At 47.1% G+C, this 121,896-nt stretch overlaps 5 protein-coding genes across 9 annotated transcripts; 4 read left to right on the plus strand and 1 right to left on the minus strand.

Moving 5' to 3' along the window:
* Positions 1-26,098: 26,098 nt before the first annotated feature.
* On the plus strand, positions 26,099-55,736 carry LOC131819519 (ectonucleotide pyrophosphatase/phosphodiesterase family member 7-like). The gene is made up of 6 exons (XM_059154692.1): positions 26,099-26,378; positions 41,075-41,220; positions 48,782-49,408; positions 51,493-51,730; positions 53,312-53,435; positions 55,281-55,736. The coding sequence occupies exons 1-6, from the start codon at positions 26,099-26,101 to the stop codon at positions 55,333-55,335; spliced, it is 1,470 nt and encodes a 489-aa protein (XP_059010675.1). The 3' UTR covers positions 55,336-55,736.
* A 1,662-nt stretch (positions 55,737-57,398) lies between these two features.
* On the plus strand, positions 57,399-71,899 carry EEF2KMT (eukaryotic elongation factor 2 lysine methyltransferase). 4 transcript variants are annotated; one of them, XM_059154603.1, is made up of 8 exons: positions 57,399-57,529; positions 60,055-60,117; positions 62,191-62,271; positions 63,625-63,726; positions 67,584-67,717; positions 67,799-68,094; positions 69,475-69,624; positions 71,633-71,899. In XM_059154603.1, exons 1-8 carry the CDS (start codon positions 57,434-57,436, stop codon positions 71,731-71,733), a joined length of 1,023 nt encoding a protein of 340 aa, XP_059010586.1. In that variant the 5' UTR covers positions 57,399-57,433; the 3' UTR covers positions 71,734-71,899. The 4 variants fall into 4 exon arrangements, with proteins under 4 accessions (XP_059010586.1, XP_059010588.1, XP_059010587.1 ...); XM_059154605.1 differs by lacking the exon at positions 63,625-63,726; XM_059154604.1 differs by lacking the exon at positions 60,055-60,117.
* A 295-nt stretch (positions 71,900-72,194) lies between these two features.
* Positions 72,195-84,659, minus strand: ALG1 (ALG1 chitobiosyldiphosphodolichol beta-mannosyltransferase). The gene is made up of 13 exons (XM_059154602.1): positions 84,414-84,659; positions 83,451-83,528; positions 83,232-83,335; positions 80,427-80,575; positions 78,563-78,652; positions 78,121-78,231; positions 77,547-77,668; positions 77,340-77,378; positions 76,953-77,012; positions 76,051-76,161; positions 74,709-74,823; positions 73,722-73,797; positions 72,195-72,604 (listed from the first exon to the last, which is right to left on the minus strand). Exons 1-13 carry the CDS (start codon positions 84,619-84,621, stop codon positions 72,473-72,475), a joined length of 1,395 nt encoding a protein of 464 aa, XP_059010585.1. The 5' UTR covers positions 84,622-84,659; the 3' UTR covers positions 72,195-72,472.
* Positions 84,660-88,432: 3,773 nt separating this feature from the next.
* C17H16orf89 (chromosome 17 C16orf89 homolog) lies at positions 88,433-103,843 on the plus strand. The gene is made up of 9 exons (XM_059155519.1): positions 88,433-88,447; positions 90,338-90,650; positions 94,619-94,768; positions 96,132-96,282; positions 97,283-97,400; positions 99,111-99,246; positions 99,850-99,954; positions 101,046-101,132; positions 103,473-103,843. The coding sequence occupies exons 1-9, from the start codon at positions 88,433-88,435 to the stop codon at positions 103,634-103,636; spliced, it is 1,239 nt and encodes a 412-aa protein (XP_059011502.1). The 3' UTR covers positions 103,637-103,843.
* Positions 103,844-110,878: 7,035 nt separating this feature from the next.
* NAGPA (N-acetylglucosamine-1-phosphodiester alpha-N-acetylglucosaminidase) lies at positions 110,879-120,233 on the plus strand. Of its 2 annotated transcripts, none has more exons than XM_059154894.1 (11): positions 110,879-111,001; positions 111,092-111,547; positions 112,908-113,047; positions 113,930-114,038; positions 115,125-115,253; positions 115,753-115,958; positions 116,063-116,110; positions 117,296-117,424; positions 117,611-117,742; positions 117,828-117,891; positions 119,384-120,233. In XM_059154894.1, exons 1-11 carry the CDS (start codon positions 110,916-110,918, stop codon positions 119,592-119,594), a joined length of 1,710 nt encoding a protein of 569 aa, XP_059010877.1. In that variant the 5' UTR covers positions 110,879-110,915; the 3' UTR covers positions 119,595-120,233. The 2 variants fall into 2 exon arrangements, with proteins under 2 accessions (XP_059010877.1, XP_059010878.1); XM_059154895.1 differs by lacking the exon at positions 119,384-120,233 and adding an exon at positions 119,161-119,377.
* The last annotated feature ends 1,663 nt before the right edge of the window (positions 120,234-121,896 follow it).

Genomic DNA, 121,896 nt, shown 5'->3' on the forward strand with positions numbered 1-121,896 from the left:
TCTACTTTCTATCTCTATGGATTTGCCTATTCTGGACATATCATATGAATAAAATCATACAACATGTGGCCTTTTGTTTCTGGCTTTTTCCACTTAACATCACTTTTTGTTGTTGTTGTTGTTTTGTTTGTTTGTTTTTTTAAGATTTTATTTATTTATTTGACACTCAGATCACAAGTAGGTAGAGAGGCAGGCAGAGAGAGAGGAGGAAGCAGGCTCCCTGCTGAGCAGAGAGCACAATGCCGGGCTTGATCCCAGGACACTGGGATCATGACCTGAGCCGAAGGCAGAGGCTTTAACCCACTGAGCCACTCAGGTGATCCAACATCACGTTTTTGAGATTCATGCATATTATAGCATATGTCCTTTTTCTTTTTCCCCAGTCACCCCAGCATGTGTCTTTTTTACAGCAGAATAATATTCCACTGTATGAATGGATCACATTTTATTTATCTGATCATCAGTTGATGGACATTTTGGGGTGTTTCTGCTTTCTGGCTATTATGAACATTTGTGTATAAGTTTTTGTGTCGACAATTCTCTTAGGCATAAAACTAGAAATGGAATTGCTAGGTCATATAGTAACTCTATGTAAACATTTTGAGAACCTGCCAGACTGTTTTCCATAGCAGCTGCACTGTTTTACTTTCCCACCAACAATGCATGAGTGTTCCAATTTCTCCACATCCTCGCCAACACCTGGTATTATATGTCTTTTTTATGATAGCCATCCTCATGGGTGTAAAGTAGCATTCCATTGAAATATAATTCACATATCATGAATTCGCCCTTTTAAAGTGTACAATTCAGAATTTTGGAGAATATTTACAAAGTTGTGCAATTATCACTACAATAGTTCTGGAATTCCAGAACATTTGCTTCGCCCCCAAAAGAAACCCCATAGAAGTCACTCTCCATTTCCCTCTCCTGAAACTACTAGTCTACCTTTGAAGGGATAAATCTCTTAACCTCACCATCCATACGGGAAGACAGATAATACCACATGCTTTTTGGACAGTAGTAAGGATAAGATGAGGTCATGTGTATGTGTAGAAATCTATAGTACAGAGACTGACATGTGTATGCTTTCAGATCTAATCTAGATACTGGGCTGATAGACTTCCCTCGTCTCTACTCGCCATTCTTAGGGCTGTGTCAAGAGAGATTCCAGCTCCAAAAAGACAAAACTCAGCAATGCAGGATATTGGTCGGCACTTTTGAATGAATGATCCTCACAATGAATGATCCTCCTGAGAAAAATTTTGTGGAGGTATATAAACCCTGCTTGATGAGTTCTAGACCACACACCCAGCAAAGCCCTGGGATATGATAATTTCAAACTGGCCTGATCACAGTATTCCCTTTCTTAAGAACTTTCACAGTTTCCCCATTGGCCAAAGTTGAAAACGCATGAGTGACTCTCCATAATCTGGCCTCAAACTATCTCCTACAATGAATGCTAATTATTGAAGAGATTCCAGTTACTCTGGAGAAGTTCCTTTGAACTCAGGCATATCCTGTTCCTCCTCTTGCTGGCTTCAACCTTGAAAAATGACTACCTCTCTGAGCCGAAAGATCCTCATCTTTAAAGTAGGGGCAATAATGGCTCTCTTGCAAAGTCACTGTAATTACGGAACAGAAATATAACTAAAGAGCACTTAGGACCAACTTCTGGCATACACTAGATCAGGGATCCCCTACTTTTTTTAAAGGGCCAAATAGTAAATACTTTAGGTTTGGGGGGCCATATGGCCTCTGTCATGATTACTCAAGGCTGCTGTCATAATGCCAAAGCAATCATACATCATATGTTAAAGAATGGGATTACACTATTGGTGGGAATGCAAGCTGCTGCAGCCAATTTGGAAAACAGAGTGGAGATTCCTCAAAAAATGAAAAACACAGCTACCCTATGACTCTGCAATTGCACTACTGGGTGTTTACCCCAAAGATACAGATGCAGTGAAAAAAAGAGCCATATGTACGCCAATGTTCATAGCAGCCATGTCCACAATAGCCAAACTGTGGAAAGAGCAGAGAGAGCCTTCAACAGATGAATGGATAAAAAAGATGTGGTCCATATATACAATAGAATATTACTCAGCCATAAGAAAGGATGATTACCCAACTTTTGTATCAACATGCACAGGACTGGAGATTATGCTGAGTGAACTAAGTCAAGCAGAGAAAGTTAATTATATGGTTTCACTTACTTGTGGAACATAAGGAATAACATGGAGGACATTAGGAGAAGGAAAGGAATAGTGAATTGGATCCGAGGGGGAGATGAACCATCTGAGGGGGAGATGAACCAGAGAGACTTGGACTCTGAGAAATAAACTGAGGGTTTTAGAGGGGAGAGGAGTGGGGGGATAGGTGAGCCTCACAGTGGGTATTCAGGAGGGCACGGGTTGCATGGAGCACTGGGTGTCATACATAAACAGTGAATTTTGGAACACTGAAAAAATAAAATAATAAATAAATAAATAGAATGGGAGTGGCTGTGTTCCATAAAACTTTATATACAAAAGCAGGTGGTGGGCAAGTTTTGGCCCAAGGGCTATAGTTTACCAATCCTTATACTAGTCAATAAAGAGCTCTCACTTGCCTGTGATGTCTTATTTCTGAGCCACACCCGACTCTTCACAGATCCCTGCACAAATCCCTGCACCCCCTCCATGCCTCCACTCAAACGAGGCTACCACCCCAAAATGTGCAGTATGAACTTTACCACTTTTGTAAAAACTGTCCTGGATTCCTGTGCTCTGCTCTGCAGGCTCCCAGAGTCCAAACCCTTATCAACACATGTCCACATCATCTCATGGTGTGTAATTTACAATTCTTTCTTCCAAACTGGACAGAGAACCCCTGTAGCCCTCATAGCCTCAGGACCTACCACAACACATCACAGGCGATGAGTAAACATTTATGGGAAAAAAAAAATCAGCAGTAATCATCACACACAACACAATGAAGAAATCTCACAGATATGATGCTGAGTGAGAGATGCCGGACACAGAAGAGCTCCTACTGCACAATTTCAGTGACACGAAGTTCAAGAATAGGCAAAACACACCAATGCTGATAGAAATCAGAGCAGATGGTTAGCTCAGGTGGAGAAAGAGGTTATAATCTGGGAAGGGGCCCAAGGGAAACTTCTGGGTGCTCAATAGGTTCTGTCTCCACATCTCAGTGGTGATCACATGGGTATATTCGTTTGCTACGCTTCCATAACAAAGGACCAGGAAGTGGGGGGGCCTGATGTAATAGAAATTTGTTGTTTCACAGTTCTGGAGGCCAGAAGTCTGAGATATGGATGTGTCAGCATGGCCATGCTCTCTGATGGCTCTAGGAGAGAAATCCTTCCCGGCATCTCCAGCTTCTGGTGGCTGGCAGCAATCCTTGCCTTCCTCAGTCCGTAGAGGCATCATTTCAATCTGTGCCTTCACCTTCACATGGCCTTCTCACTGTGTATGTGTCTGTGTCCAAAGTTCCCTCTTCTTATAAAGACACCTGTGAGGAGCACCAGGCTGGCTCAATTCGTTAAGTGTCTGCCTTCAGCTCAGGTTCTGATCCCAGGGTTCTGGGATTGAGCCCCACATCGGACTCCCTGCTTGGTGGGGAGTCTGTTTCTCTCTCTACCCCTGCTAATGTGCATGCCTCTCAAATAGATTTTTAAAAATTTTTAATTAAAAAAAAGACACCTGTCATATTGGACTAAGAGCCCACCCCAATCCAGCATGATCTCATTCTAACTAATTACATCGGCAACAACCCTGTTTCCAAATCAAGTCACATTCTGAGGTCCTGGGGATTAAGACCTTCCACATATCTTTTGTGAGGACACAACTGAACCATAACAAAGGGTGTATAGGTGTAGTAAAAAATCATCAACTTGCAAATTTAAGATGAGTACACTTTTATGTATAAATATTGTGTCTCAGTAAAACAAAATGGAAGGAAAACAACAAATAAGCAATAACCAACAAACCCCACCTCTCTGTCAGCATCTGAAATATAAAGCTGGTAATGATACCCCCACTTCTGGAGAAGATGTTTTACTTTTTCCTCTCACTTGTGGCATTAGATATGCTCTCTCCCCATCAAATCTGCTCAGGCCCCTGGGATCTGCCTCTTCCAGAGGTCAGAGAGAGACTGATGGTGAAGCAGCCATCATTTTCACTGTAAATCCTCCTCAAAATTAGCAGGACCAGCCAGCTGCTCACTTTCCACCCTCACGTGCCGCCCTTGGCAGACAAGAAGGAATTTTTAAAGACTGATTACACATTCTTTTTTATTGGTGCCATGTTTGTAGTATTTGCTGTCCCCAGCTGGTGCCACAGTAGGTGATATAAAAAGATGTATGAATAATGTATACAACAGCTCCAGAGTCATCAGAGAACCTCACTGCCAAAACAGGCAAGGGACATCGGGTCAAGAAAATGAATTTGAAGGGGAAGAAAAAGAAATGCATATTCCTATTCAGTTGTCCCTGAAAACTGTGGGCTATGATCGGCTTGAAGAAAAGCAAACAAGATCCACATCCAGGCCTGAAGAAAGCTTCCAACAGGATCATACAGGGTATTTGAACACAGCAACCTCACATCCCAAAATACAATCATGGATGCACAAATATTTACGAACAAGCATGTTTGTTTCAGCATTGTCCTATGTGTGAGGAAAATAACTAAAGCTACTGATCTGAGAGGGTTCTCTGTCCATCGGTAGAGATCCCTCCACAGTTCTTCTTTCTCTCTTGCCTCTGTCTATGGAGGTCAAACAAGAGATGCTTGCTTTCCCACCCTCCCTTGCGGCTAGGGTGGCCATGTGACCCAGTCTTGACCAAGGAGATGTAAAAGGAAGGTCTCCTAGGAAAGACATCTCCTCCTTCGTAAGAACACTGTCTCTCTGTCCCCCATCACACGCACACACGCACACACACGCACACACACACACATAATCCTGGCCATCCCCATCACTCCCTCCCTCACATATATTTCACACCTTCGGATGGAGCTATGTAAAGATTTCCTGCTTGGTTCACAGAAGCCATCTTGTAACCAAGAGAGAAAACCCAAGAGAATTGCAGAAAACCAGCCCAGAGCCCTGATATCATGAAGCTGCTGAACCATGCCCAGAAAGACCAACCTCCGGGCTCCTTGTGGACCTTTGCATTCACCTGCTGAGACTTGCTTGCTGGTGAATACCTCCCTAACTGCTCCATACCTCGCCTCTGAGGGCCTGGCCTCGGAAGTAACACCCATTTAGCCTCAGAAAAGCCCCAGCCTTTTGCCTAAGGCAACTGCAAGTATACCCTGTAGTGAGTTAAATACTATCCCTCTCTCCACCCCCAAATCGTGTCTATGCCAAGCCTTAGAATATGACCATATTTGGAAATAGGGTCTTTGCAAATATAATTAAGGTAAGACAAGGTCATTAGGGCAGGTCCTAATCTGACGAGAGTGTCCCTATAAGAGACAGAAAAAGACACACAGATATTCAGGAGAGAAGGCCATGGGAAGACAGAGGCAGAGACTGGGGGGAATGCAGCCACAAACCAAAGAACACCAGGAGCCACAAGAAGCTGGAAAAGGCAAGGAAGGATCCTCCCCTTGAGCCTTAGCAGGAAGTGTGACACTGCCAGCACCTTGATATCAGACTTCTGGCTGCCAGAACTGTGAAAGAAGTTTCTGTTGTTCTAAGCCACCAAGGTTGAGGAGATTTGTTGTGGAAGCCTTAGGAAACTACAGTATTTGGTAGAGACTGTTCTGTGTTCTCCTGAGACCCACTGGTGAAACCACTGTGTCTCTCTGACCGGATGGCCTGACTCTGACTCACACTCCTTGTGGGGTCTCTCAGGCTATGAGGATGACCACCCCATCCCCACCCCATGGCCAGCAAACTAAACTCCTTACTGCCTGGCTCAGAGATCCCTTCCTACCTCCCCATTAGGTATGGAAGTAGCAGGAGGCAGCCATGAAGCGTACTTTTGTTTTACTCAAGTGTAGGGGGAGGGAAGAAGTTTCATTTAATGCCACAGTTACAACTAGAAAATCTGTCTTTACGTAGATTAAACATAGCTGAAATGCCCATCAATAGAAGACAGGATAAATACACTATGGAACATTTAGCAGTGGAATATTATACAGTAGTTAAAAAAATTGTAGTCTACTGAGAAATAGTGATATAATGTTTGGGATTTTCTTCAAAATAATGTGGGAAGGGGTGGAATTGGATGGGGTCAATCAGATGAAATATGTTTGGCTAGAAGTTGATCATTGTTAAGGCTGGGTGAAGGGGATTCATTTTATTATTCTCACAACTTTTGTGTATCAATCAACTTTTAAATGAGTCAGTCTTCCACAATTTTTTTTTTTTAAGATTCTATTTATTTGTCAGAGAGAGAGAGGGAGTGAGAGCGAGCACAGGCAGACAGAATGGCAGGCAGAGACAGAGGGAGAAGCAGGCAAGGAACCCAATGTGGGACTCGATCCCAGGACGCTGGGATCATGACATGAGCCGAAGGCAGCTGTTTAACCAACTGAGCCACCAAGGTGTCCCAGTCTTCAACAATTTTAATCTCACATTCTGTGTCAGTTATACTTTGATAAGAAATTTTTTAAAAAGAAGCAGCCCTTATGTATACTCTTGGAAAGGGGTCCATGATATATTCTAAAGTAAAAAAACAACTAGTTGGTGAATAATCCCACTTATCATATGAAGTAAATATGGAGAATAATCTAAATTTTTACTATAAATAATAATTATAAGATCTATAATATTTTAATTATAATATCTACAAAGTCTATAATAATCAATACAACAAACCCAATAACGGTTTTAAAATTTGGCCCGCTGTTATTTTCTCTCATATCACTATTTCTTTTCCACAGTATGCTTCCTCGTGTTTGTCATTACACGTTCACAGGCCTCCATGCATTAAGCACTCCATGGATATTTGTTGAGTGAGTGTTTGACTTCACTTCCTAACACCTGTGGAGCCTGAGAATTCAATGAATTCACCAAAAGAACAAGTAAGAGACTGGACCTAAGGAGGCTCTGGAAGTTATTACTATTCCAGAGCAGCTTATTATTTATTCTTTTAAAAATAGAAATTCTACTCTTGTCAGAATAGCCTGTAGGCTTCAAGTGCAAAATTATAACATGAAGGCAGACCTTGGGAACAACCCGGGCAGCTGCAAACAAGATCATAGGCTTGAAATTGATCAACACAAAAACCCTGGAAGGGTTTCCCACCAGGAAAAGTCTGTTTTGAAAGAAGCATTTCATCAGGACCCAGGGGTCAGCTCATGGGGGGAGGTGGGGGGTGCTCTACTTAGGCCAGGGGCAGTGAGGATTGGGGAGCGCTCCACAAGAAAGGATCTGTCTTGGCTAAAGTTCACTCTACCAAGTTCAGTTCAAGTCCCTATCAAAAGGCTAGTACACAAGTTAGCCAGGCGTGAGGTGGGCACACTGGCTCAACAAGGAGTACAGCAGCACACCTGAGGTCAGGTTCTCACCTTCTCAACCCACACTGTAAATTTAAAGAGAAGTACCATGATCCCCCTCTCAGCTAGGAGTGGGAAGCATGGCAAGAACAGATCGGAAGCCCAATCCAACACGTGCCACACGCTACCACCAGTTACCCACAAGCTCCACAGTACAAAGTGCAGACTCAGAACTGAACACTGGTGCCAGCAGACCTGGGCTCCAGTCCTGGCTCAACTCCTAAGCTTGGCCAAGTGGCTTCCATTCTCCAAGCCTCATTTTCTTCACCTGTAAAATGTGGTTGATCATGGTTCCTACCAGGAAAGGGTAGGGCAAAGATTAAATGAGATAATATGCTTAAGGCAGTCTAAGCACATGATGTCCCAGAAGCAGACCCCTTGAGATAAGGGTCTGGTTACAAATAATTGATTTGGGAGGGGATCCTCAAAGAAGCCCTGATAGGGGAGTGGGGACATAAGATGCTGACAGGAAGAAGCCAATACTAGAAGAGTGATAAGCAGGCCCTGCTGTGGGCAAGTGGGGCTCAGTTGCACTGGGCAATTCAGGGAAGCTATATACGGCATGTCTCTGAACCCTGTCTCCTGAAGGGGAAGGAGGCTGGAAAGCTGACAATGAACCCCTGCCGGTGGCTGGCTGAGAACTGCTCCTGGCACGGTAACTTCCAGGTAATCTGCTCTACCCCATGCACTGGCTGAGCAAGCAGGACATGGGGTGCAGAAAGAACCTCTGCATACAAAGGAATGTGAGTGCTGAACGAGTAGGCAGGGCCCCCAGCAGTGTCTGTTACACATGCCACAGTGAATAAGACCGCAGACTTTGAAGGCAGGCTGCCTGGGCTTGGATCCCGACTCCACTACCTAGCAGCTGTAGGACGTGGGGAGAGTAGAGGAGGCAAGAGTCCCCAGAGGATAACCAGGGCTGTTGACAGAACATGAAGCAATGAAATGAACATGAAGCAAATGTCACAACACTGGGCTACAGTGATCATTTAAAAACTCAGACCAAGGGTGCCTGGGTGGCTCAGTGGGTTAAACCGCTGCCTTCGGCTCAGGTCATGATCTCAGGGTCCTGGGATCGAGTCCCGTATCAGGCTCTCTGCTCGGCAGGGAGCCTGCTTCCCTCTCTCTCTCTGCCTGCCTCTCTGCCTACTTGTGATCTCTCTCTGTCAAACAAATAAATAAAATCTTAAAAAAAAAAAAAGACAAACAAACAAAAAAACCTCAGACCAATAATCCCTGAGAAACACAAATACTTTGTAATATAAAATATATCACAAAGCAAGACAACAACCCAAAGATAAGTGGAAAGACCCAGCTGACACGCAGAAAGAACTTTCTAAGTCTTATCTTTGGCAGCGATTCTCCATATTCTTGTGCATCAAGGTCACTGGGGTAGGTTGATAAAAAGGTAGATTCCTGGGCTCCAGTGCCAGGGAGTCTAATACAGTGAGCTCTTCAGGTGATTTGACAAAGACGAGCAAAGGACCACATTTTGAGAAACATGGTGCTCACAGAACCCAGGGCACTGGTTTTTCAGATCTCCTGGCAATACCAGGTGGGTAAGAGACACCTCCAGGAAGAAGTCACTATTCAGCATTTCAAATGGGTTAGCCCACTGATGGGTATTGCAATGAACACTGAGTGTTAATATGCAAACAGTGAATCATGGAACACTACATCAAAACCAATGAAGTACTGTGTGGTGACTAACATAATATAAAAAAATAAACCAACAAATAAACAACTTTTTAAATGAGTGCAGGCACATCAACACTCACACAATACACATGTATGCATACATCAACAATATGAACAAATAGGGCTTGGAATGCCAACTATATTTACTCAACAAAATAAAGGACTCTGCTCCCCCAACATATTTCAGGAATTATCAACGAATAATTCATAAGCTCTGTGACCATCACCACCTCCACCCCCCACCCCCAAAGCCTCTTGAGAACTAGCCAAGGTTAATGAGGCTGGTGGTTATCTGCTGAGTAAGTGCTGGCCATGCAAGTTAAACTGCCTGAAGGTGGATTCAATCTATGGGTCCAATTCTTCCAAGAGTACAAAGAAAAATGTTTGCATGGGAAGAGAGGCCAGATGCTCCAGCCTGGGTGAGACAGAGACAACAGGGTTCCAACAGGCCAAACTTGGAATTTGGTCCAGGGAAGGCAGCTGACTCTCCAAATTCCTTTGCTTCCTCACTTTCAGACTTGCTCTTTTACCACTCCATCCACTGAGCCAAAGGCAGCACGAGGAACCTCCCCAAAACCTTGCTTTCTGGAGCCTCAAGCAATGTTCCCTACTCCCTGCTTCCAAAAGGTGAAGGTACCCGTGATTCCCACCTCTCCCACTTAGGTCCCCATCCCTCCCCAGATAGTGGGAAGATAGGCTAGGGGCAGTGAGGGTCACAGCTGGGGAACTACTCTTCTGATGTGCACAGTGGCAGCATAGGTCCTTGAAAACGTCATTGCTCCAAGTGAGGTTCTCAAACCAACATTGACGTTCTCCAAGTGAGGTTCTCAAACAGGCATTGAGGTTCTCAAATGTCAGCATTGACATTGGCACCAACTCAGTAGCTCGTCAGAAATGCCCAGCCTCAGCCCCCCGCCCCAGATCTGCTGAATCAGAACCAGCATTTTATTAAGATCCCTAGGGGCACCTAGATGGCTTGGTTGGTTAGGCGTCCGACTCTTGGTTTTGACTCAGGTCAGGATCTCACAGGTTGTGGGATTGACCCCTGTGTCAGGATCCATGCTCAGTGCGGAGTCTGCTTAAAGATTCTCTCTCTGCCCCTCCCCCCTCAAATAAATAAATAAATCTTTAAAAAGAAAAAAGATCCCTATGTGACTTGTATGTCCACATTAAAGTCTGAAGTCCCCAGTGTCTTCTGAATAGGGCCTCAAGTCCTCTCTATGTGCAGGGACATGGACCTTAGAAAGTTTGGGAGAAGGACAATTACAAACCTCAGCTGTCTCTGAGACGTTCATTCTAGGTCTCCTTAGACAACACTCAGAGTCTTTCTTCGGTGTATTTTTTTCAATATTAATGGGAAATTGGTCATTTTTATACTGTCCTTAAAAAAAATAATTGTGTGTGACTATGTAGATGATTTCTCATATTTTAAACTTCTCCCCTGAGGCCTCAGACAGAACACTGTCCAAATCAGGGCTGCAGACCTGTTTGGGTTTGTCTGCATGGCATTTTTAAATTTTTATTGATTAGTTGTCAATATTCAAAAGTGAGGACTTTCTGCATTTTTTTTTTAAATCTCCTTTCTAGGGGCACCTGAGTTGTATAGTTGGTTAAGTATCCACTTTTGAGTTCTGCTCAGGTAGTGATCTCAGTGTTATGAGATTAAGCCCCACATCAGGCTCTGTACTCAGAACAGGGTCTACTTGAGATTCTCTCCTTCTTTCTCTGAGCAGGGAGCCTGCTTCATCCTCTCCCTCTACCTGCCACTCCCCCTGCTTGTGCTCTCTCTCTCTGTGTCAAATAAATAATTTCTTAAAAAAAAAAAAAGGCAATGGCATATGGGGCAGAGTGGACTTTCCAAGGGTAGGGCATAGGAAGTTGGAATGGGGAGGGATTAGAAGGGGAGCTAGAAGTGAGTGGAGTTAACCGTGTGGTTTCCCCTTAAAAAGATACGCCCCAGCTCCACCCCCCACTCCCCCATCCTATCCCCCCCACCCTCAGCTGTGAATGTGACCTTATTTGGAAATGGGATCTTCGCAGATGCCATTAGGTTAAGATTAGGTCATACTGGATTGGGTGAGGGGAGAGCTAATCCAATGACTTGTGTCTTCACAAGAAAAAGAGGAGGAAGATTCAGACACAGAGACATGAAGGAGGCATGAGAGAAGACCATGTGTGATGGAGGCAGCTGGAGGGGTGCAGCTATAAGCTGAGGGGGACACCAGAAGCTGGGAGAGAGGCAGAAGGGAGGCTTCTCTAGTGCCTTCCAAAGGAGCAGTGCCCTGACGAAACCTTCATTTTGGACTTCTGTCTCCAGAACTGTTGAGAGAATAAATTTCTGTGGTCTTAAGCCACCTGGTTTGTGGTACTTTGTTACAGCAGCCATGGGGAAAAGCAAACAGAGAAAGGTAGAAAATGTGGGAGGAGCATACCTGCTCCTTCAATATCCACCCCCACCCAGGAGGAAAGCTACATAAAAACTAGAATTACCGTGACAACTGGGTTGTTGAATCAGTTGCCTAAGGGACCTGATGGGGACAAGGGCAAACTGAGTCCCCATGTAGAAAACAGTCAGCCCTCATCTTTGGCTGACTGTCCCACATATTCTGAGCTTTCAGTAGAAGTTAGAAATCAGAATTTTTTTTAAAGATTTTACTTATTTATTTGAGAGAGAGTGAGAGAGAGAGCATGAGAGAGTGAGGAGAGGTCAGAGGGAGAAGCAGACTCCCCGTGGAGCTGGTAGCCTCATGTGGGACTCAATCGCAGGACTCCAGGATCATGATCTGAGCTGAAGACAGTCACCCAACCAACTGAGCCACCCAGGCACCCAAAAATCAGAATTTTTTTAAGATTTATTTATTTATTTTAAAGAGAGACAGAGAAGGAGGGGAAGGGCCGAGGGACAGGGAGAGAGAGATATCCCATCCCTGAAATCATGACCAGAGCCAAAATGAGCTTAACCAACTAAGCCACCCAGCCACTGCCCCCCTTGAAACTGCCTTTTAAAGCATCCCTCTTACCACTGTAGGTAATCTCCAAGGGAAACAACTCTTGTCTATTTCCCCACCTTTGTAACTCTAGTACCTAGTGCTATGTGAATATGTGGTAGGGACTCAAATACTTGTTGAATGAATGAATGAGCAACAATGAATGAAATAGAAAGAGTAGAGAAGAAGGGAAGGAGACAACAGCATATATCACACCCCAACCCCAGATTTACAAGGATGTATGCTGTGGCAAGAGATACTTTAAAAAAAAAAAAATGCAGCCATTGCCTGAGATTGTCAAGAACCACTCGGCGCATTTTATTTCCTCTCTTAATCAATACTGCCCAATCTCAGTGCTTGCTCCTGTCTCATTAACATTTATCAACAACGCTCAATGATATGTGGTCTTTTGCAATTGTTTTTCAACTCTGAATTTTAGTTCATCTTACAGGCAGCCCATTTAGCATCAGGCGAGGACAAAGGCTTCTTCTAATCTGTATCCCACTGAGCACCACCAGCTTTATCAATGTCGTTCCAAACCCAGGCTGGCTGAGGCTCCCCCTCCCCCTTTGGAATTATATCAATTCTAAGAATCCTTCATAATCCAAACTGACACTCCATCTTACTCTATCATGCCACCTTTTTTGTTGACAGAGGAGGGTCCTTCTCCATCTTGCTTGGCAGTGATGTACAAGCAAGCAATTTCCATCCATTTTGTAGGGCAGATGTTGACAAGTCCTAAGAGCAGTTTCAAAGTGCAGACAGAGCTGGATTTGCAGAGGGAGTGAAGGGGCTCTCAGGCCAGCTCAACACCTCCCTGGGTATTCATTTACTCCCCTGCAGTCCCATTAGGGAAACTGTGGGCATCTGTCACAGGCCCTCTGAAAGAGGTCTCAGAATGACCCTTTCAGCTCGCTCCCAGGGAGTGATCCTGCCATGCTCAAGGCTTTGCCAGGGAACTTAAAGACCTCAGGGTTAGTGGCTTTTTGTTTCTAGCTGACCTTGACTTGTATTTTGCTTGTTATCAAGTGTGCCCCATGGCCTCATGAGCAAAAAGAGACTATTTTCCTGCACAGGTGGCTGGCAGTTTGGTTCTCGGCACATCACATCAGCTCCTGCAGGCCTCCTTCTGCAGAACTGAGACAGCATTTGTTTTATTTCAAAGAGCCTCTGACATCTGGCAGATTTTGAAAAAACATCACCACTTAAAATTCGTTTTCTCCCTGAGGTTGTTTTTTTTTTCCCCCACTTGAGGTTTGTTTTCCTTTGCCTTCAGTCTGCAAAGCCACTGGGAAGACGTCCTGTGGGAATTTCTCTGCTCTGACTCCACCTATTGCTCACCTACATCTCTGATCATGGCACCTGGTGAATCTACCTCATAGCTGAAGGGTCTCAGGTTGGGAGCAAGAGATCTGGGAGAACCGACTGTGCGTGGGGAGGAAGGAAGAAGAATCTCAACAACCAGGTCTTAACCTTGGTCTTGGCTTAGGAAGGCACAGCCTCAACAGAAGCAAAAATGGACAAAGTTTTACATACTTCCTCTTGGCCTCCTCCATCTGAACCCAACATCAGGCTTTCTAGACCTCTGGATGTGCTCATCTGTGATAATTCCCCCTCCAACACCTATTGTTCATAGAGGAAGGTACGTGTGGTAGGCAAAACTCTAATATGGTCCCAAGATCCCCATTCTCTGGTGTCCATGTGCTCTATAACCCCCCATCCTTGAGTGTGAACAGTGTTTGAGTTACATGGGATTACATGTAACATAAGTTACATGAATGTGATTGAGTTACACGGGAAAGGCAAAAAAGGCAAAGAGATTCTCAAATGTGATTAAGGTCCTTAATCAGTTGACCTGGAGTTAATCAAAAGGGAGATCATTCTGGGTAGGCATAACCTAATCATGTGAGCCCTTTAAAGAAGGTGAAGTTTCAGTGAGATTCATTCATTCAAGAAGAAGCAGACAACCATGCTATGAGTTGTCTATGGAGAGGGACAACACCTAGGAGCTGAGGTCCTCAGCCCAACACCCACAAGAAACTGAATTCAGCCAACAAACTGGATAAGCTTAGATGAAGACCCCAAGCCTCTGATGAGACTCCAACCCCATTTGACACCTTGGCTGCAGTCTTGTGAGACCCTGACCAGACTCATGACCCATGGAAAACATGGAATAATAAACTGGTGGTGTTTTAAGCCAGTAATAAATTGTTATAAAGCAATAGAAAATTAATATAGAAGTAAGCCACCACTTTTGATCACTGAGGGAAGTTTCCATTCTCTCTTACATAATAATCTTTATCACAGACTGAAAATTTGATGCTATTAATTCCATTTGCTACAGATGAGGTTGAGGCCCACAGAAACAATAGAATTTAGCAAAGTCAGTGAACAGAAATGATAAAACTTAGCAAAGGTGCACAAGCTAGAACTCAGCCCCAGATGCATACAACTGAAGTCCACAATCTAAAACATCCATTAAATTTTGCCCCCTCCTCCAGCCTTGCTCTTCAGAAATAACTTCCTTCAATGATGGATCTCAACCAAATATTCAAAGTTATTGAACTCCTGGTTTTGAGAAAATTTAGTAGCTACCTACCAAAATTAATAATAATAAATACTATTTTTGAACCCATATGTTTGAAATACTGAGCTATCCCTATAGGATAGATTATACAGATATTTGTAATAAAAATATATAATAATAACTTCATAATTATTTTAATTATTTCCTCCATTTTATTCATGAGGAAGCAGGAGCATGAAAAAGTAAAAAAAAGTTGCCAGGGATCACACAGCCAAGAAGCAGTAGAAACAGCACCTGATAAATAAGTAAAACCTTTTTAAAAAGAGAGAGAGAGAAGAGAAGAAAAGAAAAGAAAAGAAATGGCACCTGACCATATGCAAACTAGCATCAGAGGCCTGCATTTAACCATCACATCATACGGTCCTCTAACAAAAGTCTTAAGTCTGACATTCTGAAACCAAACAGTACCGAATAATAGCTTGGAAATGCACATATCTTCTGAAGGCTAATGGATTTCAATTTCAGGAGAATCACAAATAAGTACACTTAAATGAGGTCTTCTGTGTAACTGATGGGAGTAGTCAACAAGGCTGTTCACAATTCTTTGGTTCATGTTTCAGGCACACGGAAGTTCGGCATGACCATGTGATCTATTTTGTCCAGTGAAACATGAGAAAAAGTAACTTGTCTCACCACCAGGTGGAAGAATTAAGAGACTCTGATTCAAACATTCCCTTCCCCCTACAATGGATGTCAAGCAGACATATACAGATGGAGCTTTCCTCAGCCTAGATCCCTAAGCAACTAGAACAGAGAGACCACCCCACAGTGCCCAGACACACATTGGACATGTACGTGACCAAGAATAAACCTTGTTGCCCTGCACAGCTAAGATTTAGGGATTGTTGTTACAACAGCATAACCCAAACCATCCTGACTAATACACTTCCCTAACTAGGGCTTTTTACTGAAAGCAAAAGCATTTTTTAAGTTAATGACATTATAAATAAAAGAGAAAATACCAACATAATCTGCACTTTGTCAGGCAAACAGAACCAAAAAAGCCAACAGCCATAAGTTAAAAGAAACAAATCATTAGGTTGAAAACAGAACTGTCAAAAGAAGCATAACTGACTAATTTAGTGATTGGTGATGAACATCAGGCAAGACACAGATGTTGTCCCATCATCATTTATTGTATGCCTAATTGCACACAAAATGTCTGACTAAGAAAAGCACAAAATGTTCAAGCTTATTGTGTTAGTTCAAAGAAGTAACTTTCTGTTTACTTAACTTTTCAAAATGGATTTATTTATTGAGCAGCCCTCATGTGTTGGGCACCGTGTTGGGTGCTGGCATCCAATGGTGAAGAAGTTAGGCATGGCCCTGCCCTTGAGGAACCCATGGGCTAGTGAGGAGACATAATAATAATAATAAATATGTAAAATGAAAAAATATGAAAATCCATAAAGGGAGAAGCAAGAGGCTGAGGTGGGAGAGTAACAGGAAGTCCACTTCGTAAAGGGGGTCAGAAAAGACCCCTCTGTGGAGACAACATTTAAGCTAAGACATAAAGGACAAGAGGTTAGTTTGGGGAGAAGCTGAGGGAAATCAGTCCCAGAGAAGAACAGGTCCTAAGATGAGAAGGGGCTTGCTGTGTTCAAAGACTGAAAGGAGGCTAGGGTGATGGGAGAAGAGGAAGCAAAGGGGAGGAAGGCAGGAAGGAGGTACAGAAGTGGGCAGGAGCCCACTGACTGACTCAATTGACTCGAGGACTCAATTTTATTCTCCACCCAATGAGAAGCCAATGCAGGAGTCCTAAGATCACTTTAGCTCCTACCAGGTGGGAAATGGATTGCTGAAGGCTGTGGCAAGAGCAGGAAGACCAGTTAGGAGCTGCCATAACCCAGCTGAGATATGGTGCTGTCCTGAGCTAAGATAGGAACCGTAAAGATGGAGAGAACAGACAACCTGAGATAAAGTTTAGAGTCACAGGACTTAATGATGGGGGTAAAGGGCAAAAGAGGACAATGCCTAGCTTACTGCTTTGAACAGCTGCATAGGGGTACCTGGGTGGCTCAGTGGGTTGGGCCTCTGTCTTCAGCTCAGGTCATGATCTCGGGGTCCTGGGATGGAGCCCTGCATCAGGCTCTCTGCTCAGCAGGGAGCCTGGTCCCCCCCAGGCTCTGGTCCTCCCCAAACTAACCTCTTGTCCTTTATGTCTTAGCTTAAATGTTGTCTCCACAGAGGGGTCTTTTCTGACCCCCTTTACGAAGTGGACTTCCTGTTACTCTCCCACCTCAGCCTCTTGCTTCTCCCTTTATGGATTTTCATATTTTTTCATTTTACATATTTATTATTATTATTATGTCTCCTCACTAGCCCATGGGTTCCTCAAGGGCAGGGCCATGCCTAACTTCTTCACCATTGGATGCCAGCACCCAACACGGTGCCCAACACATGAGGGCTGCTCAATAAATAAATATTTTTTAAAAAATAATTTTTTAAGATTTTATTTATTTGACAGAGAGAGATCACAAGTAGGCAGAGAGGCAGGCAGAGAGAGAGGAAGAGAGGCAGGTCCCCTGCTGAGCAGAGAGCCCGATGTGGGACTCGATCCCAGGACCCTGAGACCACGACCTGAGCCGAAGGCAGCGGCTTAACCCACTGAGCCACCCAGCTGCCCTAAAAAATCTTTAAAAAAAAATAATAATAAACAGCTGGGTAGATGGTGGTGCCACTTAAAGAATGGGAGAGGCTTGGGTTGGGGATAAGAAGGGAAGAGGATGAAAAGCAAGAGTTTGGCTTTGGTGGCTTTGAATGTGTTAAATGTGACATGTCAATTTTGTTGACAAGTGTAAAAAACAAGAAAAAGTACTGGATGTGTTCAAAAGAGAAGTCTGAGCCTGAGATAGACATTCGGGAGTCATCAGCCCAGAAATGTCAGCTAAAGCTATGGGGATAGATGGGCTCACCTAGCGAGCAAGTCTGGAGAGAGCAGAGATGTGTGTCAGGACTAGGTTATGAGAACAGCCAACATTTAAAAGGTGATATTGCTGGACAAGTGAAGACCTGACTGAATGACATCCCCTCCTTCCCAATCCTTCCGTTATGCTAAAAGGGGATGTGTGAATCAGAGTCTGTGTACCTCCAAGGAACACCTATGTGTCTCTCTTTCTTCTGAGACCTTTTCCAAAGTCCTCCTTCCATATTTAGTGAAAGAGGGTACTCAACATACTTGCTTCTTCTTCTACCATCCAGCCTAAGCAAAAACTTTTGACTATAAAAGGAATAAAGAAGCCTTTAGTATCTGTTCTGCACTGCTAATTCCATCAAAGATTTCTCATTATTCATGCCTGGCAGTCTAATTTTCTTCTTTCACTTCTCCCAACACGGTCATAGCCTTAATTATTGACCTTTTCACTCTCCTAACACCACCTCTTCTCCTCCTCTCAGTACTCAGGGAGTTCTGCTCACAAGATTATCTTCTGGATCCTCATCTGGGCATAGAAGGTATTTTATGTGGACAGTTCTTCCCCCTTTAAATCTCTATCAGAAAAGTCAGAGATCTCTGTGCATCAAATGTTAAATTCAAGCTGGACAGATCATGCTTCCAGTTTCTCTCCTTCCACCTTATGGATTAACAATTTTACAACCTTCAATGAGAAGGTCACCATATGTTCACGAAGTTGGAGTTCCCAAGTTCTCTTTGTCCTGCTCAGAATGAGGCATGAGAGAGTATTACATTATAGCATTTGCAGAATGCTGCATCTTGTTCTAGGGGCCATATTTTAAGAGACATGGGCAAACTAACAGGCATTCAGGAAACAGTTACTACAATAGGGAAGAAAATCAAAACCACACCAAGTAAGCAATGGTGAAAAGATTTAGAGATGTTCAGGTTAAAGAGAATGGAGCAAGGGTCCGGGAACTATGGCTTGCGGGCAAAATCCAACTTGATGTGTCTTTTTATATATAAAGTTTTGTTGGAACGCAGCCACATCCATTTATTTATGTACTCTGTGGCAGTTTTTCATGTTTTTTATGCTAGTGGCAGAGTTAAGTAGTTGTGACAGAGATTATAAGTCCTGCAAGGTCTAAAATACTTATTCTCTGGCTCATTACAGAAAAAGTATGCCAACCCAGGTCTGGAAAATGAAGGGAGTGATAGAGGGAGGGAGAAAGGGAGAAAAGAGAGTAAGTGGAAACATGGCCACATTCAAACACCTGCTTCAAGAAATAGGAATTCAATTCACTCAGTGTGGCCCACGGTGTCAAACAAGGGGCAGGAGATTGAAAGTACAGAATAAGAGATTGACTGAGTATAAGAACAAATTCTCCAACAGGCATAGAATTCACACCAGAATACCTGCCTGGAGTAGTGAAGATGATGTTGGTAGATGCCCATATGTGGTAAGAGGACAGTGCCCCCCAGGGGTAGGCAGGTTTAGATGGAGATTTTGTTAAAGGAAGCATGCAAGCTGAAGGTGTTTTGAAAGGCGGAATGAGGTTGGAGAAAGGGCTGTGGCTAGAGACAGTGGAGAGGAGAAATTGTGGGGAGGAAGGAGAAAGTGATGTGACCATATAGCAAGGAGCTTCACAAAAGTTCGGTTCTTCAGTACAATCTTCAATTGAAGTAGTATTTCATCAATGCTTCTGGGATTGTGTTTGTGGAGATTTATAGGAGATTTATGGAGATTCATATGATTTACAGGAGGTGGCATTGTCTTAAAGATATAGTACATAAGCCCCCAGAGACGAGGGTCCACTCTAGTTGAACCAATCCTTCCAGGTATGTCACAGATGCTAGGAGGCCATTCTGAAACCTGCTAATCCTGAGACCATGTGAGTCTTCAAGAACATGATCTAGAATAACACTAGCACTTATTTCAACACCTGATGTGAATCTTGCTGAAGTGAAGCCACAAGAATATGCTTGTAAATTTTTTCTTTTATGTCAGAGCTTTCTTAGTAATTCATAAGTCTCAACCACATAGCAAGGGGTAAAATAATTTCTGAGCTTTGAGATTTCCCTGAGATGGTCCAAATCTGTGAAAATTTAATGGAAGTTGTCTAAACCCAGAATGTACAACACCAAGAGTGACCTATAATATAAACTATGAACTTTGGGTGACTATGATGTGTTCATCAGTTGTAACAAATATCCCACTCTGGTAGGGGATGTTGATGGGGGAGAGGCTGTGTATGTGTAGGGGCAGGGAATGTATGGGAGATCTCTATACCTTCCTCTCAATTTTGCTGTGAATCTGAAACTGCTCTAAAAATTTAAGTCTCTAAAAGTTTTTCATAGAAGTTTCAAACAAGAGGACATTAAGGAATAAGTCAGCTCTGGACTGAATTCTGTGAACTTAAGGATCTTCAGCAGATGGGAAATGCAGACCCCACATGCTCACACCCCCATGGGCTAGTCCTACTGCACCCAAAACTAAGTAGCTTTAAACCACATCAATTTATTATTTCTCATGAATCTATGAGTTGGCTGGTCATTTCCTCTGCTGGTTTTACCTGGGCTCACTGTTATTGCTGCCTGCAGCTGGAGGCCCAGCTGCACTAGAAGGTTGACAATGGCCTCACACACATGCCTGGCAGATGATGCTGGCTATTGTTTAGGGAACTTAGTTTTCCTCTACATGGCCTCTTATCCTCCAGAGGCCCTCTCCACACAGCCTCTTGAGCAGAAGAGCCAGGGCTTCCAAGAGAGCAAAAATAAGGGAAGCTACAGGGATTTTCAAGGTCTAGAACCAAAAGTCAGAGACGATCCCCTCAGCCACATTCTACTGGTCAAAACAAGTCACAGGCCAGCCCAGGTTCAAGAGGAAGGAAATGACTCCTCTTCTTAATGGAATGGTTCCAAATCACACTGCAAAAGAGCATTTGTAGGATGTTGCATTCATCTTTGGAAACCACCTACCACACACACACATACACACACCCCTTTTTATGCAACCCTCCTTTGAGGTGCATAACTGCCAGCCAGACCTAAGCAATGGAAGAAAGAAATTAGAATTCCTACATGCCAATTCTCTTCTTACTTAACTTCAGCCCATCATAAGCAGTCCCTACTAGAGTTTACATCACTTGAGAATTCATTGGTCTTTGGATCCATCAATAAGGAATTGAATCCATAGCAACAACCTGTGCACAGGAAGTGTTCAGTTCATATATGTTTTTCCTTTCTGCTGAATCAACCTGAAAGAACTAAAAGGAAACTTTATATTTAAAAAGTTTCTTTAAGTCCCAGTAATTACTAGGCTTAACAGGATGCATTCTAGATCCTTACATCACAGACGTCTGTTGTTTTCTCAACCTACCACCCCTCCCTTCTATGACTCTCGTATATCTTCCTACTCCAGCCACGTGGCTCTAGTGAAGACCTCCATGACTTCTATGACCCTGTCCTCTGATCACAGTTGATTGGTCCAGAGACCTAAATAGGCCAATCAGAGTTCTTTCCCTGGATTAATTTTCCTAACTGGAACCGGAAAATATAGTCATTCTTTGTGATGACAGGAACTCTGAAATGAGGAAAAACAGGAGCTTTTGTGGTCATGTTCCTCACCTTATGGAGAAAACCAGTCCTGAGTGAAAGAAAATTAAGGTGACATGCAAACAAAGGCAGACAAAGAAATAGAGAGATCTGGTGGTATGTGAGTCCGTGCTTGTGGAACCCAGCTGCATCCCTGCCTTTCTGCAGAATGATTTCAGTGACATGGGAAATCATGCCCTAAAAAACCTGTAGCAGATGCCATGCCCACAGCCCATAGTAGTCATCATTCTAGCACTCCATACACTCAAGACTGAAACATCTGTGTTGGCCTCCCTTCCCTTCCTTGAATCACTTCCCCACCCCCCTATGGGTGCTCCCTGGGATCACCTTCCAACAAGCTACCTGACCCCCATCCTTGGTTCAGGGTCTGCTTCAGGGCAAAACCAGTCTAAAACATGGTCCCTCTTCTTACCCAGACTAATAAGAAATGGGTTTTTTGTCACTAGCAACCAAGAGTTCTACCTATTACCTCATTCTGGGATGATTCGCAAAATCTATTTGGAATTCTTCATCTCCACTCCAGTGACTATGTCTTAAATATACAGATTTCTCTAAAAAGTTTAATGGTACTCTTTCCTTTTTTTTTTTTTTAAGAGAGGGAGGAGGAAGGGACAGAGGAAGAGGAAGAGAATCTTAAGCAAGCTCCACACCCAGCAGGGAGCTCAACATAGAGCTCCATCTCACAACTGTGAGACCATGACCTTAGCCAAAATCAAGAGTCAGATGATTAACCAATGGAGCCACCCAGGCACCCCAAAAAGTTTAATGGCATTCTTGAAAATTAACAAAGTTTAATGGTATCTTTAAGTTTGACACAACACACTGCAATTCTGTAACAGTTCCCATGACTAATATATGAACCACACAAAAGAAGGTAAGAACCAGAGATGGGTGGGGGCACCTGGGTGGCTCAGTTGGTTCAACGACTGCCTTCAGCTCAAGTCACGATCCTGGAGTCTCAGGATTGAGTCCCATATCAGGCTCCCTGCTCATCGGGGAGCCTGCTTCTCCCTCTGACCTTTACCCTCTCATGCTCTCTCTCTCACTCTCTCTTTCTCTCTCAAATAAATAAATAAAATCTTTAAGAACCAGAGATGGCTGCACTTGCAAGAAAAAATGACAGTCAGGATGGTATAGCTGGAAAATGCTTGTGGAACTGCGACACTCAAGCCTCATGTCCCACAGCTGAGTACTAGACAGCTTGAAAACATAGTGGCCGAAAGAGATTTACTCTCTCCTCCATATTTCATCTTCCACTCCATCCAAAGTGCTCAATAAATATTTGATAAACAAATGATGGATTTAAGCTTTCCAAACTAAAACTTACCAAAAAGAACCCAGGCACACTACAATGCTGGGACCATAAGCATCACAGTGACCATAATGAGAATTTTCTGCAGCCAACCACCTCCACCAAATTCTGCTGATTACACCAAATATGGCACTTCAGAAATGTTTCAGTGGATGTGGCAGAATGTTTGTTGCATGACTGCTAACTAATTTTTTCTGTGTTTCCAAAATATAGAGATATGTATAGATTGTCCCCAAAAGGGCCTACCTGATTACAATTACACAATTGTATATAATTCCCAAAGGGCCAAATCACTTAGTACAAGCATTCCAGTCACCTTGGAGAATCTACACACCAGGGACTCAAGATTCTCTCCTTGGAAAGTCCCAGTTCTGGGATCAACAGCAACTCTGCTCCAGGTCTGGCCTTCTCAAGGGTAGTATACATTGTTCATAGCCACCAAGGGTATGCAAGGACACAAAATACAGATAACAATGCTTTATTGCCCCTCAATTATCCATCCCTCCCACATGGTGGAATGCCAAGGAATACCAAGTCAAATTTGTCCAAGCACAAAATAGTATCATTGGCATCATCAGATCAAATAACAAAACTTTCAGGGGCAATTTATCACACACTACAAGCAACCAACAACTGTTAAGCACTTATACTGCTAGGGACCAACGTAAATGCTTTACCTGCTGCTTTAGCCAGGATAGACTGGGTTATCCCACAGTAACAAATGAACCCCAAAATCCAAATGGCTCCACAACAAAGGTTGATTTCCAACACTCCATTCTACCATGGATTGGCTAGAGACTATGCTCCTTGTGGTCACTCAGAGACCCAGAATGATGGAAAGCCTATCATCTTAACACAGGATTTCCAGTTAATGGGGTGGCAGGGGATGACAGAGTGAAATGGTTAAGTACCATCCCTAGACAGATGTAGACTGGAAATGATGCATGTGGCTTCCACTCACAGCACATAGGCTGTAATTACAAAGGGGCTGGGAAATTAGGGGGAGAACATGGATATCCCATTAGCAGTTAACATTCCTACCAATCAATGTACAATATCTCATCAAAGTTTTACAACCTTCGGAAATATATCATTATTCCTTTTTACAGCAGAGAAAACAGAGACATAGAGGTTAAGGGACTTACGCCAAGGTGTCATAGATAGTAAGTGGCAGAATCAAGATGTGAACCCAAGCTTCAAAACATGCTCAACCTGGAAAGCTTCAAAACACACTCAACCACAATGATGCATACTCATCACAAAATTCTATGCAAATCACTCAAGTAGCAAAACATATGCTAATTAATAGGAAAAGCCAAGGTATACAGATAAAAAATAAAGCTCCCCTGACATACCACTTCTTCACCCCAAAGATTCAACCTCAGCAAAAACCTGGAACAGAACTCCAGGCAATTTCAGCAAGGGGGAAATAGGTTATCCACTTGGGTTTGATATCCAGCCTTCAGTACATCTACGTCAAGACAAAAATATTCCCAAAACTTCCTGTGAATACCTAAGCAGACCTTCAACTCCTGTCCATTGATGACATCTTTATACAAGGCACAGATCTTTCTAAAAGTGCAAAGGTAAATGTCATCCATGTATCTGCAGGAAGAGGCCAGAGGCAGATGTTGTCATGTCCAGATCAGTGGCTGAGTGACAGTGCTTCCGAAAGGTTAATTCCTCCCAGCCTACAACACTCAAGTCTAGCACCACCTCCTCCAAAAAACCCTCCCCTACCCAGCTTCTCCAGGTTGGGACCCTCTACCTCTGCTCCCACATCACTTCTCACGCACATCTTTAGCAGGGCCCTTCTATTGCATGTAACACTTTACTTGTCTGCCTGTCCCCTGGACTCTGAGCCACCCAAAGGTAACCTCTTCATTTATATTTCTGTATCTCTTACACCTAGGACTCAAAAAATCTGGAGTGAATGGGCAGATGCTTAAGAGTATTCAAAGCAATTTGTGTCCTTGGGAAATTTAACACACCCCTCCCACACCTGGAAACCATGCGGCCAAGTGTAAAAACTACAGTTCCAGGGGTGCCTGGGTGGCTCAGTGGGTTAAGCCTCTGCCTTCGGCTCAGGTCATGATCCCAGGGTCCTGGGATTGAGCCCCACATTGGGCTCTCTGCTCAGCAGGGAGCCTGCTTCCCGCTCTCTCTCTGCCTGCTGCTCTGCCTACTTGTGATCTCTGTCTGTCAAATACATAAATAAAATATTTTTTAAATAATAATAATAAATAGGGGGCACCTGGGTGGCTCAGTGGGTTAAGCCTCTGCCTTCAGCTCAGGTCATGATCTCAGGGTCCTGGGATCAAGCACCTCCATCGGGCTCTCTGCTCAGCAGGGAGTCTGCTTCCCCCTCTCTCTCTGCCTGCCTCTCTGCCTACTTATGATCTCTGTCAAATAAATAAATAAAATCTTTAAAAATAATAATAATAATAAATTAATTAATTAATAACTACAATTCCAGCCTCACATCTGCTCTGTGAACTTGAAGTGGTTCCATAGCCTCTCTGAGCTGTTTACTTAGCTACTAAGTAAACACCACCTCATAGATACGTTGCAAAGACTAAGTGGAAAGCAGAGGGTATTCAAACAAATATTCATAGCAGCACTATTCACAACAGGCAAAAGATGGGAAAAAAATATATTGATCAGCTGGTGAATGGATATATGAAATGTGGCATATCCACACAGTAGAGTACTAACAAGCCATGAAAAGGATGAAACGTTGATTCATACCACAACACGGATAAACCTTGAAAACATTATGCTCGGTGAAAGAGGCCAAACACAAAAGACTACATACTTTATGATTCCATGTATATGATGGGATGAAAAAGTTCTGGAACTAGAGAGAGGTAATAATTGCACAACATTGTAATGCACTAAATGTCACTGAATTTGTACACATCTGAAAGGTTAAAACGGTAATCTTATCTTATGTGCATCTAATCACAGTAACTATTTAAAATTCTTATGGAAAATTTCCAACCAATAACCTACCTTAGTTTTTTTTTTTTAATTAAATGGAATAGATAATGTGTATATAGTTCCTGGCTCTCTTAGGTCCTCAATCCCTGGTGGCTGCTTTCAGAGTCAAAATGAAAACAATAATTTGTTCTCCCCATAAAAACAGAATATACTGAGCAAAGGACAACACCAGTCTTTTTCCCCAAATCTTCACAATAGTGGAATTGACATCAAAGTCCAAAGTATTTCACATGGTTTGATTTCTATTACCATGGTGAAATATGCACAACATAAAATTTACCATTTTTACCATTTTACAGTGTACAGTTCAGGGGCATTAAATGCATTCACAATGTTGTGCAGCCGTCACCACCATCCATTTCCAGAACTTTTCATCACGTAAAATATGACATCTTGTTACACTCCAGGTGTTTTAATCCACAACAGAGCTCAGGCACAATTATCAATTTGGACTTTGTTCAACCACAGATAAAAAAGGGAGAAAATGGGAGCATGCTCATGAACTCTGTGATGTGTGGTGCTTGCGGCATGACAGGGCTTGGGGTCCTCACACTGCTGCTGTCTGTCCTGCTGGTCTGGGCCAGCTGCCACCCTGTCCCCGGGAGGAAGAACTTCAACAAGCTGCTGCTGATCTCCTTCGATGGCTTCCGCTGGAACTATGACCAGGATGTGGACACCCCCAATATGGACCGTCTGGCCCGGGAGGGCGTGAAGGCCAAGTACCTCACGCCACCCTTTGTGACCATGACCTCCCCATCCCATTTCACCACCATCTCTGGTAAGTTTCAATCCGTAGCCAGTCCACCAATGCTGGTGGAAGCCCCCGTATCTGTCATTCCCTGAAACAGAGCCCAATTTCAGTCAGCCCTTGGGAGAGTGAGGCAATTCATGCAACTGGAAGAAGCACTAGCTTAGAATATTATGGTTTCTAAAACCCTGCTGGCTACAGGGCACCAGCCTGCAGAGAGAATCAAGACCATAGCTGCAGCCTCTCCAGCCCCCATTCCCTGCTCCCCAGGCCCACCCACCCTCCATCCACGTTGACTAATGTTCTTTCCCAAAACTAAATCATTAAAAGAACTTTATAAAAATAATAAAAAATTAAACTTTAGAGAACTAGATGAGATTAGATGGCTCCCTGGCTTATTATTGAAGAGGTGGAGCAATACTATGGGCCTTTTCTCGGGATTTTTTTGTTTGGTTGGTTTTGGGTTTTTTTTTTTTTTAAGATTTATTTATTTATTTATTTGACAGACAGAGATCACAAGTCGGCAGAGAGGCAGGCAGAGACAGAGAGACGGGGAAGCAGTCTCCCCGCTGAGCAGAGAGCCTGTCGTAGGGCTCCATCCCAGGACCCTGGGATCATGACCTGAGCTGAAGGCAGAGGCTTCAACCCACTGAGCCACCCAGGCATCCCTTTGTTTTTGTTTTTAAAGATTGTATTTCTTTATTTGAGAGAGAGAGGGAAAGCATGCGTCGGGTGGAGGGGCAGAGAGAAAGGGAGAAACAGACTCCCCACTCAGCAGGGAGCCTGACATGGGACTTGATCTTAGGACCCCAGGATCATGACCTGAGCTAAAGGTAGACACAGCCAACTGAGCCACCCATGTGCCCCATCAATATTATCTTTGAAGAGAATTCAAAATTATCTTCTGTGGCCCAGAAAGTCCCATGACCTGGCCCCTGACCCACTCTCCTTTGGCCGCTCTCATCTCTCTTCCCTTCACTCGGTTCTCTCCAGATCACAAAGATAATTTGCTTATGTCTCCACCCAGCCCCCAACTGCCTCAGGGCCTCTGCCCTCACCAGTCTCCACAGATCACCCGGAGCATGTAGTCCAAATGGGGGAGATAGACATTAGACAAGAAGATACACTAACAGATCTCACTGCAACTAGGAGAGGCATTGAGAAGGAAGAGGAGAGTTTCTTCAGAAGACAGCAAGGGAACCTGACTTGAAATTGGAGGTAGGAAAAGGCTGAGGAGGAACAGTTGAACTGAGAACTGAAAGAGACCTCAGGAGGGGTGCCTGGGTGGCTCAGTGGGTTAAGCCGCTGCCTTCGGCTCAGGTCATGATCCCAGCGTCCTGGGATCGAGTCCCACATCTGGCTCTCTGCTCAGCGGGGAGCCTGCTTCCTCCTCTCTCTCTGCCTGTCTCTCCGTCTACTTGTGATTTCTGTTTGTCAAATAAATAAATAAAATCTTAAAAAAAAAAAATAAGAAAGAAAGAGACCTCAGGAGACAAAGAGAAAGGAAAAGTATTCCAGGCAGAGGGAAGGGTATGTTCAAGGTCTCTGTGAGAGGAAGGATTGTGGTCATTCCAGAATCCCAGTTGCCAAAATGCAATGGATTTCACTGAAGAATAAGAATTGTTTCTGTTCCTCCAACATGGGCCTGAAGATGGGCATGTGCTAGGTGCTTTGGCTTCTACATCTCCAGTACAAAAGTACTGCAAAGCAAGTGTTGTCCCCATTCCACAGATGAGAAAACTAAAGCTCAGGCTGAAAAACTCATCAGTCACTTGGCCAAGAAGTGGGCAAGAGGGAAGCCAGGTCTGGAACAAGTGTGTCCCTAGCCACCCAGAACTAAGTTCTGCCCAGCTATGAGCCTGGGATCCACATGGATACTACCTCTCATGAGGTAAAGAATGGTGCCTGGCAGGGTGAGCCTCATCCCTACCCAGAGAACCACTCCCTTGGGGTCCATGGCATCTCCAGGAGCCTCTGAAATGAGACAAAACTGCTGGTATGTTTTTCAGAAGAGGGTTTTATCACTTCCATCAGACTCTCACAGGGGCCCTTGAATCAGAAACTTAAAAAATAAAGCTGAACAACCACTCGGAGGGATATTTGCTGAGAGAGATTTTCCTATATGTAAACTCTTTGAGAGGCAAGTCATTTGGGAACTATTAGTGCCAGGAAACAGGAACTAAATAGCCCTTTTCTGGAGAAAGTGAGTGCTACTTCCCAGTGGCATTAACTTTATAATACTTAAAAGATCTCCCATGGGCAGATTCTGGGTCCCTGAACACTGAGAATATGATGGGCACAAAATATTATAAGGCATGCCCACCTTTTATTTATTCCCAGAAGGTTTTCAATAAGACGATATAAACAGTAGGAGCAAATTTTAAAAATTATAAAATCACTCTAACTCCTCTCCTACACTCATTGCCAGTGGGGAATAGAAATGGGTACAGTTGCAATGCAGCGTAATTTGGCAACAACCAATACAATCAGGAACATACAAATTTTCTTATTTGGCAATTTCACTTGTAGGACTTTATCCTACAGATATATATATCTGCTGGGTAGAAAACGATGTACAGTGTACATACGAAGTTATTCATTGCATTGGCATTCGTAACCACAGCAAAAATAGAAAACAAGCTAACTAGCCACCCATAAGCGAATGGCTAAATAAAATACCAGACATCCATGGAATGGCAAAATCTGTTACCTTTAAAAGGGAAAATGAGGTAGTTCTTTATGCCCTGATAGGAAGCTATCTCCAAAATGGATTAAGTGACAAAAGCAGGAGGCAAAGAATGTGTGTGTTTATATGTGTTCATATAATATAAATGTATACATATGTGCATACAATTACTTATAGATGTATAGGACCTCTGGATAAATAAACAAGAAACTGGATATACTGGTTCCTCCAGGAAGGGCAGGGGGTGGGAGACTTTGAACTGTAACCCCTGTGTACTTTTTAGATCTTGGACCATGTGAAATGTATTACCTATAAATAACAAAATGCTATACACCAAACCACCTTTTTAATTTGCCCACTGTGGAAAGAACATGCTCTTTTGAACCCTCTATTTATAAGTAGACTTGCCATTTATTGAGCAGGTGAACATTCACTATGCTTCAACTTTAGAAAAGGTTTTCCAACCGCAGCACTATTGACATTTGGGACCAAATTTTTCTCTTGTGGGGTAGGGGGAGTATCATGTGCACTGTGGAATAGCAAGCTCATCCCTGGCCTGTAAACCCACTAGATAGATGCCAGGAGCACCCCCTCTTCCCAATGTGACAACCAAAAATGTCTCCAGACATCGCCCAATGTCTGCTCAGGGAGCAAACTGGCCTCCAGCTGGAAACCCCTGCCTTGAATGGTAGAACCTAATACCTGGCTTATGAAAATGCTAAGCAGGTACCATCATCATCAAATCCTTCAATTCCTATAATTGTGATTTGAAGTCAGGACAGTTACACTCTTTACAGGTGAGATATCTGGATTCAAAGACATACAAATCTTTTCTGGGACAGAGGTAAGATTCTTACCAACCTCTGGATGGTTACAGACACTGATTTCTCAATCCCTGCCCTCCAGCATGACTATGACCCACCAGTGTCTTTGATTCTAATTATGTAATCATTCCAAACCCCTCTGAATATTGCCCATCCTCATAGCTTCCAGGAAAACAAGTATATATCTTGAGTATGTTGTTAATGAAACAAGAGGCCACCCCGGGCCCAGTAAAATTCTCAGCATTTGTCTTCATAAGCTGGGCTCAAGCAGACCTTTGTATGACTCCAGTATGGGAAAGAATCATCCATAATAGAAAAAATAATGGATAAAATTCATGCTTGCAGCACCCAAAGACCTCATCAGATTCCGTGGTATAGGCCTGACACAAAATACGATAAAGGGGACTCTCTTAGCTCAACAACTAATTAATTGGTATTCTTTCGAACACCTCCAGGCAGTTTAACAGGAAAGAGAGGTGATGAGGAGGAACCTGTCACACTGCTTCACTTCTCAGCTTCAATATTACACACAGCTCCAACACAGACTCAGGTCCGAGAAGCCATGTGGCCACTCCTCTAAGCTTCCTAGACAGAGATCAAGGGGCAAGGGCCAGGTGGTCTCAGGCAAGGATCAAGGCCAGGAAAAGCCACGTCCCAGGCACAAGGACCCATGAGCAAGCCTCCCTAAGACAACTGACTTAGCTGCCCAGCATCAGAACTCTGGGCCTCCTACAGCGTCTGCTGCCTTCATCTGGCAGCCGGACCTCCTCATGGCTGGGTGCTGTCAGGTATATGGATATCTCAGCCCCCACCCCACAGCCAAGGTCACATGGCCCTCATCAGTTTTCCCTGATACTGGTAAAGAAAGTCTTCCTGGAGAGTTTTTTTTAAAAGGGTTTCCAACATATTCATTCCTTCATTCAACAATTATTGTTTGAGCATCCCCTTTAAGACTGTAAGCTGGTACAGTGGCCAACTACACTTAAGTGTTTCCAAGGTCTTGCCACTTAACAGGGCTTGGCCCACGACACAGGCTCATGTCCCCTATGTTCCCAGATCCAACAGATCCCACGGATCTTTTGCGGGGGGCAGGGGTGGTGTTTCCTTTTCTCTGTGGCTCTGCCAGGGAGAAAGATGAAGAGCCATTTCTTGTGGATCCTTCTGCCTTTTTGTTTCCTTTCTCTGACAGTTCAGGGAATCTGACAGGCAAATGTGTTCTCACTCAGCTGTGTCCCCCCAAAAACTTTTTCTGCACCCCAGCTCCTCTATGGGACAGAGCTTAGGAGAAATACCCACCGTCCATGCTTCTTCCATGGCATCCTCTCCTTTAAGCAGAGAGGACAAAGTCCTCAGCAAAAAACTGAGGGAGGGAGGATTTCTGAAATGTCCTACCTTATCAGCTCTCCATGTGGGACAATCTACATCCTTACAAAGAATGTGCATTTTTCCTCCAACTATCAGCCCTTGCAGCACCACCTGCAAGAGGTGGAAGTGGGGCACCTATCTAAAATCAAAGCTCCCAAGAGCAAAGCAAGCCCTGGCTCTGGGGGAAACATTTTCCCTCCGGTTCCCCAACACTGGGCACTGGGCAGACCTGCATGTTAATCAACTTCGCTCCCTCCCCCACGAAATGAGTCATTATAAGATAAGATAAGATGTTTTCTTCTTCCCACCTTTCCCACCTGGCTTCATCACCCCCACCCCCAACACACACACACACACACACACACACACAGGCTTGGCCACAGCTCCTGGAAGTTTCTTGAAATAGAATGACGTATTAGTTTTCTATGGTTGCAGAACCAGTTACCACAAACGTAACGGCTTAGAACAACACCCATGTATTATCCCTCAGTTTCCTCAGCCTGATGGGGCTTTTGATGAGGGTGTGCAGTCTAGCAGTCCAGTACTCAGTCCCAACAAATCACACCTTCACCTGTGGGGTGGCTCATAGGGCATGGGCTCCCTGTGGATTCAGTAACCACACGTGCAACAGCCACCTCCCAGCACGTCCCCCCCTACTCTCTCCGAACTGTCCCAATTCCCTTCAGATCTCACCAAAATGAAAAGCCATTCTCTGAGGGTTAGCGGCTCATTCTGCTAGTTTAAATCACCAGATTCCTTCTCCCTCTCCAGAAGCCTGTACTTACTGCTCCATCACTGGTAATGACAGTGAACATTTCTGCAATCTCAGTTTTTATTGCAAAGTGATTGAGGACCAGGGAGAATAACTTATGCTGCTGAAACTAAGGAAATCCCGCCAAGCAAGTGGTGGGTGGATAGGAAGTCTTATGGCAGCAGCATATATTTTTCTCCCCCAAGGAACCTACTGACAGTAAGAAGCTATCACCACCATGATTCAGACAAAGGCTATGGAAAATGTAAGCTGTGATATTATAATTTGACAATCTTAAATCTAGTCAAATAGATATAGATCAGAGGTGAAAAGGGGACTCTGGTAATTGGAGGGTGGTTGAGAATAATAAAAGTGAGGTCTTCTCTGCTCAACATTTTCTCCTTCCTTGAAAGGGTACTCGTTGATAGGATCATTTTCCCTACCAGGCAGAAATTAAGTCTCTCCTAATTCCAGAACCCCACCAGGGCAACCCCAAAACTAGAGCCATCATTTTGTAACTCTATAGACTGTGTACGGCACCATTCTAGGGAAGTTATTTTCATGAATGCTATGTGGGTAGTATCCCCTGGAGGTGCACAAGGCACAATTTACACAAATGATAAGTTGCTTACATTCTATCCCAAAACCAATTTGTAAGAGGTAAAAATTCCTCACAGATGTTAAAACCCATCATGAATCCATGACTCTCCTTCCACCTGAAACAGGAGCAAAGGAAGCACGGCCAAATATACTTAGATGATCTTTAAGACTAGGGTCAGGTTCTCAATGTCTCACCACTGACATTTTGGGCCAAATCATTCTTTGTCTTATGGGGGCTGTCCTATGCTTTATAGCGTGTTTAGCAGCATTCTTGGCCTCTGTTCACTAGATGCCAGCAGCATCCCTTCCGTGGTTGTGACAACCAAGTGTCTCCAGACATAGCCACATGTTCCTTGGGGGGCAAAATCACCCCCTAGTTGAGAAACCTTGGACTAGATGTATAATATACAAATCACATAATCAGAGAGCCAAAGGTCACCCATGTGACTCTAACCAGTAAAAAACACAGAGTTTGAAAGAGGTAAAAGAGATAGGTAAAGGAAATTAAATTTCTGCCGCTGGTAACAATACAAGCCCAGTAGATGTTGTTGGAAACCTAGTTAGAAGGTGCTATAGACCTTCATCAGCTCCCATCCTGCTTCCCCAGAAATAACTCTCCATTGAAAAATTCCTCTAAGTCCCAAAACAGTTCCCCCCAAAACACAGATGAACAAAGCAAAGAAACTCACAGATGGAGACAGAAAAGATGTGCTTCCAACATCAGTCATTTCCACAAGAAGGGAAAAATGGAAGTCATGAAAATAATTGAAAAAAAAGGAAGGCTGGAAAACTAGGATTATTTCCTAACTTGTCATGATGCTAATTTCCAACATGTAGAATGTAGATGTAGATGTCTCAGGACTATGGATTACAAAGGAGAAAGTGTCAGCCCAAACACCACAGCAACTGAGACAAAAATCGTGACTGCTCCAAATCCCAAGGCCTTGAGTAAGAGAAGTTGGAAACACTTGAAACTGACAGCATGGGTGTATTAGTTTCCTGTTGCTGCTGTAACAAAGTACAATAATCTGGGTGGCTTAAAACAACAGAAAGTCTAGAGGCTAGAAGGCCAAAATCAAGGTATCAGTGGGCCATGCTTCCTCCACAAGTTCTAGGGGAGAATCTTTCCTTGCCTCTCCGGGCTCTGGTAGCTGTCAGCATTCCCTGATTTGTGGCCGCACCGTTCCAGTATCTGCCTCCATGGTCACACTGCTTCCTCCTTTTCTCTCTGTGTCCTCTCCTCTTCTGCGTCTTATAAAGGGTTTTAGAGCCAACATGGATAATCTCTTCATGTTATGATTTTCAGGATGATCTCTTCATGTCAAGATCCTTAACTACATCCATAAAGACCTAGTTTCCAAATAAAGCAACATTCTGGGAATAAGAATATGGACCTATAATTTGGGGGGGTATCAATTCAACTCACTATAGTGGTCAGAGGAGAAAATGAAGTGAGGAAAAAAATGCAGAGGACAGATTCCATTTCCATGACAGTGGTTAGTAAGGCAGGACAAGGTTAGAACTATGTGTTGAAAGAGTTCCCAGGTGGAATTTAAGCACTGCCCACTGATTCCAGCTACTCAAAGAGATAAAATTTCTGTTTTTGACAGCAGATTAAAGGAAGAGGTGGAGAGTATGAAAGCCCACTCTCTGTTGGCCTAGTTCCTACAGAATCATGCCTCTGCCTTAGGGCCATTCTCAAGCCTTATTCAAGGATAAAATGATTTATGGAGAGCCATAATTAAAAAGCAATGTCAAAAAGAAGCAACAACAGCATTTTTTATTTGCACTTACACATGAGCAAGAGCCTTTTCGTAAAATGGGCATGCTAGGGTTTAATATTTTCTGTCCAAAAAAGGGCTGCCATCATAAGTGCTAGTGTTGGAGACAAGCCAATTCTATAGCAGGAATTGATAAGGTTTTAAATTTTGATTGGCTTACCTGTCCTCATTTCAAGTACTTTTTTTAATGGGTCCAGTGGATTATCAATGGGTGGCACTCTGGGTGTGTAAACTTGAGTAAGTGTGGTTTTGAGCATCAGTGGGGGCTGTTTCCCATTCGTGTCTTGGCTGTGGTTCTCAATGGGCTTGTCAGCTCAAGAATGAAACATTGGGTTGATTTAAGGTGGTTGGTTGACTTGATTTGGCAACTGTTCTTCCTCACTGATTTCATACTAGCTGGTTAACAAGCTGTTTTCTTCTTTGGTTTTGGGAATGTGAAATTAATGAATCACAAATTAGAAGGAAAATGAAGATATGCTTATAGTTTATACAGTAGATTAATTTAAAGGAATTAGTGAATAACACATAGCAATTCCTCAAATTATTGTTAAATAAATAGATGCATTAAAGTATATCTACACCCAAGTGGACAACCTATAAATATACACTGTTACATCTGAAAATTAGGAACAGAGCAAATGTTTGGAAGAGAGGGGGAGGAACGCCCTTATTAAGTTATTAAGTTATGGCATGGTTTCTTTTAATCCCACTAAAATATCTTTTCTCCCAAAAATGACTTCAGACTAAATCAGGTTCTATCTCCTACTTGCTCAGATCATACCTGAACTGGGGCAGAGGTAAGAGGAAGTTTGATCAGTTAAATTCAACAAATATTTGTTGAATGTCTAATAAGGGTAAATCCCTATGCTTTGTGCCACGGAGACTCCAGAATAAATGAGCCATAACCTTACTCTTAGGAAGCTTGTAAACTAATAGAAAAAACATATTTGTAGGCAATCATCTGAAATTCAAGAGGAAATGAGATGGATGCTAAATGGAAAGTATAAGCAGGATGGAATGGCATGAGTGCCATGTGTGCCCAATTCCAATGACACTCCATGACAGCCCACATCAGTTGCACAGGCACCCATTTCTCATATGATCTGAATGACCATGAAGGTTTGCATCTAGACAGGTCTAATTTAGGTCTACAGTCTAAGTCAGGTCAGTCTGACCTTAGGATAAGGGAATAAAAGGAGTGGTTTTCATCTATCACAATCCAAGGAATAGCCCAGAACAGTGGCAAAAACCAAAAACTTTGCAAGTTCTAGAGCAGGGCTTCTGGGCCAAGAATCCAGGACTGAGATGATAAGAAAAAGCAAGTCATGCACCATCTCAGCCATTTTTTTTTCATCATCATAATCAAAAAAGGAAAGAACTTCAGCAGTCTTACTGGGTAGATGCCAAACCCTATTTTTAGTTCAAACTTTGGAACTCTCTCTCAAGCCATCTAACAATGGCCAAACTGGTCATTTGTCCACAACAACATAACTGGACAATATTGTTCACTTATTTCCAAGTGCTTATCACGAGAGAAGTTTAGGTCATTAACAAAAAAGCACTAAGCAATCTCAGGCTACATAATCCTTTCAGCGGCATAACTGACAATGGATACAACTGGGGCAGGTAATTATAAAACAACCTCTATCTACTTCTACCCAAGCAGGGAACTGCTTAGTATTTTGTTTTTTGTTTGTTTGTTTGTTTGTTTTTGCTTAGTTTTAATAGTTAAAAATCATGGCAGATACAAGTGACATTTGAACAATATGGGGGTTAGTGGTGGTAACACAGTCGAATCCATGTATAACTTTTGACTCCCCAAAATTTAACTACTGATAGCCTACCATTGACCAGAAGCCTTACCGATAACATGGACAATTAATACATATTTTATATATTATATTCTATATTCTTACAATAAAGTAAGCTAGATGAAATAAAATGTTATTAAGAAAATCATAAGTAAGAGAAAATACACTAACAGTACTGTAGTGTATTTATCAAAAACAATCTGTTGTATAAGTGCACCCACACAATTCAAGCCCATGTTGTTCAAGGTTGGACTACATTTGCACTTGCCTTCTATGAGGCTCCAATGTCACCTCCTCTGTGAAGCCTTCCCTGATCCCCTCTTTTCTGTGTTCTCACCGCACTTTATTCAGCATTGGAGCACTCCTCACCAGCTATGTCAGGGAATAACAGCCATAAAACATAGAAATCCTTTCACATTAGCTCAAGGGAAAGGACTGCCCTGTAAGGCTCTACCAGACAAAGTCAAGCAAGGGAACCAAACGAGAGACGATGGCAAATGGAGTTAGAGTTATGGAGTTAGAGAAACCAGACCTTATGTTTCTGGCTCTCATTAGTCCAGTGTCCTTCCAGTCAGCCCCAGGAACTCTCCTTTCTCTGTTTCACTTGCTCACCACCAGCTTTCTCTTTCTGCTCATGGCCCATCATGGTAGGCTTCTCAGAGCCCACCACCAGATGACTAGTCATTTCATCTCTTGGTTTAAGTCTTGAGAGAGAGAACTGGGTTTCTTACCAACCAACTGAATGTGGGGAGGAGATGCCACATGGTACAAATACGGTGCCTAGACCTGCCTCTCAGCAAGGCCTACAAGAAGGGGAATCCTACAAGAAGGTGCCTGCTAGCATTGCAGGTACTCCAGAACATGCTCTCTCTTTTTTTAACTCTCTCTCCCCTCTCCCCTAGGCTGTAAATGCCCTGGGACATCAAGGATAATACCTGGCTCAAACGTTTGAGAAAGAGGATTTGGATCCAACACTAGACTTGATGGTTTCCTAAATTCACCCTGCAAGTATTTGGGAAATAAATAAATGTCAGTCTCTGAGAATCAAGAAAAGGGAGTCAAATCTAGCTGGGTTGGTTCCCACACCTGAGAGGCTCAGTTGGGTGAATTTACCCACACTTCGCCATAAATGGCATGGTGTGGGAGTAGGTATTGTACCCTGATTAAAGCATAATTAGCAAGCAGCAGGAATCACGTTCTCTAGGAGAGCTTATCCTACTTCCTTTTTAACTTCCACATCACAGACATTGAAATGACATGGATGACAGACTCTCAGAATGGATAAAGCTGGCCTTGGAAATCATTAACTCTCTCATTTTACAGGGAGAAAACTAAGTCCCAGGGAGAAAGCAAGTGCTTGCAAGAGCCAAAACCAAACCCAGATGTCCCGTCTCTGAGAGCAGTGCCCCTTCTGTAGCACTGTACTGTAGTAAGGGCTATGTCATCTGACCCAAGTGAAACCAGTTCCTTTGCAGCTACTGGAACCCCAGGCATGGTCAACAGTGTTGCCTTCACACAGCTTTCCAGCCTGGTAATTGATTGTCTTCAGAGTTGAAAATGCAGTTATAGTAAAACTGATTGCCACTCCCTGCAGCTGTTCATTTCTTAGCTTTTCCCCTCTTCTGTCTTATTCTACCCACATTCTAGAAGTGGTCCTTAACCAGGATAAACAGTCTAGAGCAACAGGAAGATGGAACCAAAGGGGCAGTGGAAATTTCTGCTGGGTCATTAGTGGTCCCAGCTGCTGGCTGGATGTAGAACATGCCTTTAAGTGTCAGGGTGAAAATAAACCAAACACTATGGAGACAGTTTCCTTTGTGCAATTACTGGGACTAACCATGCCACAGAATAGAAGAGTCATGCTCCCTGAACTCATTTTAGGTTAGGTATTTGAAACCTGGGTAACATCTCTTTGAGTGGAAAATGGTTCTGTGATTGGTTCCCAAGCTAGTCTACTTGACTGATATTATAACTGACATCTGGATCCCAGAACCTGGAAGCCAGAATCATTAAGGTCCAGGAGGGGGGAGTTTCTGTGTCCATGGCATCCTCTGCTTCCTCCAATCCTTCCTCCAAATCCTCCCAGTGGCTTTGCTTCCCCAAGATACTGGAGTACTCCAGGCTTTGACAGCTGCCTCTCCCCACTTTGGTCCCTCAGGTGAACTACTGTCAACCCAAATTTTGGAGTAATGGGCAGTCTGCTAGAACTAACCCACATGTATGTGTGAATGACTAACAGTTCCTAAAACAATGGTTCTGACATGTCAGTGGGGTATGTCAGGGGGCACTAGAACCACCTGGAGAGCTTATGAAATGTAGGCTCCCAGACCTCAGTCAAGAAGTGTGAATTCAGCAAGGGCTAGAGTGGAGACCAGGGAATTTGTGAGGGTTTGTTTGGTTGCTTTTTGTTTTGTTTTGTTTTTGAGAGAGAGAGGGAGAGGGAGAGCGAGCGCAGGCATGAACAGAGGGGAAGGGCAGAGGGAGAAGCAGACTCCCTGCTGAGCAAGGAGTCCCACTCGACTTAGGGCTCAATCTTAGGACTCTGAGATCATGACCTGAGCCGAAGGCAGATACCTAACCAACTGAGCCACTCAGGCTCCCCAGGAATTTGTGTTTTTTAACAAGCAGTTCAGTTGATTCTAATGTTGGTGATATAAAATACCATGGATAAATACTAGAATAGGTGAAGTGACAGATGTTTGTAAATTCCAGTGATTTGTTCTTTACTAGCCAGGAAGAGTCACAAAGAACAGAATCCAGGATTTGCAGGCAAAAAAAAAAAAAAAAAAAAAAAAACCAAGGCAAAAGCAAGCTACCCCTGGGTGAACTGTCTCTGCGCTTCCATTTCACCTACTATGATATGGCATGGATCAGCCATGAGAAAGCTCCCACACTATAACAAGGAAATATGCTACAACATGGATGAACCTGGAAAACATAAAGCTAAGTAAAAGAAACCAGACACAAAAGGTCACATATTGTGAGATCTCATTTCTATGAGATGTCCAGAACAGGTAAAACTATAGAGACAGAAAGAAGATTAGAGGCTAGTAGGAGATGGGGGAGTGACTGCTTGAGTACAGTCTCCTTTTGGGGTGATAAACATGCCCTGGAACTAGAAAGAGGTGATTATTGCACAACATTGTGACTATACTAAATGCTACTGAATTGTATACTTTAAAATGTTAATGGAGGGGTGTCTGGGTGGCTCAGTGGGTTAAAGCCTCTGCCTTCGGCTCAGGTCATGATCCCTGGGACTTGGGATCGAGCCCTGCATCAGGCTCTCTGCTCTGCAGGGAGCCTTCTTCCTCCTCTCTCTCTCTGCCTACTTATGATCTCTGTCTGTCAAATAAATAAATCAAATCTTTAAATAAATAAATAAAATAAAATGTTAATGGAGAATTTTATGCTATATGAATTTCACCTATTTAAAAAAAAAAAAAAAAGCATGGGCTATAACCAAGCCTCCTGGGTTCAAAGGCCAGTTCTGCTACATGATCTTGAGCAAACTCTGTGCCTATTTCCTTAAAGGAGGAAATCTCTAAAAGAGGGGCTATAATAGTAGCCACCTCACAGAGTTGTTGGGAGCATGAGATGAGTTAATCCCCCTATAAATTTAGGAAATGTGTTGGTTTTTATGACATGACAGTAAATATGTACCATACTTTCATCACACAAACACTACCTGCTATTATTCAGGCAACCAAGGCCAGGCAGGTTAGGGGCTTATTTAAGTTCACACTTATGTTCAAAAGCCAAGCTGCGGTTGGCACCCAGCTCTCTTGGGCTCTAAGTCCATGGTCTTCCCCTGCTGACCATCCAGTTTGATCCCTGACCAGGAATCTTGACCCCAAAGCCCTAATCCCTGACAGCAGCACAACTTATTTTCAGTGCCCCTAAGCATGATCTACCTATAAGACAGAAACACTAAAGCAACAACTGTTTTTGCTTCTTCCCACCTGAAAGCCTTGGCCATCCTAGGGGGATTTTACCCACCATCAGCCTGGCAATGAGTCTGAGCTAGTGGAGAGCTTTCCCTTCTTGGTTCCCGTGACCATCAAGTTCTGGTCACAGTATGTCCTGCATTGATTTAACTTGGAAATAGGAGAAATCGTCACTATCTTATTATAATCAGCAGGGTCACCCAGAGGATTCTGTCCCAGCAGGTAAGGAAGTGTACTCAGCTGTCCCCTTGGATCTTTTGGTTCACTCTTTAGAGTGTCCCCCAAAACACACTCCTCTTTTCCCTGGTACAATTTAAGACCACAGGTTTTTTCCTATATTGGTTCAATTCTTATGCTTTCAAGAATATGCTAGCTTAATCACATTCTCCAGCATCTGCTTTCCCTAAGTAGAGAGAAGTAAGTCTATAGCCATTTATGTCTAGAAATCCTTCCTGATTCCGTTGTTTTCCTCAAACAGTATGGGAGTCCTAGGGTAAACCCTGGGATGTTTGCCAAGAATTAGGTCCACTGGATATTCAATATTGAATCAGATCATCACAAGCAGAAGATAAGGAAAATCATCCCACAGGAAATATCCAAATTCTAGGCTCTTACCTTCTAGACACAGAACAACCCAAGTAATCTGGCCTCCCCTTGCCCTGCCTTCCCTCCCATATCAGGTTCCACAGCCAATCCCAGCTTCCTCCAGGACTCTGAGGTCTGTTCCAGGAACAGATCCAGTCTGGCAGTTGTGAGATACAATTAGCCCTTCCTTTATGCCTACCAACATTTGCACCTCCAGAAAACCAAGTCAGAAGCCCCAGGGTAGCCACCCCGAGCAAAAATCCCCCAGAAGAAGTAGGCCGACCAGAAGGGTATTGAGAGAGGTCTTAAGATCACTTTGATAGCCCTAGCAGCATCCATTCACAGAACTTATCAGTACCTTCCCTCTTTCATTCCCAAGGTCGCTGGATTGAAGATCACGGAGTCATTCACAACATGATGTTTAATACAGAGACACAATGGAAGTACTCCTTCAAAACTACACAGAACAAGACTGAGTGGTGGGACAATGGGGTTCTCCCCCTCTGGATCACAGCCCAGAGACAGGTACTATCAGAAACCCTAGGTTGGTTTCCAGGGATATTGCCTCTCATTCCTAAGCATGTGGGATGAGGGTTGGAAGCTGTGACCTTGAGAAAGTGACTTAACTTCTCTAAACATGTTTCCCTAAATGCGTAATGGGAATAATGATGATGTGCTTATTTAATAGATTTTATGTAAGCATTAAATGAAATATGCATTTAACCATTATCAATTGATGAGTCTCTATGAGGGCAGAGTCTGGCTGAATCATGATTGTACCTCCAAGGCTCACCATAGGATCTGAACTCAGCAGCCTTTTCATAAATATCTGTTTATACTCTTGCCTCAGACTTAAGCATAAAAGCCCTTAAGAATGAAGCTGACCATTTAATGAATCTTTAGACCATGAAAAGCTCTGAGAACATTCACTTGAAAAAATTCCAGTGGCCATTTACTATTGCTTCAAAAAGGCAGAAATCAGAGCTACATGTTTATAAAAGTCCCCGCCCCAAAACTGCTGTCAGCTTTGTATTTTCTTTTTTTTTTAATATTTTATTTGTTTGATAGTGAGAAAGAGAGAGAGAGAGCACACACACAAGTAGGGGGAGCAGCAGGCAGAAGGAGAAGCAGGCCTTCTGCCAAGCAGGGAGCCTGATGCGGGGCTCCATCCCAGGATCCTGGAATCATGACCTGAGCCGAAGGCAGACACTTAATGACTGAGCCACCCAGGCGCCCCCAGCTTTGTATTTTCTTAAACAGCTTCCACAGTCATCGCTTCAGAGTAGAATCTCTCTCCCCAAGACACCACTTTGCTCCAAAGATCCCCTTGCACTGGAGCTCCATCTCTGTGCTCCAGCATACAGAGTGTGTCCTGCTGCAAGGTGGTACTGTTGCCTCTCAGAAGGCAGGCTGTGGACTTGGACTCCTGGAGAAGGATCTGGCCAGCTCCACCTTTCTCCAGCTGCCTGTCCTTGGGCAAAACCCTCCTCCCTGTGCTTGATTTGCCCCACCCATAAAATGAAGATTGTCAGAGTCCCTGCTTCTTAAGCCCATTACGAAGGTTAACTGAGATAATGCATGTAACATGCTGAAAACTAAATGTTCAAAAACTATTAGTCATTAAAGGAGGCTGAATCATTTTAGCACTTCAGCTGGTCACTACAGCTTTAAGCCAGAACTATCCAATGGAACTTTCTTTGATGATAGACATGTTCAACTGTGCATGGTCGAACATGGAAGCCACTAGCCACACGTGGTTATTGAGCTCTTGAAATGTGACTAGTCAGACTGAGGAACCAAATTTTTAATTGCATTTAAATTTTATTAATTTCAATTTAAATCTAAATACCACATGTGGTTAAGGACTACCGTACTGGACAGCATAGCTCTAAATGAATCAGAGGAGGTTGTCAGTGACTCTATCTCAGCTTTATTTTCCCCTTAACTGTTATGCTCTAGATTCCTTCCTCTTCTGTCACATTTTTTCACTTTAAGGCAGAAACCATGCAAATAAATTCTGCCCCCTCAAGAAAATAACACTAATAACACCTTCTATGTGCCTAGTACTGATTTAAGTGCTTTACATTTATTAATTTATAACAGTTTTTTTAAGACTTTATTTATTTATTTGACAGAGAGAGAACACAAGTAGGCAGAGAGGCAGGCAGAGAGAGAGAGAGGAGGAAGCAGGCCCCCTGCTGAGCAGAGAGCCCAATGCGGGACTTGATCCCAGGACCCTGAGATCATGACCTGAGCCTAAGGCAGCGGCTTAACCCACTGAGCCACCCAGGCACCCAATTTATAACAGTTCTTAAGTAGGTATTAGGATTATGCCCACTTAACAGGTGAGCAAACTTTTTTGTAACTTCTAAAGTTACAAAGCTAGCAAGAGGCAAATCTAAGATTTTAACTCACTCAGAGTTCAGCAACTCTTAACTCTTAACTATAACATAGTATTACTTCCTTGGCTGAAACATTCAGCCATGGGTTTTATAGTGAATCACCTATTTGTCTTGCTCCTAGGGAGGTCTGGGCGGTCTTCATTAATTTAGTGTTCAAAACCCAGGGCCTTTCTAGTCTCTTGCTACACTATTTGTTCATTGGCACAAGGTTTCTGGTAGCATTCTTTCCTGTAGTTTTTCTTATTCATGGTTCTTGTCTCATTGCCATTTATTTTCAGGACGTGTTTCCTTCTGCTCAATTCATAATCAGAGTGTTCTTCCTCTTTGCTGAATGCATAAGTGGTTGTGCAAAAACAGGATCTGGTGCAGGGCCAGACGATTGACAACACGCCATGGGTTTGGCAAGTGAAAATCAAGCTGGTATATCTCATTCTACCACTGCAATGGGACAGGGCCACTGGCCAGCTCCCCGAGGAGTTGGCAGGAAAGCTGCTGCAATCAGAGCAAACCTGTGGCCCTAGGTCAGCCCCATAGTAACAGCATACCAAATGGCCCTAAATGTCATTCAGGGGTCCATCTATATTACCAGGCAGAACTATAATGGAGTGGCCTAACCTCTAACCATTACTGGGAAAATCCATCCTTCTCCAGGTGGGCTTTGTGGAGATTGATGCATCCACCTTTAATAGGACTAAAATGTTTTCCTTCCATGACATTAATGCTGCCAGAGTCTAACAAGATACATAAGAACTGACATGCGTTGTGGATGATGCCTAAAAGATGGGATTCCTGGCCACCTTTGAGTCCATTATTCACATCCAAGAACATATCCACACTCCAGCAGGACTTCAGTAATGGTCAGGGGATAAACAGAGAGGGTCCATTCAAAGCAAGCTCAGATTTTAAATGAGTATGCCTGATAACAGAATATAATTAATGGCTGAAGTGGTTCACCAAGTTAAGAAGTCCTAATCCTCAGAGAAGGGCAGGCAGCCATAACTTTAAGACCCAGGAAAACTATAAAAACCTAGGAGCATGTATTACCTTTCTGTGGAGGAGCTATAGAGCATATTAAGGAGTGAAATGGTGGGGGATAATCTGAGTGAGAACCCCATGGCTTCCAAAAGTCTGTATCAGGACCATGGTAGGCTACAACCAGGAGGGGATTTGGAGAGAAGGTGGGGAGGGCAGCTATGATTTTCATTGTAAACAAAGTCTCATAGACAATAGCTTCCAAACTTGGAAGAGCTGTGAGCAGGATGATGCCAGCTGCTTCTGCCTAGAGCATTAATAACAAGATAATTCATTCCAATATTGGCCCAAACCATGTCTTTATTATGCATCATAAAGGTTCTAAGAATAATGATCTGACCTGTGAAAGGGTGTGGGAGGGGGAGAAAATAGAATCTGGGCCGTCTGGCTCCTTCTGTTCAGTGACTCCTCTAGAGCCCAGAAAAGCAATGAAAACAACTCAGATCAACCTTGACTTCTGAATTTCACATACATAGAGTCCATGTCTTTCTACCCAATCACTTCCTAGAAGGAGGAACTCCTTTCCCTAAACCATACATACTTTCTTTTTTTTTTTTAAGATTTTATTTATTTACTTGACAGACAGAGATCACAAGTAGGCAGAGAGGCAGAGAGAGAGGAGGAAGCAGGCTCCCTGCTGAGCAGAGAGCCCGATGTGAGGCTCCATCCCAGGACCCTGGGATCATGACCTGAGCCGAAGGCAGAGGCTTTAACCCACTGAGCCACCCAGGCGCCCCAAAACCATACATACTTTCCACCAAAGCACAACCATGATGAAATGTTCGGGGGCCTTCCTAAAACATGTGTACCTTGTGACTATCCACTCTGTCCTAAAGGAAGAGACAAGACAAAACACAAAACCAAACTGAAACTTCTGTTCTAATGATTAGTTCTGAGGAGTTTGGTGGACTCTGTACAAAACCAAAGGATATTGCCTATAGGAAGTACCAACTCTTGTTTTAAAAAAGCAACTTAAGAGTAATAGCCACATTGATGCAACACTACACTAAGGGAGAATAATGAACCTAATAAAACCAGTGATTTTCCAATTGCTATTGCTACTGGAAACACTGATTATGCTAATTAAAGGGTAGAATAGTAAATACCCACTCTTTTGCATCCAATTAAATGCTCAGATTATTTCTCAGAAGTATTTGTTGAAAATAGCACTTTTGATTATCCCGGGTCCCAAATAAATAGAGTTGTGTGTGTGTATGTGTGTGTGTGTGTGTGTGTACACACTCAAACATACATTTCTTTCTGGAGCTTCTTTCATGTAACAGTTTAACTCTTAAAATCCCTAGGGGGCAAAGTGAAAAAAAAAAATCACAGTTTCCTAAGACTATAGCTTGAAATATCTTTAAAGAAGGTGTGTGTTGAGGGCGCCTGGGAGGCTCAGTTGGTTAAGCGACTCCCTTTGGCTCAGGTCATGATCCTGGAGTCCCGGGATGGAGTCCCACATCGGGCTTCCTGCTCAGCAGGGAGTCTGCTTCTCCCTCTGACCCTCCCCTTTCTTATACTCTCTCTCTCTCTCATTCTCTCTATCTCTCAAATAAATAAATAAAAATCTTTAAAAAAATAAAAAGAAAAAGAAGGTGTGTGTTGAGAACACAGCACAAGAAAACAATTTCAAGTTAGGAACTTCTGAGATTTAACATGCAAACATCAAGAAGTCAACTGGATATGCAGAGCTGCCTAAGTCCCTCAGAATGCCAATGTCATCTTATTCTAGATAATAAAATAGCCAGTCAAATTATGTTCTACAAAATGTTGAAAGTTTTATCCTTCCAGTCAATTCCATACTTCAGAGCAAAGTCAATTTATATTAAGTTAAACAAAGTACCACCATTAAAAACTGAGAATTATAAGTAATGCCAATCAGAAATGCAATAAATAAATATTAGAGGATTTGCAAGTTAAAGCAACCATAGAAATTCTATTATCAAAAATGAAAATGTGTTGCCTGAAGAGATTACAAATAAGATGCTAGAACCCAAAAAAGAAAGAGCTTCTGTAGCTCTTTACATAAGTTAATCAGGAGTGAGAATAGGATGGGTTTTGCACCCACAAAAGGAGATGTGATTCAGCATTCATTCAAAATCCACTTAACCAACAATTACCACCTACTCTAAGCCAGGCCTGTTCTATGTCCCAGAAAAAGAGTGGTCAATAAAATCAACATGGCCCCTGATCTCATGGAACTCACACTCTAAGGAAGGGAAATAGACGGTAAACAAGAAACACATTAAGATCATTTCAGATTGGGTAAAGTACTTTAAAGAAAATAAAATTAAATCACATGATAGAAAATGAACGCTGGAGGCCAGAGGGCCCAATGTTTCACCTATAGCAGTGGATAGCAGAGCTTCTGGAGCCTTGAAAAGTATTTAGCATTAAAACTTCTATCTTGGGGCAACTAGATGGCTCAGTCATTTAACAGCTACCTTTGGCTCAGGTCATGATCCCAGGGTCCTGGGATCAACGCCCTCATCAGGCACCCTGCTCAGTGGGAACCCTTGTTATCCTTCCCCCACTTCCCCTGCTTATGTTTTCTCTCCCACCGTGTTTTTCTCTGTCAAATAAATAAATAAAATCTTTAAAAAAAAAAAAAAACTTCTATCTTGGGGTACAGCAGCTCCATTGGTTGAGTGTCTGCCTTCAGCTCCATTATGATCCCAGGGTCCTGGGATTGAGGTCCACGTCAGACTCCCTGCTCAACAGGAAGTTGGTTTCCCCCTCTTCCTCTGCCCCACTGCTTCCTTGTGCTCACACTCTCTCTCTAATAAATAAATAAAAATCTTTTTAAAATTTTTCTATCTTATTTCAAGCTTCCTAAATGCAGAGCCTGAGGCAGGGATTTGGTGAATATAAGGCACTAAGGGAGAGTTTCAGGAGATGGGAGTGAGGGAAACTGACAGGATAGGATTTGAAAGAAGAGAAGGGAGCTGTGGTTGCAGTTAGAGATCAGCTTCAGCCTAATCCCACAGAGCTCTGGAGCATTAAATTACACCCCCATGCTATCCCATCCTGAGGCAAGGAAGATGGTCTTTGGTCCTCCTATCAGTCAATCACTGGCCATAGGCACCTAGGAGTGAAGAAGCAGTATGGAACACCTTACCAAGTGAAGCAAGATTTGGCCACTTAGCTGAAGGTAATTTCCCAGAACATGGAACAGCTGAAGTGAATGTGAGTGCACTGGCCCAAAAAGGGGATCTGGGTAGAAAACCAACAGCATCCCTCACAACTTCCAAATTGCTTTCCTGCTTCTCTCTCTCAAACAGTACATTGTAAGTTTTGTCATTACTCGTGGATATAATTTTCTGCTCATTTGTCAACCAAATAGCCACAACCCAGGTGCCATTATCCCAAAAATCTTCCTGGTCATTTATGCTCCATACCAAATCAATATAGTGACATCACCCTTAGTTCTACTAAAATCAATGAACTTTTGTGTTTTTCAGAACATCCAAATATTGGGTGGTAGAGGAAGTGTCACAGTACAGCCTTCAAGCTAATAGTTTTACTGAGACAAAGGAAAGTACTTGCTCCCCAGATAAGTAGGACATTCATTCATTAAACCAAAATCCACTGAGCCCCTACTATGTGCCATGTCCTGATCAATGAGCTGCTTTACAACAACAGGACTTAGTGAGATGTGCCCATCTCATTGTTAATTCATTGGTGAGCAAACATAAAATTCTTTTTTTTCCTAACAGTTTTACCAAACTTTGTCAACAGCCACCTTTCTGCTTGGGGGATCACTTAAGAATATTTTCATTACTTTGAAATCGTGTGTGTTGTTAAAACAACCTGATTTGTGATCCAAAGCTTTCCTCTAGCCCTTATTCCTCCTCCTCAGAAGTCACAAGATCAAATCTCTTTGGCTCTGACTGGGACATGGGCCCAAGGCTGACCCAACTGCTGTGGCCAGTGGAAGTAGTGTCCTCTGATTGGCCAGGCCACAACCAAATCCCACCTCTGTAGCCTGATGTGGAAATAACACATCCCAAATCAGCCATGAAGCAAGGAGAGTCTCTAGGGGAAGTCAGGGTTCTCTGAACCATTGGAGGGGGAGTGGGTGCTGGGCTGGCAAACATATTAAGTGTTCACTACACACATCGGGGAAGGCTTTGTGGTGGTTTGCTATACCTGGAAGCAAAGAAAAGAATGCCTACCACATGCCAAAACACAACCTCTACCACTTTATCTTAAAGTTAGCTGACTTAATCCTCACAAAAATAACATCAACTCTTTGGCATTTTACATGTGGAAACACGAAATATAAGAGATTAAAGAATTCACTCACCATCACGAAAACAGAATGTACCATTTTTCCTCCATTCCAAGGAACTTCTTTTCATTTTGCCGTCTCTGAAGCTGGAGTGCATCTTACAATCAGTGGAGTATCATGGTTTCACTGGCAGCACTTTTTTTTTAGTAGCACATAAAATAATAGCATGTCTTGCAATGGTGTTATAGATTTGATGAGATCCTGGTAAAGCCAGGAATGAAGTCCAACGCCATCTGATTCCAAGGCTCCCATGTTCTCTATGTCTCTGGACTAGGGCAGGGACATCAACAAGCCAGGCTTCACTTGTTATGAAAAAGATATGAGAAACAGTCCTGATAGAATTTTCTTCTTATCCTTGCAGGGGAGGAAGACAGCATCATTCCACTATCCTGGAGGAGGTGCGAAGTACAAAGGAGAGGCTGTCCAGCGGTCCCTTGTAGAGTCTTACACTCACCCAGACAGCAATGAGACAGAGTGGAGGGAGAACATTGATATTGTCATGAACTGGTTCACTAAGGAAGATTTTGACTTTGTAACTCTGTACTATGGAGAGCCAGATAATGTGGGACACAAATTCGGGCCTGAGACAGAGAACAGAAGGGTGATTATTCAGCAAATCGACAGAACCATTGGGTACCTGGTGGAAGCCATTGAGAGGCACAGCTTGACCAAGAACCTCAATGTCATCATCACATCAGACCACGGCATGACCACAGTGAAAAAGGAGCCCAACGTCACTGAGATCCTCTTGACCAACTACATTAAGTTCAGGGACTTAGTCAAGTTTGACATTGTGGATTATGGTGGCTTTGGGATGCTCCTGCCCAAACCAGGGCAAGAGGAAGCCGTTTACCAAGCGCTGAAGAATGCACACCCTCATCTCAATGTGTACAAGAAGGAGGAATTCCCAGAACGCTTCCATTTTGCTAAACACCAGCGGGTCCTGCCAATCGTGATGTATGCTGACTCTGGTTATAACATCAATGGGGTGAGTTGATTCTAAAATGAATAAAGTCATCTTGGGTCTTGGAGACAGCCTCTAGAGAGGAACAGGTCTGAAAAAAAATGAAAATATAAGTTGTAATCCACTGTTTCCTAAGTGTTCCCCATCCCCAACCCCACATCCCACCCAACCAACCCTGTCCCATGTTACCACTATGTAATAATAATGACAACATCCCTCCCTGACCAAGGCCATGTTCAGCACTGTACTAAAATTTTAACATGAATTATATCATTTTTGTTTTCCCAGCCCCTAAAGATATTCTTATCTCCCCCATTTTAATGAGAATAAACCAAAGCTAGAGAGAAGTGATTTGGGATTAAAAGTAGATCCACCAAAAAACCCACCTGCTGGTTCCCCTTTGCACATATCAAAACTAATAATGAAAATAATAAGCAACCCTTTTCACAAAATTATACACAAATGCTCATAGCAGCATCATTCAAAATGACCAAGAAGTGAAAACAACCCAATTGCCCATCAGTTGATAAGTAGATAAATGAAATATGGTATATCCATATAATGGAATATTATGTTGCCATTAAAAGGAACAAAGTAGGGGGTGCCTGGGTGGCTCAGTGGGTTAAAGCCTCTGCCTTTGGCTCAGGTCATGATCCCAGGGTCCTGGGATCGAGCCCCACATCGGGCTCTCTGCTCTGCGGGGAGCCTGCTTCCTCCTCTCTTTCTCTGCCTGCCTCTCTGCCTACTTCTCTGCCTACTTGTGATCTCTGTCTGTCAAATAAATAAATAAAATCTTAAAAAAAAAAAGGAACAAAGTACTGATACATGTTATAACTTGAATGAATTGTGAGAATGCTATGATGACGGAAAGAAATTAGATACAAAGGACTACATACTGTATGATTCTATTTAAATGAAATGTTTAGAATAGGCAAATATATAGAGAGAGATCACAAATTTGTGGTTGTCTAGAATAGGGAGTTGATGTCAGAAGAAAATGGGGAGTGACTGCTGAAGGATACAGGGTTTCTTTTTGGGGTGATGAGTGTTCCAAAATTGATTGTGGTGACAGTTCCACACCTCTGAGAAAAATTTTAAAATCTTCAAATTGTACATATGGTATACAAATCATATCTCAACAAAGCTGTTATGAAAAATAAGCAAATCTAAAGAAGAAAATACCAAAATCAAGGCTAATTGTGAGACATAAGTGAGGTGGTCTGATGTTTGTAAACTACCAACTAATAATTCATGGCAGAACAAAGTTTAGGTGATATTTAAACATCACATGACAGAAGACCATCCCAGGGATAGCTTGGAGAGTGCTTGTCCTAGGCTACGGACAGGAGTTAAACATTATAATCATGTCTGCAATCTGTATACTCCCATATTGCTACAAATTCAGAGTATAACAGGTTTGAGAAAACTCATAAGGTTATTGTTTAATATTGGTGGAAATAGTCACAGCAAAATGCAACAATTTATTGATATTTTGCAATCTCTCACACAGCCCAGAACACTGATGATATGTGCCCAAAGCTAAGGTCTTGCCAAGAAGAGATTCTACAGTCACTGGCCTCTTTGTAAGCCTGGTTCATGGCATAACAAGCTGAGAGTGAGGTGAAGGGATTTAATGCAATAGTCACATTCCCAACAGAACCAACCAGCTTTGAGGGAATAGGGAACATTCTGAACTGGCCGTTAGGCAGAAAATTCTTGGAATCTCAGTGCCTCTCACTGAATACACTTCTCAGATCCCCATCCACCTGCCTGCTTTGGTGTGCACAGTGAAATAGGTGTTCCTCTTCTCTCTTTAGGATTGAGGAGCTTGCAAAACACATGAGGCCATCACCGGAGATACTGTGTTTGAGCTTATTATTATTATTATTGTCAGTATTATCTTCTTGCTGTGTCTAATGGCTATGCTTTCTTTATTCTCTTTCTTAAAGATCTTTCATTCCTTCCTCTTTTCTTTGGCACTGTAGAGCAGTGTGCTTCCTTGTCATTTAAATTTTCAAAGATCTCATGGATCTGGCATGCATGACATAAGGATAGTCTTCTTTCAGGGGACTGGAATCTAAAATGGCTTTTTTGTTATTATTTTTCAGCGACTTATAATATATTTCAACAAGGGAGATCATGGCTTTGATAATGTCCACATGGACATGAAGACCATATTCAGAGCTTTTGGGCCAGATTTCAAGAAGAATCACGTAGCTGAGCCTTTTGACAGCATCCACATCTACCCACTCATGTGTAAGCTTCTGGGCATTACCCCTGAACCCCACAATGGCTCCCTGGCCATCACCCAGGAAATGCTTGTGGACTCATATGACCAGCAGCCAGGTGAGATACAAAAACAACCAACAGAAAATTGATAGCATGCTCTATCCTGAGAGAAGAATAGCATGCTCTATCCTGAGAGAAGAATCAAAAGGTTGGGGGAGTGGGGGTTAGTGGCAGAATCAAGCAGAATAATCCTGGTGCCCCCAGGGCAAGACAGCTGCAGCTCTAAACAGATAGAGGAGGAAGTAGGGAATCCCTCCACATGTTGGTGGCATTTCACATAGTGCCTTTGGGGCAAAAGGAAGCCTCTGTATAGAAAATGTCAAGCAATAATCCTTGTCCTCAGAAATCGCATGCAGTCTGTACTCTGACGCCCCTTCTAGACACAGAAAAGCAGCTTTCATTCAACAACTCAGTCCTTGCTGGTGCCTGAAAGAAAGCTGCTCAAAGGGGAAGAATGAAGCCTTACCATTCCACTCATTGCTGAAAAAAGGGGGAAGGAGGTGGTTCCTGTAAATAAGGTTACTAGTTCTTAAGACTTCAAAATCTTAAATGTGAACGGTATAAAGGAAGAATGGAATCATCTCTGAGAATTCAGTTATTTGCAAACACTGGCCAGCTTTTCTTCTGCGGAAAGAAACTTAGGCGCGGCTCAGTGATTTTTCTTTCTTTTTTTTAAAGATTTTATTTATTTATTTGAAGAGATCTCAAGTAGGCGAAGAGGCAGGCAGAGAGAGAGGAGGAAGCAGTCTCCCCACTGAGCAGAGAGCCCCATGCGGGGCCCAATCCCAGGACCCTGGGATCATGACCTGAGCCAAAGGCAGAGGCTTTAACCCACTGAGCCACCCAGGTGCCCCATCGGTGATTTATTATACTTAAAATAACTATGCTCAATTAGAACAGAGTACATAGGACACCCTTTTCACTCTAAGCCACTGTCCATGATCTTCTTGTGAACTTCCAGGAAGCAGGCCATTTTGTAGGAATCTTATTAAATGAATGTCAATTCACCAAATTATTTAGGATTTTTTCTTTTAAGTTTTAGAGTGTTGCTAGAACTATTTGGCCCCTACCGCTGTCTCATAGCCCACTGGGAGCCTGCGGTAAGGTCTTTGGCTATTGTCAGTTATTGATAAGCAAAATGTCCCACCAACTGATGATTCTCAGCAAATTGGCTTTTAGCAAATTGGTCACTTGGCAAAGTGGTCATTAGGAAAATGGGTCATTTGGTGAATAGGTCGTTTAGTAAATCAACTTTCAACGACTTGCCCTACACGGTTTCTTTACAGTGAGCACTTTCTTGGGTTAAATGTACATTTCATTTCCATAGTTAATATTCACCAGAGCCTGGGGACGCCTGGGTGGCTCGGTTGGTTGAGCAGCTGCCTTCGGCTCGGGTCGTGATCCCGGCGTCCTGGGATCGAGTCCTGCGTCGGGCTCCTTGCTCTGCAGGGAGCCTGCTTCTCCCTCTGCCTCTGCCTGCCTCTCTGTCTGCCTGCGCTCACTCTCTCTGACAAATAAATAAATTAAAAAATATATATATTCACCAGAGCCTGGATGGAAAACTTCCCACGGATCCAGGAGCAGCCAGAAAAGCCTCTTAATAATCAGACAATTAAAAACCATCTGATATTTTATCAGGAGCGGAGACACAGAAGACATTGGCTCTTCAAAAGGCAGTGCTTGGTCTTGCGATTGTCACAGGAGTTCTTGCAGTTCTGTTTGTTGCTAGCGTGACATATACAGCTATTCATCGGAAAAAGAAGTGAGTGTTCTTTGGGTTTCCTGTGGTTAATCAGGGCACATTGTAATAATCCACTTCAACCACTTCCTGCAAGCCAAAGGGGATCCAGCACTTTGAGAATCCAGCAACAAGGTCAGGTTTATGATTTGCGACCTAAGCAATCACTCAAAGCCCAAGGCTCGGAAGAGCCCCCGATCTGGTTTAATAATCTACTGTCACCATTTCAGAATTCTTGATTTTTTTAACAAGGACCCTGCATTTTCATTTTGTACTGGGCCTCCCAAATTACATACCAGTTGTATTAGTTTTCTGCGGCTGCCATAACAAATTACCCCAAACTAGCTGGCTTAAAACAACAGATACTATCTCATAGACCTGGAGGGTAAAAGGCCAAAATCAAGGTGTCAGCAGGGCCAGGCTCCCTCTAAAACATATAGGGGAGAATCCTTCCTTGCCTCTTCTAGCTTTTGGTGGTTCCTGGCAATCCTTGGTATTCCTCGGTTTAGAGATGCATCATTCCTGTCTCTGCCTCCATCACCACATGGCCATCTTCTCCCTGTGTCTGTCTTTACATGGTGTTCTCTTCTCTTATATGGACACCAGTCATGATATTTAGGGCCCTCTATAGCCAGGATGACCTCATTTTAATTATATCTGCAGACTCTATTTCCAAATAAGGTCACCAGTACCATAGGGTCCTAAGTACCAAGGATTAAGGCTTCCAACATACTTTCTGGGGGAGTGAGGGAACACAATCCAACTTGTAACACTGGTTCTGCCACCAACCAAAGCATTATAGAGTCCTGATGCACCTCTTTCTATATCTCAATAATTACATCATTAGACTGAGCCACCTACATCCTTATTATACCCAACCCTGACCATTCTTCTGCTTTAACAAAGTTCTTATGCCAATAGAGCGGGAGCCTCCTGAACACTATAAACAACCTAAGGAAAGTCAGAACTTTACTTAACCTTAACTCCATTACAAAGCCTACATTTAACGTAATTTATATTTGAACTATAAAAATTTCCTATAAGTTGAAACATGACCTATAAAGGTCTCTACACCCTGAAGCAACATTTTAAAAAGAAATCAATTGGTCCTTTTCTACAGAAACCATTAGCTATAGGAGAGATAAAGGAAAAACTTCAAGGTACTGATTAAACTGCCATGCCCACAGCATAATTTCTAAAAAGCAACCATTCCATACAGCTAAAATGTATTAGAGGGTTGTGGTTGTTGTTGTTGTTATTGTTATTGTTGTTGTTGTTATTAAAAGCCTCAAATCCTTATTATTAAAAACCTCAAATCCAGAAGCCAAATCTGCAATATAGCGTGTGCACCTACATATCCCCTCGATGCTGGCAGAACTGTGGGATGTGACCTAAAGCCTCTCTTCATATAAACACTCCCTAGAATTTTTAGTTTTTGTGTTAAATGGCAATCCTAATCTTCACTTATACCTGAACACACACCTATGAGGTCCCTGGGTGTTGAAAACTACTTCAGTGCCTTGATTCTTCTAGATTCAGATCTAAAATTTGTAACTTTATGACCTTTGTCCCTCCCAAGAGCCCACACACCAAAATAAAGGCTTCTTCTGTGTTCAAGTCACTGCTATGGCTCACTTGGGATCCTTTCCCAATCTACCTCCCATCTATAGCATCAGGAAAGGCTGAACCAGCCTAGATTTATTAGTATCTTAGAATAACATCATACAGTATTACTTATTATGGCATTGACTGTACATGCCCTTTTGCTCCTCAGAAGAAAAGCAATTAATAGTGATTGTATGTGTTAACAGAACAAGCCTAGTATTTATGAGTTTGACCCTTTCCATTGGTTTTCATTGTCTACTGCAGGCAGAGAGCTGATCAAAACAGCAGAAGCGGACCAGTCCACATGGCCCAGTTCTGAAGCTTCATTCCCTTAGGACCAAGACTCAGCCCTAGTTGAGACATTGTCATATTTCAGGTGATTCCACCTCAGGCTATTGTGACTGAGAGGATTTCTGCAACATCAGTCCCAGAAACCATTAATTCTGGGTAAAGACAGCAATAATCACAGTCCACCCTCTTTATTTAAATCAGCAGTGTTGGGCATCTGGGTGGCTCAGTGGGTTAAAACCTCTGCCTTCAGCTCGGGTCATGATCTCAGGGTCCTAGGATAGAGCCCCGCATTGGGCTCTCTACTCAGCAGGGAGCCTGCTTCCCCTCCCTCTCTCTCTGCCTACTTGTGATCTCTGTCTGCCAAATAAATAAAGTCTCTAAAAAAAAAAAAAATCAACGGTATCAAGGGAATAAAAGACATCATTCTTATGTCGGATCCTGTGCTCACTGGGTGCTAGTATTAGAACAACAGATAGGAGGGGGCGCCTGGGTGGCTCAGTGGGTTAAAGCCTCTGCCTTCGGCTCAGGTCATGGGCCCAGGGTCCTGGGATCGAGTCCTGCATCGGGCTCTCTGCTCAGTGGAGAGCCTGCTTCCTCTTCTCTCTCTCTCTCTCTCTGCCTCTCTGCAAACTTGTGATCTCTGTCTGTCAAATAAATAAATAAAATCTTTAAAAAAAAAAAAAAAAGAACAACAGGAGAATAAATGCATTCAATTAGAATTAATTCTCCTCTCTTGTTCTCATAGCTGAGCAGGGCTCAGTGTTTTTCATCTGAAAGGGGTAATAAGATTTAATCTGCACCCTCATCTACCTTCTGCAAGTATATTTAGCAAATTAGCTCTGGACTCTTCCAAATGGAGTTTTATGAGAGATGCGCTGAAGTGAACGTGCTAGGCTTTGAACACAGCTCAGACTCCGCAGGCAGCGCCCGCGGGTTGCTGTCTACCCTGCCTTTCACTCCAGGCACAGTAATGCCTAATGGAAATATTTTTTTTTCTTTTCTTCCCCATCCCCACCATCCCCAGCAGCCCCCTTACTCTCCTTTCATACTCCCTTCCCTACAAAGTCAAACTTCTATTCTAAGTCCTCCCTCTTCCGGGAGCTCCACCTGCACAACAGGTATTGCCAAGCCGGTCCACACGCATCTGTGTGGTAGTTAGTGCAGTGCCTACTTCCGCGCGAGCTCCTGAGCCCCCGAAGGGCAGGGACCACTCCTGGTTTTCCTCACGGTTGCATCCCCTGACAGCACTGGGTACGCAGCAGGTGCTTAATAAGTGTCTGGTGAAGACAAGACTGGATGGGTTAGGGGCAGATCCAAAGGCCGGAGGAGTTGGGGGGTGGGGGGCAGTCCTGCCTGGTGTTGAGAGGGTCATGGAGAGGACGTGAGCTCGGGCTGACCTTGCCAAGCTCCTCGCGCCCTCCCTCCCGACTCTGGAGAGCACCTCAGCGCATGGCTCCCACCACGGGGGCCGTTCGAGGTCGCCGTGGCCGGAACAGGGCACCGTGCTGTGGAGAGCACGCGGACCGCGGAGAGGACTAAACCCCGCACGGCTTCCAGGGGTAGGTTTAAGAATCTGGCAGAGGGGCGCACCTCACAGCCCTCCAGTCATCTTGCGGCGCCCTGGTGGGTCAGGTCTGAGAACCTAAGTTCCCTCGCCCATTAACCGCGCCACCTACCCACGCGGAGCGGCAAACCCGCACTTTGTCTTGAAGGGGCGGCGACGGCATGAGGCCGCCAAACACCCGCCTGAGGACGCAGCCTTGGAAAGTTTGGGCCGTCAGCCTCCTTCGCTCCCAGGAATGCAACTGGGAGAGGGCTACGCATCCGTCCACTCGGCCAAAAAGACCCTCGTGAAGGCGAGGGAACAACGAGAATGTTACCTTGCCCTTCGCCTGACTGGAAGCTACCAGAGAGCCGTAGCCTCCCGCCTGCCCTCTCTTGGCGCCAAAACCCTGACTCCTCCCTTCAAGTCCCAGGCCCCGCCCCGAGCCAACCGTGGCCCCGCCTCCCCACCTCCCACACTCCCGGCGGCTCCTGGCCCCGCCCCCGGCCCCTGGCAGCGCCTCGGTCCCACCCCTCTGCCGCCCCGTCTCCCGGGCAACGCCGCGGACCCGCCCCGCCCCGCCATGGCGCCGGAGGAGAGCGCGGAGGCCGCGCGCCTGCTGCCGAGTTTCGAGCGCCGCTTCCTGGCAGCGCGCACACTGCGCTCTTTCCCCTGGAAGGTGGGCGGTGGGGCGCGCGGAGGGAGGGCGAGGGGCGGCAGAGGAGGGGTGAGGGCTGGGCGGGCTCCGGCGCCGGACCCGTTCCCCCCCGCCACGTGATGTTCTCGGCTCCCTCTCTGGACCCGGCCGCGCGTCCTGTTCTTGTCCTCCGGGCTCCGCCGGGGGCGCGGGCTGGCGGTGGGCAGCAGGAGGCACACCTGCGCGAGTCTGGGGGGCCCAGCCTGCACTCAGGCTTCTGCTCCCTCTTCCCCTGGCCCTTCCCGCCCTTGGCTGCCTTTGCACAGAGTCCCCGAATTCAAGAAATGCGGGGTTTCCTCCCACTTCTCTTTGTCACTCTGGGGTTAGGTCGGACAATTCACGATAAATTTCATTACTTTTTTTGTTTAGCCCGTTGTTATTCTAGCCATTGCTGCTGCCCATTTCTTTTTAAGACTATCCGGGTTTGTTTGTTTTTTTTTTAAGATTTTATTTATTTGACAGAGATCACAAGTAGGCAGAGAGGCAGGCAGAGAGAGAGAGAGAGAGAGAGGAGAAAACAGGCTCCCTGCTAAGCAGAGAGCCCGATGCAGGGCTCGATTCGAGATCATGATCTGAGCCGAAGGCAGAGGCTTTAACCTGCTGAGACACCCAGGCGCCCCGCTGCTGCCCATTTAAACAGTCCACGTCCTCAGGACACCGAGAGACCAGTTGTAATGAGCGCAATGACCAAGTTCCAGACACCACACCTCCCGCCCTTGCCAGGCCTCGGTGTTCTCATCTGTGCCATCAGCATTGGACAGAACCCTCGCAGAGGCAGTTTGAGGCTCTTATGCTCGTGGTGAAAGAGACAGGGCAGTGGGGAGGGGGGTATTGTTTCAAAACGGGCCAGAAGAGAGACGAAAGAAGTCTCACCTTCCCTGCTCTGGAGACCTGCCCTTCTTGCACATGGAAATGACCATGGCAGCAGCTTCCTTCTGCCAATGCAGGGGCTCTAATGATGCTGCCTCCTTCATAATTCATGTGCGATGAGCTCACTGGGATGACTCAGATTGGGTACATATTCCTCCCCCAAGTCTGCCCCGTCTTAAGGGGTGATGGTTAGTCATTTGTGCCTCATTGACCTAACCCATTTAGCATTCTGAGAGATCTTGCAGATCAGAAAGGAATATTTTTATATTTAAAAAATTATTATATTTTTATATATATTATTATATTTTAAAAATAGTTCATTTTTTTAACCCAAAATGTAAACCTTCATTACAGCATCTATGTGTCCGAATTCAATATCAACTACAATTATTCACAGGAAATGAGTGCTTACTCTGAATCAGGCCCATGATAAATGCTTACTTAGACTGGCCCACAACAGTCGTGCAGTGGGTACTATTACTACCATTCACATTTGACCAGAAAGATTGCTTGATTAGTAAAGAAGTAGAGTGCGGTAGTGGGGGAGCTCAGGCCTGGGATCCAGCCTGCCTGTTTTGAATCCTGGCCAAACCCCATACAAGTTGTGTGACCTTGGGCAAGTGACTGCATTTCTCCTATACCTTAGTTTTCTTATTAAGTGGGAGATACAATGATGGTGCTGGTGTCAGAATTACAGGAGATTGAAGCACCCGAGTCAATGTCCAGGTCATGGTGAGGTGGGTGTTAGCTAATATTTTTATTCCACCACCAAATATTTACTGAATGCCTTCCGTGAGCCAGGCACCAGGAACCAGGAGTACATATTACAGATGAGGCCCTGGTTGGATGGGAGAGCCAGAGAATAAACAAGTAAATGAATAAGCAAGAAGACACCAGGAGATGACAGTGGCTGTAAAGTCAATGAAACAGGGAAATGTATCATCAAAGTAGGGGGAGTCAGGAAGGCCTCTCCTAAGAGGTGACATTTGAGCCAGAACCTGAACAGTAAAGCAGCCCACTATGGGAAGGCACTGCCAGTGAGAACAGGCTGCTGCACTTGAAGAATGGCAAGGAGGCCAGGGCTGGGGGGCAGACAAGGTCAGAGAGAGGGCAAGGGCCAGGCTTATAGGCCTTTTAGAGCCTAACTCACTCTGGAGAAATGAAGGGATTTGCCTGATGTTACATACCAGCCAGGACCAGTCTGTCTGCTTCTAGAACCTGAGCTCACTGCTGGGCTGGAGTTCCCTGTCAGAGAGGACAGCATAAACTAGCCATTGTAACTCAGATGTCAAGTCCAAGGTGAGCCCATCAGGTGTCAGTGTCATTGCTCCTATAATTCCTGGTTGGCCATGTCATCCATGGAGCTGCTCTGCGACCTAAGCGAGCCTAAACAGCCAGGGCTAATGCAGACCCAAGAGTCTGTCTTCTGATATTTTTTCTTTGACTCATCCAGGTCTTACCCAGGACTTCTCAAGTTCAGGCTTTCAGCCAGTCTGTGGCTTTCACTTCCAACTGGCTCCAGGTCCCTGGGGAGAGATCACTTAGCACTTTGCTAACATGTCCTATTGCATGTTTAATGTTCCTGTGAAAATGCCCTTGAGATTTCTCTCTCCCCCCTCCACTCTCTCTCTGAATAGAGCCTAGAAGAGAAATTAAGGGACTCATCAGGTCCTGAGCTGCTGCTGAATATTTTGCGAAAGGTAAGAATCAGAATCACCAGCCTCCTGACTTGCCCATGAAGACGTGATAGAAACACAGTGGGTGCACTTGTATCCTTTAAAAAGAAAGACACTGCATTTAGGTGGCAGCACCTCAGGTAGCTCTGGCTCTGTTGTTTTCCTAGACGAAGACATTAGAATATATAAAAATCTGCATGAGAGGAGGGAATTTGGGAGCTGTTTTAGAAATCATCCACAATGAAAACCAAGATGACAGCTATGCACTTGGTAGCTGCTCAAAGACTTTCTTCTTTACATTTACATTTAAGGAAAAAATAAGGAGGCAAGTCTTGCCCACTCATGTCTCTTCTAGATGTAGCTATGCTCTGCTTTTCCGAGGTAGGGTGTGAATTCTGAGGTACCTCTGGGCCAGGGTACAGGTAAGACTGCCGCTCTGCGGGCCTTGCCCCAACCCTGACCCTAGCCATGTGGATCAAGTGGAGATCACACTGCATTTTTTTTTTAAGATTTTATTTATTTATTTGAGAGAGAGACAGTGAGACAGAGCATGAGAGGGGAGAAGGTCAGAGGGAGCAGATTCCCCATAGAGCAGGGAGCCTGATGCGGGACTCAATCCCAGGACTCTGGTATCATGACGGGAGCCAAAGGCAGTCGCTCACCCAACTGAGCCACCCAGGTGCCCCTGGCTATGAACTCTCTTAAGCATCATGAACCCTTCTGAAAACCCAAAGCTATGAATTCTCCTGTTCTAATCTCACCCCCATTAAAAAATAGGACCAGAAGAATACATTTTATGTACAAATTCCTGGGAGTTAGAGACACTACTCCAACCACCAAGCCCATCCAAGAAGCCTAGGTTAAGAATTCTTGTGTAGAGGGTGAACCAAGATGGTCCAACCACCATGTGGGAAAGATGTTGCCATGGCTAGGGGAGGCTTGAGAGCAACCCCGTCGTTCAGGACTGTAAGCTCAGAGATTCTGAAGTCCTTGTGCGGCAGCCCACTCTTGATTTTCACCTTGAGGCTAAAACCTAACACCAGCCGACCAGAAATCCCCTGAAGGGTCGTGTGAGTATTTTGTTGCCCATGAGTAAAATCATGTCCCTCCATGTGACCTGGCCCCTATTCTCACTACCCCTGTTGCTCTGCCCTTGTTCCCAAAATGCCAGGCCATGCCTGCCTCAGAGCCTCCACAAACTATCCCCTCTGCCTGGAACTCGCTCCTCCCGCTCTTTGCTTCTCTAGACATCAGCCGAAGTGTCACCCCTGAGAGCCCCCTTCCCCTCCACCACACCGCAGGCAGAGTCCCCATCTTCCTCTGTCCCAGCCGTCGTAGCACTCGTCCTCAGCCTGGCATGTTAGCTCCAGGAGAGCAAGTGCCCGGTCTGCCTGTTCCCGCCGTTTGCACTTTCACCTTTTCCACAGAGCCAGACAGTCCCACAGTCATCCCCACTAAAAACTAATTCATGCTGCCTGCGCTGGGCAGGGGCGGCATAGACCATTCAAGCTGCTATAAGAGAACACCATGGACTGGGTGACTTGTAAACAAGAGCAATTTGTTTCTCATGGTTCTAGAGGCTGGGAAGGCCAAGATCAAGTGTCTGGTGGGGAACCCACTTCTTCCTTCATAGACAGCTGAGTCCTCACTGTGGAAGGACTGAGGGAACTCTCTGGGATTTCTTATAAGGGCACTAATCCCACTCATGAAAGCTTCACCTTCATGACTTAATCACTCCCGAAGGCCCTGCCTTCTAATACCATCACATTGGGATTTAGACTTCAGACTATGAACTGGGGGGGACACAAACATACGGTCTATAGCAGGGTGTTTTCTTGGGTCCATGTGCTCCATGTTCTGCCCAGAATGTTCTGTCAGCCTACACCACTGTAGTGGAGAAATTTTTTTGGAAAGGGAATTGTATCTGAAGACTTACTGATTCAGATTCATGAGGGTCACCTGAACCCAGAACCCTTGTGTCTGTACACATCTTTTCTGAGGGATTGAGTAATGGGGGTTGCCCTATATTCACTTGAAGTTTGTGGGAGACTTACAGTGGGGTCTGTCTAGCAACTCACATTGTGTCCTTTGTCACAGACTGTGAAACATCCTCTGTGTGTGAAGCATCCGCCGTCCTTGAAGTATGCCCGGTGCTTTCTCTCGGAGCTCATCAGAAAGGTCAGTAATGGGCACTGTCTGGTAGCCGGACAGCACCTGGGACTTGCCTGATTCTCCAGAAGTGAACTCTGCCTGGCTTTGCCTGTTGGAACTCATGCCCTTTGCCTGCTCTACAAACCCCAGTATGTCAGAGGGGCTCCTTGTGTAACTGTTCCTAGCTGGGTTTGACCTGTCAGAGGCTATGGGGGGCAGGAGGAAGAGAGGCCAGGGTGTCTCTGCCTCTGTGCTTCAAGAGGTCTCCAGCAGCAGCTGCATTTCTTCTGTGGTCCCAGCTCCCTGCTCCTTTCTCCCCCGGGCTGCCAGCCCACAGGTTCTTGACCTATTCCTGCTATAGCCGAGATCTGGGTTGCCACACTGCCCTCTATTGGGTGTTTTAGGTCTTGCAATACCCTCTTCTCCCCAATGAACTACCTGATGTGGGCTCTTTTCCTGACTGATACAGGATGTATTTTATTTATTTATTTGTTTATTTATTTATTTATTTATTTATTTTGACAGAGACACAGAGAGAGAGGGGACACAAGCAGGGGGAGTGGGAGAGGGAGAAGCAGGCTCCCCACCGAGGAGGGAGCCCGATGTGGGGCTCTATCCCAGGATTCTGGGATCATGACCTGAGCTGAAGGCAGATGCTTAACAACTGAGCCCACCCAGGCGCCCCTATAGGATGTCTTTTAAAAATGAGCCCAAAGCTGCTGGGTTTCACGTTAGACTGGACGTCAGAGAGGTGATTCCTTAGTGATCAGCATCAGACCTGCTATCTTCAGCGACTGAATGCATGGGCCATGTCTCACCTAAGCTTAGCACATGAAACAATCCTGGCTTCTCCGTTGCCTCCCCACCTGATTCTTACCAACAGTCGTGGCCCACAGGTCTCCCCAGAACCACCAGAAGCATGGCTATCCCGCTGCTGCCCCTGTGAGGTGCACAACAGAGGCTTGCCCATTGATGAAGCCGGCCACGCCATGTAGAGTGCCCATCTTTGTGGCTTTTGCCCAGGCTCACTTAAAAGCTCCAGTTGTTTAATCCATCCACAACATCACGATGGAAGGGCAGAGCTCCCTGTCACCGTCACATGGCAGCTCATCCAGTCCTATTTCTGCTGTCCTAGACTACACCTCACCCTCACCCTCTCTATACCTGAGATACCATCTAGCTACCCCACCACATGAACTTTTCATATGCCAGGTGGCTTGTATTAAGTTAATCCATCCCAAACCTCCCATCCAAATTTGGTAAAAATCCTCCAGTCAGAGAACAGAAAATAAATAAATAAATAAACTCATGGAACATTTGTTTGATTCATGAGGGTCAACTTAACCTCTTGCCTGAAGCTCTTGCTTTGCCTACCTCCAGCACGAGGCTGTCCACACGGAGCCTTTGGACGAGCTGTACGAGGCATTGGCAGAGGTCCTGATGGCCGAGGAGCCCACCCAGTCCCACCGGAGCTATCTGCTGGTAGGAGATGGGCTCCCTCCCCGAATGATCCACACATCCACTCCTGTGCACAGAGTTGAAATTCAGACTCCAGTCAGCGTCAAGTGGGTACAAATCCTGCCCTGTCAGCTCTGAGGTCTTAGAGGAGGTCAGTTAAGCACACTGAGCCTTGTTTTCCCCGTCAGCAAACCAAGCATTTCAGTACATAATAGTACCTATTTTATGGGGTGGCTGGGGGTTAAGTCAGGTCGTGCACATGATTGTGTAGTAGAGACCTGGTGCTCAGTCCTCAGTAAATACTTGATGGTGTTACAGGAGAGCAGTCTCTCTCCGCTGCCCACCGGCACCATCCTCACTGGCCTGGCAAATACTGCAGCCCTTGGACTGGTGTTACACCTTCTTGGTCCACAGAAGTCTGTTCTGCACATAACACTTAAAGGGGTCTCAGGTTTTGTTTTGGGCCTTTTATTATAAAATAAAACACAGATGTAGGAAACCACATGAAATAAATGTACAGCTTACCAAATTGTTGCAAGGCAGCCACCATGGTGACCGGTACTCCAGTCAAGGGACAGAATTTTGGCAGCCAGCCCGCAAGCCCTCCGTCACTGCAAAGTGACCACCAGGGCCTTTGGAGCAGTCATTCTGTGGTTTCCTCCCACCCACATGCACCTCTGGACTCAGCACCACTGGCACCAGCCTTTACTCTTGCCCATCAGCTCCGTCTAGTTTGAAGTCTCCCTCCACATGCAGGTCCCCCTCCAGCTGTTTCTTCCCTGGCAGTGTCTGTGTTGCTTTCCACAGGCTGGATTTACTCGCCTGTGCGTGGTGCTGTTTGGCAGGTTCTTCCGGCTCTGTTTCCCACTAACTGGCTGGTTTCGGAGGCCCGGTCAGGCTTACATCTGCTTGATCCCTTTGGCAAGAACACAAAATGGGGCTCTAGGAGACACACATCGTATCTGTTATGATAGCAGTTATGAATGCTCAAAGCTTATTCTTTAATTCATTGGAGAATATGAAAGGGTGGTTTTCTAATTCTGTCACTTTGTTTTCATTCATTGGCTAGAGAAGTTTTACGAGATGTCTCCCTTTCTCCACTGTTTGGTCACCCACTGATAGAGACCATAGAGGAGAGGCAGGATACAGACTTGATTCTTTCTTTGTCAGTGCAGTGAATTGGTTTCTTATCATACCCAGAAAGAATACAGCCCACTGCAAACTGTGTCCTTAGTGAAGCTCAAATGTGCTCTTTTCTCTCTTCTTGAATTTCTTAATATGTTCCTCCATCTTCCTTGGTATGAAGTGTTGCTGTGGAAAACCCTGGTAATAACCTAATATTCTTTCCTGTGTATGCCCCATGCTCTTCACTCTTAAATGGCCAAAGGACTTTTCCCTTTAAAGTCCAGAATTTTAGTAGAATATATCTTGAGGTGGGTTGTTCTGGCTCAGTGATCTTGGGTGCGTTGTGGACTCCTTCAGTGTTTATCTTTTGTTTTTTAGGAATGTTTTCTTGAATTAAAATTTTTAGTATTTGTTCTTTGCTTTCATTTTCTGTGACAAAGTACCCAAAAATGGGTATCTTGAACAACAGAAATTTATCGTCTCACAGTTCAGGAGGCCAAAAGTCTAAGATCAAGTTATTGGCAGGGTTGGTTCCTTCTGAGGGCCGTGCGGAAAGGATGTACTCCCAGCCTCTCTCCTCAGCCTGCCAACGGCTGTCTTCTCATCATCTTCCCTCTATGCCTTCTGTGTACAGGGACACCAGTCTTACTGGGTTAGGGCCCCTCTGATGATGTCATCTTAACTTCAGAGAGAGAATCCTCTCTGAAGAGACCCTGTCTCCAAATAAGGTCCAAGTCCTGAAGTGCTGGGAGTTAGGACTTTAACATATGAGTTTGTGAGGAGGGCACATTGAGCTCCTTATAATCTCTTTCTTAATTTCTTTTTGATGTTTAAACTTTCACTACTTTCACCTTCCATTTCTCTAATGGGCTGATCTGTTTTTATGTTTTGTTTTCTTTCTCACCTTCTTCTCATGTACCTTGATGTCTGAAGTGTTTTCTGTTCTTCTCACACATTTCTCAGTGTTTGTAGTTGCCATCAGGCCTCACCCCCAGTCCCTCATACCCCCAATGACTAGAGCAGCAAGTTCTCTTCTCCATGGGCTGTGGTTCACAGCTGGCACCTGCATTTCCAGTGAATACTTGGCTACTAGGCTTCTGTCCTCAGGCCCGTTGTGCGCCCCATTGTTCTCTCTCTCTCTCTCTCTCTCTCTCTCACACACACACACACACACACGCGCGTCTTATGTCTGTTGATGGTTTGTCCCCACTTGTTGATACTTCGGCTTCACCTAGTTTTGTTGAATGTTGTCCATATCTCACTACTCTGTATGTGGGGATTCAGGAAGATTCAAAACCACACTCCCAGAAACCCCAGAGTGCTCCCCTTGATTTAAGACGTAAAACAGAGCGTGTTGCTCGACCACCCAGAGCCTGCTAGCAGCTGTCCTTCACACTCAAAGACTCAAATCCTAGTTTCTCACGTGGCCTGCCAAGCTCTGCATGCCCTGCTACAGCCTTCCTTCTCCTCTAGTTCCTCCTGCTCTCCCTCTGCTCCAGAACCCTGGCATTCTTTGCCTTCCTTGAACTCACCAACTAAAATGCTGCCTCGGGGCCTTTGCACCTCCTCGTCTGGAATGCTCTCCTCCTAGAACCTCACATGCCTCACTTCTCCTTTATATTTACATCCCAGGTCACATGACACATACTCAAAGAGGCTGTTTCTGACCATTCTATCTGAAATAGACCCCTCCGCCAGTCTCTGTTATCATGTAGTCTTTTGTCTCCTTCTTAGCATTGAAAACCCGAGAAATTACTTTGTTTATTATGGTTTTAACCCCCATTGGCATGGAAGTTCCATAAGAACAGGGAATGACTTCATCTTGTCACATGTGAATCCCTAGCACCGTAATAGATGCTCAGGAAAAATGCACGGATGGATGAATGAACAAATAACTGCTCACAGTACACCAGAGACCGGAGTCTCCTATATGAGTTTGTGAGCTCAGAGATAACCAGAAACCGCCCCCAGGTGACTGCATGTCTGAAGTGCCCTGCTCAGATGCCCCACTTTGGAGAACACAGTTCAGGACTGCATGTTCCAGGAAAACACTTGCTTTGAGGGTGACAGAAAAGTTCAAGGGTTGGAGAATTCCCAGGCCCCAGATGTTGGGTTGAATTGAGGAAGGCCCCACACACTAAGTCTTTTCATGCATAGCTCATGATGCCAGAGAGTTGTGACTTTTTGTTGTTGTTAATAATTTCAGATTCATAGACATTGCAAAAACAGTACAGAGAGGTGCCCTTTCCCTAGGTTCCCCTGTTGTAAACACGGGCCCTAACTTACACGGCTTCACTACCAGGACTCTGACATACACACCATGCATGTGTAGGTGTACCTCATTTACACACGTGCAGGTCCGTGTGGGCACCACTACAATCAAGATACTGACCTGCTGTCACCACAAAGACCTCCTTCGGGCCTCCTCTGTCCCCAGTCCCCACCAACCCCACCCTGGCAGCCACTGATCTGTTCTCCCTCTTCACAGTCCTGTCATTTTGAGAAGGTGAGATGGATGGAATCCCACAATGTGTGACCTTCTGAGACTGGCTTTCTTTGTGCACCATTAACGTCCTCGAGACCCATGCAGGTGGCACGTACAGTGATAACCTGTTCCTTTCCATTGCTGTGTAGTATTCTGTGGCAGAATGTTCCACAGTCTTATCTACCATGCACCTGTTGTGATGTTTTTCTTTTTAAAATCAGCTCCATGTCTCCTGATAGCTTAGATTAATCCTTTCCCTGTCTCGGCCCAGCCTTCCGGAGACTCAGTCACACTCTCGGAGAGCACAGCCATCGTTTCCCATGGCACCACCGGCCTGGTCACGTGGGACGCCGCACTCTACCTTGCAGAATGGGCCATAGAGAACCCGGCTGCCTTTGCTCACAGGTGACCTTGGGGTGCCGGGCAGGGCAGGAAGGCCAGTTTTCTCAGCACAATCTCAGACACAGGCCCCCTTCTCCCACCCAGGATTGTCTTAGAGCTCGGCAGTGGAGCTGGCCTCACGGGCCTGGCCATTTGCAAGACATGCTGTCCCAGCACGTACATCTTCAGCGACTGTCACACCTGTGTCCTTGAGCAGCTCCGAGGAAACATCCTTCTCAATGGCCTCTCATTGGAACCAGATACCACTGACCCTGCAAGGCACCCAGGACATAACACCTACAACTCAGAGAGCCCCAGGGTGATGGTGGCCCATTTGGACTGGGATGTTGTGACAGCCCCTGAGCTCGCTGCCTTCCAGCCAGATGTAATCATAGCAGCAGGTACTGCTTCCTGCCCCACAGCAACTGGAACAGCTCTACCCAGTGCTCAGCTCTGGGAAGGGGACAGTGTATATCCTGCCAGGCAGAGGAATGATGAGACTTGTAGAAGTGCCACTGTGGGCCTTCAGGGAGACATCAAACTACAGGGCATGGCTCATGGATGCCCTAAAGCCACAGTCCTCCCACTTGACACAGTGGTCACATGTATTCCTGTTAAAATGGTTCCTTCAGATAAATGAACCCAGCTTTTCTCAGCAAAGCCTGAGACGGAGTGCACAGGCCCCAGGGCACCAAAGCCATCTGACCTATTAGCCAGGCTGCAGCTGAGCAGAGAGATTTTTATGTCCCTCCCTTGAATCTGAATGAAATGGCCAGAGCAGACCCATGAAGCAGGGGAGCTGAACAGCAGCCCTGCCTCCACCACCCCCCAGTCTTCAGATGTGGGGCCAAAATGGCCATGGCAGCCCTATCTTTTCAGGGCTGCAAGGGACAAGCGTGATTCTCCCCAGGACCATGTCTGATTCCTATACATGTCACAGACACCCAGCCCTGGGGCAGACCTAGGGTCGAACCACAGTGGTTTCAGAGTCAGGGAACGAGCTCTGAGTGCCTCACCCTGGTAAGCGCTTGCTTCTATCTCTACACAGCTCTGTTGCCTGATATTTGCACTTATGACTCCAAGGGCTCTGCCTGCACATCTCTGTCCCAGATCAGGCCCCTATGTTTTTCAGAGACAAGCCCCACATCTCATCTCTGAGGGCATGAGTGGGAGAAGGGCGGGCCCAGCCACTTCAGGCGCAAGGACAGGGTCCTCGACACAAGGGGTGTTTGGCCAACAGCCCCCTTGTCCTCCACTGAGTTCACCCAGTCCCCAGTCCAGCTGACAGTGCTGTGGCTCTGATCCTGGCCTACAGCCCTGAGACCTCCAGGCCCACAGTGGCCAGAACACAGAGCCCGAGCAGCACCTTCCCAAGTAAGGGTGCTGACAGGGAGTGAGTTTACCCCCTACCCCTCAGTGCAGCCAACAAAACAGAAGATCCCTGCAAACAAGAAGTCTGAACAGAGAGCTGCTTGGGGGGTATTTCATTAAGCATCTTCTAAATAGACCATAGTCAAAGAACTGATTTTTTTTTAAAGGAACACCAGTGAGTCCTGGATATTTTCCATTTCATGCAGAGTTTTTCAGCAGCTTTTTTTTCTCTCCGAAATTTTCCTTTTTAACCATGTCATCTTCTTTGGTCCAGTGTCATGGTTCTAATAAAGCTGCTGGTTTCCAGGCCCCAGCCCTGCTGCTGACGTCAGCACAACCAGGCACCCTCTTTTCTGGATCCTGAATCCTAGAGTGAGCCCCTTTCAGTAACCTGAGTTTTTTCATTACAGATGTGTTGTATTGCCCAGAAACTGTCCTCTCCCTGATCAGAGTCCTACAGAGGCTCTCTGCTTGCCTGAAGAAACAGCAGGCTCCTGAGGCCTACATTGCCTTCACCATCCGCAACCCAGAGACCTGCCAGCTGTTCACGAGCGAGCTGGGTGAGCCCTGGGCCCTGGGAGGGGCTGCTGTCTCTAAGAAGCCACCTGGGCCCCCACACAGGACTCCAGAGAGGCAGAAATCAGCAGAGTAAAAGAATGGGGCCCTGAAAACAGACAGACAGGCTGGGCCATCAGCCCACTACCTGCCCCCCACCCCCTCAGCCCCGGGGGGCTTAGTGGAGGAGGCCTGTTCAGCAGAGGAGGCAGGCTGGGGAGTTGTGCTCGGAAGGGGAAGAGGCAGTTTATGCAGCAGTCCTAGAGGTCAGACCAGCAGTCCTACCATGTGTTTAGAGCAGGTTTCAAGGGTCTTCAGGCCCGTTTCCTGGTCTGTGGAACGGAGAAGAGAGGATGGTGAATGCCAGGGGGTGTCAGGGTAGATGACTTCTGGCCACACAGCAGTGGGGTGCAGGCTCCAGAACTGCGCCTGGTGAACCTGGGCTGCCACTCCCCTCCCTGTCTTCATCTGTGTGGTAGGAACATCCACCTGGGAGGTGACACAGGACCTGGCATTGGGGAGCACTTGGGAACATGGTAGCTGCTGCTATCACTGTATTAAGAACCCAGTAAATGGAAGAAAAACAGGGAGGACTCTGGAGGAGGGGGGCCTCTGCCATTTATACCCCAAATTGGCCCTGCTGTGGCCAGGTACTGGCAGACCGGTCAGCCCCCCAGCACCACGGAGGGGTGTGCTGTCATCCTCCAGTCTCACCCATGGAAATCCTGGGGTGCATGGCGACTAGTGACTGCCTGAGCTCCAGAATGGAGCCAGGCAGCCGACTCCCGCCCTCCACCCACCCCCCCCACAACCACCGGCCACTGTCCTGCAATCCCTGTCACGTGCCAGGCCCAACTGGGGCTTGCTTCACACAGCCTGGCTGCAGTGTGGTACCACGCATGCCCCCCAACCCGCCCCTCCCCAGCACAGCCCCCACAACAGCTGCCTCTATAGGCAAACACCCCCTACGTGTGCCCGTGTCCTATGGACAGCGTGCCCTGTAGCTTTGAAAAAGAATGAAATCCTCCTTCAGATACTATATGAAAAATCTCTATACTATAGTTTAAGTGAAGAAAGCGAAGTACCAAACACCATATATATATATATATATATATATATATATATATATATATATATACACACACACACACACACACACACACACATTTTATTAAGAGAGGAAGAGGGAGAACCCTTTTTTTTTTCTTTTGTTTTTGTTTTTGAGAGGGAGAATCTTAAGCAGGCTCCATGCCCAGTGGGGAGCCCAACATGCAGCTTGATCTCACAACCCTGAGATCATGACCTGAGCTGAAATCAAGAGACGGATACTTAACGAACTGAGCGACCCAGGTGCCCCAACTCCTTCTATTTTTAAAAATAATCCTCTCCATGTTCATATGTATATAGGGAAAAATCTGAAAGAACATAGACCAATTAACATTTGTTATACTTGGTGGCAGGATTATAGACACACACACACGTGTATTTTTTTTTTTTTTTTAACATAAGCTCTAGGCCTGGTGTGGCACTTGAACTCATGAACCCAAGATCAAGAGTCCCAAGTTCCACTGACTGAGCCAGCCAGGAACACTGACACTTGTGTACTTTTAATATTTCATTTTTATAATTACTTTCATTCATAAAACACTAATGACAAAATGATCCTTGCCAAGGGCTCTTCAGGCATCTGTGCTTATGAGGAGGATGTAAGCCCTTCTGCATATATCTAGCCTCTGCCAACAGGCACCAGGCTGAGTGGTCAGGAAACCCAGACAGGTCTGTGACCTTCTAGGAAAGGTATGACCCAGAAAACAGGTGGCAAATGTGGCTGCCATGCACCATTTAAAAACTCAATTCTTGGTCCTATCCCTGAAGGCTGATTCTAGGTGTCCAGATGGGGCCCAGAAGTCTGTGGTTTGTATATACCCCCCAGCCTGTCCTGCAGCCCCACATTATATAGGTGGTGTCATGTCCCCAGACCCCACCATCCAGAGACACATGTTGTATTTCCAGGCCAAGCTGGGATCCCATGGGAAGCAGTGCCTCATCACAACCAGAAGCTGTTTCCCTACGAAGAGCACTCAGACATGAAAATTTTGAAATTAATGCTGTAGGTTTACAAACGTTTTTAAAGATCAACATGAAAATTAAATCACCATCCTGGAAAGAATTTTCATGTGGCAAAGCTGATAAAATTTTCACTGGACTTGAATGCTTGAAGAATGTTAAATTCAGAATCAGGACTGCAAACTGTGTTCTAATAAAATATAAACTATTCAAGTGGGCGCCTCTTTCTGTCACTAGTTCTAGTTCTTAAGTGAATCTCTATAAATCGAAAATGAAAATTTTTGCTCAGAAATAAGCATTTCATTTATGCAAATAAAAACATGTATCAAGTATGTCTCCCCATCCCACCCCCAAGCCTGCACCCACATCCCTCACGAAGCCAAGCTGCTTCAAACCCATTGTAGACGTTACAGAGCAGCAGGCTGTGGTACCTGTCCTTACAGCAGGAATGAAATACTAGGGACACAATGGGACAGATGCTGGGAGAAGCAGACACCGTAAGACAAAAACAGGTCAAAGAGATGTTGAAGATACCACAGGCAAATAACAGGAAAGTAATACAGTGGGGAGAAAGAAACGCTCGGGTCATGAGTCTCATATTCAGAGCCTCCGGGGAGGAAACCAGGCTGAACCAGCTTCCTGGTCCACAAACTCCAAGTCATTAAAAATTTCACTCCGCAGCCGTCCTTCCAGCTGCTGTCCACAGGGAGGCGCTGTTCTAAAGCATTTGCACAGGGCTAAGAGGAACTGGGCCACACTCAGGAGCACTGTCTTCAGCTCAAGCAGTCACCGGTCCATAAGCAAAGGCAGCACCCTCTGCTTCCAGCTCTCATCCCAACGAAGCTGCTCTGACTCCCGGAGGTTCTTCCGGAACTGGTTTAGTTTGCCAGCAGAATCAGGAAACTTTGAGAAAAGCATCTAGAAGAATAACGACCAGAACTTACTCATCACTGCTTCCCACCCTTGTCCCAGGTCCCACCCTAGAGCTGTCTCTCCTTCCCAGGAGCCTAGACTCCTGTCCCCCTCCAAACACAGGCTCCCAGACCAGTGATCCTACCGAAACCCTCCATCACCGCACTTCAAGAACCACTACCAGTGTCCCAGAGCCCCCAGAGCCACGGCTCTGGCCCAGCTTTCACAGCAACCTTGGCTAAGCTTGACACAGCTCTGACCCCGATATCCCAGATCCAGCAAGCCCCTTCCTCACATGGCATAGGAGATCCTCAAGTCCCAGCCATGCTCCATCCCCTACTCTGCTCCTCCTTGACAGTGCGGCCCAGACTGCAGCGTTTTCCATCCACACCATGCCCTGTGGCAGCCCTTGGCCACTGTTCTGTCCACCCACAGCACCTACCCTCAGCCTCTGCCCACCACTGTCCAGCCCACGTGCTAGAACTCGGCATCTGTGTTCTTTCCTGCTAAACTACATCCGGTGTTTGCAAAATAAGCCCAGGGGCCAACTTCGACCCCCACCTGTCTCTGCAAGTAGTTTTACTGGAACACAACCCCATCCCTATGAGCCCCCACTCACAGACTGTGGTTGCTTTCATGTTACAGAGCTGAGGACTTCTGAGACTATGGCAAAGCAAAAACATTTTCTATGTGGGCCTTTCCAGAAAGTTTGCTGTCCCTGGTCTCAACTGCCAAGAATGATGAACCCATCTTTTGTAATAAGTGTGAGCACCCTTTGAAGACTCCCACCCCCACCCCCAGCCCTGCAAAACTGCTTCATGAAGCTCCCTTCACTCCCTAGATAGAGCTCACTCCCTAGTTGCTCACTCCCTAGATAGAGCACACTCCCTAGTTGCTCACTCCCTAGATAGAGCACACGGTCCACCAGGTCCAGCATCACCAAGTGGTATAAGCTCCACAAACCCAGAGGGCAGTCAGGGCCACACCCACACGGAGCGCATGGAGGCCCAGCCAATGAGACCACTGCTCCCTGCCTCAGCTGTCACCCAGACCCAGCACAGGCCTGCCCAGGAGCAAAGAATCAGGGCAGAGCTCAGCCTGGCGCGGGGGCAGACGTGGCTACCTGCAGCTGGGCTGCCAGCTCCTCAGAGTCCTCGAAGACCAGGCCATTTTCCTCGTGTTTCACAAGCTCGTGTAAGCTGCAGAGAGAATCACAGACCTGAGAGCTGCCTGGAAAATCCCCACGGTGCCCACCCGGACTCCCCCTCCCACCCCTCCCACGGTCAGTCTGCTTGCAGCGAGTCTGTTCTTAGGTTTGGCATCTGAATAGAAAAAAAAGGCCTCGAGGGACATATACACATTAAAAATCCAAACTGATTCCAAGAAGGAGGAACAGTGAGCACATACTTTGACCTTTTCTGCTACAGGCTCTTTTCTCTGAGAACGTGCTCAATGAGCTCTCCATTTTTTTTTTTTTTTTTCTTAATTGCACAGCAGAGAAACAAGGTAAAAGGCAACCGCACTAGAGGGAGACCTGGCACATTAAGGATGACTTTTCTGGGTCAACAAGGAGTTAATCCCAATGTTCCCGGAGCTCAGGGTCGACCATCCTGTATTTTCCATTCAGAGGCTGGCTCCTGAGCCAGTGGTGGGGCTATTATTTCTAGAACCTCTCCTAACACCGCCCTCTCCAAACACCCATCTTTGCCAGGAACAGTGGAGACAGAATCACACTCATTTAACTGATTCCAATTCAACTCTTATGAGCCCAGACAAAAGGGACACAGAAATAAAACCATGTCAGCTGTGCCAGCAATTCCATCCACCACTCTATCCATGAGCACAGGCTCCCTAAGTGGAATATTTAAGACTCATACTTTTTATTCAACATCAGCTCTAAGTGGAAGTCCACTCCTTCAACAGGGTACAGCCCACCCACAGAAAGCCCACGGGCCCTACTCCCAAGGACCACCTGGCAATGCTGCATGATTTTCCAGGAGAATTCCTTGAGCAATTCCAATCTTACTGACAAACCCCCCTCCCCCCACCCTCCCGCCACCACAGCTGATCTGAGAACCTAACTCTGTGAACATTCGGTTTCTGCTCCTACCACTGGAAGTTCACAGCGCACACAGGCAGACAGCACCCAAACATGTCCACCACCTTCATGGGCAGGTCCAGGCCGCTGGAGGACTTGTGCAGGCACACACCCAGGTCTGCCGAGCCTGCAGGGTTGGGGCGAGGGGGGCAGTCAGAGCGCAGGCCCATGCACCCCTAGAACACAAATCCTGAAAGGACTGTGGATTGTCACCTCAGCATAGGGAATGGAAAGCAGGGTAACAATGCCCCCAGCCCCACATACAACTGGCTGAGTTGGCCAAGCAGCCTGGAGAAGAGCAGACACACAGCGCTTCTCCCCAACAGCCATTCCCGGCCACTCGGCCCTGTTTGAAAATGACCTGCCCATCACGGGTAGTTTCAAACAGACTCCCTTTGTCTACTTAACCACATGTATTTTGAAAGAATCAGTAGTAGTTATTGTTAAAGGGGTTCAGAATTTCTGCTTGGGGTGATGAAAATGTTTTAGAAATAGACGGGTGATGATTGTATAACACTTTGTATGTAAATAATGCTACTGAGTTGTACGTATACTTAAAAATGGAAAAATCATTAAAACAGCAAGTTTTTACTGTATGTTTTACCACACTATTAGGGGAAAAAAAACCCCATAGCACATCCAACAGAAAACCAGCTGTCACTGTGGAAATAAAGCCAAATAAACAACTTTGCATCACTAAATACTGCCTGGGAACTCCTGCCAACCAAAGGCTTTCCACTTGACACTGCCGGAAGATGAGGCCTTTCGAGACACGTCAGCACGAGGCCAGCACCCTCTCCCGGAGAAAGGAAGATGAAGGAGGATTAGGGACCCAGGGGAGTCAATGGTGCTTAACACATTATTTCTGCATCTCCCAAGCCACTACCCTCCCAGACTTGGGGAACGGGGAACCCCAACCCAAGGCCAGGCCCAGCCCTTCTGCCCAGATGGAAGAGCAGGACTGAATGGAGGGCTTGGAGGTTGAGAAGACAGAACCCTGATAAACAGGTCTAGGGCCCCGCAGGTGGGAGAAGCCGGCGTATCAGGAAGGAGCCTGGTCTCCTGGAGGATAGCCAAGAGCTCCTCTGACAGGTTCCTGGCAGGTGGCATCTCCCAGCCCCACGCAGCCCCTAAGCAGGGCCCAATCCAGCCTGAGGCCTGTGTGTCTATGGCCCTGGAGCTAAGAATGGCTTTTAATTTTTAAAAGATTACAAAACAAAGACTATGCAATAGAAGCAAATGAGACATTCACTATCTGACCCTTTCCAGAAAAACTCTGTCCCTGCCGTGTTCTAGAATATTCCCTTTTAAACCCCAGCTCTCTCCCTGTAGGCTGCTGGCTGGATGCCCTTACCTAGAAGCAGGGGATAGTCCTCAGCCTCCAGCCACGGCGTACAGACTTGGATGTGCTGGAAACACTTCTGGCTGATGAGGCCGCCGTAATACTCCTTCAGAGGCCCTTTGCCTTGCCAAGAAGATCTCAGTCACTGCACTGGACCCATCTCTGGCCCCATCCCACAGCCTCAAGCCTCAGAACCCTGCAGAGGTGTGAGTGGAAGGCCCACACTCTGACGATGTGATCAGGTTCCCATTTGGCCCCTTCCAGACCACCAAGGGGAATGCACCCAGACCACTGAAGCTATGGTCCTTCCCCCCGAGCAACCTGCATTAAGAGGGCCTCAGGCTTGGAAGGTGGCCAGGCACCAGAGTGCCAACTGGATACAACTTCTCGCCCAGACTGGTCTATGTCTTCCCTGATGCCCCAGGTGGCACAGGGTATACAGTGGGTTCCTAGCTGCCCCTGAGAACTCTGGCCAGGAGGAGGGGAGTACAAGGTGAGGGAGTTTGCCAGGACTCTGCTCCAACCACAGCTCTCTGCTTCTCTCTCCCCGCTGGCCTACTCAGGAAGTAATTTTATGTTGAGCTCTTTAAAGTAGACTCTTTCATTTAAAAAAAAAAAAAAAAATGCCTGGAAACCACTGCATACAAGTAAAACTCAGTAACTATGAGGCTATGCTATCCAAGATTCAACCAGAAGTCACAATCCTGCTGTCATGCCCCTCTGAGCTTCAGTTTCCTCCTCTATCAAGCTAGTATAGAAAACCCTACATCAGAGAGCTGTGGTCAGGACTGACAAGACAACCAACACCACCTGCCTGGTGTGAGGAAGACACCTAATAAAGGCAGATGCCTTCTGCAGGCCCTCCCCGCAACCACCCCATTGCATACGGGAACATGGACAGTCCCTGGCAATACCTGTTATCACACAGACCAGAGAAGGAAGGCTCTCTCCGTCTAGAATCAGCTGTTCAAACTCTAGGTTTAAAAAAATAAAATGATAACCAGGATTACTATCTCATCAGGTGAGTGCAGGCTGGGGGACGGGACAGTTGCGGGGGAGGTAGCCTCTCCCAGCTACAAGATCACTCTCCCAGAGGTGGCATTTCAGATCTAGGGCCTGGTTAGTCAGTGACCCAAATGGGGACTCAAAGAGTCACCACCTCCACCACCCACGTCCTTAGGCTGACCCACTCAGTGGCCCTGGGGGCAGGAACATGCTGCAGGAGACACCATGCAAGGCCAGGTGAGCACCTCACGGCTCAACAGCCCCTGACAAGCTCCTGCTCACAGCCACACACCTACTTTCTAATGCCGCCAGCAAGATGGAGAAGTCTTCATCCTCTATAAGAAAAGAGACCAAAGTGTCATTAGCTAATTTCTAGATGCTTCCCATCCCAGCTCAAGGCCACCCCCCTTTCTCATCGGGTCCCCAGTGTCCTCAAATACACATGGGGCGCAGGCTCAGCCAGGCACTCAAACAAGCCCCAAGTGCCCGGAGGGGTCCTAGACCTGTCCAGCTGGTGCTGCTGATCAACAGGGCCGGCCGCCCACGAAGATACGTCACCACCCCACTCTGACAGTCCCGCTCTGTGAAGGCCGACCTCTCTGTTGCTGGGTCCAGGCGTTCAGAGCTGAAGGAACAGAAACAGAGCCCATGAGATGTCACAGAGCAAGGTTTCAGGCCCCAGGACGGTGATCGCCTGCCAGAGTGAGGAGTGAGGCCAGCAGACTCCCAAAAGTCAGGATGCGGCCATGTCAGCCCCGACCTCCAGTCTCTGTTGCAAAACTCAGCTCTACTGTTGCTGAACAAAAGCGGCCATGCATGGTGCATTACTCGGTGAGTGTACTGTAGAGCCATAAAACTTTATTTACCAAAAGAGGCGGCAGGCCTATGGTCACAGTCTGCCAACCCCTGGATTAGGGGATTCCCTAATCTTGTCTGCAGCCAGAACAAGAGAGGCCAGAGCAGCAGTGAGGAGCCAGGGTCAGGGGAGCAACGGGGACAGCTGTGAGGAGGTGGGGACAGGTGGGACAGCAGGAAGCACAAGAGAAGACAGATAAAGACTGAAGATGGGACACCTACCGGGCCTTAAATGCAGAGTAGGTGCAGCCCAGCTTCATAAACAGCTGGTGTTGCAGGTCCAAGGGTGTCTCTTTAAAGAAAGAGGCTGGCTTGTCATAGACGGTCACAGCTCTGCAATGAGATCACTGGCGGCTCTAGAGAGAGCCAGAGAAAGGGCTAAGGCATACAAGATTCAGGGGGATCCAAAAAATAAGGGCATTCAGAGGATCCACGACTCGGACAAGGACACTAAGAAGCTTCAGAATTACTTGGGAAGCTCAGAGACATGTTCTAAGACCAAAACCACATGGACAGTCTGGTCTCCTCCCCCCTCGGCTTCCCAAAACCAGTAATCATCTCCCCAGACCCCTGAGCATTTGTGGCTGCCTCGCCAACACAACACAGCAGGCACTGCAGCTGGGACCAACCATGCTTGGGGCCCCTCGCCTCCCCAGGCCCCTACTTGATGCCCCAGTTCTCTGCCAGATCTTCCCGCATCGAGTTGGTCACACATAGATTCAGGTGGGACAGGCGCCCGCAGAGCTTCTCGTACCTGAAAAGACATATCACCATTTAGCCAGGAGCCCTGGACCCACCACTACTGCCACCACCCCCACTTGACTTGATACCTTCTGGTACACAAGAGCACAGGGCTGGGGGTTTCCCAAATCGAGTTGCTGGTGAGGTGCCTCCCCAGAGTCTGCGCTGAGGTCCGTCTGTACTATTTCTTTTTTTTTTAAGATTTTATTTATTTATTTGACAGACAGAGATCACAAGTAGGCAGAGAGGCAGAGAGAGAGAGAGAGGAGGCAACAGGCTCCCTGCTGAGCAGAGAGCCGAATGTGGGTGGGGCTCGATCCCAGGACCCTGGGATCATGACCTGAGCCGAAGGCAGAGGCTTTAACCCACTGAGCCACCCAGGCACCCCTGTACTATTTCTTTTACACCTTTAAGTCATATCGCTTTTTAGCTTAAATACAGTTAGAAACATTATCTCAGGGTGCCTGGGCGGCTTAGTAGTTAAGCATCTGCCTTCAGCACAGGTCATGATCCCAGGGTCCAGGGATCGAGCCCCACTTCTCCCTCTCCCACTCCCTCTGCTTGTGTTCCCTCTCCTGCTATCTCTCTCTGTGTCAAATAAATAAAATCTTAAAAAAAAAAAAAAAAAAAAAAAAAAAGAAAGAAAGAAAGAACCTTTCTCTACAGAAGGGAAAATCCAGGCTCTCCTGCCACCAAAGGAAGAAATGTAATAAAGCCTTCATTATTAAATCTTACCCACACTGTACTCTTGCTGCAGAGGCTGTGGGGCTGGGCTTGTGGGTTACCAAGGGATGGTTTTAAAAATCTGAGAGGTGTTAGCAGCAGATTAGCCCCCAGTGGAGACCTGAGCCCTATCCCATGGCAGAAGTGAAAGTGAAAGGGGAGGAAGCACTCAAGGTTGCTGAATGCCCCTGGTGTACCACAGCCCACTCCTCACTCAGGATGCGGAGGAGGCAAGAGAGCTGGACAGCTTGGGACTGAACTGTGGTCCTCACACTTACTACCTGTGTGGCAAGCAGCAAAGTGGTGCTGGACCTTGGTTTCCTGGCTTGTAAAAGGAAAGTGACCAGAGGACATCCTCACCAGGGGCATCGAAGACTGAATGGGATAAAGGGCCTGGCATGCAGCAAGTACTCCATGATCACTTGCTGCTGCTGCTGCTGCCACAGCTATTATGACCCTTGGTGAATGACCCATCAGCCCACTCGGGCTCAGAGCACGACTCTTCCTGCTCTGCATCCAATCTGCTCCCGCAGGCCCTTCTTTCTTGCTGTCTCACTGGTTGCAGCCGACTGGGGCCTGTGTCCCCATCCCCCAAAAGCACCCCCAGTTTTTACTTGGGGATCTAATCTGGGGGCACCTGGGACCCCAGGTCTGACAGCAGAGCACTTCCCCTAAACCTGAGGTATCGGGGTACTGCAGCACCCCCACCCCAGTGGAATGTCAGAGCCTGACAATCAGAGAGGTTCCCTTTCTCTACTGAGCCTATCAGGGTGCCAGGAGAGCCCCCAACACAAGAGAAACACCTCCAGGACGGAGTGCAGAGAAATGACAGAGGGTCCTGATGACATTTTTTGAGTCAAAGTCAGCCATATCTCTGGACTTTGCAGTTTCAGGACCAACAAAAGTCTGCCTTGGCTTAGGCCCATCTCTGTTACTTGTAACCAGAGTCAGTCTAATCCCCCAGCCTTGCCCTTACTTCACAGAGCACCTGGGGGACCAGCTTCACCAGGTCTCTGCACTGGCCCTTTTTCCTACCCCGTTCAGGGAAGGTGTCTGACACTCACCACTTGGCCAGCAGGACAAGGCGGTGACTGGGGCCATGCACCAGCCCCATAATGGAGTAGCCATAGTTGTGCCAGTCGATGACGAGCTTGCTCCCACAGAGGCAGCCCACAAACCAGCAGACAGCGATGGCAGGTAAGCCCGGGGGGTTCTGGGAAAGAGATATTTGAATGAAGAGAAGGAAACCCAGACCACGGTCAACAATAAACTGACTGAAAACAGTGGCAACATAGATGGCAAAGAGCCAATGATCTTTACAAAGCTCTTGGTAATTAATAAGCAGAAGAAAGACCCTCTTCCTCACCAAAAAAGGTATAAAAACTCATAAAGGAGGGGCACCTGGGTGGCTCAGTGGGTTGAGCCTCTCTGCCTTCAGCTTGGGTCATGATCTCGGGGTCCTGGGATCGAGCCCCATGTTGGGCTCTCTGCTCAGCGGGGACCCTGCTTCCCCCTCCTCTCTCTGTCTGCCTCTCTACCTACTTGTGATCTCTCTGTCAAATAAATAAATAAATAATCTTTTTTAAAAAAACTCATAAAGGAAATAAAATTGACCATCCTGAAAAGCCCAAGGCCACCAAAAATCAAGGATATAAAAAATAGCCAAAGAGGTGCATTTTTCACCTAGCAGAATGTAACCTCTAAGACACCTAACAATAGAGAGGGGTAGTGAGGACATGGGAGAAGAGGCATCCCCACTGGATGGGGGAAAAACTGGCTCAACCTTATTCTAGGACTATCTAGTAACACACCACAACATTTTAAAAGTGCATGAACTCTGGAGTGCCTAACTGCTATGTTGATAGAGCAGTGACCCCCCCCCTTTTTTTAAGACTTTATTATTTATCTGAGAGGCAGAGAGAGAGCGTGCAAGTGGGAAGGAGGGGCAGAGGGAGAGGGGCTCTGCTCTCCCCACTGAGCAGGGAGCCCAAAACTGGGCTCGATCCCAGGACCCCAAGATCATGACCTGAGCAAAAGTCAGACACTTAACTGACTGAGCCACCCAGGCACCCCAGAGCATATGACTCTTCATCTCAGGATTGTGAGATCAAGCCTCATGTTGTGCATGAGGCCTACTTAAAAAAAAGGAAAAAAAGTTTAAAAAGAGCATGAACTCTGATTAAGCACAGGAATTTACCCCACAAAGAAACTGCAAAAAACATATGGTCACTCGTGCTCTTTGCTGTGCTATTTGTAAAAGTGAAAAATCTAGAAGTATCTGAATGTCTGTTAAAATGAAATAAGTATGTTAAGAGCATATCATATATTGGAATCCAGTGCAGCTAATTAAAAGAAGGTGTCTTTATATGTTAAAAAGCAGTGAATGGAAGAGTCTGAGAGCCTAATTCCAGAACCAGACCAACTACTTGGTTCAAATCTTTACTCCAGTATTTCCTAGATGTGTGATGACAGGGCTATTTACAGAACCTCTCTAGACCTAAGTTTCTTCATCTCTAAAACATGGGTCAGACTTATAAGACCCTACTTATTAGAATTGTGAGGAATTGGATGAATTAATACAGACATATAGATATGTAGTAAGTACAGTCTAAGACTCTGTCTATAATGACAAAATAACAGAATGAATGAGTACCATTAATACAATGGACACACACCGTAAGCTCTTACTCATGTTTTTATAAGACTATACACACACAAATATGCAATTTATTCACCAATTTGCCTTTTTTTTTTTTTCAAAAATTTTATTTATTGGGGTGCCTGGGTGGCTCAGTGGGTTAAAAGCCTCTGCTTTCAGCTCAGGTCATAATCTCAGGGTCCTGGGATCAAGCCCCTGCCTGTCAGGGAGCCTGCTTCCTCCTCTCTCTCTCTCTCTGCCTGCCTCTCTGCCTACTTGTGATCTCTGTCAAATAAATGGATAAAATCTTTTTTAAAAAAATTTATTTATTTATATGACAGAGAAAGAGAGAGAGAGAGACAAAGAGTACACGCACAGAGGCGCCTGGGTGGCTCACTGGGTTGAGCCTCTGCCTTCAACTCAGGTCACGACCTCAGGGTCCTGGGATCGAGTCCCACATCAGGCTCTCTGCTCAACGGAGAACCTACTTCTCCCTTTTTATCTGCCTGCCTCTCTGCCTGCTTGTGATCTCTGTCAAATAAATAAATAAAATCTTAAAAAAAGGGGCGCCTGGGTGGCTCAGTGGGTTAAGCCGCTGCCTTCGGCTCAGGTCATGATCTCAGAGTCCTGGGATCGAGTCCCGCATCGGGCTCTCTGCTCAGCGGGGAGCCTGCTTCCTCCTCTCTCTCTCTGCCTGCCTCTCTGCCTACTTGTGATCTCTCTCTGTCAAATAAATAAAACCTTAAAAAAAAAAAATCTTAAAAAAAAAAAGAAAAGAGGGGGCGCCTGGGTGGCTCAGTGGGTTAATCCGCTGCCTTCGGCTCAGGTCATGATCTCAGAGTCCTGGGATCGAGTCCTGCATCGGGCTCTCTGCTCAGCAGGGAGCCTGCTTCCTCCTCTCTCTCGCTCTCTCTGCCTGCCTCTCTGCCTACTTGTGATGTCTCTCTGTCAAATAAATAAATAAATAATCTTTAAAAAAAAAAAAAAAAAAAAAGAGTGCACACACAGGCAGGGAAAGTGGCAAAGGGACAGGGAGAAGCAGGCTCCCCGCTGAGCAGGGAGCCCCATGTGAGGCTGGACCCCAGGACCCTGAGATCATGGCCTGAGCTGAAGGCAGATGCTCAAACAACTAAGCCAACCAGGTGCTCCACAATTTGCACATTTTAAAAGGCTGGAAAGTAAAGGAAGCTTAACAGTGGTTCTCATAGGACGACGCAAGGCTGACGTTTACCTGGAGAAAGATGTAGGCTGCTGGCTCCCTGCACATCAACTTCCACAGCAAGTGCACAGACTGAAATATAACTTTGACTCCATACTGGAAAATGTAGGGCCCAACTACAAGTCAAAAAACAGTTGTTACTCCCGAAGGAATTCTTGGCAATGTGTAGAATCCCCCACCCGCCCAACACAGACACAGATTCAGAGGGATCTGGAGTTCACTGCATCCTACCTGGAAGTTTCTGAAGTTCTGTCAAACTCACAATCTGAATTCTGTTGTTCTGCAAGAGCTCATCATAGGGTCTGGAGTCTGAAAAGAATGTACCCTTTAATGTGGTGGACAGGGCAAAATAAAGTCAGATGATCCAGCAGCTCAGGCTGAATAGTGAAGAATGTTTTGGAAAATAAGAAATTTTCTCTCTGTTCCCCATAGCCAGAATAGAGCATTGAGGACACTTCCTGTCCAGACTCTCCCCACAGAGGGAGGGCCTGAATCTTACCCACTTTTATTTACTTAACACAATGCCTGGCACACAGTAGGTACTCCAGACAATCTAGAGCTCCCTGGATGGTGGAATTACCCAACAGGCAGACCCCTAGGAAGTTCCACTCCACTCCACTTTCTGATGACACCTTCAAAACAGGGCCAGAGGCAACCAGTGCTACTCCCCTTTTTCCCTGATACACGACTGCGGTTCCCTCTAAAGATGTCATCCTGCTTCTGCATACTGAGAGTAAAAGCAGGACATGCGGCACAAATGAAACCTCTCCTGCCTGCAGACTCTGCACTGAGGGTGTGGAATGGAGAGGAGACAAGTCCTCTGAGACACAGACTGACAAAGTAGCCACAAGGAAGTATGGTTATCGTCACTGACCCTGGAGTCACACACACCTGGGTTCCAATCCGTCTTTCTATTCACTAGAAAGTAATGTGAGACTATGCAATGAATTCACTTAACACAGTCCTGACATATGGCAGTCACTCCGTTAACGCTGGCTGTTCCTAGATACCCATCCAGCAAAGGTTGGGCAGAAACCTAGCCATCAGGGCCACTACCGAGGCCATCCAATTTCAGAGAGCTGCCCGAGGTAGGAGAGAGGAAGGGGCGTCCCCGCCCCAGCTCCCCTGCGTAGGTCAAAGCCGCTGGTTAAAGGGTGAGAGTGCAGCCTCCCTCCCAGTCTCCCGGGCACTCACTGCAAAAGCCCAGAAGTGTCACGGAGAAGCCGCTCTTGGCAAACGACAACGCGTGGTACTGCATGCGGGGACTGCGACCCACGTCCCCCAGCACCACAATGATCACGTGCCATTTCGCGCGCCCCTGACGCCAGCGCTTCCACGAGACCAGCAGCAGTAGCAGCAGAGACGTTGCCACCGCCAGCAGGGCCACACAGGAAGCCGCCATTCTGGCGGGCCGACGGCAGTCACGTGACCGCCCTCCCCGCGCCAGCGACGCAGTGCGCAGCCTCAGACACAGCCTGTCGGAGATGGGCGGAGAGAAAGGAGGTGAGGAGGTGGTTCCCTAAGCGGAGGCGCATGGAACTTCGAAGGAGCCTCTGCTGGCCAAAAGTTGGTGATGCTATGGTAAAGATCCTTCTAAGAATCTAGGAACGCTTTTTCTCAAAATTCTAAGATAACTTCAAATACAGTGAAACAGGGGCGCCTGGGTGGCTCAGGTCATGATCGCAGGGTCCTGGGATCGAGCCCCGCATCGGGCTCTCTGCTGGGCTGGGAGCCTGCTTCCTCCTCTCTCTCTGCCTGCCTTTCTGCCTACTTGTGATCTCTGTCAAGTAAATAAAATCTTAAAAAAACAAAAAATTTTCGTATTGGCCAGTTCCATTTTTATAAAATCAAAACTACCCTTTAGGGTCGATTGGATGACATAGTCCAGGCCCTTAAGGGTGGACTCTTGATTTCGGGTGAGGTCATGATCTCAGGGTGGGGAGATGGAGCCTGCAGGAGCGTCCAAGCTCAGAGGGGAGTCTGCTTGAGATTCTCTCTCTCCCTGTCCCCCTGCCTGTCTCCCCACTTGGTGCATTCAGTCTCTCTCTATCTAATAAATAAATCTTAAAAAACAAAAAAACTCCCCTTTACTGTTAGAAGTCAGGAGAACGACCTGCCTTGGAGGACGGGGTGTGAGTGGGAGGGGGCCAGTACGGAGCTGGTGGAATAGGGCTCCTCAAGGTGTCTTTCTGGATCCGGTAGGTGTGGTCCTTAGCAGCAAACTTGTTCGTTTTTCCGGATGTATGTTGTACTTGAATAAAACGTTTATAAAGAGAAAGGGAAAAGGACAAAGAAGGAAGTAAAACGCACAATGATTTCAAGTGTATGTGGTTAAGAAGGAAAGTTTTTCCCACTGACAGTCTCATTTTACCCCCTAAAGTAGTCATACTAAAGAGTTTAGTGTGTGTACATGTGATAGCCTTTTAACTTTGAACAGGGTCCTCTTGCTGAGAAACACTGAGAGCATTTTGGTAAATCCCCCCTCACTGCCCTCAAGCTTCTTCTCTCACTCATGCACTGGACCAAAAAATAAAAAATAAAACTCCTTTGATAAGAGCCTAGACAGGGCAGCACCTTACAGAGTGGTTCCAGTGTCCCTAGAGCCCAGCTCAAGACTTAGCATGTGTGTCATATTTGCTTCTCATAATAGCCTTCTGACTCCTTTTTTACCAAAAAGGATGTTGAAGATCACACCATTAGTGAGTAAGTGACAGAGATAGGGCTTAAAAATTAAGCTAAAGAGAGAAAGGAAAGATAAGTAAATATGTAGAGATAGGAGGGATTAGGCAGACAGATAGGGAGGGCAGCCTCCTGAGTCCCTCAGTTGCAGGTGCCGGGGCTGTAAGGCTGGAGGACACACCCTGACCACTCTGTCCACCCTCTTGTGGTGGGATGTGGCTGGAATCTGGAGACCTCAGCCTGGTGGGTTTCATAATCTTGGGCAAGTCACTCCATTGGTTGGCTTTCCTGACCTGTAAGTGAAGGAGGGGACATCCCATCTCAAACAGGCCCTTCAGCCCTGATGATCTAAGAGTCTAAGGACCAGATCCCATGGTTATGACAAACCAAGAGTAAATGCCGTGCTCCGAGGATGAAACCCTGGCTGGCAAAGGAGTCAGGATTGCTTCTCTAGGGAGAAAGGAACAAGATGCATCACCAGTCAGAGGTGTTTCAGAGCTCAGCCAGCTCTGCTTGTCCTGCCTGCCCGTTTGCTATACAGCACATATGAAATTCAGTCCTTCCAAAGGTCAGGAGGGTTTGTTTCCCCTTTAGAGACTAGATATTGAACCCCAGCAGGATCACCTGATTCTTAAGATGTGGACTCAGGCGTTGGATTTCCTGCACCACCTCATACTAGCTGTGAGACAGTAAGTCACAAGAAATCACTTACCTTGTCCCCTAGAGCCTCAGATTTTAAGTTATAAAAGGGAATAAGAATAGGACCCACTTGGGTGCCTGGGTGGCCCAGTCGGTGAAGCATCTGCCTTCGGCTCAGGTCATGATCAAGAGTCCTGGGACCAAGTCCCACATTGGGCTCCCTGCTCATCGGGGAATCTGGTACTTTCTCTCCCCCTCCATCTGTGCACTCTCTCTCTCTCTCTTGCTTTCTCTCAAGTAAATAAATAAAATATTTTAAAAATAGAATAGGACCCACTTCAGAGGCTGTTGTAAGGATTAACTGAAGTGACGATAGTGACGAGCTTCTCCAAGAACATTCATTCTCAGTGGCACACCCAAGGGAATAAAAAAATGGTTGTTGGGGAGAAAAAAAAAAAAAACTTAACTCTCCCTATATGTAGGGCACAGTTAGAGACACAGTACACAAACAAATATATGGTATAACTGCAATATTAAAGTGTCATGGTGTGGGGTGCCTGGGTGGCTTAGTGGGTTAAGCCTCTGCCTTCGGCTCAGGTCAGGATCTCAGGGTCCTGGGATCGAGCCCCACATCAGGCTCTCTGCTCGCCAGGGAGACCGCTTCCCTCTCTCTCTCTGCCTGCCTCTCTGCCTGCTTGTGATCTCTGTCTCTCTGTCAAATAAATGAATAAAATCTTAAAAATAAATAAACAAAATGTCATGGGGTCACCAAACAAAAACGTATGCATGAGGAACCCTCATATATCACTGGTAGGAATGTAAGATGATGCATCCCCTGTGGAAAATATTTTGGTAGTTCCTCAATAAGTTAAACATAGACTCTCCACAGGATCCAACACCTGCCTCATAGGTATATGACCAAGAAAACTGAAGACAGGTTTTGAAACAAAAACTTGTAAGCAGATATTTATTTCAGCATTATTCACAGTAGCAGAAAGGTGGAAATGACTCATATGTCCATCAACAGTTGAATGGCTAGGATATAATGGGATCTAGCTGCACAGCGGGATGTTATTCAGCCATAAAAAGGAATCAAGTCCTGAGGTTCCTGGGTGGCTCAGCGCATTAAGCCTCTGCCTTCAGTTCAAGTCATGATCCCAGGGTCCTGGGTTCTCTGCTCAGCAGGGAGCCTGCTTCCCCCTCTGTCTCTGCCTGCCTCTCTGCCTACTTGTGATCTCTCTCTCTCTCTGTCAAATAAATTTAAAAATATTTAAAAAAAAAAGGAATCAAGTCCTGATTCATGCTACAACATGGATGAACCTGGAAAACATCATGCTGAAGGAAAGCAGTCAGGCACAAAAGGTCACATACTGAAGAGTTCCCTCGATTTTAAGAAATGTCTAGAATGGGCAAACCCATAGACATTGAAAGGAGATTCATGGTTGCCGGGGGCTGGGCAGGTGAGGAGGCAGGGGTGGGAGTGGGGAGTGACTGGTAATGGGGACGGGTTTCTTTTGGGGGAAACGAAAATGTTTCAGAATCAGATAGTGGTGGTAGTTGAGCAACCTTGTGAATCTACTTTAAAAGACACTGCTGAACTGTACACTTTATAAGGGCGAATTTTATGGTATGTGAATTATATCTCAATAAAGCTGTCATTCTTAAATGTTCTGGGGAAAATGTATAAAAAGGTTGGCAGGGGTGGGGAGGGAGGGACAAGAATGAAATTAAATGGTTGACCTACAGCATGCCCACAAGGACCGTCAAGATGAAAGTTTTGGTGGTGGTATTTTTATTTATTTATTTTTTTTACAGATCTATAAATCTGCTAACTGAAGCCCTGGGAGCCAGATATGTTTTTGCATTCAGAACGTTTTGGATTTTAGAAAGACAATATGGCGCACGTGCATGTAACCATCCGGCAAGGTTCAGGACAAGACCCAGTAAACCAAAATTTAAAAATTTCTGCAGGGGACGCAGCTGGGAGGCTGAGTTGGTTGAGCATCCAATTCTTAGTTGATCTGGGGGTCATGGAATCGAGCCCTACGTAGGACTCTCCACTCACTGGGGAGTCTGCTTCTTTCTAACTCTCTCGCTCTCTCTCACTATCTCTCTCTCTCCTCCTCTCCCTCTGCCCCTACCCTACCTGTGTTCTCTCTAAAATAAAGGCATAAATGTTTTCTAAAAATTTCTGCAGGGAAACATATGCGTTCACACTGAACAAGTCAAAGAAGGGCTCTAAGTCTTCAGTGCGATACAGCAGCCACATGTGATTGTTGGGCTCTTGAAATGAGCCCAGCCGGTGTTGAAATGCACCTCAAGTATGAAATGCCACATTTCAAAGACCTCATTGGAGAAAACTGATATTTAAAAAGTTACAAAGTTAATCATTTTATATTGATTCCATGTTGAAATGTTTTGGATCCATTGGTTCAAGTAAGAAAGATCATTAAAATTCATTCCGCCTGGGTGCCGGGATGACTCCCTCAATAAGGCATCTGACTCTCTCTCTCTGCCTTTTAAAATCTCTCGGGTGCCTGGGTGGCTCAGTGGGTTAAGCCGCTGCCTTCGGCTCAGGTCGTGATCTCAGGGTCCTGGGATCGAGTCGCGCAACGGGCTCTTTGCTCAGCGGGGAGCCTGCTTCCCTCTCTCTCTCTGCCTGCCTCTCTGTCTACTGTGATCTCTCTGTCAAATAAATAAATAAAATCTTTAAAAAAAAAAAAGACATTTAAAATCTCTCTCTGCCTTTTAAAATCTTTTTTTTTTAAAGATTTTATTTATTTATTTGACAGAGAGAGCGAAATCACAAGTAGATGGAGAGGCAGGCAGAGAGAGAGAGAGAGGGAAGCAGGCTCCCTGCCAAGCAGAGAGCCCGATGCGGGACTCGATCCCAGGACCCTGAGATCATGACCCGAGCCGAAGGCAGCGGCTTAACCCACTGAGCCACCCAGGCGCCCCTAAATAAAATCTTTTAAAAAAATAAAATAAGGGGCACCTGGGTGGCTCAGTGGGTTAAGCCGCTGCCTTCGGCTCAGGTCATGATCTCAGGGTCCTGGGATCGAGTCCCGCATCGGGCTCTCTGCTCAGCGGGGAGCCTGTTTCCTCCTCTCTCTCTCTGCCTGCCTCTCTGCCTACTTGTGATCTCTCTCTGTCAAATAAATAAATAAAATCTTTAAAAAAAAAAAATAAAATAAAATAAAATAAGGGGCACCTGGGTGGCTCAGTGGTTAAGCCGCTGCCTTCGACTCGGGTCATGATCTCAGGGTCCTGGGATCGAGTCCCGCATCGGGCACTCTGCTCGGCAGGGAGCCTGCTTCCTCCTCTCTCTCTCTGCCTGCCTCTCTGCCTACTTACAATCTCTGTCTGTTAAATAAATAAATAAAATCTTTTAAAAAATAAAAATATAAAAATAAAATAAAATGTGGCCACTGGATGATTTTTAAGTGCCTACGTGTCCTGCCTTCACAGTTAATATCCTGTTTCAAACAAGCTTGTTCCAAACTTATTTCAAACAACAAAAAAGGAAAAACCTTTACGTTTCCATGTTTTTAGATCTGGAGTATAACTGCAATTGGTAGGTCCAAGACTTAGCCCATGGGCCTGGAGAATCAAGAATGAGAAGGAAAGGCTGGAAGCTTGCAGCCAACTGTCTCCAGTCCAGAAATGGCCTGACTGCCGCCCACCCCACCCACCCCATCCCCTGCCTGCGGTAAGCAGACCCCTGCAGCAGCCCTTCCCATGGCGCTCTGCCCAGGCTACCCCAGGCTGCTGGGTCAGCCCTGCCTGCCCATTGTCTCCAGCTCTGCAGGGGAGGAGCAAGGAGGAAGGGACAGGAGGAGTGTATATGGGAGCGGGCTGCCTGGAACTGCAACACTCCTCCAGCCTCAGGCAGAGGGCCAGCCATGTCCAGCTCACGGCTCCTGCTCCTGCTCTTGCTGCTGGTATCACCACCCCCTCTGCAGCCCTCCTCGCTGGCACCACCGGACACCCCAGCGGGCAAGGCCACCATCATGGGCCTTATCCTCTCGGCGCTGGAGAGAGCCACCTCCTTCCTGAAGAAGAGGCTGCCTGAAATCAACCTGGACGGCGTGGTGGGGTTCCGGGTGCTGGAAGGTGGGTGCACTCTTGTTCCTCTGGATGGGCCACCAGAAAAACAGTTCTCAGCCAGTCACCTCCCTGCTCTGCTAGGAGGCTTGCTCCTTTTGGAGCCCTCTTGGGGCCCTGCTGTACTCAATTATTTTAGGAGCAAAAAGGATTCAGACACTACATGGGAAAAGATTTGGAAATTATTCTTTTCCTGGGAGGAAATGATTCATTTGAGAGGGATGGTCCTGATAGGTCACGAACAAGATGGGCAGAGGAGTATGCCCTCTCAAGGGGCCTTAATGGGAGCGTGGCTATGGAAAAACCAGAAACCCTTAAGATCGGGCTGCAGTGCACTCCCTCCACTTCTACCCAAAGCCACCTGAAGGCTCCAAGATAAGAGCCAAGTGTTTGTTCAGCTTTCAGGGATATAAGATCCTCTAGAAGGAGCTGACAATAGGCCAAGGCAAACAAGGAACCACCCCACTCACACTTCCAGTTACAGGAGCCCCTTTCCAAAGGCCACCTTGACCTAACTGACAGAGCTGACTTAGTATCAGCCTGGGGCTCTGGCCAGGCCCCCCTTCCCCATCACCCCCTCTGGGGATGACCAGCACAGCTTGCCACCTCCATCCACCTGGACTCCAGGTCCCAGCAAGAAGAGGGGCCAGGTCTGCTCCCATGCCTGGCCTCCCAGTGTCCTCCCCACACTCCTGAGCCCCCAAGTGCCATCCTGGAGACCCCCAAGATCCAAGATCCTCTCAGGCTAGGACCAGGGTCTCCATTTAATCCCAGCCTGTCCTATACTGCCTCTAGAAATGAGTAATAATAATAAACCACAGGCAGGCTTCCCCATGAGGCACAAGATACTTTCAGAGGCCCGTGAAAATGTTTTGATTTCTCTCTCTTTTTTTAAATTTCATTTATTTGAGAGAGAGCATGCGCATGAGAGAGAACAGGGGAGAGGGGTAGAGGGAGAGGGAGAATCAGACTCCCCACTGAGCAGGGAGCCTGATGCAGGACTCAGTCCCAGGACCCTGGGATCATGACCTGAGCCGAAGGCAGACACTTGACCGACTAACCCACCCAGGCACCCTGTTTTGATTTCTGTTAAAGTCAGAAGGAATAAAAATAAACTTTTAAGTCAAAGAGAATGCTCTAATATATAATGTCACCAGATCCATATTTACACTTATACAGTCTTAAGACGTTCTTTTTGATCTATTTTTTTTTTTTAATAAAGAAAGGGCCCCACAAAGCCACAGCAAATGGCCTGGCAATGTACCTTTGGATGCTAGTAATCTCCAAGCAGCCCAGAGAGGGAAGTGTTCTGTTTTGCTCTCCCTGCAGGTGGGGACCCTGAGGCACAGAGAGGTCCAGTAACCTCTCCAGTATGATCGGCTTCACAGCTGATCATACTCAAATCGAACTCCAACAGCCCTTGAGGGGAGAGTGGATATTGCCTTGACTTTTCTGACCACCCTAGATGTCAGGCACAGCACTGGGCTCCATCTAAGCAGCTGTTGTTGTTCCTGGAACAAGACAACAGGTTTTGTCAGCAGCCGTCCCATGGGCCTGTTATTTCTTTATGGAGAGAGAAGGAAGAGCAGGTGGTTCCCTTGGCCGTGTGCTTTCTGGGGTCCATGAGATAATAAAACATAAAGTTTGCTAAGTACCCACTAAGTGCTGGCACAAGGTTAACGCTCATATGGGGTATTTTGCTGACTTCTCCCCACAATCCTTGAAGTAAGTTCATTATGATTATCCCCTTTCACCGATCAGGGACAGACTTTAGAGAATGTCCAGGGTCACATAGCAAGCAAGTGTAGGCAGTGGGCTTAGAACCCTGCTCTGTCTGACTCAGTGCCCATTGTCTGAATCATCACTGGGTTGAGGTGGCTGGGAAGGAGGGAAATGGTGGCGCAACCCAACACCACACAACAGCCTCAGACCAGGGCCACCCCCTCCTCTCCTCTCCACAGCTCTCCTCTATCCCTTTGCCATAACCTATAGATGTGTAACAAAGTATCCTTAAACAGGTGCATAAAACGGCAACACAGTTACCATCTCACCATGACTGTTTGTCAGGAATCTAGGAAGAGTTGGGCTAGGGTTCTGGCTCAGGGTCTCACATGAGATTGGAGTCAAAATGTCAGCCAGGCTGTGATCATCCGAAGGCTTGACTGGGGCTGGAGGAGCCACCCCATTCACTCCCAGGCCTGTCAAGTTAGTGCTGGCAGGAGCCTCACCATGTGACCTCGCCATATGGCTACCTGTGTGCACTGGCAACATGGCAGCCAGCTTTCCCAGAGTAAGTGACCTCAGAGAAGCAAGGCAGGAGCCTTGTCTTTTACAACCAAGCCTTGGAGGTCACACACCATCATTTCCCCAATTTCTTATTGGTTTAGAGGGTAAGCCCCATATGATGCAGGAAGGCCTTGAAAGGGTGTGGAAACTGGCGGGTTGCCACAGCACTCCTTGTGAAGGTCCTATTTTCATTCTCAGCCTCCCAGGACAGAGAGAAGGGGTTCACAGTTGGGGGGGTCCAGTTACAACAAGATACCCATTGTTCTCCCGAATCCTTTCTGCTTGGGGCTAGACAAGTGGACATTGACCCTCCCTAAGAGAGAAAAGGGTCCCTCCAGCTGCCTCTGCCAGCCAGGACGGTGATCCAAAAGGTGGCAGCAGCAGCCACCCAGGCAGGGAGAAATACCACCATGAAGCCAGGTTGGGTGCACCTCATTGCTAACTTGGCTACCCCTTCTGGTTGCCAGGACAGTACCCTCCAGCTGCAACAGAGTCAAGCAGTCTGGAACAAGGCTTCAGAAGCAGACAGCCTAGGTTCAAGTGCAGGGAGAGAGCCAAAACTGGAGAAGAGTGTTATAGAGCCCATCACCCCCCACAGGACTTGCTTAACACACTCTTAAACCACATCCTCCCTCCCCAACAAAGTTCTTATCTGGACTCAGGCCATCTCTCATCCTCTCAGCCCTGTGCTGAGGCTTTCCCTCACATCTCCTCTCTCGACCACCTTTTCTCTCCCCACCATGACCATTTTCTCCCACCCCTGCAGAACCACTGCTAGTCAAAATGTGAAATTTGAAATGTGAATTCTAACGTGAAAATTAGAAAAAGGTGTCTCTTTCCTCAAGTCGTTTGCCTGCCATCTGCTGGGAAATTGTCTTAATACAAATACAAACCCAGGGCGCCTGGATGGCTCAGTGGGTTAAGCCGCTGCCTTCGGCTCAGATCATGATCCCAGGGTCCTGGGATCGAGTCCCACATCAGGCTCTCTGCTCATCAGGGAGCCTGCTTCTCTCTCTCTCTCTCTCTCTCTCTCTGCCTACCTCTCTGCCTACTTGTGATCTCTGTCAAATAAATAAATAAAATCTTTTTAAAAAAAAGATATTTAACAAATACAAACCCATGATAGGAATATATGCTGCCCTTGTGCAGTATACAACCTGCTCAACTGTACACCGCGGCTTTCCACCCAGCATCTGAATCCCTTCCTCATTCTTGTACAGCAAACCTTAGATCTCCCTAATTAATTCTTACAACTAAACTTTATTAAGTGCCTACTTTGCACCGTGGACAATGCTAAGTCCTCTCTATGCATTAGTTCATTTAATCCTTACAACTCCCCACTCTAAGAAGTAAGAACCATCATTTCTCCCATTTCATAGATGAAGAAAGTAAAATGAAAAGAAATTAAATATCTTTCTCTGGTCATCCAACAAGAAAGAATTCGAGTCAGGATCTAAACTCAGGCCCACCTCCCGAAACCAAATCTTTAGCTGCCAACTTCCGGCACACTGGCCCCACCCCCATCACCCAGCTGAGCCCCACAGGCCTCATTTCCAGTAAGCTCAGCCAATTCTTTCCTCTCAAGAACTGGAGGAGAAAAGGAGGTTCAATAAGCATTATAAGTTTGGATAATCTTTTCTATTCAAATTCCTTGTCAAATGATGGAATGAATGAAGTCTTTTCCTTTCCAGGGCAGCTAAAAGGTGTTCTGGAAAAGTGGGCCCAGGACCCCCAGATGCAGCAGCTGAGCCTGCGTGTGGGGAAGCTGGTGGAAAAGCTAGAACCTCTCCTTCACAGATCCATCTCCTACCTCAAGCTGAGTGATCCCAAGTACCTAAGAGGTAAAAGCAGGGGCTAAAGTCCCATTACTTCAGGAACACAGCATCTGGGGGCACTCCTCCTGGTGTAACGGAGAATCTGGGACAATCTGTAACCAACTGATTCCTGTGGGCCTAGCACACAGGCTGAACTTGGGGAATGTTTGGCCATCCCTGGCCAGCTTGTGATGACCTCTCCCACCTATACAGGGAGTGATGAGACGGGGAGGGGTTGAATGGTGGGGCAGAGTGGCTGGGAGTAGGGAACATGCCTCCCTTTGCTCAGCTTACCCAAGGCTTGGAAGCCTGCATCCTAGACAAGAGGGGAGGGTCTGGTCTGTCCCAGAGAGTAAGATGTCTCAAAAATAATTCAGCCCTTTGCACACCAAATATTAGCATTCTGCTAGTATTTCTCTGATCCACGCTGTAAGCCTGGTGTGAATCATTCCTGGGGTGGTAAAGGGGGATGATGTATAAAACCAGCCCCTCACGCTTGTTTGGCCGCCTAGACTCCCAGCTCCCAGGCAGGTGTGTGGGAATGAACAAGGAGATGGTTAGCCAGTATACCCTTCCTTCTCACACAGCAGCCCAGCTGCAGACCACCACATCCCCACCCTCCCTACCTCTGATCTCCATGTGCCCCATCCTGGCCCTTAAGACCATCCCAACCTGTGTTATCCTAAAGAAGTCCCTCAGCATCTTTCTTTCTTTCTTTCTTTCTTTCTTTCTTTCTTTCTTTCTTTCTTTCTTTTTTAAGACTTTATTTATTAGGGCTCCTGGGTGGCCCAGTGGCTTAAAGCCTCAGCCTTCAGCTCAGGTCATGATCTCGGGGTCCTAGGATGGAGCCCCATATTGGGCTCTCTGCTCAGCAGGGAGCCTGCTTCCCCCTCTGTCTCTCTGCCTGCCTCTCTGCCTACTTGTGACCTCTGTCAAATAAATGGATAAAATCTTTAAAAAAAAAAAAAAGATTTTATCTATTTATTTATTTGAGAGAGAGCACAAGCTGTGGGGAGGGGCAGAGGCAGAGGGAGAAGCATACTCCCTGCTGAGCAGGGAGCCTGACTTGGGGCTCGATCCCCAGACCTGAGATCATGACCTGAGCTGAAAGCAGAAGCTTAATTGACTGAACCACTCAGGCACCCCAATTCCTATTGATTAAAAAAAAAAAAATTTTTTTTTTTTTAGAGGAGGAGCTTCCTGAATGTTTCAAACATAATGTGCAAGCAGCAGGCAAGGCTCAGAGCCTTGGGCAGGCTTGTGTGCGGTCAGGGCTACCTGGGCAGGGACACCCAGTTCCTGGGCTTGGGCTGTAGGAGCCTGGGTGCAATTAGGCAAGGTGTGGTGCACTGCCCCTGGGTGCTTTCTCTTCACCCCGCCTTTCTGCCAGAGTTCCAGCCGACCATCCAGCCTGGGTTTTGGAAGCTTCCACATGCCTGGACCAGCACAGATGCCTCCATGGTCTACCCCACGTTTGAGCCACAGGACTCCTTCTCCGAGGAACGCAGTGACTCCTGTCTGGTGCAGCTGCTGGGAACAGGGTGGGCCCCCTACACCTGCCCTCACTTTCCAAAAACCCAGATCACTTGCTCTCTGCTAGTCCTCCTGTCTCCAACGTCCAAGGATCTGTGCAGAACCAAACACAGCCTCCCCACCTCCCAGACACCCTGACACCAACCTCTCTCACCCCCGTTGCACCTAAGCTGCCTCCCCCGCAGCCCCGCTCTCCACTGGAGACTTCCAGCTGGGTCCAAACATCCACCCCACACCCTGAACGCACCCCCCCCCCACTGGTCTCTCACACAAGAGGGATCCTTTCAAAAGCCACATCTGAACAGTCCGCCCCCAGTATGAAGCTTCCTGTTGTTCTCAGAACAAAGCCCCAGCTCCTGCTGCCCTTACAGGTCCCCGGGCCCCTCTAGTCCAGCCCCTGGGGCTCTTGTCAGGCCCTCAAAAGGACCTATTCTGTCCCACTTCTAAACCTTTGCCTGCGCCCCGCTGTTATCTGTGGCCCTCCTCCCACCTGCCCCACCCCACCCCCCTGCCTAAGTAACCCTGCTTACGCCTTAGAGCCACTCCAGCATCCTTCTTCCAGAACCTTCCCTGACCTCCCACAGTAGGCTGACTCTCCTAGCACCACCGGTAGCCATAGATAGAATTTACATTAATCTAGGGCTCTGGCCCCCTCACTGGGCTGTAGGTCTCTGCAAGCAGGAGTAGAGCCTAGTGACGCTTACAATTTCATCCTGCTGTGCAGGGGGCTTGGTACCAGCCCTGAATCAGCCCTAGGTTCATAGAATTGCTGGGTAGGGTAGTGGGTGGTCCCCCAAGGACTGTACTTGGGGGTCCCACAGAGCAAGTCGCAGCCCCTTGGAGCTTGCCCAATCCAGGATAACTCCAGGGTCGCCTCCCCTTGCTGGGGTAGCACAGCTGGGTCCCTAGAACATACTGGGGTTCTAATAACAAGTGGGGGGCTGGGGACCGGAACAGGCTTCATGTCCTCAGGCTTCCTTCAGGGCGCCTGAACCACTTCTTCTGCAGGACAGACAGCAGCCAGCCCTGCAGGCTCTCAGACTTGTGCAGGACCCTCATGACCAAGCCCGGCTGCTCGGGCTACGGCCTCTCCCACCAGCTGCTGTTCTTCCTCTCGGCCAGAATGGTAAGTGCCCCACATGGGCCAGCCACACGCACAGAGGAGAGCCAAAGATTAGAAGGGTCTTGTGGTGGTGCAGTTTTGCATGCTACACACCAGGAAAATAAGCGGGGTTTGGGGCTTGTGCTTTGGACATCAGGAGGGAGAAGTAAGAGTAGTCTGCCATCTGTCTGCTATAACATTGAACCAGACTAGGGGTGGGGGTGGGGGGGCAGGATTTGGGATTCTAGTTGGACAGATCGCACTGCATGCAAAACTGGATTGTAGGCGCCGGGAAAACAAAGAGAAAGAGTAAAAGAGAAGCAGCAGAAAGAACTCCGTAAACAATAACAAATGGAAAAGGATTTCGAATATTTGGTCCATAGCAGCTTTCAGAAAAACAAACCAAGACAAACCAGCCCCACCCTGACCTCTGCAGCCTCCAATGCTCTTCCAAGCCCAGGAGCTCAAACTTCACTAAATAAAGACAATAATTTTAGTTTTATAAAATTATTTTTATAATTTTATTTTTTAAACATTTTATTTATTTATCTGAGAGAGAGAGAGAGACATCACAAGTATGGAGAGGGGTAGAGAGAGAAGCAGGCCCTCCCCACTGAGTAGGGAGCCCAATGCGGGACCCATACCAGGACCCTGGGATCATGACCTGAGCCGAAAGCAGACGCTTAACCAACTGAGCCACCCAGGAACCCTAAATTAGGATAATAATTTTTAAGCATATATATTTCCCCATATGGAAAGGTAAGGCTCATTATCTCCATTGAAAGAGGTTATTTCTTGTGCAGAAATTCTTAACTGAGGGGTGCCTGGGTGCCTCAGTGGGTCAAAGCCTCTGCCTTCGGCTCAGATCGTGATATCATGGGATCGAGCCCCGTGTTGGGCTGTCTGCTCAGCAGGGAGCCTGCTTCCTCCTCTCTCTGCCTGCCTTTCTCCCTACTTGTGATCTCTGTCTGTCAAATAAATAAATAAATCTTTAAAAAAGAAAGAAAGAAATTCTTAGCTGAGAAGGTACTTAATGTTTTAGTTAGGCAGGTTTTTAAAAAAAAAAAAATTGTTGTTATTTGTTGGCAAGCTGTCCCCATCCAGTATTTCTGTAAATACAATAACAATCAAATTACGAGGAAAACTATTTTGCTTATTAGATTGGACAGGTAGAAGGCTACTCTGATACAGTGTTACAGAAATTGGCAAATCCACCTCTCGTCTCCTGTCCCGTCCCTGAGACCAGTCCGTGGCCCACACTTTGAGCAGCACTGAAGCTAGCCAGCTGGGTTAGCCTGAAATCGGAATGGGGCGGCAGCGAATGGTTATATCGCTCCAGTTTCAGGCTGTGTCGGGTACTTCCCGACTATGGTACCGCCCATCCAAGCGAGTGCCTCTGGTGCAGTCCCAGACACATCACCCTTCCCCTGTGGCTGAGACCCTCGAGGTTCGGAAAGGTTAACGTGGCCGGCTAAGGTCACACCACTCCTGAGTGGCAGAGCTGGGACTCAAACCCAGCTCTTTCTGATCCGCGCCGCCCCCCCCCCCCCGCCACCCCACCCAGAGATGGAGCCTCCAGCAGTCCAGGGGTATAGATGGGGAAGAAATTCTGGAAAAAGAGGAAAGACCTGCCTCAAAGGCAGCCTCCTTCCAGACCATCTCAGAACTACAAGCCTTCCCCTGTGGTGGAGTGTGGGTGTGTCATCTATCCTTCTGGCTGTTTCTTCCCCTCAGAAGGGATGCACAGAGGGGCTGTTCCGCCAGAGCCAACACTACATGAATCTATTTTGTGCCAACATGATGGAGCTGAACCGGAGAGCTGAGGCCATTGGATATGCCTACCCGACCCGGGACATCTTCATGGAGAACAGTGAGCCCTGGCACTCCTCTCTACTGACAGAGCGGAGGGGTGTGCCTGGTCCAGGGGGCACGTACGCATGCACACACACACGCACTCACGGGTTGCCAGATTTAGCAAAAGAAATATAGATGCCCCAAGTAACTTTGAACTCCAGATAAACTGAATATATTTTTAGTACAAGTATATCCTGAACATTCCCTGGGATACTCTTGTGCTTTAAAATTTGCATTTGTGATTATTGGACACTCGACTTGAACTGGGCGTCCTGTATTTTACCTGCCACAACGTGACTGCTTCCTGCCCCCAAGGCTGACACGGTGATGGAACTCTGGACTGACTGACCAGCTCAGAGATGAGGCAGGAAAGGCATCTCATAGTGGTTGCTCCTTGGCGTGGGGGTCTGGATCCCTCGACTGACACTAACTCTTGAGTGACTCCCATCAAGGCCCTCAGTGGAGGCAGGACCTAGTCTGGGAGTCGCCTTATTCCAGTCACTGCCCTGAGCCCCTACCTGCTGGCAGGAGGAGGCTCGTGGCACTGTGCAGCCTTGGACGCTGGAAGCTGGTGGGCCTGGAGGAAGGCCTGTAGAGCATCCTCTGTCTTTGCTTCCAGTCATGTTCTGTGGAATCAGTGGCTTCTTGGACTTCTACAAGCTCCAGTGGCTGGAAGCCATTCTCAACTGGCAGAAGCCACAGGAAGGATGCTTCGGGAGGCCCGGTGAGGTGCACGTCCACCCTGGCTGAAAGCAGGAGGCTGGTGGGGGGCTGGGTTTCTAGGCCAAGTGAAGAAAGGTGATAGAGCAGTCCTAGTGGCTCAGAGAGAGATTTGCAACACATATATACATGCAAACACACAGGCGAACACACACACACGTGGAAATGGGCTTGGATCTTTGGAAGCCAAAACTTTGCAGGATGGGAGACAGTCTCGTTGGAAGGTGCTGGCCCCCTGCCCCTGCAGGAACAAATGCATTGCTTCGGTGACTATCTCCTAAGCACCTGCTTTGGGCCAGACCCTTTCTAGGATCCAGGGTATACTTTGACCCTGAAGAAAAGAGGCAGAAGCCATCTAAATTAACCAATAAGTGAATTAATTGTGAGTTCTGATAAGGGCTGTGAAGAAGAAACAGGCTGAGAAAGAAAAGAATGTGGAAGAAGTTTCTTTGGACGAGAATATTCAGGGAGATGTCTGCAGCAAGTGACCTAGAAGAGGAGGCAGAGAGGACACAGTCCCTTTCCAGCTGTGTTACACTGGGCAGCTGGTCCCTTTTAACTCACTGAGCCTTGACTTCCTCTTCTGTAGATAAATGGGTATAATAATTTCCTTCCTGAGCTATGAGGAGTAGACATAATACATGGGAAACCATTTGTCCTGTTTGTGGTACAGAGGAGGTTTCCAGTACAGGCTAAAGCCTGGAATGCCTCAAGGAGGCAAAGCTTTTGAAATAAGATAGTCTAATTTTAGAATAGAACAGGTGATAAAATGAAGGTTCTGAGGCCCCCAGACCTTCCGACTGAGCAGACAGAACGTGGGCCTGTGGAAAGTGCATATTTAAGAAGTTCCTCCGCATCAGCTGCCCTGATATGGGTGGTTGGGGGACCACAATGGGAGAAACATCAGCAGAGGGCAAATTGAGGCAGTATGTAAGGATCTGCAGACAGGTGCTCCAGGAACCTTCTGGAAGAACCTCCAGAGGCAAGTCCCAAGTTTCTTGAGGTATTGTGAGGCGGGGGGGGGGGGGGGGGGGTGTTGGTGAGTAAGGTGTGAAAATCCATCTTGAGAAGGTCACCTTTCAACTCTTCTCCCAGCTGCTGAAGATGAAGAATTATCAAAAGCCGTTCAACACCAACAGCATGTTTTGAGGAGAGTGAAGAGGCGAGAAAAACAATTTACAGGTAATGAAAATACCCAGCGGCCTTCTGGGCATGAAACCAAGATACACCCCAGAAAGGCTGCACACAGATTGACCTCAGTGGAAATGTGCCTTATTCCCTCAGGGCAGGGTAGGAAGCGGGAGTCCAGAGATCTTGTCTCCAGGAAGGGAACATAAAAGAAGTTTCAGCGTGTTACTGAAAATGACAACAGAGAGCACCCCCTCACTGTCTAGGTCAAGTCAGGAAAACGGAACCAGCACCGGGAACTTGAGGCAGGGGGAGTTTAATGCAGGGAACTCTTCTCAAAGGTGTTGCAAGAGATGAGCCCAGAAAAGCGAGAAAACCCAGAGACTAACCACTGCAGGAAGCCACGACCCTCACCGGAAACAGAGCTGGAGGGACTGTGGAGCCAGGCAGGGTTAGGAGAGCCTGCAGGGGCTGGCCATGGAGGAGGCAAAGATGGGGAGGAGTATCCCCTCTTTCAGCTTGTGTCTGCTATTGCTCAAACCTAGACAGAAGCTGATGGGCAAGGCATCCTGGGAAATGTAGTTTGGAAGGGTCAGTGCACTGTGGTTTGGAGCCAAAAAAGGGCAAGAGGGAATCTTTGAGCAAACAGGCAAGTGAGCAATGCAATCCCTGTGGCCACATGTCCAGATGTCCCCAGCTTACACCTCTTGTCCCGGAGCCATTATGAATAGTACCCCCTTTCCTCCCCGAAGTATCCCTGGTTGAGAAGATAAATTGCGTGGTCAGTCCACCAGTGTAGAGAAAACGAGAATCAGATACAGTTATATTGGGAAGGGAAGAAAGGCAAGATTTAATATGGGAGGCAGGGAGGAAGAAGGAAGAGAAGAACTGATTCCTTTTTAAAATTTTTTGATTTTTTCCTTTTTTTATTTTATTAAAAAATAAATATCCGCAAAACACAAGCAGGAAAAGAGATGTGATAGCCAGCCCCCAGAGCAGATACCCAGCATAGGTTGGTGGATGATTCCAGTAACTAAATGTCTCCCCATGAGCCCCACTGTAGCCTCATCATCTGCCTGCAGGTAGGCAAGGGAAGGAAGTGGAAGTACAAATCCAAAGGCTGGGTTGGGGGAGGGAGAGAAGTTCTCAGGAGACCACAAGAGGCCCCTGACACAAGGGGCTGTGGCTACCCATGGCCAGGTGGTAGGGGTTCTGCTGTGCACGCACTGGAGAGCTGGCTGCTGCCCAGAGGCACACAGCTAGACCGTACGACTGAGCTGGGACTGGAGAGGGAGGTGCAGAAAGGGCCGAGGTCCTTCCGGGGTCCCTACAGATTGATGGCAGTGGAGGGAACTGCCCAGGAGGGAGCAGTGCTTCCTTTCCTTCTGGAGCACACCCCCTGCACACCCATGGAGCAGGGGGCAGCCAGCGTGGAGATTTAGGGCACAGGATTTGAAATCATGCTGTCAGAGCTGGAATCTGCTTCTGCTTCTTCCTCACTGTGGGGATCACTCGACCCTTCTGGTCCTCCATTTCTTTATAAAATCAGGACCTACCAGTGCCTCCTTCATAGAGCTGCTGGGGGTTAGTATCAGATCACCAAGCAGAGCACTCCCCATGGTATTTGGCGTATCACAGTGTGAGCTGCTGGCGTGCATAATTAGGCTCCTTGGAACCTGCATTCTCCCTCCCTCCAAAGGCCCTAGCTGAGGTTCTTCCCATCTCCAAGACCGTGAGGGGCGAGGAAAGTCCTGGCTCCCTCTCCACCTGCTCAGAAACAGAGGTGGGTGGCCCACTTGGGGGTTAGAGAACAAAGAAACCTCTAAGGGGTTCTTGCTCTGGCAGGTGTCAGGCAGGTGCTCAGGGTCACCTGGGACCAGACAAAATTAAGGCAGGAATGAGAGAGGCTATCAAGGTCAAGAAATGAGCCCTGGGGACTCCAGTGTTGGGGAGCTCATCCCTGCTACCGAACTTTGGTTTCCCTATCTGCAAAAATGGGCAACAGGATGCTATCCTAGAAGGTCTCATGCAGGCCCTCAGAGCAAGGGGAGGTGGGAAGGAGCTGGACAAGGGTGTGGCCTCAGGTCAGATCCCAGGGGAGGGGGGCTCTGGAGTGGAAATTGCACCTGAGTCACCCCCCCCCCAGATGGAAGGCTGGTCTTTTGTGTCATGTAAGTCACTGGGAGGAGGCATAACCTTCTTGATGAGGAGGCTCCAACTGGCCAGGGTCATTTCTCTGGAGACGGGAGCTATTAGTGGCCAGCACTCATGGCAGCTGGTGGATGGGTGGTGGCCCAGGACCTGGCTGGTTGGGGAAGTATCCAAAAACCACTCATGACAGAACTGTGGCTAGTATTCAACACAGGATTCACAGGGAGGGCTTTCTCTCCCCAGATGGCTGTTCCTCCCACAACACAGCCATGGCTGTGGCCGCCCTGGGGGGCTTCCTCTACGTCCTGGCGGAACACCCCCCAGCAGGTGGAGAGCTGTGGCAGTCCTCACTGGCACCAGCTGTAGTCGCTGAGACAAATGTGTCCACGCCTGCCACTGGAAGATGAAAATGGATACCATTCGTCAGACCTTCCTCCCTTAAATCCCAGGTGCCCAGGCCATGCCCTGACAAGGAGGCAGCAGAAGAAACAACCAGAAAAGCAGCCCAGCTTCGTCCCCTCGGGGAGCAGGGCCAGGGAAGGTGATGTGGGGCTGGAGCCAGGCGTGGGAGCCAGGCGTGGAAGCAGAAATGAATAAATTTAGAGTGCAGTCGAGTCGTGTTTCTCAGCCGTGGGGACAACTTCTAGGGCTCTGTTTTCAAGTCACGACACAAATTCCAAGGAGACCCATAATGTGAGCGTTAAAGGCAGCTCATTCAGATGTCAATGGTTGCATCTTTCCCAGTGGGAGAAATAAGGGTCTCTGAATGTAACAGTCGAGTCATGACTGAACTTGAGATGTGGTCACAAAAGGCAGAACATAAAATGTTTATGTCCGTGCAAGGAACTCTAGTGTCATGTCGTGTCCTGCCACAGCCACGTCATTTGACAAAAGGCAGTGTAGCATCGTGGTTAATGGTGCAGCTGTGCCCAGGCTGCGTGCGTCCAAATCCCAGCTGTCCCGCTGATGAGCTCTGTGTCCTCGGCAGGGTCAGTTAGTGTCTCTGTGACTTTGTTTCTCATCAGTACAACTGGGATAATTATGGCACCTGCCTGAAGATCACTTTCAGTGTTGTGACCATCATCTTTGTAGGGTACCGAGAACCATTCCTATAACACAGTAGGTGCCAGGTGAGTGTTCCCTCCTGCAGCAGCAGGGGTGATGTCACATTACCTGGGGAGCTTGTCCCGAAGCAGTGGGCATGGAGAGCTGACTTGTCAGCCCTTTTCTTATTCCCAGCACGTGCTTCCTCCCTGGTGTTCTGCTTCAGTGTGAGTATATCTGAGCATGTCAGCTACAGTTCTGATTTGTTTTCTTGAAGTACAGCTGACATAAAATTCCTTGGAACTCTGACACAAGGAAAGACCTTCTGGAATGTTATCATGGGTCCAGCCACTGTCTGTGGTACAGATATCAGGTTATGTACAGAGGCATGTCAAAAGAAGACTGGGGTCGAAAAATCATCTAAAACTCCAGTCCTTTGGACTTGAAGGTTCTCTTTTTTTTTTTCTTCAAAGATTTTATTTATTTGACAGACAGAGATCACAAGTAAGTGGAGAAGCAGGCAGAGAGAGAGGAAGCAGGCTCCCCATGGAGCAGAGAGCCTGACATGGGGCTCGATCCCAGGACACTGGGATCACAACCTGAGCCAAAGGCAGAGGCTTAACCCACTGAGCCACTCAGGTGCCCCTGAGCTTGCAGATTCTTTAAGTCCATCACGTTGCTTTGCTTCACAGTGAAAAACAGTTGCTGATCTTCCCTGTGTGAGTAGGAGTTGTACTGGAGAATCTGAATTCAAACACCCGTGCTCCTTCTGTGCTCAGCTGAATAATCCTGCGGGGGCCAGTGGTTCTTCTAAATCTTTCTCTTGGGAGTTAGTCTCCTCTGTCTAATCCTCTTCTGGTGCCCCTGAATGCTTTCCTGAAAGTGCTCTTAAGTTGTCAGGCACAGAGAAATGGTCCTGGATTTCGCTGACAAGTTTGACTTGCTTCTGGGTTGCTAGTTTTCTTGAGGAACCAAGGGCCGGAATTTAATACCTACTTGGCACTCCATAGGCTTCAAGGATTTCTTCCACATACTGGATCACAAAGCAAAGTTTACCAAGACAGGCACACAGCCTAGAGAGGGTGGTCAGCCCATAACCGGATTAGGGGGGATTATGTCTCACCCTGTGTCCTTCCTGCATTCTAGATGGATTAGTCACTGGAGCCTGACATTGATACATGTTTATTTAGTAGGCTTAATTAACCCAACAAGGGTGGGGATGAGGGGGGCAATGACTCTAGAGGAAATCTGGGTTTATAAGTCACTTTCAGGAAAAGGGAATCCTAAAGCTAACTGGGACATGGGAAGAAAAATTTGCAAGATGAACCCCACTTGAACTGTCACATCTTTGGGTTATAAGGGCTGTAGGGAACTGAGAAGAAGTAAAAACACCAGTGATGAGTCTCCTTCCCATATTCTAAATACTGGCTCGCTACCTTCCTAGAGGAGTTTCTCCGTATGTGGCCTGTGGCCACTGGCATCAGGACTAGTTGGGGAGATCTTGTTAAACATGTAGATTCTCAGGCGCTTGGGTGACTCAGTCAGTTAAGCATCTGCCTTCAGCTCAAGTCATGATCCCAGGAGTTCCAGGATCCAGATTGAGTCTTGGACTCCCCGCTCAGTGGGGAGTGGGCTTCTCCGTCTGACCCTCCCCCGTCTTGTGCTCTCTCTCTTTCTCAAATACATAAAATCCTTAAAAAACAAACAAACAAACAAACATGCAGACTCTCTACCTCTGTCCCTAGAGATTCTCATTCAGCCCCCAGGAGGGGTCCTGGGGATATGTCTCCTTGGCAAACTCCCAAGGGATTCTGATGCTCACCAAGGCTGAGGACTGTGGGGTCACCAAGGCCTGGACCTGTATGACATCAGGTGGTAGATAAAAGGAACATCTACGTTTGACACTGGGGCAGTGACCTCAATACGTATATCCAGAGGTATAAGTAAGGTTCCTCCCCCCCTACCCTGCAAGACTCTTTAGGCTGGTCTGGAAATTAAGTTGACATGAGACAAATTAACAGGAGAAAAACAAAACAAAAAAGAAGCGTAAGAAACGTGCATACTGCCTGTCTACATGAGAGAGACCCAGGAAAACTGAATAAGTCCCTGCAGTGGCCTAAGCGGTCACCCTAAATACCATTTCCAGCTAAAGATGAGAGAAGACCCTGGGGCTGGGAGAGTCCCTTATGGGAGGTTACCGGGGAAAGCACAGTAAACAAGAGCAGACTGAAGTCTGTCCTTTCTCTACTCATAAGTTTCTAGAAATTTAGGATCACCCACCCCCTCTTCCTGGTAATGAGATGAAAACACACTTACAAAAGGGTAAATTCTGTTTTCAGAACTTCCCTTTGTCTGCAGTTTCTTTTTTTTACATTTTTTTTAAGGATTTTATTTACTTGACAGAGAGATCACAAGCAGGCAGAGAGGAAGACAGAGAGAGAGGAGGAAGCAGGCTCCCTGCTGAGCAGAGAGCCCGATGCGGGGCTCGATCCCAGGACCCTGAGATCATGACCTGAGCCGAAGGCAGTGGCTTAACCCACTGAGCCACCCAGGCGCCCCTGTCTGCAGTTTCTTAAAAATAACCAGCTTAAGATGATCAGTATGCCAAAGAGGCATATCTTGGGGTGGCAAAATTTGCTTCCCTACACCCCCCCTCCTTGGTGCTCACACTCACCCCACTGTGATTTTAGGTGCTCCAACAATGTTCCTGTCAAAAGCATGTTCCCAACAGGTCCCTCAGTCAAGATAAAAATGTCTGCTGTAAATGAGGATTTGTGTTAAACAAATAATTGTTGTTTTTAAAGTATTTCCCTTTAAGATGTAAACACGTACAGGAAAAGTTGTGAGCGCAAACTTCAGAACCTTCTGCCACCTCTGCTAACAACTGTGTGACCCTAGGTTGGTAGCTTGCCCTCTCTGTGCCTCCATTTCTTTTTCTGTACAATGGGTAGCGCAATATCACCCAGTCCAAGTGGCTATGAGCCAGGGGAAAGACCTCTACTAAGAAAGTGAGAAAGCAAAGAAAGAAAGGAAATTGATTGCCTATAGCTTTATGTCTAGTTGGCTGTTGGTTAAAGCTGTTTGTGGGGCACCTGAGTGGCTCAGAGGGTTGGGTGTCTGTCTGCCTTAGGCTCAGCTCATGATCTCCAGGTCCTGGGATTGAGCCCAGCATCTGCAGGCTCCCAGCTCAGCGGGGAGTCTGTTTCTCCCTTCTCTCTGCCTCTCCCCCAGCTTATACTTTCTCTCTCTCTCAAATGAAAAAGATTTTTTTTATTTTTTACTTATTTGACAGAGATCACAAGCAGGCAGAGAGGCACGGAGGAGGAAGCAGGCTCCCTGCTGAGCAGAGAGCCCAATGCAGGGCTCGATCCCAGGACTCTGGGATCATGACCTGAGCCAAAGGCAGAGGCTTTAACCCACTGAGCCACCCAGGCGCCCCTGAAAAAGAATTTTTTAAAAAGCTATTTGCAATTGGTCATCCTTAACATTTTGATCTCATAACCTTGAGGCATTTACAGGCTTTAAGTTTTGGTTTGCTTCTTTTTCTAAATTTTTTAATTATTTTAACTAAATTTAGTTAACATATACTGTATTAGTCTCAGGGATAGAATTTAGTGATTCATAATTTGCACACAACACCCAATGCTCATTACATCAAGTGTCCTCCTTAATGCCCATCTTGGTTTGCTTCTGTAAACAGTATTAAAAAAAAAAAATGGGGGCCTGACAGGCTTAGTCAGAGACCATACAACTTTTTTTTATGATTTTATTTATTTATTTGACAGACAGAGATCACAAGTTGGCAGAGAGGCAGGCAGAGAGAGCGGAAGGGAGGCAGACTCCCTGCCGAGCAGAGAGCCCGCTGGGATCATGACCTGAGCCAAAGGGAGAGGCTTTAACCCACTGAGCTACAGCCTACCCCCCCACCCCAGCATTTGACCTCAGGGTCAAGTTCCAGCCCCACATTGTGTGGAGAGATTAGCTATTTAAAAAGTAAAAAAGGGACAGGGACAAGAACCCCCCAATGAAGTAATATATGCCAAGCCCCATGTCAGCCAAACCAAGACTTAATATCTGACTTAACTACAGTTTAAGCCTCTTCCAGGAATGAAACTGAGCCTCCTGCTCCCTCATCAAAACCTTTAACCAGCCAATTACCTGGTCAGCGCTAGTGAAGTCATCTGCACTATAGGCCCTTGTCCTTCCCTCAAAGGAAGGTGATCTTGCCTAAAACAATCCACTCTTTCTTTGTCTCCCTCCCTTTCTGCCTATAAAAGCCTTTCATTTTGTACAGCTCTTTGGAGCATCTTTCTATTTGCTAGATGGGATGCTGCCTTATTCTTGAGTCATTGAATAAAGTCTATTTGATCTTTAAATTCACTCAGTTGACTTTTGTTTTTTAACAGCAGATATGGCATAAAGCCATATCAATCTAGTGGCCTCCTTGTTTAATTAATGTAATAGGCTGCTCAGCAAATGGAGAATTTCCGTGGGACTTACGTGCTTAGGTATTATGTGCTTGTTACGTGACACAGTTGGGAGGAGACGGAAGGTCAGAACTCTCTAGAGACTGCCTGTACCTACATCTTCCAGTCAACAACCCACAACCACCCCTCCCACCTCCCATTCATCTCCTTCCCTGACTCCCAGTAGGAAGAATGACCTTATTCCAGAAACTCAACTATCTTAATTTGCTACGGGGAGGGTGGGGGACATACTACACAACCTTAGCTTGATCATAGCAAGCCCTCCAGTAGCCTGAAAATCTTCTTTATATGAAAGTGCTTTTGGACACCTCCCTTTGTCCTTACCACCCAAAACCCTACAGTATATCATCAGCCATTTCTCACAACCCCAGTGCACTTGCTGTTTCTGCCCACAGGTCCTGATTCCATGCTTTAATAAAACCACCTTTTTGCACCAAAGAAGTCTCAAGAATTCTTTCTTGGCCCTCAGCTCCAAAACTCACCTACAATCTGTAAGGGCCTATTCAGCCAGAGCGGCGCCACCCCAGTTGAACTGCCATTTTGTGTTTATTGGGTAAAACTTAAATTGACCCTGCCCACCCCCCAGGAGAACTTACTTAAAAGCAAGTCCGGGGGCGCCTGGGTGGCTCAGTGGGTTAGGCCTCTGCCTTCAGCTCAGGTCATGATCTCAGGGTCCTGGGATCGAGACCCGCATTGGGCTCTCTGCTCCGCAGGGAGCCTGCTTCCTCCTCTCTCTATGCCTGCCGCTCCGCCTACTTGTGATCTCTCTCTCTCTCTCTGTCAAATAAAAAAATAAAATATTTAAAAAAAAAAAAAAGTCCGGGAAACCAGTCCCAGGTCACAAAGCCCAAATACAAGGGTGGGTCAGGTCAGGTGGAGACATTCAATCAGTGGGGGCCCATACTGTCTCCTAGCTACCAAGGAGTATGGACCCCGCCTTGGGGTGACTTTTGGGTGCCCATTCTGACTAAAGTGATAGGCTAGTTCAAATAGCTACTATGGGGTGACTTGTAGTTCAATTGGCTACCCATGTGTGACCTAGCATGACTGTGCAGCTTCCTCTGTGTATTGCAATCTCCTTGGCCACCTGTGTGCGGCCAGGCTCAACCACATGGCCTTTGCACTATAAAAGTTAGTCTGTGGGACACCTGGGTGGCTCAGTTGGTTGGACAACTGCCTTAGGCTTAGGTCATGATCCCAGAGTCCGGGGATCGAGTCCCGCATCGGGCTCCCAGCTCCACGGAGAGTCTGCTTCTCCGTCTGACCTTCTCCTCACTCATGCTCACTATCTCTCTCAAATAAATAAATAAAAATCTAATAAATAAATAAATAAATAAATAAAAGTTAGTCTGTGAGGCAGGGAGGCGTTGCGCTCTCTGTAAGAGGTGTGGCACCGGCTCATCAGTTTGATTCTTGATGCTTGGCACGAAAGCTAGACCTTCGCTTTGTGTCAGTCTAGCTCCTTTAATCACGGACCATTACTGGGGGACCCAACATTGGAGACCCAAAACTACATCAAAGGTTGTAAGAGACCAAGGCTGAGAAACTGGTCCAGAATCAGGGAGACCACAGTGACACGACAAGAAATGTAGCTCCTGGATTGGACCCTAGATGTGGGGAAAATAGCTCTAAAGGACATCATACAGAAAATTGGCAAATTATGAGTATGAACTGTGGATTAGTTAATAAACTATTAATGTAAAATGTCTTACTTTTACTTAGCCTGTGGTTGTGCAGGGAAAAGTCCTTGTCCCTAAAAGATTATATAAAGTATCAAGGTGAAGAATCCCGTAGTCTGTAACTTGGCTGCAAATGGTTGGAGGGGAGTGGGGAGTGGCCTATGCAAATGAAGTTGAAATGAAAAACTAAATGGGACAAAAGTTAACTAGTAAATATAGGTAGAAGATATATGGGAGCTCTTTACATTACTCTTAGAACCTCCAGTAAGTTTGAAATTACATTAACACGAAACTTTCCCACCGACAACCCAACGTCACGCGCCTTCGGAACAAAAAACAAAACAAACACAAAACTGTAAACTTTTCAGAAGAGCTCCTGATATCCAAAGGAGCCTAACCTAGCCGGGTTGAAATCGACCACCAAAAATCTTGAGTCACGTGGGGCAGTCCCACGTGATCCGAGGCCCTGTTCCAACATGGCGGCCTCCATGGGTCGCTGGCTTCTCTTCCTCGTTGAGCTGCTCGGCTTCCTCACGGAGGAGACCAGCGGCCTCGACTGGGGGTGAGTAAAGGTCTGGAGGCGTGAGCCTGGTTCGGGGATACTCCGCCCGGGACACAGGCCTCCGAGCTCACGGCCGCCCTGTCCCCTCAGGGCCTCCCGAGACGACGACTTGCTGCTGCCCTACTCCCGCGCGCGCGCGCGGTCCGCCCGGGACTGCTCAAGGGTGCGCGCCGGAAGCCTCGACCACGAGAGCTGGCCACCTACCCCGGCGACCGCCGGCACCCGCGGCCCATCGGTGCGCACCTTTGTTTCGCACTTCGCAAACCGCGCGGTGCCTGGCCACCTGACGCGGGTGGCAGAGCCCCTGCGCACCTTCTCGGTGCTGGAGCCCGGTGGGTCCGGCGGCTGCGCTTCGAGGCGCCGCGCCACCGTGGAGGAGACGGCGCGGGCGGCTGGCTGCAGAGTCGCCCAGAACGGCGGCTTCTTCCGCATGAGCACGGGCGAGTGCCTGGGGAACGTGGTGAGCGACGGGCGCCGGGTGAGCAGCGCCGGGGGGCTGCAGAACGCGCAGTTCGGGATCCGCCGCGACGGGACCCTGGTCACCGGGTGAGAAGGCAGGGAGCCTCGTGACTGTCGTGGGCAGAGGACTTGAGATTTGGGTTGTAGCCGTGGTGCTGGGTTCAAGTCACCTGACAAAGCTGAGCGTCCGTTTGCGTTCTGCAGAATGGGGCTGGTAATACTTTTCTTAAAGTGTTTGTTCATCTCCCAGTATCACTGAGTGCTTGCTTTGTGTCAGGCAGTGTGCTGTGCGCTGGGGATATAGCAGTGAACAAGCAGACAGCCTTGGTCTTCCGGGAACTCTCCCGTTACTAGGAAAAATAAATAAAAGCCGGGGAAATGATAAGATAAATTGAGATTGCATGCGTGTAAAGAAGCAAGGAACAGGGTGAACCAATGTAAATGGAGTGTGGATTTTAGGGACGGTGGGTTTTAGGGAAGGTGACCTCTTGGTTAAGAACTGAAGATTAATCACAAGTTAGCCAAGGTCAGAGCTGGAGGAAGAGAACTACAGTCAGAACGAACAGCAAGTGTAAGGCTCAAAGATCCACAGGGGTTTGGTGTGTGTGAGTGACTGAAGGAAGGAACAGAGTATCAGAGAATGACAGGACTGACTTTGGTTATTTAAAAACATGCTCTAGGGGGTGCGCCTGGGTGGCTCAGTGGGTTAAGCCTCTGCCTTCTGCCCAGGTCAGGATCTCAGGGTCCTGGGATCAAGCCCCGCATCCACGTCTCTGCTCCGCAGGGAGCCTGCTTCCCCTTTGTCTCTGCCTGCCTCTCTGCCTACTTGTGATCTCTCTATCAAATAAATAAATAAAATCTTTTCAAAATGCTCTAGGGACATCTGGGTGGCTCAGTTGGTGAAGAGTCTGTCTGCCTTTGGCTCGGGTGGTGATCTCAGGGTCCTGGGATTGAGCCCTCCATCAGGCTCAATCAGGCTTCCTGCTCAGCAAGGGAGTCAGCTTCTCTCCCTCCCTCTATCCCTGCTCATGCTCTCCCTTGATCTCACTCTGTCTCTCTCAAATAAAAAAATAAAATCTTTTAAAAAAATAAAAATAGAAACATGCTCTAATCCTGGCTGGGGGCTGGGTTGGAGGGACCAGAGTAGAAGCAAGGAGACCAATTACAAGTTGTCAGTAGGCATCAGGTGGTCGTTTGTCTAGAGTGATGGCCTAGGAGGTTGAAAGCCAGAGATGAACTTGAAATCTGTTGACAATCGTTGTTTATATTAGATGAAGTATTAACTGGGATGCATAGACTGTTTACAAAGGCTGCACTCGGGACAGCATGATTCCTGGGACACCAGGAGGAATCAAGCAGCCAACCTGAGGAGGGGAGGTAGGAGGGAGCCCTGCTACCTACAGTTGTCCCTCCTGGTGAGAGAATCACACGCCTTTTCTGTGTCCAGGTACCTGTCTGAAGAGGAGGTGCTGGAAACCGAGAATCCATTTGTGCAGCTGCTGAGTGGGGTCGTGTGGCTGATACGCAACGGAAGTGTGTACATCAACGAAAGCCAGGCGACCGAGTGTGATGAGACGCAGGAGACAGGTTTGGCAGCGGGGTGCGACACAGTCCTGTTGAGAACCAGGACCTCTGGGCTGGTGGGGGAAGCTATTCTTAAGTCTTCGAGCAAGTACTTTTCAAGATACAGGGGCTCTGTGGGGATTATGACAAATAAGGTCCCTGCTCTTGCGACCTTACAGAAGAAAGGAAATAGATATGTAATTTGCTGAAAGGAAGTGGTAAGTGCTAAGAAGGAAACATGAAGTTGGGGCAGAGAGGACAGGTAGAGGACAGGAGCTGTGACTCAGAATCCCGAATCCCTGGGGGAGAGGCCCAGGCCTGTGTGTTTTAACAAACCCCTTGGGTAATTCAGTTTGAGAACCTCTGGGATGTAGAATACTGGGCTGGGAAGGGATGCTATGGCCCTGTTGTGGAAATGACTGTTTTAGACGGAGCAGTCAAGGGAGGCCTCACTGAGGAGGTGCCCTAGGTTGGAAAGAGCAAATCGCAGGAAGAACTGAGGAGAAGCACAGTCCAGCCAGAGGGAACAGAAGGTGCAGAAGCCCTAAAGCAGAAAGTGGCTGCAGGATGGTGAGGGGGGAGCCCCCCAGAGATGAGGAAGGAGAAGCAGGCCAGAGTGGCCATGTTGGGCCTTGGGTTTTGTGCTGAGAACAGTGGAAGTCATTAGAGGGTTTTCCCCTGGAGGCTGATGTCACTTAATTTACACCCGAGAAGGGCCATCCAGCAGCTATGTGGAGAGTGAGTGGGACGGGGCAGAGGGCAGGCAGGATGATACATATCTAAGTGAAAAACTGGATGGCACAGACCTAGAGGTGGAGAACGGCATTGGACTGGCCAAAAATAACAGGCAGAGCCCAGGAGGCTTCCCAGAGAGCCAGGTGATCAGCCAGGCTTCTTCTCTTTTAGGTTCCTTTAGCAAATTCGTGAATGTGATGTCAGCCAGGACAGCTGTGGGACATGACCGGAAAGGGCAGCTGGTGCTCTTCCACGCAGATGGGCAGACGGAGCAGCGGGGGTGAGTGCCAGGAACTGGGACCGCCAGGCCTGGGCCGAGTCCTGCTTCGAGGAACCTCAGCCCACTGACAGCTGGTCATCAGAATCCCAACAGGGGATGTTCATATCCACCTGTCCCCTGCCTTCCCACACAAAACAGTTCCTAGATCTGTCTCACTTCTGGGAACTCATCACCCTCTACACACTTCCTCTCCGTTCTCTCCAACTTGGGCCTCCGCCCTGCTGAGCCCCGGGTAGGGTGATGGGAAGTAAATACAAAGTTAGTAGGGAGAAGACCTCTGTTCAAATCCCAGCTCTGCCACCTGCTAGCTCTGTGGCCACAGACAAGTCTCTCAACCTCTCTGAGCCACAGTTTCTTCCTCTGTGAAGAGAGTGTGTTGGTTTGCTATTGCTGTGTAACAGACAAGCACAAACCGCACCCATCTGGTAGGTCACAGTTCTGTAGGTCAGAAGTCTGGAGGGCCCAGCTGGGTTCCATGTTGGAGGTATCCCATGGAGGTACCCCAAAAATCAAGCCATTTGCCAGGGAGGCTGTCATCTGGAGTGTCAGAGCAAGAATCCTCTTAGATCATTCGATTTGTTGGCCAATACGCTTCCTCATGGTTGTAGGACTGCATTCTGTGTTTTCTTGCTGGTTGTTGGTCATGGGACCCTCTGCTCCTTCAGGCTGCCCACATTCCTTCCTGTGCATGTTACGTACCCCATCTTCAAGCCAGCAAACATGCGTCTAGTCCTTTCTTCCCCTTTGCAGTCTCTCTCACGCCACATTCTGCCAGCAGCCAGGGAAAGGTCTGCTTTTAAGAGCTTTGTCTGCTTTTAAGAGCTTTTGTGATTCCGCTGGGCCCCCCAGATAATCCAAGACAGTGTCCCCACTGTGGACAGCCGAACCGTCTAAAATAACGCAGTCATGGGGGTGACCTCTTGTTATAGTCACAGCTTCCAGGGATTTAGATGGGACATTTGAGAGGAAATCCCATTTAGGAATTTGCCTGCCACAGTGGGGGTGATACTGTCCACCATGGAAAGGAAAGCCAGTTAAACAGGAAAGGCAGTGGACACAGTCAACGTTAATGCTCTTGTGCTTCAGCATTAACCTGTGGGAGATGGCAGAGTTCTTGCTGAAACAGGACGTGGTCAACGCCATCAACCTGGATGGAGGGGGTTCCGCCACCTTTGTGCTCAACGGGTCCTTGGCCAGTTACCCATCAGATCACTGGTAAGCATGCCAGAGGCCCCTTCTTGAGGTCTATGTCCAGGCCTGTCCTCAGCTGTGTCATTCAACAAAGACTGAGCACCTACTGCGTGCCAGGCACTGGGGAGTCAGCCGTGAGCAGGAAGAGCCGAGATCCCTGCCTCTCACTGCTTCCAAGAAGAGAGTCAAATTATAATACTGTGCCAGTGTCCCCGATGCCAATAAAAGGGGTTTTAGAGGTCAGGAAAGACCTCTTTGAGCGTAATGGAACCTCAGCTGGGCTCTGAGGGTTGAAGAGGTGGCGAGGCAGGGCCGGGAGAACCTGCCAGGCAGTAAGAACAATGTGTGTAAAGGCCCTGGGGTTGGAAGAGATGGTCAGGGTGGGAAGAACCTATAAAAGGCTGGAGAACTGGCAGGGGAGAGAGAGACAGCTCTCGGGAACTATGGTAGGGGGTAGGCGTGGTCCACTGGGGGATGGTCAGTGTCTTGGCCTCTTCACACGCTGTATACCCGCCTCCCACAGCCAGGACAACATGTGGCGCTGTCCACGCCACGTGTCTACCGTGGTGTGTGTGCATGAGCCCCGCTGCCAGCCACCTGACTGCAGCAGCCACGGGACCTGTGTGGAGGGTCGCTGCCAGTGCACGGGACACTTCTGGCAGGGCGCGGCCTGCGACAAGCTGGACTGTGGCCCCTCCAACTGCAGCCTACACGGGCTTTGCACAGAGAGTGAGTGGGATCTCCGGGGAGGCAGCTGTGACTGGGGCTCCCTGCCCTCCCTGCCCTGGCCTTGCCCGGGCCCTCACCTGGCCTCCTTGGTCTTGTCTTGGCAGCTGGCTGCCGCTGTGAAGCTGGATGGACAGGCTCCAACTGCAGTGAAGGTAAAAGCCGCCAGGCCAGGTGCTCAGTGCCCCTGGCCCCCTGGGGAGAGGGTGAGCGTGGCAGCTGCCTTTATCCTCCTCCTGCTTCTTGCTCTCGCCTGACTGTAAATCACTGCATTAGTTTTCCACGGCAGCCACAACAAATTCCACAAACTGCGTGGCTTGAAATAGCACTTACACTGTCTCAGTTCCAGAGGGCAGAACTGCAAAATCATGGTGTCTCCGGGTCCCTCACTCCCTGTCAGAGATCTAGGCGAGGCTCCTTCCCGCTTCTTCCAACTCCTAGTGGCTCTGGGCATCCTTGCCTTGTGGCCACATCCCTCCAGTCTTTGCCCATGTCTGTTTTTCCATTCCCTTACACGGACCCCAGGTCATTGGCTTTAGGGCTCACTCTAAATCCAGATGCCCTCATCTTCTACGGTCTTCACTTAATTGTATCTGCAAAGACTCTGTGTCTAGGTAAGGTCATGTTCACAGATTCTGAGGATTAGGACACAATATCTTTTTTTTTTTTTTTTTAAGATTTTATTTATTTATTTGACAGATCACAAGTAGGCAGAGAGGCGGGCAGAGAGAGAGAGGGGGAAGCAGGCTCCTTGCAGAACAGAGAGCCCGATTTGGGGCTCATTCCCAGGACCCTGAGATCATGACCCGAGCCGAAAGCAGAGGCTTTACCCACTGAGCCACGCAGGTGCCCCAGGACACAGTATCTTTTGGGAGGACACCGTTCAGCCCACCACAGCCATCCACAGCTTCAGATCCTTCAGGGCTTTCTTTTAAGTACGTGAAAGGAATGAAGCCCTAAGCCTGACCTGCCGGGTGCCGCAGCCCTTCCCCAACTCACTGACCCAGCTGCACTCCTCCAGACCCCAGCTCAATTGCCCTGTCCCCCGACGCCTGCCCGCCCCACCCCCTCCAGTGGTCTGCTGCTACTGCGCTTGTCCCCACCTGCACATCTGTGTCTGCTTCCTGACTCCCTGGCCACCTGTCCATCTAGACAGGAAGCCCCAGGAAGACTCAGTGTCAGGGCCTGCCTTGAAGTGTGTTCTCCTTAACTTTCTGCTGGAAGCATGTGTGAACTTACGGGGCCACTTAGGGTGACTGAGATCTGTTTGCAGTCTTCTTGGCCCTCACCCAGGTGGGGCGGGGCTGGATTTTGAAATGACTCCCCTTTCCCTGGGCCAGCTTGTAGCAATGGCTCCTTCGGGGCAGACTGTGCCATGAAGTGCAGGTGTCAGAATGGAGCTGCCTGTGACCCCGTCCAGGGAACCTGCACCTGTCCTCCTGGCTTCACTGGAGACACCTGCGAGCAGGGTAAGCTACACAGGCCCCAAGTCAGCTGGGAGGAAGTGCCACCCAGGGGCACCTCCAGAGTCTAGCCTGGGGGAACCCCGGGGGCACTTCTGCTTCCGCCCAGCTCTGCACACACCTGGGGCCCATCCTGTCTGTGCAGAGAGAGGTCCTGCCACTGAGGCCTCCACTTCTGCCTCCTCTCCACAGAGTGTCCCCTCGGCTGGCACGGGCCAGGCTGCCAGATGCCTTGCAAGTGTGAGCACCAGTGTCCCTGTGACCCCCAGACTGGCAACTGCAGCCTGGCCCAGGCACCAGCCCTTACCAGCATCTTCTCCCAAGGTATGGCTCCTCCCAGGCTCCTGGGGGGCAAATGGGGCACACCCCTTCCCTCCCAGCGTGTCAGCCTCTCTCTGCTGTCTTACAGTGAAACAGTGTCTCCGGCCATCTGAGACCACCCCGAGAACAGGAGAACTCTCCCTTCTCACCGGGTAGGAGATTTGGTGGGACTTGGGGCTGGGATGGGAGGAAACCCCCGTCTCCCTCCATGAGGTATGGCCTCTGCTCAGGGACTGGGCAAGGCTGGGAGGTGACGTCAGCCACCCAGGCGATGTTTCTTCAGTGTAAGCATAGAGAGAGTCACAGCTCATGCTCACAGCCTCCCAAGTGGGCCTGGGAGATGGCAAGAAGGACCCTGGTCACCACCCCAGTGGGAGTCGAAGGGTCAGGGCATCGGGGCTCCTTTCCCTGTAAGACTCGCGACTTATTTTCTCGGGTCCTGGTGTTGGGTACTGAAGTGCCAACCTCCGAGAAACTCACACCATTTCTTGAGCACCGCCCTGCGGTGGGCTTTCTGTTTGCTAGTGCAAACCTCAGGGAGGGGGTGCTGAAATAGATTGCTGGGTCCCTTCTCTGGAGTTTCTGCTTTAGTAGGTCTGGGGTGGAGGCTGAGAATCTGCATTTCCAGGGTGATCCCAGGGGATGGTAATGCTGCTGGCCTGGAGACGCCACTCTGAGAACGTCTTTTCTTGTAGCTCTCAGCTCATGGCCCAGCCCCACCCACACTGAAGGTGGGAATCAGGTGTGGGTATGAATGAAAAGCTCCTGGCGATGTCCTGGAGGACAGTCTTATCATTAATAATGCAGATCCCAGGTCCCTCCTGGATGTCCTCACTCAGTGAGCCTGGGGTGAGGCTCTGAAGGCCCAGAACCACACCTGAAGAAAACCCCTTGGAAACATGTTTTGAAAATGCTCCCAGAGCAGGGACAGTGGCTCCTGGGAGCATCTGGCCCCTGGTCTTAAGTTCAGGCTCCTCAGGTGTGAGACTTTGAGCCCCTTCTCCCCAGTGCATACCTGGATCCCACTGACAGCTGCCGGCAAGGGAAGGGGAGCCCTGGGGGGCTGACGAGCATGTCCCCGTCCCCAGCAATGTGCTTGTGTCTGCTTTTGCATGGAGGGCTTCAGCCACAGATTTCACATGAAGGAGGAAAACAAGGATCGTTGGAAGACCCCACCCGCTCCCCAGGAGGGAGGAAGGGGTGCCATTCTCTCTGCTCTCTCTGCTTTGAGGTTTCTGGAACGTCCCCCAGAGCACAGGATGCAAACTGATGCCTCTTGGGGCATCATCGTGAGATCCCCAACTGTATTGTATTTGCCCTGCATAATTTAAAAAATGTAAGGTTTATTAGCAGCTTCTGAAAATCAGCAACATTCACATAAAAAAATTATTTTTCTTTTCATGGTTTCTCTTAACTATCAGGAGATGTGGCAGGGCTGGCCTGCATGACACACAGGGACTGTCACTACTGCTCCCCAAGCGTGTGTCTGGAGGGTGCCCCCTGGCCCTGCCAGCCCCATTTTGCTCCGGAACAGTGGTTGTGTTCTCCCTGGAGGCTCCTGACTCTGCCTCTGTTGTGGTGGAGGGGAAACCCCTCCAGCACTGCCCCACAACCCCCTGTTGAGGCTCTCTCTTCTGCACCCAGGACCGCCTGGCTGGCCCTCACCCTGGCCCTAGTTTTCCTTCTGCTGATCAGCACGGTGGCGAACGTGTCCTTACTCCTTGGCTCGAGGGCAGAGCGGAGCCGGCACCTGGATGGGGCCTACGTTTACCACCCACTGCAGGAGATGAATGGGGAGCTTCTGGCCACGGAGAAGGAACAGCAGGGTGACGCCCACAACCCCTTCAAGGACTGACGCCTCCAGCCGTCCGCCATGGCCTGCTCTGAAAGCTCACTTCAACACGGCCTCGTTTCTGCAAGGGAAGCCTCAAGGCCGCTGGTCTTCTGGGTGCTCTCCGCCCCTGTGCCAAGCCAAGCTTCTGATAGCACCTGTGCCTCAGCCCCTCACCTGGCCCCAGGCCCTCCCCTGGTCGCCTGCCATGACACACGCAACCCTAGCAATACCGTGCTCCCCAGAGAGAGACTGCCTCCTTCCCTGCCTGCCTGTGTCTGCTGCCTGGGTGGCCTGTCCCCCGAGGGCCTGCTGTGCTGCCAAAGAGCCTCTGGCCTCCTGAGGCAGAGGCCGCTAGCGATGGGACGCCCCGTGACTGTACCGTGACTGAGTGGCAGGGGCCAGCCAGCCCTCCTGGACAGGGATGGATTACAGAGACGATGGTCACGTCACGGGATCCTTCTCTACAGACCTCATTGCAGAATTTGCCAATTAGAATTCTACTTCCTATCACAGGGAGCTCCTTCGAAGGGGCGGGGGATGGAATCATGTTTACAAACTTTCTATTTTGGTACCCTGCCACAGAGAGAGGGTTTTTTTTTTAATCACTTGAATAAATTGATGTAATAAAAGGAGCCCCCCAGGTGGCAACTACAGCCTGAATTGTGGATTTCTGGAAGTACCTAGGTCTTAAGGGTGGGGTTGTGTCACCTGAATCCAGGGTCATAAATGGGCAGCCCAGAGCACGTCCAGCTCCCTGATCTGTTCGTTTGATCCAGGACTTCTGACTTTGTGGTGCACACGAGTCACCTGGAGATCTTGTTAAAATGCAAATTCTGGCCCAGGATGGGGTACAAGAGTCTGAGTCTCTCACAAGCTCCCATGTGATGCCAAGACTTGGGGGGACGGGCAGGTCTGGACCATGTTTTGAAAGAAGGAAAAAGTGTAGTCTGCACCATGACTTAACAGGCTTTAAATTAGTTACCAGCCTTTAAACGTCAAGAGATAAACAATTTAAGAATTCTGATTCCGGGCGCCTGGGTGGCTCAGTGGGTTAAGCCGCTGCCTTCGGCTCAGGTCATGATCTCAGGGTCCTGGGATCGAGTCCCGCATCGGGCTCCCTGCTGAGCAGAGAGCCCGCTTCCCTCTCTCTCTCTCTCTGCCTGCCTCTCCATCTACTTGTGATTTCTCTCTGTCAAATAAATAAATAAAATATTAAAAAAAAAAAAGAATTCTGATTCCTTTTTATTTTATTTATTTATTTTAAAAGATTTTATTTATTTATTTGACAGAGAGAGAGATCTCAAGTAGGCAGAGAGGCAGGCTCCCTGCTGAGCAGAGGGCCCGATGTGGGGCTTGATCCCAGGACCCTGAGATCATGACCTGAGCCGAAGGCAGAGGCTTTAACCCACTGAGCCACCCAGGCACCCCTCTGATTTCTTTTTAAAAGAGGGCAAGCCTGCAGCCCCTACCAACACCCCTCCAGGGCAACGACTTGTCAGAGATGAGAATTCCTGGTCCCTCTGTGGGCCTGCCTTCTCCAGGTCATCGCAGCCCCTGGCAGTCTGTGGCCTGCCAGCCCCGTGAGTATCTGAGTTTGGAACCCGTGGCCGTGGAGGGTCTTCAGGAAGTACCTGGCAGTTCCCCCCGACCGCCCAGACGAATGGGTATTACCCTGTGCTCAGCAGATCTTTGGGGATGAGAGCTGAGGGAGGTCCTGTAGCTCCCAGCAGATATTAAAGAGACTCACGTACATTATGAACTGAGTGTACAATGATTCCTGTGTTGGAAGCCCGAACCCTCTTCTTCCCCCCAACCCATGTGGTAGTATTAGGAGGTCGGGCCTTTGGTTTAATTAGTTTTTGATGAGGTCACAACAGTGGTCTCCTCAGGATGGGATTAGCGCTCTTACAAGAAGAGACGGGAGGGCACTATCTCCACACAAGCACAGAGAAGAGGCCATGTGCAAAGCTGGCAGCTGTCCACAAGCCAAGATGGGAGCCCTCACCAAGAACTGAATTTGCCGGCACCTTGATCTTGGACTCCAGCCTCCAGAACTTTGGGAAATAGACGTCTGTTATTTGTAAGCTGCCCAGTGTATGGTATTAGTCAAAGCTTGAGCAGGCTAAGACACGGTATAACTGGTAGCTAGCTAGTCCTGTGTAACCAGTCCAAAACTTGGTGGTTTAAAACAACAAGCAGTTACTGCTTCTTTTGAAAAGCAATTATTTTTCATGATTCTAGGGTCGACTATGTGATTCTGTTGATGGGGGCTGGGGACGGTGATCTCAGCTGGGCTCACTGGTATGTCTGCCACAGCTGATGG

Source organism: Mustela lutreola, chromosome 17 (genome assembly GCF_030435805.1).
Source record: "Mustela lutreola isolate mMusLut2 chromosome 17, mMusLut2.pri, whole genome shotgun sequence".
Lineage (NCBI taxonomy): Eukaryota > Metazoa > Chordata > Mammalia > Carnivora > Mustelidae > Mustela > Mustela lutreola.

What these genes read in the sequence shown, in the direction of transcription:
- LOC131819519 (XM_059154692.1), top strand. Translation starts at nt 26,099, where the DNA reads ATGAACTCTGTGATGTGTGGTGCTTGCGGCATGACAGGGCTTGGGGTC. An exon ending in CTGGTTATAACATCAATGGG is followed by an intron (nt 49,409 to 51,492) that starts GTGAGTTGATTC and finishes ATTATTTTTCAG; the next exon opens with CGACTTATAATATATTTCAA. An exon ending in CTCATATGACCAGCAGCCAG is followed by an intron (nt 51,731 to 53,311) that starts GTGAGATACAAA and finishes ATATTTTATCAG; the next exon opens with GAGCGGAGACACAGAAGACA.
- EEF2KMT (XM_059154603.1), top strand. Translation starts at nt 57,434, where the DNA reads ATGGCGCCGGAGGAGAGCGCGGAGGCCGCGCGCCTGCTGCCGAGTTTC. An exon ending in TGCTGAATATTTTGCGAAAG is followed by an intron (nt 60,118 to 62,190) that starts GTAAGAATCAGA and finishes CCTTTGTCACAG; the next exon opens with ACTGTGAAACATCCTCTGTG. An exon ending in CCCACCGGAGCTATCTGCTG is followed by an intron (nt 63,727 to 67,583) that starts GTAGGAGATGGG and finishes GTCTCGGCCCAG; the next exon opens with CCTTCCGGAGACTCAGTCAC.
- ALG1 (XM_059154602.1), bottom strand. Translation starts at nt 84,621, where the DNA reads ATGGCGGCTTCCTGTGTGGCCCTGCTGGCGGTGGCAACGTCTCTGCTG. An exon ending in CAGCCTACATCTTTCTCCAG is followed by an intron (nt 80,576 to 83,231) that starts GTAAACGTCAGC and finishes TCTCTTTCCCAG; the next exon opens with AACCCCCCGGGCTTACCTGC. An exon ending in CTTGCTGGCGGCATTAGAAA is followed by an intron (nt 77,013 to 77,339) that starts GTAGGTGTGTGG and finishes TTTTAAACCTAG; the next exon opens with AGTTTGAACAGCTGATTCTA.
- C17H16orf89 (XM_059155519.1), top strand. An exon ending in TGATCCCAAGTACCTAAGAG is followed by an intron (nt 94,769 to 96,131) that starts GTAAAAGCAGGG and finishes CCTTTCTGCCAG; the next exon opens with AGTTCCAGCCGACCATCCAG. An exon ending in TCTTCCTCTCGGCCAGAATG is followed by an intron (nt 97,401 to 99,110) that starts GTAAGTGCCCCA and finishes TCTTCCCCTCAG; the next exon opens with AAGGGATGCACAGAGGGGCT.
- NAGPA (XM_059154894.1), top strand. Translation starts at nt 110,916, where the DNA reads ATGGCGGCCTCCATGGGTCGCTGGCTTCTCTTCCTCGTTGAGCTGCTC. An exon ending in TGGAGACACCTGCGAGCAGG is followed by an intron (nt 117,425 to 117,610) that starts GTAAGCTACACA and finishes TCCTCTCCACAG; the next exon opens with AGTGTCCCCTCGGCTGGCAC. An exon ending in TACCAGCATCTTCTCCCAAG is followed by an intron (nt 117,743 to 117,827) that starts GTATGGCTCCTC and finishes GCTGTCTTACAG; the next exon opens with TGAAACAGTGTCTCCGGCCA.